At 47.3% G+C, this 144,179-nt stretch overlaps 3 protein-coding genes, 1 long non-coding RNA gene and 1 pseudogene across 4 annotated transcripts; 3 read left to right on the plus strand and 2 right to left on the minus strand.

The window, feature by feature from the left end:
• Positions 1-1,302: 1,302 nt before the first annotated feature.
• On the plus strand, positions 1,303-30,691 carry LOC144179888 (uncharacterized). Its single transcript, XM_077708312.1, has 11 exons — positions 1,303-1,695; positions 1,814-2,078; positions 4,538-4,578; positions 6,691-6,773; positions 10,496-10,657; positions 11,661-11,723; positions 12,488-12,594; positions 15,892-15,971; positions 20,272-20,518; positions 29,929-29,995; positions 30,370-30,691. Exons 1-11 carry the CDS (start codon positions 1,303-1,305, stop codon positions 30,581-30,583), a joined length of 1,722 nt encoding a protein of 573 aa, XP_077564438.1. The 3' UTR covers positions 30,584-30,691.
• A 22,657-nt stretch (positions 30,692-53,348) lies between these two features.
• On the minus strand, positions 53,349-110,492 carry LOC144179179 (cytochrome P450 3A41-like). The gene is made up of 14 exons (XM_077707430.1): positions 110,208-110,492; positions 101,044-101,140; positions 100,231-100,283; positions 99,172-99,268; positions 98,090-98,206; positions 90,461-90,549; positions 86,237-86,376; positions 80,488-80,603; positions 76,883-77,030; positions 73,605-73,765; positions 69,184-69,275; positions 63,780-63,923; positions 61,336-61,498; positions 53,349-53,760 (listed from the first exon to the last, which is right to left on the minus strand). Exons 1-14 carry the CDS (start codon positions 110,273-110,275, stop codon positions 53,671-53,673), a joined length of 1,575 nt encoding a protein of 524 aa, XP_077563556.1. The 5' UTR covers positions 110,276-110,492; the 3' UTR covers positions 53,349-53,670.
• Positions 57,716-59,683, minus strand: LOC144178766 (uncharacterized; annotated as a pseudogene).
• A 6,960-nt stretch (positions 110,493-117,452) lies between the features above and the next one.
• On the plus strand, positions 117,453-135,680 carry LOC144179180 (interferon alpha-inducible protein 27-like protein 1). Its single transcript, XM_077707431.1, has 3 exons — positions 117,453-117,575; positions 134,321-134,361; positions 135,245-135,680. The coding sequence occupies exons 2-3, from the start codon at positions 134,331-134,333 to the stop codon at positions 135,556-135,558; spliced, it is 345 nt and encodes a 114-aa protein (XP_077563557.1). The 5' UTR covers positions 117,453-117,575; positions 134,321-134,330; the 3' UTR covers positions 135,559-135,680.
• Positions 128,412-131,238, plus strand: LOC144180463 (uncharacterized). The gene is made up of 4 exons (XR_013324426.1): positions 128,412-129,455; positions 130,416-130,542; positions 130,621-130,842; positions 130,912-131,238. It is a non-coding gene; the product is annotated as an uncharacterized LOC144180463 (long non-coding RNA).
• Positions 135,681-144,179: the final 8,499 nt, after the last annotated feature.

The raw sequence follows: 144,179 nt of genomic DNA on the forward strand, positions 1-144,179 counted from the left end.
CGGAAAGTCATTTTTATACAGAATAATTGTAATAACCAGATTCTGCAGAAAATACAGCATAGAAGATAAAGGTAGAGTATACAGAATTTTTGTTATTCCAAGCCTTTGTAATATCAACTGCATATTTTCTGCCACTAAAATTTCCTTTTTTTGTGTGTGTGCTATAGCATTGGAGTTGCAGGTAGAATTTTATGATGCAATTTAGGCACAGGGGACCAATTTGGATGCTAGGTAGCCCAGCCAATCTCTTCAACACTTTATATATATGCACCTCCGTAACACAACTGGAAACGCTCCGTTTTATTTGTTTCAACGCTCGACCTCGGATGTGCACGCACGGAGAAGAAAGGGTGTACCTTGTGATAAGTATTATACAACGTTTATAGGACCTTGGTTCTATAAACGTTGGTATTATATGCCTGCAGAAAAAAACGCCCAAAATGAACTGCGCATGCTTCACCAAAAGCGTTTCCGCGCTGCCTAAAATAAAAATAAAAAGCTTGGAAGGTGGGTATAGAAGCAGAAGCTAGCTGCAGTTCCTGATTATTGACTATGCTGATGGCGTAGGCTGATCGGCTGGTGTAGGACATCGACACCGCCGAAGAAGCAGCCATTGCCCTTGCAGCTACCACTGGCAAAGAACATGTCACCATCATATCAGACTCCCAGACAGAGTGTCGAAACTTCCAAATTAGACGCATTTCATCAACAGCAGCAAAAATTCCATCGGCCCACCCTGATTTACCCGAAATGTTTATCATATGGACACCATATGGATATGGACACCATATGGATATGGACACTGGAAGGGAATGAGGTGGCTCATGCCGAAGCCCGAGCTCATACACACCGGGCGCCTCCTTCTGGGATGACAGCCAATCCTTCCATAAGCCAAACACAAGAAATTATCCCCAGAAGGTACAGTCACATCCTGGCCCACTACCGCTTGTGTTTGGTCTGTATTGCGCTGTTCCCTTATTTGTAATCATGCACCAACTCGCCCAAGCCTTAACCCTTGGGAGCCGTGGCCAACAAAACTTTGACAAAGACTGTATGTGCCATTATCACTGAAGACGTCATCACCATCATCCTCACATCGCTGTTATTATTTGTGAGCATCATCATTATCATTTTCAATAGTCGTTTGGAAGCAGAAGCACGCGCCAGGAACGCGCTAGCAACCTGCGAAGAAACTGAAGAACATAGCACGCTCGGTGGCCGCAGCGTTGGCCATTGCCGTCGTTTCAGGAGATTCCTCACGTACTTTCCGGACTGAGCGCATTCAGTTTTGACCGCAGCACAATGGCACATGCAATTGCCGCGGCGCTGCTCCTTCTGGTTCTATCAGGTTTAGGTTCCACCGCCGCGCCAGCTTCCCTGTCAGCGCCTCCCGTTTCTACGTCAACGCTCCAGAAGCCAGTGCCGCACGCCCCCAACCACGATGCATATCGCCTGCAGCAGGTGGAGGAGGAGCTGAACGGGCAAGAGAAGCATCAGGGACACGCACCCACGCCGCCCCATCTCGGTGGCGTAGATGTCCCGCCGACCGAACTGGAGCCGCCTCAGCAGAGCAACAAAAGCGTCCCGGGTTATCAAAATGGCTCGGAATACGCCTCCAGGGACGACGGTCGACCTACTGGTGGACTGTTGGAGAACTCTGCTCAGCTATTCCTCCATTTTGTCTCCCGCCACCAGGTTTGTGAACATATCTTGGAGCGTGTTCACCTGTGAGTCTTATGTAGCGGGTAAACTAGGTCTTGCTGGCTCAGTTGCTTAGTTCAGTATCATCAAAGATGCCATTGCCTTTCTTCAGGTGGTGCTCTACGTCGTCTTGTCGCTCGTGCTGTTGGGCATGGCAGTGCTGTTCGGCGTGACGACCATTTACGCCCGGAGCCGCAGCACCAGCAGCACCAGCAGCTGCACCGTGGACGGGCGTCGACGACGGTCGGACGGGTCATTCCCGATGCTCGACCGGCAGCCGTTGCTGACCGTGAGCTCCTCGTTTAACGAGGATGACTGCACCGATGACGACGACAACGAGGAGGCTGAACATGCCATGCTGGGGGACAGAGCAATAGGTGAGCGCGGTCAGTCTATTTCAATCGGCATGCAGGGCCAACCTATAAGACTGTCTACGAGTGGGCTGTTAAGGTCTCGTAAGCCTTGAAGACTCCTTGGTTGTTGCCTCAGCAAGGTATTTTAATCATTTTATTCACTCAATAGCACCCATGTCAACACGCCAAGTCACAGAGGGAAAGAGACAGATAAAAACCGTTGCTGACACCACCGGCCTAGGCAGCAGGCATGGCGGCCCGTATACGTTACTACCATTTTGCCAGGGTGACCAGTGGGCGCTGGGAGTCTTCCTCCGAGCGGTCCAGGGCCTCCGTCCAGTGATCAGGGGATGCTATGGTGGGGTGGGGGTCAGGGGGTAGGCCCACAGGTAATGTTGCGCGGCGGATTTAGCGCCACAGTGTGGACTAAGGGGAGAGGGGTAGGCGGATGGGCGGATATGATGGTGGGTGGCTCGGTTTGGAAGCGATTAAGTTTAAAGGAGGCGCCACAGCCGTTCCTGAGGGGGTAAGGGACGGGTGGGCTGGGGTTACCGTGTTGCTGGGTAGGTGCAGTAGTCGGTAACCGCCCGATAAGTGGTGAGGGAGTCCCTGGCGGAGTAACCTCCCTGGCGGGGAAGTGGCCTCGTCAGGCGCACGGGTGACGAGTGCTCGTGCCGCCGAGAGGAGCTGGGTAGAGTGCTGGGGCGCTAAATTTTGAAAGATGATTCCGCAGGCAAGCGCAGAGATAGTACCGCTAGCAAAAATTTTGATGGCCGGTTTTTAATCTGATAATACTAGATCAGAGGAAGTCTGGTGTGCGAGAGCCAGGGCTATGCCCACCTCTTCCGTGGCATGAGGGAGTGTGGTGTGAATTGTGAGGGATGTGATAGGAGTGATAATCGGCAAGGCGACGACGGCAACAGTGAAGGCAGGTTAATTTCGGTGTGCTGCAGCGTCTTAGTGGGAGGTGTTTAATAACGAGGGCGGAAAAGTGGAGACGAAGGAGCGTGCTCGAGCAGCTCGTCGGGAAGTATGATAAGTAGGGTTGATATTGCGGCGGAGTGGACGAATCGTTATGTAGCCTCTGTGATAGGGTGAAAGGCGAAACGTTGGTGTTGGTGTAAGAGGAGTAGGTATTTTTGTCTCCTTCATTAAGAGCTGGCTAGGTGTATTTTAGACAGGTCATGTATCTGGCTCGGGCGGTGCACTTCGAATAATTCAACCAGGGAGTTGTAGGTGCCGATGGCCCATATTTGGGCAGTGGAGGCGTGAGGAGGAAAACCGAGGGCAGCCCGTCTACTTTGGTGACCTCCGTGGAAGGAGTCTGTAATGTGGGATGGAGTCGGCAATGCGGATCAGTAGAAAATTCCTGGAAGAATCTGCAGCGGTCCTTCTCCTTCAGGCCGTGGCCCATAGCCTCAGGAGACCTATGAGCTACGTTACACGAGAGGAAATCGTGTGTAGGAGCGCTGGGTTTAGGCGATTCGATTTGATGGCTAGACCAAGTATTTTTTATATTTTTATGCGATTCACAGTTGGGATGGGAGCATTGTCCAGAAGTACATGCGTGTTGGGTGCTGTTTTAGGGGTGGTGATGGTATGATAGTATGAGAATTTAGGATTTTAATAGCGAGCATAAACCAGCTTCATGGGCTGTCGGTTGTACCGCTGGGACACCTTCTTAAAGTGTTGTTTCTATATCGGCATCGCTGCTACCAGTTACCCAAAAGGTGGCAGCATCAGCGCACATACTATAGCATAGCCGAGGAATATTTTCCAGCGTTGGGGGGAAGTGGGGGTGGCGAAATTAAAGAGGAGGGGTCCAGTACTGAACCTTGAAAGAGTGCCGATGGACGGGGGTCGGTAGGCGGGGGACTGGAGGTCGCTGAATTGGTAGCGTGCAGTGCGATTGGAGAGGAATGATTTACGTAATTTTGTCTGCACGTTGACCAGGAGCTATGCAGGCAAGGCCTCAAAGTATGGCTTGATGACTTAAGTGATCAACTCCTTCTTGTACGTCTATGGCCAAGATGACCGAATAGTCGTGTTTGGGAAGTTGTTGGAGGATATCAGTGTACGCGTGCAGGCGTACGTCATTATTCGCAAGGCCAGTGCGGAATCATGCGCTATAGAAAAAAACCCTGCCTGTGTACGAGATATTAGCGCCGTATACTGTGGTCCTCCGCTACTATTCCCTGCGTCGCAAGAGCTTTGGTCAGCGATACACCAAATTTAAATATGTTTAGTGATGCAACCTCTACAGTACTTCTACTCCTGCTACTATCGCTGGAACCAGAGCTACTGCAACTAATCTGAGCGCGATTGTATTACCCTAATATGGCTGCCACCTCATACTCCAGCTACACAAACAAAAATTTGCACTGTTCTGCTACTGTATAACCCGGTAGTAGTAGTATTAGTATTACTGCTACAACTGCTGCTGCTACTTTTGGCATAACTTTTCCCTCGTATGCTTTTTTCAGAGTCAGCCCAAGCCGTACGAAAGAAACAATGCATCAAACGGGTAAGAAGGCCCACGACCATTTTTCTGGCATCAGTGGCTTCCAAGGAACACGTGCCCTGTTATTGAAAAAAATTCTAATTACAAGCCGCGTGGCACAATGTGCGAATTTACCACACTGGGTTGTGCGGCTGTTGGAACTGTTTTAAATCGTAAACGAAACTAATGGTGCGCTCCGTTTTAGAAAATACTAAATGGGCGGCGGAAGAGAGCTTGTAGTATGGGAAGCTTCTGAGGCTACAAATAATAAAATAACCACGAATATCCCATGCGTAGCAACCACGCTCTAGTGCTAATCTTGAATTCGGCACGTGAAACTGCGGTCCATTAATTTTTCGCGTAGATACATGTCAACAAGCTTTGTGGCGGCAATACGCCCGCCATTGGACGGACCTCATAGTGGTGAGGATGGTGGTAGTAGCGGTGGTGGGGGGTTTGGTAACAAAGATAATGACAAAGCATTCCTCGTAAAGCTGCTCCACTTTGTCGCGTACTTCGCCTTTCCAAAATAAATAAGGTTGACTTTAATTTTTTAATTATTTAATTGTATATTTATTTATTTTTTTGTTTATTTATTTATTTATTTATTTATTTATTTATTTATTTATCCTTAAATCAGGATGTTGGCAAATTTGATGTCGATTCCATTATTAATTCGCCACTGCTGCTTGTCCTCCTTGAGCTTAGAATAATACCTCCTTTTTAGTGTGAAACGTTTATGGCGTATTCTCTCTAGAACTGCTGGACAGGAAAACGATGTTGAAGAGACTGAGATGACGATTGACGATAAATGACAGAGAGAGATGCGCAGCTAGTGTGACGTCACATTCAGATATGTTATCGCGTTCGCGCGCACGCCGCGGGGGCTAGAACTCGCTGCACGCTGAGCGCGAGCGCGAAAGTTGAAATCACTCCAACCAAATGGGCGTAGCATTGCCGTAAACAACGCTGTTGCTAGATGTTCAGGCATTGGGCATAGCGTTGGACGCTCTGGTTACTAGGACGCACACTATACTCAGAATGAGCGCGTGATTTGCTTCGACAGAATTGAATTGAAATTGGAGTAGCCGGTGCTAGGACGCCACGCAAAAGAAAGTTACCAACAGCTCCCGCAACATGTGCTATTGTGATTGGTCTGTGTTGCGTACCTTTCGCATATCCTTCACAATTTCCAAGCGGCACTGCACTTTGCCGAAATTTTGATTTTGTGCTGAAATTGTAGTTGTGAAGGCCACCACCTCTCGCCTGCATTTTTTTTTACCGCCGAGATTGTATTCGCTTTTTGCTAGTCTCTACTGCGCACCAATTAATTTTTTTTATCAATGGTTAACCGCGCGCTTCTTGAAGGTGCTGGCATTAATGTTACCAGGAAAGTGTTCCCATAGAAAGCATGTTGTGGCAGCGCCGCCTGGCTTTACGTTTCTTCATTCTTTAGCATCCACGCTGTACACTTGCATTCTAAATTAGTTGCAGTGTTTACGCATAGCAACTTGTAGTTTGTGTTTAAAAAGGCCATGAAAACAAAATGCGCGTTTTGTTCATTAGAAGGGCTGTTTTGTTCCGATTAACATGGTATTAATATTATCGTTGACTTAAAACAAATAACCGAGCTGTTAAGGAATAGAGATTATGCAATGGGAACTCTTCCAGCCCGTTTCCGGCAATTTCTCTATGACGTCACATAATCTCCTTAGTGCGATTGGCTCCCGCAAACCTGAGCCTCCGCCAACAAACAGGACTAGGTGATATTAGTGGGGCCTGTAGTCCTGTTCGAGGGTATTACTTGATTTCTAAGGGCAAGCTAAAATGCCGATAACTGTTTTTAGTGCTGGCCCTCATCACGTCATTCCTGCCCACATTACGTCACTGCAGCGCGAAATTTGAATGTTTTTAAATAATTCTTGCGTTTTCTTTTGGTTAAAAGCCCTTCTCGCTGTTCTCATGAAGCAGGGGGAGTTAACGAAGTATAGTGCTTTCAGATTGAATGAAGTTGTATTTTATCTTCACCACTTTAATGACGTTTCAAGGAAAGGGTACCAGTTTTTCTTTTGTGTGAATGTGGGCTTTCGTAGCCCCTCTCCGTTATTGAGGTGTAAATGGAGCGCGTTTGCGCAGCCCGTCGCAGCGTTTCCCAGCCGCCTTCTGGACCTGTGCAACCAAGAGTCACCGCTAACCTTCAGCGCCTTCCTGCCCATCGGGTAAGTATTGCAACTCCTGGGCTCATTGGGGATTGGTTCCCGTGGTATGAAGCACGGCGCGTACGTTGTGCGCATGCGTGTGTCTGCGTGTTTTACTGCAAAGCATTATATGTCTAACCCCCCCCCCTCCCCAGTTTTCATTCCGGTGTCATCGATTTACTCGGCGCCACTCCGAGGCTCCTCCTCACCACCGCGGACACCTCTTTCCCAACTATTTTCCCCCTCGCCTTCACAGATTCCCATTTGGCAAGTTGCGCAGTCGGCAGATAACGGCGGTAGCACAGTTATCACATATGATTGCGAAAAATAAGAAACGAAACATGTACGGATGGGCGTAAAAATGCGCACTGACGATTACTACACTCCCTAATATGAAATTTGTGAGCAGCTCGAGCTGTAGCCTTCTCAGTCACGGCTCATTTCTGTTGTGTCTCAGGAAGTGTTCGCGTGATCAGCGAACGTATGGCAGCGTGCACTACTCTGCTGCTACCTCGTAGTGCACCGCCTCCGCCTGCCGGCATGTTGCAAATTTTGTGTGAACCGCCCGCGCAAATGTCACGTGGTTTGGATTAGCCCCGCACAAGGGAGCAGCGAGTATGTTGTTGCATATCGTGTTTGAGCCTCCCGCGCAAACGTCACGTGGTTTGGATTAGCGGAGAATGGAACAACGTCTGGGGAAAGTGTCAGGGGAGGGCGCTCCTTGGTGGCGATGCATGAGTCATGTGTGAGGGAAAGGCAGTGAGAGCGATGACGCCGCAGCCGCACGTGTCGTACTCCACTTCACCTTTCGCCAGACGCTCCTTTCTGTTTTCTTTCTTTCGTCGCTGCTGCGTTCGCTCACTGGGTTACGTAAGCATAAACAGACACCGTTGCCGCGAAGCCCAGGCAAAGGCTGCCAAAGGGCTGCCCCCTAAAACGACCGAACCCGCCGTCACCGCTTCCGCTCAAATTCACTTCACCAAGTAGTTGCGAATCCCTCCCGGTAGAGGGGAACTTTTGGAACGCCGGCTTGAGCCCATATTTCGTTTTCTGCTTGGAAGGCTTTCCGAAATACATTTTAGCCAGTGTCTTTCACGTCTAAGTATGCGCCATCACCGGTTTCCGTTTTATGCTTGCACGATTTCCGGGTAGAGACGGTGGGCGTGCACGCACAGCTAGGCTTCATGCCGCTACCGATGAAATACCGGTTGTGCTGGTGGGAGATTTAGATGTAGAAATTGAATGGCTCAATGCGGTTAGTCGGCTGTCCTCCTTAAAGGAGCCATGAAGAGAAAACACAAGTTTGGTTCATTCAAAAGATTGTCTCGTTAGAATCATACTGACACCACTTTTAACGTAAACTTCGCTTAAATAAGCTACATAATTAAGAAAAACGGGAATGGTCATGCGACCCACCAGCTCATTTCCCGCAACAGAACCTGTGATGTCACATGGGCTAAGCTCTGCGATTGGCGGAGGCTGGCAGAAGCAGACGCAAATTAGGTAGAGCTTACAAACTAGACGAACGAGCGATTTGCGCTTAAATTTAGGGCACATTCTTTACAAAGCAATAGGAATGATGGGACAAACAGTGGAAGTTACGAAAGAACATGTAAACATAGAAGTACTGATGCGTTCTGCTGTTCGTACTGCGCACAGCATGCTTTGGTTTAGCTGCACAGCACTACGGGGCTTGGGGTTGTCTCAGACGACACTGGCCGATTGACGCAAGCAACGGTGTCTTACGTGACCCCATTTGTCGAGCGAGCACTGTTTCAGGGAACGAATATTTTCTCCCAGAACAAAAACAAGCCAGGTTTAAATGCGGGCAAAAACAAACCAAACGCGTGCCACGGTATGGTGGCGCCATCTAGGTTACGGAACGTAAAGAAACGCGGGAACAAACCAACACCGCTATAGGGTGGAGACAACCTTTGAACGGTCCCGTGCCGCCGCAATTGGGCCAACGGGCTCAACGCGTTATTCTTTTCGTTTCCCACGAGACCTAGCAACGCGAAACAGACAATATGATTCAAACTTCGTCAGTAAACCGCGTTGCGGCGATAATTTTAGCGCGGTTTTGACACAATGACTTGCTTCGGTGGCGAGCGAGCAACCGAACATGGCGGCGCCAGCGTTACGTGTCTCTACCCTGTACGGCGGATGCGTGAATGAAGGTATTCTAGGCTGCAGAGCGGTCGGTTCCCGTGATGTCACTTGGGACCACGAAAACGCACGATTGAGCGGGAAAATCAAAATTTTAACCTAAATTGTTTAATTTCTCAGTGAATAAAGCACCGTTTGTATCCGGACAAGCGCTGGGGGCACTATAAAACACGAAATCTTTCGAATAAAACCAACTTGCATTTTCTCTTCATGGCTCCTTTAATCGAGTGGTTCGGGTGTGGCCTGATATGTTAACACAGACATTTTACACACACAGTAAGGTGCATACGAGGGGGAAGGAAAACGGACAGCCACGTGTTTGTACGCGAGAATAGAGCTACAGCGCTTCCGTGCTTTAAATCGTTATGGGACAGATGCATGCCGTTCGTTCGGAGGAAGGAAGAGCAAGAATCAAAGCGCTGGCTCGAACACAAGCGCGAATGGGCGCAAAAACAACGAAAAGCTGCTAGCGCCACCATTACCACCTCAAGTTTAGCTCGTCGAATAGCGGCCCCCTCCAGGATGAAGAGCAACTCTCCCGCTTGAACGCCGGCATGAGCCAATATCACTTCTTCAGAGGGCTTTCAGGGGATGTTTTCGACGGCGTCTGTCACTTCTAAGCACGCGCACATGACCGGTTGCCGGTTTATGCGTGCAGAGGTTTGTAGTGGAGAATAGTGGGCGGGAGGGGGGAGGCGTGCACGCGCAGCTATTGGTTTCATGCCCGTACTAATGGATGGCATGTCCGTTGTGCTGGTGCGATGTTTAAACGCGAACGCGAAGCGGCCCAGTCGGACCAGTCCGGAGCTCTTAGTGCTAGGGCGGATGGGTTTCTGTGTTAGGCTATGTTCAGACTACCGACGCAAAAGCCGTATCGTGATCTATGGACGTAAAAAATGGCATGTCACGCAGTTCGGCTGGCTGAGACGTGAAATACGTCATTTTTTAAAGTTATTTTAAATTTATTACGACAGTTGCGGCGACAATCTAAACCCGGCCCTACACAAACAATCAGATGCTTACGACACAGGAGGGACACAGGCAGTTCCATGTTTATCTGCAAGAACACAGATTGGATCCTTCAGAGGTCCATTCAGCTAGTTGGCTAGGAAGTATGCTCCATCGAAAATTACTATAAACGTGTGGTGTTGTGTTCCGTGCACCCCGTAGACCACGTCCAGCTTTGCAGGTCATCCTTCTTCACAGAGTGGAAGGGCACTATTTTTTTGTTGTGCGCACTTGCATTTCCTTAAGGCAGTAAATCTTCCTCTCTGCACCGTCTACTGTTCATGCACTTCATTCTCCTTAGTATTGGAACACTATGTCGGGGTTAACTTTTCACGTTACTGTACATTTGATAAACATTTAATTTTCGGCAAATACTGAGATTTCCTTCAAACAGGAGGGATGATGATGATTAACCCAAAGCTGAAGCTGTTTCTGTAACTAACAGAGGAGATAATAGATTTGGCACAGGAAGTATCGAATGCAGGCTCAAACTTAAAGAACGCCTCGAGCGCAGTTCCGCCCCAAAATGCTCTCTACTCTCGCCTGAGCACTTCGGTGACCGCGTGCAGGAGCCAGGACCGGTCCAAGTGGCTCGCCCACGGCCGCCACAGCGAGCTCTTCCAGGTGGTGGCGTTTTTCAAGCGCAGTGTCCTCAAGGTCATGCCCATCGTGGCCGGAGACTTCTCCAAGGGACGCCTCGAGACTATCGCAACCGCCATTGAGTGCTACCTGTGAGTCCCCCGGGGGCTTAACTTAAAAGCTCGGTTTGTCTTCGGCGATACGCAGGTGCTGAGTATTTCTGCATGTTTCTGTTGAGAGCATTTTCTGTCGAATGCATTCTGTTGAAAGCATAGCGTAACATGGCGTTCCGGCCTAACGTGAACTCTTACTTCCGGCGGGACCTTGCGGAATTAAATACTGAACAAAGGAAGGATGCAGTAAGCCACAACATCTAGATGCGTAAAGGTAAATTTCTGATGTTACCACTGTGAAATACGAACCAAATATAAAAATAGGGACCACACACAGCCCCGTTCTGTGTCCGGGGTCCGTTCTTCGCACTGCTAGAATCCAGGGTTGGAAGGCGGCCGGGCGTAGGACGTCCCCGAGCGCCCATGACGGTAGTAGTATGAAGCCTAGAATGCTTGTCCTTGACGCCATCTTGAATGTATCTGCTGCTACATTATATCCGCCCCCTCCCCTCTAGAGGGTCCACGCAAGATTTTCCCCTGACTGCAAGACTGGCAGCAAGCATACGAACCCGGCTGGCTTTCACTATATATTGCAAGGAGGGCATTATTGCCCTATGACCCGTAACCACATCCCCAGCCGTACACAATGGCTTCTTTGCACTTAATGGTTTTTTCCTGCGTTGGCTTCTCTTGCTGCTTCTACATCCCATTCATTATCATAAATTTTCCCCTGAAATGAAATTAACCCTACACTTACAATAAAGTACAATTATCATTATTAGCCAGCGTTGCAATATAGTCTATATCACTGTTAACTCTGTTTTGCAGCCTTCACGCCACCATAGAGCGTAATTTGAGTGGAGCATCCTTTAGAGCAACCTTCGATGACTATGATGGGGGCGCGGACATAAACAGCTTACGTCAACTCTATAACAGCAATGCTAAGAAAGAATTAAGGGCTAGGCAGACAATTTAAGCACTGTAAATTGTTGCGGTTATTAAAAGATAATAATTGCGGCGCCTCCTTTTTCGTTGCTTTCAGCAAACTGAACGCCCTGAGGTACGAAAGGCGCTACAGGGCTCCCAATTTCATCGAAGTTCAAAGGTTGGTAGTTTTCTTTATTCGTTCCGGTTCACTATTGTGAAGTTTTTTTTATGGGAACAACTCAGAAGTCTTGTCTAGCACGAACTGTACTCTTCGGGTCCCAAAACATTGCCGCTTAGAGCACTAAGAAAGTCTGCAATACTTACATTTTTTCTCTTTGTTTTCCTAAAATCCCAAATGCTTTAGGAAAATTGCTAGCAAGCCCATCCCGTATATAAAACAGGAGGCCACAAACTCCCCTAGCCAAATATTCCCGCTCTACGCCCATTAAAATTTCTTCTAAAGATCTTTTTTTTTTTCGGTGTGGGTTTTTTCTTGCCCGTTTGAGTGACGTCATTCCAAGAATGTCGCGTCCATTGGACACATTCCTTTTTACTGCAGGAACAATGAACGCGTTCGCTAGCCAGTATAAAGAATTTAATAAAACAATGTAGGGCGAGTTGGTACGTGATTCCCTCTAAAAGAGCACACAAAATACACACAAAAAGACGAATATACAGGGCGAGCGCTTTAAAGAAAATTGCAACAAAGGCAAAGCGAAATGTGAAAGTGGTATTGGCTGCGATGAGCAAATCACGCAGCGCTGCTCTGTATTGGCAATAACTATAGCTTTCCCAGTGCTTCCAGGCACCAAGTAAAAAAAGTGAAGGCGTTAGTCGAAAGTGTATCAGGGTACAATAAAAGCTTAAAAATAACCGCATATATGTGCGTACGGCACCGTTTCGCGTCCTGTACTATACTGACGCACGATGTGCTCGCCGCAGGATCTCGTGCGTGTTCGACTGGTTCCCGGAGTGGTTGCTGCGCAGCGACCGTAGCCGCCATGGTTCCAGCGAGTCCTTGGCCGAGAGTCTAGCGTCCGAGATCTCCGGTAAAGTGGGACCCACCCTTGATATGATCGATGCCTTCCGCCGAAGCGAGGGTAACTCATAACGCAAACCGCTAACTACTTCCTCTCGGCACGCTCTTGCTCCGCGGTGAACGTTCCCGCTAAAGACGTTCTGAGTAAGAAGGAATGCCCTCGTGCACCCTGTTTTTACTCGCACAGTTTTCAGACTAACCAACCTCTGATAACTTCCCCGCTGGCTCAGTAGCCAAGGCGTGCTGCAGAGACGGAGGACGCGGGTTCAATCCCGGCCGTAGAGACTGCTTTTCTGATGCCGGCGAAAAGCGAAAACGCGCATGTATCGAGATTTCGGCGCCCGTTAAAGCTCCCCAGGTGGTCAAAATTGATCCGGGGCCCTGGTCCAACTCATGGCCGGGTGTAGCTTCGGCGTGCTAAACCCCGCTTTCAAGAGTGAACTCTGGTGTTTTTTTTTTTTTTATTTTTTCGATGTCGGTACAACCCATGCGCAGGTCTCTGTAAAGCTGTTACGCGCCTGCCGCTACAAGTTTCATGCGCGGAAATTTTCACAACGACTAAGAAGCACAGATATGTATACTATCGGCGTCAAATGAAACGCGAACATGAAAATAAGAACCCGAACACACAAATAGCGCGATTTCTTTCCATGCAAGCCAAAATGACGCATGAATTAGTTACAAAAACAAAGTTGGGAAAAGTGGATTTCCGAACATACCAATAGCATGCCATTATATAAACTCGATGAAACGTATTTTTCAATTTTGCACGTTCTGGTTCATATTTTCATGTTTGCGTTTCATTTGACGCTTCAACTCCTCATTGCATTACGACGGTATCACCAGGGAAACCAATGTATGATGATTTGATTTTTCCCGCTGTACTACTTCGCACATGCTATTTTACGCTCTACTTGCGCTGTATTTACCAATCAGAGGAAATGTAAACGATGCGCCTACGCTTCTGCAAAGCCCAGACGTATTCTGTTATGTCAGTGGTAGCATAATTTGAGGCCACCCAAACCTCTAGCCACTGTAGCAACTGCCTCTGAGCTTTGCTCGCAGTTAGATTTGTGCGCGCTGTTAGCACAGATATTGCGCGAGGCTCCCGGTGGTCTACTGTTAACCCTTTCTGTCCCGGTGATTCCAAATGGAATCACATTGCTGTGGTCACTTCAGCACATAGAGAACAAAACGAAAATTAATTCTAGTTTTTTGGGGGGAGTTGTTCTTCAAGGACGAGTTTTGCGATATACATCACCAGTGTAGCATTTTCCCGGAGCCTGACTCTACAAAGAAGAAAAAGCTCTAGGGAACACGAAATTATGACGTCGAGGCAAAAAGAACCAGAAGTCCTAGTTGTATTCCCAAGTTTCTAAATCGGTAAATATTTCCACTGCGTAGCTCATCTTGTTCTTGTAGGCTCATGTGGTCAATTTAAGAAAACAAGGAAAATTTCTTTCCGTTCAATATAGCATTTTTAATTGCCAGATGTCTCCCATTATTGGCCTCAGTAATAAATCAGTAATTGTGGTACTACCAGCTGTAGAATTTAGTAGAACACAGAGAAAATATTTTTGTGCTTGAAAAAAAAATGTCGGGCTGAAAGCAGCTATCATCATTGGCTTCCGGCGTTTTACTGCCTATTTGATATCTCTATAGCATAATTATTGCGAAGGAGAAGGGTTGAATCTAGGTGGAAAAAGAAAGCAACATGTCGTTTCACGATGTCGTGCGAAGACGTTTTTTTTTTCTTCATCAGAGCCACCTGCGGAATTCGACATTAATTCTGTCGCATTCCTGAAAGTTCATAGTTGTTGTTGCCATCGTTGTTATTGTTGTGTTGTACGTTGTTGTCGTTGTTGTCTTCGTCGTCGTCGTTGTTGTTTTTGTTGTTATCCTTATTGTCTTCGCTGTCGTTGTTGGCAGTGTTGTGCGAAGTACATTAATTATGTCGCATTCCTGAAATTTCCTTGTTGTCGTTGTTGTGTTGTACGTTGTTGCCTTCGTTGTCGTCGTCGTCGTAGTTTTGTCGTCCTTGTCGTAATTTTCATCGTTGTCGTCGATGTAGTTGCTGTGCCAGGCTTGTGCCCCTCCCTCTGTTAGCGTCATATTTTAAGACCAATTCAATCCCAGCCTGTCTGTGCTGACTGCAGTTACCTTTTCTATGGCGTTCAATTATCACTTCGATTACTGAGCTATACCAGCCTGTCTCTCCTCCCCTCTCCCCGATATCAGCGAAAAACTTCATTGGTACCGAAGGCCCAATTATCCCAGTCCGGACGGCACATGCGGCCCAGTGCCACCAAAGTGGCACCAGTGCGAGCGGTCACGTGACCATTCGTGTGATCACGTCATCAATACGAACGATGTCGGCGTAATGGATGTTAGAGTAATCATGTTCAAAGCATGAGCGCCAAATTCCTTTTAGTGTACCCGATAACCGCAATGAACGTCCAACGGGGATGGACACCACGTCTTGGTTTATTCGGTTGTATTCTTGCATTGTTGTATTGTATTCTTGTATTGTTTTGTTGTGGCGCGTCCAGTCTTAAGGAAGCCATCCAAGGAATCATTATAGGGCTGCTAAATCGAAGAGGTACCACGTTGGACTTAGTTATGGCGAGGAAGAAAGAGTATTTCTCTGTGGCTCGTGCGACAGCCATGATGTAGGACTGCCGGCGCCTTATTGGTAAAACGTTGTGTAGTAAACATATTGTCTTATGATCCACCAACTGCTCTAAGGTTACCCGGACGGAGCTTCTCGGAGTTCTTTGTCTTGCCTTGGCAAAGAAAATAACCACTGTATCGCGTACAGTGATTTTCATTTATCTGAACGAGGTGCTCGAATAGGGGACTCGGCGTGCCTCAGGCGGTTGGTAAGCCATCATACGCTCGAATTACAATGGCAATACCTAATCGCATTATTTTCCGTGAAGAATGTCTCCAAGCCCGCTGCTCTAAGCTTTTCTTCATGTACCTGGCAATGTGTGCTGTTTTTATTTCTTAAGTGTATGAAAATACACTTTACCCCCGAACGAAATGTCCGAATTACGATTGAGTAAAGTGAATAAAGTCCACTAATGGCTTTTAGGATCGAATGGCTTTTAGGATCGTTTTTATTGGCTGCTGTGCAAACGAAATATCTCAACGTTGTCCACCTCCTCCATCATAATTTCCCTCCTTCCCCACCTTTCCTTCTCGCATGCGTACATTGTTTTGCAGCCCCTGTGTATCTCGATTTCGCGTGCACTTCTACAGACAGCATGCACAGAGCACCCACTGATTGCCAATCGGTTCTTCCCAGGCACAAACCAGTGCTGCCTGACTCGGCATTTCGTGGTTTTCGAGCTGGGCTACGCTGGAAAGCCGCTGTCCCGAATAATGGTGAGTCTCTTGCAAGCGGCGCTTACGCGGCCTGCGTCTGTTGCTCAAACGTCACCGTCACCTAGCTCCACGTTTCATTTAGCGCAGCAGTCGGTAACCTTTTGAGGCAGAGGGACGAAATGCATGAAGCTGACACGGAGGGGGGTGGGTATAAGGCAAATAAGGAGGGCGGGGGGGAGGGGAGAATTTACAGACAGAGAAAAAATCCGGCGAATTAACAATAATGTATAAAACTGGATTAATAAGCATGTTTATTTTGATGTTTTTGTGAAGTTCGAAGTTTGATCCTTTTTTTCTGGATCTGTGGAAAGAAAGGAAGTGCAGATGTTATCTTTTTATGTTTGTGCCTAACCCCATCTGAGGACAGCGCTTCCATGTCGACCAGATCAGTTACGAAGTGACAAGGGGTAGTTCTGACATCGTCCCAAGGATCGCAGTTTGCCGACCCCTGATTTAGCGGAAGGGGTTGCTGCCGCGTCAATGAGTGTGCGTGTTCGTGTGACCGACTTCAGGTGTGCCAGCTTTGTCGGCTTGAATCTTTGAATCAACTAAGCTCAAACTCACTGGACAACTGTTCTGGTACGTCCATGGCACACTTGATACTGATGAACGTCTACCGTGTTACCGGATGTTACCGTGGTTATCCGGATTAGACCGGTTGTTACCGTGGTCTAATGGACAGAAGAGAACTGGGAGTGGGATTTCTAGTCAATAAAAGCATAGCTGGCAACATAGAAGAATACTACAGCATTAACGAAAGAGCAGCAGGTGTTGTAATTAGGCTCAATAAGAGGTACAGACTCAAGGTGGTACCGGGCTACACGCCCACATCCAGCCACGACGACCAGGTAGTGGAACACTTCTATGAAGATGTGTAATCGGCAATGGCTAAAGTAAAAACACAGTATACCGTAGTTATGGGAGACTTCAATGCTAAAGTAGGCAAGAATCAGGCTGGAGACAAGGCAGTTGGGAACTATGGTCTGGGCTCTAGAAATAGCAGGGGGGACCTACTAGTCGAGTTCGCAGAACGGAATAACCTACGCATTATGAATATCTTTTTCTGCAAACGGGAGAGCGGAAGTGGACGTAGAGGAGCCCGAATGGGGAGCATAAAAATGAAATAGACTTTATATTACGCGATAACTCTGGTGTCGTGCAGCATGTGTAAGTGCTCGGAAGGGCAAGGTGTAGTGACCACCGTATGGTAATATCTCGAATTAGGCTAGATTTGAGGAGGGACCGTAACAAGCTAGTACGAAAGAAGCCGATTAATGAGCTAACAGTAAGACGTAAAGTAGAAGAATTCAGGATCGCGCTGCAGAATCGATATTCAGCTGTTACCGAGGACGCAGAGTTTACGACACAGGAAGCCAGTGACAATCTTACACGCATCATCATAGAGTGTGCAGTAGAAGTCGGGGGCCCGATGGCTAGACAGGATACTGCTAAAATTTCCCAGGAGACGAAAGATCTAATTAGGAGACGGCAAACCATGACAATCTCAACCCCAGCTGACAGAATAGAACTAAGGGAGCTTTCGAAGTTAATCAATAAGCGTAAGACAGCTGACATACGGAAGTATAATATGGAGGGGATCGAATACTCTGTAAAGAACGGAGGTAGCCTGAAAGCAGTGAAGAGGCGTCTTGGCGTGGGGGAAAATCAGATGTATGCACTTAAAGACAAGCAAGGCAATGTCATCACAAATAGGGATAAAATAGTCACAGTAGCCGAGGAGTTCTATAGGGATCTGTACAGTAGCCGGGACATCCAGGATAATGCCGAATGAGAAAGTAGTTCAGAGGAGATAGACATATCCCACCAGTAACGACCGAAGAAGTAAGGAAGGCTTTGAAACAAATGAAAGGGGACAAAGCACCTGGTGAGGATCAGATAACAGCAGACCTCTTGAACGGAAATTGTACTTGAAAAACTGGCAAACCTGTATACGCAATGCCTAATGACGGCAAGTGTACCGGAATATTGGAAGAACGCGAGCATCATCCCAATCCATAAGAAAGGTGACAAGAAGGACTTGAAAAATTACAGTCCGATCAGCTTACTGTCAGTCGTCTACAAGGTACTTACCAAGGTAATCGCTAACAGAATTTCTGCAACCTTAGATTTCAGTCAACCTAAAGAACAAGCAGGGTTCCGTAAAGGTTATTCAACAATGGACCATATTCACACGATCAATCAGGTGATAGAGAAGTGCGCCGAGTATACTGAACCCCTATATATAGCCTTCATAGATTATGAGAAAGCATTTGACTCGGTCGAAACCCTAGCAGTCATTCAGGCATTACGGAACCAGGGGGTAGATGAGCATTATGTAAGAATACTAGAGGATATCTATAATGGGTCTACAGCTACCATCATCCTCCATAGGGAGAGCAGTAAAATACCTATAAGGAAGGGTGTCAGAAACGGAGACACAATCTCTCCAATGTTATTCACAGCATGCTTACAAGAAGTATTCAGAACGTTGGATTGGGAGCAGGTGGGAGTAAGGGTTAATGGAGAATACCTCAGTAACCTCAGATTTGCTGATGACGTTGCCTTGCTAAGTAACTCGGGGGACGAATTGCAAAGCATGCTTTCCGCACTGGGCGAACAGAGTAGAACCGTGGGCCTGAAAATTAATATGCAGAAAACTAAAGTAATGATCAATAACCTCGGGACAGCACAGCAGTTTGAGATAGATGGCGAGGCAGTGGAAGTGGTAAGCGAATATATATACTTAGGCCAAGTTGTGACCCCAGATCCCAACCATGAGGCAGAGATAATTAGAAGGATCAGAATGGGGTGGGGTGCATATGGCAGACATTCTCAGATAATGAATAGCAGCCTACCATTGTCGCTGAAGAAGAAAGTGTATGACAGCTGCATCTTACCGGTACTCACCTACGGGGCAGAAACTTGGAGGCTCACTAAGAGGGTTCAACTTAAATTGAGAACGACTCAGCGGGCAATGGAGCGGAAAATGATAGGTGTAACATTAAGGGACAAGGAGAGAGCGGAGTGGGTCAGGGAACAAACGCATGTTAAGGACATATTAGTAGACATTAAGAAGAAGAAACTGACGTGGTCAGGGCATGTAATGCAAAGGCAAGATAACCGTTGGTCATTAAGGGTAACAGAGTGGATCCCTAGAGAAGGCAAGCGTTGCAGGGGGCGGCAGAAAGTTGGATGGGCAGATGAGATCAAGAAGTTTGCTGGGATAAATTGGTCGCAGTTAGCACAGGACCGGGGTAATTGGAGAATAATGGGAGAGGCCTTTTCCCTGCAGTAGGCGTAGATAGGCTGGTGATGAGCCTCTAAGAATGTTCCCTGTTCAACTTTTAATTAGACGGACAGCGATACAAGTTGTTCTTGATCCCGCGAGAAGGCCCAGTTAAGATCGCGACCACTTGTAGTTAGAGTGCCTGGGAGTTTATAAGGTCTCCTATGATTCGTAATTGTACTACCACGAACATGAAAGAATTTGGTCCCGATCACTGCCGGTAAACGGAGCGGCCACCAGAAGGATTCTGACGAGAGAGAGGAATTCTAAGGGAACTCGCGCGTTCCATAGACTAAGTGCCGTATTCTGAGTCCCTCCTCCACTCCATTTGCTCCCTCCACTCGGCTGAGGAGAGGATTCCGGCAATGCTTGGGGAAATCGATTTCAACGCTCTCCTCCCCTGGAGGCTCGAGTGGAGAAAGGACTCAGAATAGCAGGGTAAGACACCCGGACAGAGAAGGCAATGCCACCGATTCCCTGGAAGCGTCGAGAATGCCTAGAGAGGTTGCTGTAAGGTATGGTCTCTGTAAAACAATCAGCGTCATGTGATCTACTGATTGGTCATTGTTTGTGGGTAACAAGAGACTTTCCCATTGTAACATACTCAATGACCCACTAGCTAGCTTAAGTGCAAAAACACCTGGAATATTTCTGGCTCATTCAGCTGACAGAGCAAAATTTTCGCGTTTAGACCATCGTCCCTGAAAAACTAGTACCTGCGTACATGAGCGTCGGTAGGATTTTGTCTTCAGGTGAGCATACCCGTTGCATTGTGGGAGGAGATGGTGAGGGAGGGGGGAAGGGGCAATTGGGCTGATGTGGCTTGGTGGGAGGAGGGAGGGGGGGCACGTGCCTCTTTTGCACCCCCCTGCCGACGCCCATGCCTGCGTACATCCTTGTTAATTTTCATTTGGCGCGGCCTCCCACACCTCTCAAGGCTTAGCCGCGTCTTTAAACTTTTCACGAGTACCGATCGTCCCATGCGCTCCTTCAGCATCCACGCGTTTCCCGCAGCTGCGCAGCGCGGTGCAGGGCCGCAGCCTGGTGCAGCAGGCCTCGTGCTGCCTGGCGGTGGCCGAGCGGGCCATGGGCCTGCGAATCCTGAGCGTGGACTCGGACAAGCTGCTCGTGCTCGCCACGGACGCCGCCACGCTCGAGTACCGCATCCCCGGCAGGCCGCCCCTGTCCGTCGACTGCGCGGGTCTCAAGTCGCACGTCGCCGGATGCCTGTCCTTCGCCTTCCGCGGGGAAGAGGCGCCAGGCACGTCTCTTTGCGTAAAACCGCGCTTCCATCGTAAAATAGCGACATTTTGTCCCTCCATAAACGTCATTGCATGTCGCTATATCGCCGTTATCACCAGCATTGACCATCAGTCCACTAAGGATATTGGGGCTATTCGACAAGGATTGTACTCCCAAACCCCGACCAAGCTTTAAAACTTTCGTACTTAAAAGCAGAATCGGAATTAAATTGCGATGAAGAGCCCCAGAGGAGCGCTCCATCTCAAATGTAGAAACAGTATAGGAGCAAGATTAATGCGTTGACGGGAGATATGGTCATCATCATCAGCAGCAGCAGCAGCAGCAGAAGCTGCCTATTTAAGTCCACTGCAGGATGAATGCCTCTTCCGTAGACTCCCAACTGCTCTTATCCTGCGCTGTTCGAATCCATTCTTTGCCTCCAAATTCCCTTGTTTCATCATTCCATCAAGTTATATTGTTCTTCTCCTACTTCTATACGCCTCGAGCTTCGCGATCGCTGCGCCGCCTGCCGCCGCTTCTCCGCGGTGTTGACGGGATTTGCGCTGCGTGGCTGATAGGGGTTTGTGCCGTGTTTTGGTTCTGTTTCGCTTATTTTCGCCTTTCCGCGCCCTAAAAAAAACTTGTTATGGTGACGTCTATAGGCGAAGAGTACGTTTAGGTCACTTGAAAAGCAGCTGCGCCTTCGTAGAGTACGCGATCGCCTGCAAGAGCTACCCGGGGACGCGGTTCTGCGCGCTTCGTCGCCGCTCTTCCAGGCGTCGGCGACGGCAGCAACGTATCACCCATGTCACCTCCAAAACATCAGTCACAAATGAATTATACTGACGCCTCGTTTAGACCTGATACTGGCACAATGAGAGGTTGGCTTTATTTTGCTGCGTGGACAACGAATGCGTCTTCGTTTCGAATATATACGTCGCAGAAAAATATGTTTCGGGGATGTGATTACCCAATCCAGGACAATAACTTATGCCTTTTATAAGATCTAAGCCCTGCGAAAATGTTAAGTATATTCCAAGCCTGTGCGTCGTTAAATATGTGCCCACGCACGCCATATAGCAAGAACCAAGGCAAGTTAATGAAAGCACGGAAAAATAAATGCTTTGCAAGTGCGGAATTAAGAAACGTAATAGCTCTAACAGAAATGAAAAAAAAAAAACACAGTGCAGCTTCTGACATGGTAAAGACGTTCGGCGAAACTTAAGCCAGGTAGGGTTCACTAGACCAACTATACGCGAAATGCACTGCTATTTCGTGAGACATCGGTGGGGGGAGAGGAGGGGGACGCTGTGTACAAATGCGGAGCGGAATCAAGCAATAAACGTTTTAGTAATCACACACAAATCTCGTGTTCACTTTCCTTTTGTTTTTCTACTTCAACGAACAGCTGATCGTACGGCGGACGCATCTTTGGAAGTATACAGGGTAGGCTGTTCAACAAGCGATGAAAGGTGTCGTTGGAAGAGTGCACATGTGGTATGTGATAAGGGCCTCTGATTTCAGTTTCTGCTTTATTCTGCAGGCTCCCTGTGGCATATGACGATATTTCGAAGAAGGATTAGTCGCGGACGCGGATTATATTCTAAGCCCGTCTCCGCGATGCTCGCAAATGATATATGTAGCAGATAAATGTTTGCGGGCGCTCACCTCACGACAAGACAACTCTGTCGTGTGCTGATCCCCGAGTATAATTATGCATTGTCCATCGTACTTTTGTTGAATCTTCCCGAAATTAAAACAGACTGGCTTGTAAATGGTGGTGATCAATATCTGAGGTATATTATTGGCAAACGTAACTGGCGTGCTGTCAGGTATGAGTGCTCCGCTGATTGCGAACAAAACCGATTTAAATCGTAGTGTATCCGTATCATGAACATCTGAGGACCCGGTGGTTACGGAGACACTGCTAGTAAATTCAGGTCAGTGTAACTACAATCGTCTCCATCATACGCCGGTTCCGCGACGCTGGCCTGTGACACACACCTGGCGCTTATACAGATCGAATATACCACACTAAGGTCGTGCCAGAAACATTTATATTCTCGTAAACACACCCCATTTGCGAACAGAGTGACTGCTCCACAAAAACACTGATTTCAAACGCCTGCAAACGGTAAATCTCAGGCGTGAACGTGCCGCAAAAGCAGCGGCGGCACTGGGGAGCCAGGCGCGGACTCCCGCGCCTGCTTTCGAAACGGGCCGCTAGGGGGATTTCAGTGGCGCCCCTACAGGCCGCGCTCGAGGCGTATAGTCCCTTGTCTGGGCAAGTGCACTAGCTCTGGCAGAAGGAAACCGCTTATGGTCGCTTCCGGAGCATCGCCACGATGCTCTATCCTCTATTGTCCCACCCATGAGACTGAGGATGCCAGAACGACTGCCTCACCGACTTGAAACGCTGTTCCATAGACTGCGACTAAATGCGGCGTTCACTAATGCCTAAAGCCAGAGTCCGAGCCCATAATGCGACAACTGTTGCTCCCCCGAAACCGTCGAATATGTACTCCTAGAGTGAGTGCTTCGCCTACACCGACGCCAGGAGCCGTTTACAGCAGGATAGGAATGTCTCCCCCCTGGACACCGGTTACCCTAAGCCAAATACTTGGACCATGGCAGTCTCCCTCGTCTCAACGGACAGTCCTGGATGCGTTATTTAACTACCTTGAAGATATTTCCGTCGCTGAGATATTATAGCCCCCTTAGTGCGGACAGTCTACGCTATACCCAAAGCCCCTGTGCATATGACGCTATCTCTTTTCTTTTGCTCCTTTTTAAAGCAAAGCTTTTTACCTCTACCCCCCAAGGGTTCTTTCGCGACCGTTGGTGTCACCAGAAAACTCCAGCGAACAAATAAAAGAATTTACTGGCACCGCCGTGAATCGAACCTGAAGCTAATAGACCAACAAAGCGAGAGCCCGTTGTCTTACTGATTTAGCTACGAGCCCACGCGAAGACAGGGAAGACAGGTGGTGTACTCACCAAGTACATCTACGGGTTCACCCCCTTCGTTTTCGCTGAATGCCACGTGAAAGCGTCACGCGACCACTCACGCCGGCTAGCGGCCCTGTGCGCACCTTGCTCATGTGCTAAGAGTTACAAAAATTAAAGGAAGCTCGACCAATGCATGACATCTCATTTTTAGTACGCCAATGTGCTAAAGGCTGTGGCCTCCAGTGTTCACGTAAAAACCACAGCTCCTTGTCGTCCGCCCTCACGCCAAATCAAGGAATACATTCAAATACTCCTTGATGGCCAGACCATCACCCGCCATGTCTTCTCGGCAAGGAAGACATAGAGACGCTTTATATAATGATTAGAGAGGTGGTCGAGCTGGTCATTGGTCGTCTCATGAGTGCGTCCACACAGAAGCTGCTTAGCAAGGGATTCTACAACACGGTGGAAGAGCTGATAGAAGGCCATCTTTTAAACCAGAAGGTCCGACTTGGAACTGCGGTGGGTAACCGCATGCTTCACCAGATTGGCTGGGCAGCCCAGCAAGTCACTCCGCTTGACGTACTCCCAGACTCTTGGCGACTAAAACTAAAGATGCTCCCTTTGCTTAGAAATATGAACCCCTCACATTACGAGGGTCACCGACAAGCACGGGCTCAAGCGCTAAACACCGCCCTCGGTGGGGATCACGCAGTTATCACACAGACGCCTGCAAATATCCAGAGCAGCAATACGTCATCATCGTGGCTACCTCCAGAACCAACCTCCTTGCGTGTACCTCGCTTAGGACCCAAGAAATGACGGCAGCAGAAGAGGCAGCCATCACTTTGGCTCTCAGTCAACCAGGGGTTCGGAGGGTAGTCACCGATTTCTAGCAAGCCTACTGGAATTACCAGTCGGGTTGGGTGTCCTGACCTGCACTCCGCGTGCTAAAAAACACTCCCCAAACGGTTACATTCAGCTCACCTGGACACCCCCTCACGCTTCAATGGAGGGCAACAAATATGCCCACCCAACAAGCCTGTGCTTTTACCTCCCGTGCTATGGAGCTGCACGAGGACAGTCACCCGCTTGTCACGTTCAGGGAAATAACCCAGCATTATCGCCTTCTGAGACAGACCGTACCTTCGCCTTACCGTGACCTTTCCAGAGAACAACAAACTACCCTACGACTCATACAAGCGGGGCTCCTTCCATCAGCCTAGGCGTCTTCACTTAGTGCATCCGAATCACTACGACGCTGAATGTAAATTTTGCTCAGAAGTAGGAACACTCCGCCCCGTAATCGGGGTGTGCGACTTTAGCCCTGAGCACCCTCCTCTCTTTCTGTCAACTATACCAACAAGAGCAATGGGAGATGCTGCTGTCCAGGCCCTCTCTACCTACCCAGCTTCAGCGAGTTGACAGAATACAGGGCGCGCGGAGTGCATATGGGCTCCACAGAAGAAGGCATCACTCCCCAGAGCTGGACTCTGGGCCGTTCAGAAATTTGAACAGAAGTATTTCTTCCTGCTCCGCCTCCTTCTGTGCCGCAAATCTCGTCGCCTCCGTCCGCGGCGCAGAGACGGAGAAGTCAGATCGTGTAACACCTGGTTGGAGCTTACTTTAATTTTATAAAAAAAGTTTCCACTCTTGTGCTCCACCAATACAATTCAAACACCGTTCATGCATCATGCATTGATTTAACCTTACACCAAGAGTATCTCTTTGAAGTAATAAATGGTGTGGTTAAGTGCATTTCACTTCTCTCTGGATTTACTATTTGAGGAGCGATGTGAGTGAAATAGAGTGACGTCGCATAGGTAATCGTTATGGGTGCCGTTTACAGCTTTGCTTTCCAACCACATTCACTGGGTGGATTGGCGCGATTTTTTTGTACAACTCTTCTTTTTACGTAATTTTCTATCTTTTTTTCCATTCCCCTTCCTGCAAAGCGGAGTGTCCACGAACGCATGTTGGCAAACCACTCTGCATTTTCTTCTTAAGAGTTTCTCTCTCTCTCTACCCTTGTAATCCACCGGCTGTAGGTTATTCACATTACAGGTCCAGCTCAACTACGCTTTATTTAAATTAAACCATGATGTCTTCCACCGGAGTTGGCTCTCTAACCCAATTAAGGCACTCGTTTACTGTCGCTAAGCGTTATACACTATCGTTCTTCTTACCTGTGTTCATTGGGCCGCCATAAGTTCTTTTTCCTTGAGGTGTTTAATAGTTAAGTAATCGCCGAGAGCAAACATTGGTTGCATAACCTTCTCTCCTAGTGACAGGGGTGTCCTGCCATCCATTACTTCCGGGTGCTTGCCAAATACACCCCAGCACATAGTAATACTACACCTGATATCCTTCTCGTAGTTTAAATCCTCACCGACGACTTGCCCAAAGTATATTATTCCACCTTTTCGAATACTTCATTGCCAAAGCTGAATGTGGTGCTTTCTGCATCATACTTAAAATTACGTTCACTTTTATTTATATTTATATTTAACCCCATGTGACTAAAGTTTCCAAGTACAGTTCTTAAAGCATTCCTCGCAGGTCGTCTCCCGACACATTGAACGATGCTATGTCATCCGCGAATATAAAGCGGCTCACACATTCTGTTCTACTTGTATCCCCGACCTTTTTCAATCAAGCTCCCGCAATCACCTCTAGATATGCTGAATGTAATTTTTATCAAGATGGTGTCGCCTTGTCTGACACCTTCCCATAATTGGAAACTTTCCACACTTCTTATGAATGGCTGTAGTGACCCATACATTTCTTGTATATATGGTCCGTACGTCTTCTCTCACTGATAACTCAATGCTTCCGTCACTGCAGCGTTTTGTACGGAATCAAACACTTTTTACCTAGTCTGTAAACGAAACGTAAAGGAGTTTATATACTCCTCCGTAGCCTCACATATACCCTAGTTACACGGCGGAAGTAACCGCAGTTACGTTTAACCGCAGTTACTAAACTTTAACCGCGGTTATCGCAAACTGCGGTTTTGGCTGTTACACGCGAAATTCCAAGTGTGTCGACAGCGGTCACTTGGTTGTGAGCAAAACAAAAATAAGTTAACAAACTTTTTACCTCGCGATAAAAAACAAGAGAAGCAGTGTAGACAAAATGAAATATCGTTAAGACAATTGCTTTAGACCCGAACGCGACGCATTCGAGCGCGGCAGCGGGGGGCTTCCCCAACAGCTCGCAACCGTCTTGGTTTTCTCGGTGTTGGGAACTTTAGGCTTAGCATCGCGGTAGATATTTGACCGCCGCTATCACTACAAGTGCGAATTACAATACATAGCACAATTTTTCACCATACTAATATCCACTTTCTCGCATTCGGAAGCTTTTTTTTTTCCCGTGATCAGATTGACTGCGAAGAGCGACGACAAGCTGTTGTTGCCGTGGTCTGGGCCGGTTCGAGCCGCTTCCAGTGCTGTACGGGCAGGCGCGCCAGAGTGTTTGCAGGCACGGCCGACGTGCGCGCGGATCGTTTCGGAGTGCAGAAAACGCTTCATGATTGCCTTGTTCATCCGTTTTTGGTGAACGACGCGCGGAATTTGAAAATTTAGCACGGCTTTTGTTGTAGTTGATCGGGTGGTTTGGGAAACGAGCCGCTGCTCACGGGCAGTCGCGCTGACTGGGAGAGCGACGCAAAGAACGCAAGCGCCTCTTGGGGGCAGCTTTGGGGCGCCCGCTATTTCAGGGCCTTCGTTTCGTTCGAACGCCAGGTGCCTTTTTTTCGCCTCCGCTGATGTGCCGCCACTTGCGTCCGAACTGACTTGTGCGATTTTGAACACTGCGGCTGCGGCAACTGCGGTTAGTGTGGCCGAACTGAGGTGGCCAAGCTCAGTTTGCGTTAACCATGGTTAGCGGGCTGACCGCAGTTTCGTCTGTCGTGTGACGCAGCAAACTGCGGTTTGTCTAACCGCGGTTTAATTAACCGTGGTTAACTGCGCCCGTGTAACTAGGGTAATACACGTACTCGACGAGGGAGGGTTCCGTTGAGACAAACAGGTTTGTCGACTCAACTCACCCATGTATAAGCGGAGGGGTTCAGTCGAAAGGCCGACGGGGAGAGTCCGTTCGATCCGTTCGGCCCATTCGTCGGGCTGAGCCGACGGACCGTGGGAAGCTGAATAGGTCACCTCGCAAGACCTTCGGTCTGCACCTGCCCACCTCTCACTTCCAGTCTTTGTTTGGATGGAATTCGTATACGCGGGAGATCGAAGTCGCTTGTACACCCCGTTAACTCAACCCGCCCCCGTCAAGCTCGAGTATTGGCCGCGAGGCCCACCACTGGAGAGGCCGGCGCTGCGATCGTTTTTACGTCACTTGTAGGATCACCGCGATCACCGTTCCTATCTTGCTGCGTAGTTGGTTTGCAGCGCGTGACACTTCGCTTAGAAGCGCGTTCTAAAAGTATTTTCGTGTTAATTTCCTTAGTTTGAAGTTAATTCTCAGTGCGTCAAGCGCAGTTCCGCCAGTTCCGCCTCATGGGGACTTCATAACCGTATCAACTGTGGTTGATTATCCGCAAACACCATGAGCGTGGTGGTGTATTACGTATGCGACCGAAGCGTAATCAGCGGCTTGTTTCCCCGATCAACAAGGTGGACTATGACGATCGCCGAGTTAAGTTTCTAGATTTCCCTTGTTTGCAAGAAATGTATAAAGCAGGAAATCGTGAAGCGTTAACTGCTCGCAGAAGCACACGCACCCGCCGTGCCTGCCCGCACGGCCGACGGTGCGACTCGAACCGACGCAGATCGCCGCAGCAACAACTTGTCGCCGCTTTTTAAAATCACACAAGTCGTGGAAAATAGGTTCCAGATTGGTGAAAGTGGATGTTAGTGTGATGGAAAATTCTGATAGGTAGTGTCATCAGCTGTGGTTTTCAAAGCGATGCTCAAATATCTGCCGCGATTTACGCCGACCGGCTGCGGAGGTCGGTCCCGGCAGCGCCGCCCGTTCACGCACGGTGCGGCGAGCGGTCGAAGGATGGCTATGCTTGCGGGTAAGAATCGGACGAGGCCGTGCAGGTATCTTGATCGTCGATCGCTTCAACGGAAATCACCGCGCTCACAGAGTTCCCAGCGCGGTGAAACGTTCTGTTAGGGACTGTCACTCGCAACTCTAACGGCGATTAAATATCTGCTGCGACGCCAAGCCTAAAGTTCCCAACATCCGATTACGTGCATCCGAAGCCGGCTGCGGGCTGTTGGGGAAGGCCCTCCCGTCGCGCACGCGCGTGTTGCATTTGGGTTCCTTTAGCTCCTTGGGGGCCCCCAACGCTCGGTTCTCCTATTCTAAATCTCCCATTACCCGAAATCATTAACGACGTGTTTCGCCTCATACGCAGCCTCGCCCTCTGTGAGCAGTCGTGAGTTTCGAAATTGATGCTTGAGAAAGGCCGGCTCACTGTAAACATACAAAACACGCTGCAATTATAAATGACCACGTCGAGCACCTAATGAAAACTAAATATAGCCTTGTACAAACCCGCTCGAAGGCGTTAAAAACTCGCGTTCATACCGTTCATACATTGCGGACAAGTTGTCGCCAAAAGTAAACATCATCCGTGCAGAGTACAGGCTACGGCAGTGATCGTTATTCAAATCCGGGCATGACTATAAAAACATCGTAGGGGAAATAGGCACTGATTAAGCCAAACTGCAGACCATAACAATACTTTTAAAAAAGCATGTGCGGCGAAGCAATCTGATCACCGTTCTCACGTAGTCATTAATTTACCAGGCAATACGAGCAGTTCGCGCGGTGAGGTCGTAAGTGAGCGACGCGTTTCCGTCGCTGTTACAAGGTGTTTCCTTGCACACACATGTACCGTCACAAGTATTTCATAATGAATTTACAGCGTACTTTTCTCGGCATCAGCTGCATCGTCCTTGGCGTTAGCTGGCTGCATATGTAAGAGTTGTGGGTCGCGATGGTAGCAACTACCTAAACGCGGCGGTATCGCCGGGAACAAGCGAGTCGCTGATAGCTGGCCTGAATTATTCGGTTTACAGACAACTTTTTTGGCAATTTGCATCCAATCCACAAGGAGTGGGCGAGACGGTGGCCACAACAAGAAAACACGCTTCCGCATACGCACGGGAAATGTGTTGTAGCAGACGACAACACGATTCGGCGTCCTACAAGTGACGTCACTCGTAGGTGGCGCCACGGTATGTCATCGAGGCCAATAGGGGCCCATAGCGGACTGACGGCACGAATGGGATATGTTGTTGAGATTGAGGTTTTCGTCTATCCAGCCTTTTCTCTGAGTAGTTCAAAAAAGAAATAACCTTGGTTTTTGCCAGTTAACTGGCTTTCGCTTGCAAACAACCCTAGATATCGGCATCACCCTGTGATTTAATGCGTTAATTAATTAATTTCTGACAAGTTGCAGCATACTAGGCCTTCCGTTTTGTAACAATTTTTTTGTCACTCATTTCGGCACAGATGAAAAAGAGGACGACACCTCGTCGTATTACGACAGTACCTTCGGGAGCCCGGCCTCGAACTGCAGGTGGGTGTTAGCTGGCCGTTCACACCGTGCGAGCAGCTGTAGCGTGCATGCCGTTCCTTCTCTGCAATGGCAGCGAGAGACGATAGGGTTTTTGCCTTCCTTGCCAGAGAACACCTGCATCACTGCTCCTCTGAGAGTCTGCGGCAAGTCCGGGACTGTTAACCGAATAGCCCCACTGTCAAGCGTGCCTGAGGGCACCACCATTGCCGGCAATGGTGGTGCAATTAATCCTCCACTCCGAATATGGCAGGACGCATAGAGTTTCAAACATTTATAGTAGTGTGAAACTCTAGGGGTGGGACATACTGAACCCTATATCTACACGGTATGCGAGGGCAGATCTCTGCTGATGACCCATGCACGTGGCGACGCAGCGGCCTGTCAGGAGCCGGGGACCCGCCGCAGTTCTACGGCAACGTGATGTGGCTGGGCGCCGTGATGGACAGCGTGGTGCTCAAGCTTCGCTCCGAGGTGCCCGAGCCCAGGGCGCGCAACGAGCGATCCGTGTTCGCCGAGCTGCTCGGATGGCAGAGGCGCCTGCAGCAGTGCAACTCGGCCGCCGACTTCGTGGTGGCGCTGGGCCTCTGAAAGCATCTGGGGGTCACCACGACAGCACTCCGAACCCGCCTGACATGTGAAGCGCAATTGCACGTGTAACTGCTTGAAAATGTGGAAGGATGTCGCATGCTGAATGAGTAGCCACCCCCCCCCCCCCCTGCCCCCGAAAAAAACTGATTAAACACGTGGGAAATCAGCCGCATTTTGACACGAAGCGCAAATGCACTTTATAATTGTAGTTATGGTTTCTCAAAAGAATCGCACCCCACTCTACAATACAGACAATTTCAAAGCTGAACTAAGTGTTTGCAAGGCTTGTCGCTTCGAATATTTGAGAAGTTAACTCGGGCAAAGTGAATAGTAAAATATTTCACAACTGCAGTGGTTCCTGGTTTCGCATGTATCGGAACAGCTACAGCTTCAGCTCGACGAAGATTCTTGCCCACGAAAGTATCTTACATTATTAAGAGCCAAGCTGTTAAGAAAATCATAATTTTTCGTGTCCGCAGTTTAAAATGCCAAAATTCCTGAGCGCGGGCCTCGGGCGACCTCCCGGCAGTTAACAAAACCAACAAAATGCCGAGCGCTTGTGTGTGCGTGCCTCGCGACGACCGCCCAGCGCCACCGGCCCAAGTTTGTCAAGCCAAGCATACCCACTAAGGGACATTGGCCAAGATTGGCCAAAAAAGCTACAGCGTTCGCCGTAATCGTGGCAGCATTTGTTAGAAACGACAAACACTCCAGTGTTCGCCGTACTCGTGGCAACACTTGCTCGGAACGCGAAAGGCGTGTGAAAGCGTAGGCCCCTCTAAGGTGATGTTCAATGATTATCACTTCCTAAAAAATGAAGGGAGATCAAACCTACAACAAGGATAGAGTAAAGGTCGTTGCGGCAGCAAAGAAGAAGCAAATCGGCAGCAATCATGCAGTTAAACCTTCATGGTGGTCGTGAAATATGCGCACAGCTTCACTTTCAAGTCTTACGCGTTAGTGTGAGCTTCAAATTGTTTTGAGTACCCCATTGATAGTACATGCCATAAATTATACATTAATTCCTACTGACATCATTCCCGCGAAGACAACTGGTGATAAGTGTGCCGTTCCTCTCTTGCGGGGGGCGTCCTCAGTCCAGGAGGCCCCGGACACGTGCGGCCAGTTGCGCTCGGGATATCAGCTCTGGCTGGTCACCCAGGTCACCGCTTAAAGGGATAAAATTTGTATGATTACCATGTAATAAAAAAAATGTGCTGGAATGGTACAGCCGGCAGAGCATCGGGCGGCCGCCGCGGAGACCCAGGTTCGAATCCCACTGCATCACGGCCATGTTGTTTACTCATTTATTCACACACTACAATGGCTGCCATTTTCTTGGTCGTACAACAACGGCACTTTTCCGCAGAATGGGGCCGTTAAAGGGACACAAGTGATTTGTAAACATTGCGGGATTGCTAGCGCAAATTGCCCATAGGCCATGTTTCGACCACTCTAAGTGTGTTTACGCGAATTTATTTAGTAGAAAAAAATCAATTCAAAAATTCTGTCCTGCTCTCTGCGTCCTCACCCATTTTCTGTTGAGTTTTCGTGTGACGTCAGGAGGAAATGACTTGGCTTGACTGCGCTACTGCACGGCCCGCCGACCGTCCGACAGAGTCAGTCGGCCCAGCGGCGCAGCGTTTAGTCGGCCGGGCGCCAACGGGTCGTCGCAATTCGTTCGCTCAGCTGAAGCTAAGCCACGACACGTCTGTGAATGGAAGAATGTGCCTTTCTTTACTTTGTTAGTTTGTACACTGTATCAAGCTCCAAGTCTAGGTCGCTCCACTCAAGTGCTGCACAAGCGCACATGCGACGCTTCGCTGACTGGTACGCTAGTAGGGCAACTTGAAGGTGGGAGGAGAGTCAGCGAAGTCAATATAGGTACTAAGGAAATAAACCCTTATAAAGCTTATAATAAAACTTATACCGTACAGCGCAAAAATATGGTGCAGGAAGTACTTTTTTGCTCTGGGTGAACAAGCACAGCGGTCAGCAGCATGACCACACATCTGCGAACGCTCATCCGTCTAAGAAATGCAGCGCTAGACGTGAGATATTGTGGAAATTTGGGGGACGCTTACTGCACGAGCGCTATACAACGAGTCACCTAAGCTGCTTGAAATACTAAAACTAAATAAAAGTGTAAACTGGTTATACCTTATATACCTCACATTTCCAACGGCGACAGGGCTGGCCCGTAATATTTTGCAAGTCACAAGTTCGAATCCCCGAGGGCACATCCTTTTTTTTTTTTTTTTGCAGGTTGATTTTTTTCGTTTTCGGCCGATATTCTCTATACTCAGTTCACCTTTTTTGGGCCGTAACGTTCACCGCTCCACGAGCGAGTTCGCAGAACACGCGCAGACTGACATTGACGCGCTAAGGAGTTCTCGTTGGCATGCTGATGCCATAAGGGCGACTGCTTGCGGGCAGTGGGCACAGGCCAGAAGCAGCAGACCCTTGGCCTGGTGCGAACACGCTTTTTACGATACAGCCATGAGTGAGTCAAGCTTCAAATATAAGGGAAAAGCGCATGGATTTTGAGCGTCGGCGGTGACGCGGAGGGCGTTCATACACTGCGTAGGCCTCGGCTAGTTATTGCCATCCTGGGAGGCTTATCTTAGGCGTTTTACAGGCGACAACATGGCAGAAGCGCGATACGACGGTTATAGAGATATCGAGAATGCCCATCCAAAGACAACGTCGGATGTCAAGCATGTTGCTTTACAGAACCGAAACCGAAACTTGTTTAAATGCTAATTATGGACATCGTCCAATCACGGCGCACCTCCTCCTGACGTCACAGCCTTTAGTTGGTGCGGGCGCCGCAGACCGCGCATAGTAGTTTTTCTTCTTTCAGGCTTTATAAAATAAATACCACCTTATCGCCCGGATAAACTATGAAAAGTGTGTTCATTTGAGCCAGTCTACGCAGTGCAAGCAAAAACGGGAGCTTGACAATTTCACTTCAGTGTCCCTTTAAGTTTGCGCCCCTCACTTAATACTGCCCGGCAACTAGGTATCGTTCGGTGGGTATAGCGTATTTACCTGTATTGTGTTTGTTTTCCTGCTGGCCGAGCTGACTTGGCGCGAGGGGCGTGGGGAAGAACCGCGGAAGCTTCCGTTTTGTTCGCCGCGAGCGGGGCAGGACAGGACTTAATACAAATGCGTCGGTCATCCCAAAACAGTTGACAACGATGTCAGCTTTCGAAGGAGGATTTCCTTTCGTTCGTTTGGAGAACTGGAGGAGGGGGACCGTTAACATTTTAACGACCGCGATTACCGCCATGCGAATGCCCGATCCGGACGGGAGCTGGAAGTCAGTCAAGGCGTCAAACATAGGAAGAGGGCACCAGACGTTCTGTCTACGACATGCAGTTGCACTGATCAAAGCTACTGGGCGAAGTTTCCGTTTGTCACACGTCTGACCCTGGCGACTCGGCGGCTGGGGTGCGTCAATGGGTAGGCGACCAGGCTTTGTTAGGCGCTCCACGCGTTTACAAAGGAAAGAAATATTGGCGGCGTGGGGCACAATTATAGGCCCGCACAGTATGGACAACACTTCAACACGAGCCGCCCGACAACCGATTGCCAACGTTAGGCTTGGCTATGCATATGGTGATTTTCATGTGTGTTGTATTAGTATATTGCGGAACCTTCGGGTTTCTGTATGAGAGAGAGAGAGAGAGAGGTGGGTCACGTGACGATTTTGAACCCAGCTAGCTTTGTTTGTCACGGTGGCCAATCAGTGCACCCATGTGTGGGCTAATCAATGAGCCATTCTCACTCTCAAATTGTGACGTCCCTGTTGTGGGTGGGGTTTTGGTGGTAAAACAGAGAAGTTTGATGTCTTGGAGGCCCCGCTTGATGCGGGCCTTGCCCGACCTCTTGTATGCGATCACGAGCCTTGAGAGTTGTAAATACGTAAGGTAAAGAAAGTACATATTGTACATTTTTCGTTTGCTTGGAGTAGCTGATCGTTTGCCACGTGCCGTCGACCACGAGCCATCGTCTCATCGATCATCGATCTTCAGGCTACCGATATCTGGAGGGTCACATGATCTTGTTCTCGTGAATTTAACTGGGGCACTTAAGGTTTTGGCCTTAAAGCAGGACCAGTTGGGGTATGACGAAAACAGCGAGAAATAACGCTAGCAAAAGAGAAGAGGCAGCCGCTAGAGGGGTTGGTACGGACGATAGAGTGAATGACTAGCTGGAATTTAATAACTAACTCGTTATTTAAAGGTTTCTCGGCTCATGTTTGGATTACAAACTTCGAAACAGACAATGTTGCGAATCGGGGTAGTGTGGCCGAAGGGGACCGTGGCTGGTGTCGTGCCGGGGCAGTCACGAGGACCAAGCTGATGAAGAAAGAAAAGAACTTGATACAGTAATTCACATCTCGATCTCAGTTAACGAGCAGTGCGCTCCTACGCGCGCGAGATTAAATAAACACGTTGGATCCATCCTACCCGCTCTGGTCAGGAGCGGACCAATAACAAAAATCCATGGCGCTGGAACTGACGCCCACACTCTCACACAGAGAGGGCACGTTTCCCTCTCGCACAGGAGGTCAGGTTGACCAGTCGGCGGCATCTTATCCTTCAACCCAGCGTCCCGGCTAATTGTGGTCGTAGCGCCAAATCCTCCCCTGGCGAGCCTGGGCGGGCAAAAGTGAGTTGTAATTGCCATAGCAACGTCGCCGCCATCATGAGCTTGGAGGCGTACTAATTGTCATGGCAACACTGAGAGGAGGCGCAAAATTGGGGGGGGGGGGGGGGGGGGGGGATGCTGATGCTTTCCTCCCCTCGCTTCTTCCCGCCGCGCCATCGCTCTGCTGCTGGCCCTGCGCCCTTCGCGCCGCCCGCCAGGCCTCGCCGAGACCGGCGCGCAGCCACGCAGGCGTACGTGCGCTGCTCGGACAGTGAGACGGCAGCCTAAATCGCACTTCAACACTTTATTCATGTTACGAAAAAACGACCGAGCACAAACGCAACGTGCCGTGATAAGCACTGATTTACGACGCGGCATAGCTTAAAGGAGCCATGAAGACAAAATGCAAGTTTGTCTTATTCGAAAGATTTCGTGTTTTATAGTGCCCCCAGCGCTTGTCCGAATGCAAACGATGCTTTATTCACTGAGAAATTAATCAATTTAGGTAAAAAGTTTGATTTTCCCGCTCAATCGTGCGTTTTCGTGGTCCCAAATGACATCACAGGACCCGAGCCATGGAGGAAAGAATACTCATGAGAGGCCCCTAGCATCCCAATGCATTGCGAAAAGTGTGGAGGAAGTTATGTCATTTTTCTTGAGCCCATGGACAATGTGGCTTACTTGTTTACAACTGCGGCGGCCAAGTTTGGGCAAATAAAACGGACAACTTTTTAAAGCGCTTGGTATGTCGCTGCCTCGCTACGCTTGCAAACCAGCGCAGTCGCTACGACAAACGTTTGGATTACAAACTTCGAAACAGACAATGTTGCGAATCGGGGTAGTGTGGCCGAAGGGGACCGTGGCTGGTGTCGTGCCGGGGCAGTCACGAGGACCAAGCTGATGAAGAAAGAAAAGAACTTGATACAGTAATTCACATCTCGGTCTCAGTTAACGAGCAGTGCGCTCCTACGCGCGCGAGATTAAATAAACACGTTGGATCCATCCTACCCGCTCTGGTCAGGAGCGGACCAATAACAAAAATCCATGGCGCTAGAACTGACGCCCACACTCTCACACAGAGAGGGCGCGTTTCCCTCTCGCACAGGAGGTCAGGTTGACCAGTCGGCGGCATCTTATCCTTCAACCCAGCGTCCCGGCTAATTGTGGTCGTAGCGCCAAATCCTCCCCTGGCGAGCCTGGGCGGGCAAAAGTGAGTTGTAATTGCCATAGCAACGTCGCCGCCATCATGAGCTTGGAGGCGTACTAATTGTCATGGCAACACTGAGAGGAGGCGCAAAATGGGGGGGGGGATTAGGCCAGTTTGAAAACTCCGCCGTCGGAGGCGGCCTTAACTCGTACCCCTGCCGCAGCGGCTCTTACGTCGCGTCGAGATTAATCGAGATCCGCGGAGCGAGCCGCTGCCGCCGCCGGCGACCTGCCGGGAAAATCCCCTTCGTTCAGCGTTGGCGAGAGCCACAGTTCGTTCTTTGCTCACTTTGTGTTTCTTCGTTGTGAAGTGAAGTGAAATTTATCGCTGCTGAGACGTAGCGCGCAAAGACCGCAGTGCTGTACGACCCCAAACAATGCTCCCGTCGTCTGCGTTCGCCATCCCGCGAGCCTGTTGCTATGACGACGATAAACGCTACTTAAGAGCTGAAAAAATCGTCCTTCTATCTCAAAAACGAAGGCCGTTTTTCGATTGAAACTTTGGGTGAGGGTTAGAATGGGCAAACTGAAGGCGAAATCAACAGCTTAGAACATGATATCGCACCGAGGAATTAGCGACAAAGCTCTTTTCGCTTCGAAGCGGGAGGGCAGGGCGACGCCATGTTAGTCAAATCAAACCGGAGACAGCAAAGGATGATGGGATAGAGTGCTGGGCTCCGTGGGCTCAAGTCATAACGGCACTCGGCTTCACAAACATGGAGGAAAAAAAAAGTTAGGAGACGGCATGACGTCACGCAGCTAGCCTTCGCAAGCCCAGGTCCGTTGAAGCCGCTCCCTCCGCCGTTTCCCTTTCTCAAGCCGCCGCAGTCGGCCCTCCAAGGTCGGGTGGGCCGGCGCACCACCTAGCGGTCTCCGGCGGTCTCCGACTCCGGGGCATCTCTCGTGTTTCGTTGGCGGTAGCTGTTCCCCGTCCTTCCTGCATTTGTCTGCTCGGCGATCTCATGCCCGTGTGCGGGCAGGAGTGCCGCGTACGTGCGGAAGACAAAAGCCGTGGAAAAAAAAACCAACATATAGCAGGCTTCGCGACAACGGGCCGCAGAGCAGTTTCGAGCAGACGAAATTGAAGAGCGCGGCGGCCCATACAGAGGCGGTGCGGTGGGGTCACGTGGTGCAGTGACGCCTGGGCCGACTTCGATTTTACTTTTTATGCATAGGCTTCACGTTTCTCCGGTGGCGCCGTCTCCTAACTTTTTCTTCCTCCATGTTCACAAATGTGACGTCAGGGCCTCTCCTAACCTTTTCTTTCCTCCATGACCCGAGCGCTCTGCAGGCTAGGGTCCCTTGATTCACGCATCCGTCGTACAGGGTGGAGACACGTATGCGCTGGCGCCGCCATTTTGATCCACTCGCTCGCTGCCGAAACAAGTCATTGTATCAAAACCGCGCTAAAATTATCGCAGCAACGGGGTTAACTGGCGAAGTTTGAATCATCTTATCTGTTTCGCGTTGCTGGGTCTCGTGGGAAACTAGAACAACGCGTTGTGCACGTTGACCCAACTGCAGCGGCACGCGACCGTTCAAAGGGTGTCTCCACCCTGTACGTTGGAGCTTGCACTGAGGTACTCGCGCGTTTGTTTACGTTACTGAACCCAGATGGCGCCACCATACCGTGGCGTGTCGTTTTCTGCCTTTTCTTTTCGTTCTGGGAGAAAATCGCTTTGTGAAACATAGTGCTCGCTCGACAAATATGTTCACTTAAGACACCGTCGCGTCAATCAATCGGCCAGTGTCGTCTGAGACAACCCCAAAGCCCCGCAGTTCTGTGCAGCTAAACGAGCATAGTGCGCGCAGTACCAACAACAGCAGTATGAAGCGGTACTTCTATGTTTACATGTGCTTTCGTAACTTACACTTACAACCATTCTTACGGCTTTAAAAAGAATGTGCCCTAAATTTAAGCGCAAATCGCTCGTTCGGCAAGCTTGTAAGCTCTGCCTAATTTGCGTTTACTTTCGCCGGCCTCCGCCAATCGCAGAACTGGCTCAAATGACATCATAGGTTCTGTTGCGGGAAATGAGCTAGTGGGTCGCATGGCCATTCCCTCTTTTCCTAATTATGTAGCTTATTTGAGCGAATTTTTCGTTAAAAGTGGTGTCAGTATGATTCTAACGAGGCAATCTTTTGAATGAACCAAACTTGTGTTTTCTCTTCATGACTCCTTTAAGTTGACATCGAACACGGTACACGTAGTTGTACAGCTCTTTGCACGACACCAGCGCTATCGTTCATATTAAATTCACGCTTCGCGAAGAAGTGTCTGACTTTTTGCTAACACGAAGCAAAATCACTTCTTGCTGCGCTTCGTCACTGTGCATGGGGCATACAACCGCTCTTCTGAGGTCTTGAGTACGCTGTCGCAATATTTCTACTATGCTACGACGCGCACGCGAGCCCAGCGACTTCTCTCGCGCACCGCCGCCGCTGTTGCTCCGGCAGCTGCGGCCATAGAGTTTCTCAATAACTCTATTGAGAAACTCTATGGCTGCGGCGACCGTTATCCCGTTGTCGCGCATGCGCGCCTGAAGTCGCGCCGGGAAGAGGTAATGTGGGAAAAAACAGTGAGAGGGGGAAGGGTGTTTTGCTTGCCCAGCGCCGCTGCGACTTGGAGCGGGTAAATCAAATAGGAACTAGCAAAAAGTCACCTCGGATTGGGTTGACTCCGGTGAGAGCGTCGGGAAGACATCTGACAATCCGGCGTCGGGTGGCTCGTGAACAACGGCGTCTCGGTCAACGATGCGCGGCACTCCGGCGAAGAACACATGGACGGCCAGCCTGCTGCTGATAAGGGTGGCGCCACGCGACGCCTTTGTCGCCGAAGGCGGCCTTCGCCGGCGGGGGTTTTGGTGGCCATGAAGTCGCCCAAAGTGGCTCACGTTTTAGCAGCAGCATGGGTCGTTTTCGGGTCGTTTCCAGCATTGCCGGGATCTTTCCAGGCGATGAGAGGGGTGGGGAACAGCCGGCCGACGGCAGGCTTGGGGAGTCGATCCGAGGATGGCGCGACAGTAAGAACGCTATAGATGAGCGAATAGACGGAATTTAATAATTAACTCATTACTTAATGGTTTGGCGGCACACGTACGTTTAGGTTACAAATTTCGAACCAGGCACACTATTAGGTGAAATAATATTCCACAAAAGCCGTTAAATGCGCACGATGTTCGAAATATTCAGCAATTAATTTTGTTGGCGCCGCATCAGCACCGGTAACATTAGAAGCGACCTAGCTCGGCTATGCCAAGATATACGTAGCATGAGCTAAGGTTCAGTTGGTTATTCTCAGCTTTCCTGGTGGTCTAGGATTAGCCTGATAATCATGCTGACTACTGCTTCAATGACACACACACGGTATATGCCTTATGTGACACATGTATATTTATCAAGCGGCTCCGACGCAGCGTCACCAATCGCGCCAGAGCTAAGCTGGTTCCACAGGCGCACGCCGGTGTTGCTCCGACGCACGAGCCATCGGTTCCACACCCGGCCACCCCTCGCATAATCAAGTGGACCGGGCCACCACGTGCGGAACGAAGGTCGGCGAAGACGCTGGGCGCGTGGGGTTTGGGAGAGACGCCGGGCAGCGAGCAACGTTCTGTGCGCCGTGTGACGTCACTGCTCCTCGCGCATGCGCAGCACGGCTCTCCAGGAGCCACGCGAACTGCTCAACATCGGTCAGTGTAGCTCACGCTACAAAAAGAAACAGAAATGGTTACGAGACGCGTCTAACAAACAGAAGCCAGCTTCTGAGCTAGCAGACGCACATCATATGCCGCGAAATTCAATTAACAGCGGAAAAAAGTATACATGGCTGCTGTGACGTGTGTTTTTATTTTTATTTTCTTTAACCCACCAAACGCATATCAAACCTGCCCATATCGCATATCAAACCTGCCTATCGCATTTTTCCACGTCTAGATCACCCTTTCAAAGTCCTCCCCTTGTTTGCCCGTACTAATCTTCTTCGTACATCCCCGTTGTTCTTGGCCATCTTTCATTGGAATCGATTACCAGAAGATATTGCCACAATTCATAATCACGATTTCTTTGTAAGCCGTTTGAAGCGCTTTTTATGTATAGATAGCTAAAATTATCAGAGCCGCCATGAACCATGTATTATGTGCGCTTGCTTTGTATTTATTTTCCATGTACTGTTTTTTTTTCTTTTCTACCTTTTCGTGTTACATCCCCGCTCTTGACTGTTTGTTCTTGAATTGAAATGTATCCCACACATTGTTCACCCCCCCCCCCCCCTATGTAATGCCCTTCGGGGCCTTTAGGGTATCTGAATAAAAAACCCGAAACCCTCTCCTTCATAATTCCCTCATTTAGCTGATCAGGATCGATGTGTGTACCACCCCATTTGGCCGAACTTTTTTTTTAACGCGAGAGCGTTACTAGGCTCATTGAGCGATTTTCCGCGGGCGCTAGCCGTACGTAGTTGCCGTGATTGTCAACCGGGCTCTCCAAACGCCCGCGAAAAGACGTGATCATTTCAAACCGGAAACTATGAAGGCGGCAGACAGAAGCGAGCGATCGCGGCGCCTTCAGATGGAATCGGGCAGAGCGGCAACTGGAGTATGAAAATGAGAAGGTGTAATGGTTGGATTGCCGACAATGATACTACGGCGGAGAATAAAGGAAAGACACGCGATTACAGCCAGCGCCACGCGTTCACAGCGGAGTTGATTCTCTCCTCGTCGGTGCCTGAAATGACCCCATTACTACAAAGCGCAGGCCTGTCCCGCCGGCACTGCTTCCGGCTAAAACATTACTTCTCCAAATTAAGGTGGCCTAAATCTACGCTGGGATTTTAAAATCTAATGGAAGGCTATATTATTATGAACAGAGACGAACTGGGTCCTGGATAAAAATTATACCCAGTAAATAGAGTTTAACTGTACGAACGTGCATGTTATTGTCCTCACCTCCCGCTGCCCGGTCACCACCGCAAGCTTCGCCTGCCAAACGATGAATGGCACCACGCGGCCAAGAGTCGGCCCCGAATGTACACTTCGAAACACTAAAACTCTCGCATCAACACCACCATACCGTACGCTGTCGCTGCCACATCTTAAGCTGCTGAACCGTCAATGTCCTCTGTCTTTTTTTATCGAGCTGGTAGGAGGCGGAGAGTGGAGTAGAAACAGTTGTGATGACGGGTACACAGACCATACGCAACGTTTTTGTCAGGCTGTTCATACGCCTGATTTTTTTGTCGTTTTTGTTTCGCAGTATGCGCGCTATTGATTTAAAATGTGCACTGATTCGAAAAATTGCCAGTTGGACATAATTTGTTCGATGTAACTTCCGCTCATATTCTCTTTGCACAAGGGCTCAAGTAATGCTACAAGTCGCACGTACCAATATGCACTGATTCGAAAAATCGCCTGTCGGACATAATTTGTCCGGTGTAACGTCCGCTCATATTCTCTTGCACAAGGGCTCATGTAATGCCACAAGTCGCACCTGCATGGCTTGTACCACGGAGCAAGATAGCTTGTACCCCCCCCCCTGTACTTACGTTCCAGCGTAACTTTCGTACTCCGTCGAAGGTTTCTTCACCTTACGCCTACATGCATGGGGTGAAGCGAGCTTTCGGGAGCTAGACGCCGAAACAGCCCCGCCCACTGTTTCGTCCGTCCGCTCGTACTCTGCCGTGGGCTGCCTGCGGAACGGAGTATCACAATACGATTTCGTGACGAGCCGTAATCACGCGCAATGACACTGAATGTGCGTGCACTGTTGCGGGGACGATTTGAGACGGTTTCATGCGATTCCATGACAGTGACAATACACAAATAAGTGCCGGCTACCATATTCCACCCCATTTTACAGGATACGGCTGTGATTGGCTAGGCGACGAACCCGAATATGAGGCTTTCCTCTTCATGTCGGGCAACCATCAGCGGCCGCGTGCACCAAAGCGCAGCAGTGTAGTTATTATCTGAACGTTGCTGCTTTGCCCTCGCATGGCAATTGTTTCGCGCGTCGTTATGCAGCACTCAGCTTAAGACTGCTTCACGTCTCAGTCACAACTGCGTAGCAATTTGGGTAACGAATCTTTTTGAATTGACGCTGGTCCACAGTCCACAGTACTCATCCAGGCCGCCTGTTGTAAAAGCGCACTAAGCCATGCATACTGTGTTAAATTTGACACAGTATTCACGGCTTAGCTCGGACTTCTCGGACTCGGACTTCTGCCTCGCACCATACGACCTTTGCACTCGGCAGCCTACCGGGTTGTGGACCCATGCCCTATGAACCCGCGTAATCTAGTGTCCAGAATTACTTACCTCAGCTTAAAAAGGGGGCATTGACAGATCGAGGTCGACGAACGGGACTGCGATCGAGAAAACCGCTTTTGTGACGCCTGGAAGACTTTACGAATTTAAAGTGTCGCTGTTCGGGTTGTGTTGCGCCCCAGCCACTTTTTAGACTAGTGGACGTGCTGTCGGGCCTAAAGTGGCGAACGTCTTTGGTGTATCTAGACGACATAATCGCGTTTAAATTTCCAGCACGTTTTAAGAACGCCTCGAACGTACCACGTCCGTCCTCGAGGCGATACGATCCGCCGTACTTACACTAAAGCCTGAGAAGTGACATTTTGGGCACAGGGAACTCGTGTTTCTCGGCCATATGGTCAGCAGTGCTGGAGTTCAACCCGATGCCGCTAAGGTTGAAGCAGTCGCCAAGTTCCCCACGCCTACCAACAAGAAAGCTGTTAGTCACTTTTTGGGGCTATATATGCTCGTATTTACCGATGAATTATAAAAAACTTCGCCCGCATTGCAGCTCATCTGACCCACCTTACATGGGACAATGTCGCGTGCCTTTGGAATGACGAGCAAGAGAGAGCGTTCCACGAGCTGCGGCAATGATTGCAAGCACCACCATGCTTGGCCCATTTCGACGAAAACGCCACCCGCACTCTAGCCATCTGTTTGCTTCGGCGGATTTGACAGGAACGGCTTCAATGTATATTGTGGTCAGAGCCTGCGCGGTCTTACGGATACACGCTCATAGGACCTTGAGGTTCCAGTATTCAAGGGTGACTAGTTTACTTCATTAATCTGCGGGGCGGGGAGGATGTTGCATTTTAATTCTACAGATATACAGAAATGGCCTAGGTGAAGAGGACGTACCAAGTGGGCAGCCTCGATCGTCTGAGAAAGGAGAGAAGGAAGAGGAGGAACTCTCGAATGCGATGTTCGTAGTGGCAAGCAATTCAGTGCGATGTAAAACAGATATTGTAGAGAAAAGTTGCACACGCTACCTCGGGCAGTCTTCGTGGGGCGACCAGTTTTGACCATGAGAGCTAGAGGCAACACCACACCCCTTTCCTCCGGCGCCCGGCACGGAAAAGTGGCCCGATGGCGGGAAACTGTGGTCACTCATACATCTAGCTGTGGTCGCTCGTACAGTGGCGAGGCTTAAACAACGCCATGAGGAGAAAAAGAGGAGGATAAGTTGTTGCGTACAGCTTCGCTACCTTCAAATCTTACACCTTAGTGTGAGATTTCTTCATTTTTCTTTCTTTACGTCGGCTTCGAACTCCTTTCTTCAACAACATGGCCGTCCAGCTGCCGCCATACTGAGGCCACAATCCGGCAATCTAGTTCCTCCAGGCTTTGTCAGTTCACGGCCTTTGGTACAGCTCCAAAGAACCCAAGTTCCACTATGTGTCATCAGGGCTCTACCTGTGTCTGCCGGGAGAGAAGTTGCCGAAATCCTTGCTCCTTAGTGTGTAGCCCTCCTGTCACAGCCTACAACCAAATAAAGACCATGCATGAGCGAACAGCCCCAGCCGAAAAAACATTTTGGTATGTATGTTTTACCTGAGTGTCTGTCACAGTAGTGTTACTGGTGAGCATGCCAAATAATGAGGTGAATGGGTGAGCCGGTGAACTGTAATTCATGATCCACAAATTACTAGAGGCCCCGTTAATGAGTGACCTGCTAAAGATACATATACATATATATATATATATTCAGTGAATTCTCCGAGATTCGGCCCCCTCACATCCTCACATCGAAGTGTACCCTGTAAAAGCCACGCCCAACGTTGCACAAAAATAAGCAAATTAACTGAAACAAAGTCCTCGCGCGGGTCGGCACAAACTCGAGCGATTGTTATAAACAAAAGCTGCGCCTAAAATGTGTCAGTGTGGAAATTTGTGTCTGCAAGCATCTTGATACTGTGGGAATCGTGGAGAACCGCGACCTGCGATCCCGAGCCAGCGCGCGCTTCGGGAGAGACGCTTGTGCGCTGAAACCGGTCCGGCGCTCCGCTGGTTCGTCGGCGTCCCCCGAGAGATGGCGCCACCGATGTGTGCGGGGATAGGCGCGCGGGCGCGGGCGGCGCGAGCGTGCGCGCACGGGAGTCGGGAGTCTCGTCGGAGACCCGGTCGGGGCGAGATCGGCGGAACATGATGGATACTTGTGTCTCAGGTGGGAGCTTTGTTTGTCGCGCGCCGGGAGTGCCTGCCTCCCATTCGCGGTCACGACCCGGACGGCGTGATTCGTGAACGCCGTCGAGCCTTGTGCTCGCATGCTTTGGGATTCCCCAAATAAACGGCCGTGCTTCGGCACTACTGTCTACTGTGTTCTCGTATCGGCGAGCCTCGCTGGGCTGCCGTAGCCATGGGAGCCCGCGTGGTTGACACGCCGGGAGCAAGCGTGGTGGCTTACGCCAGGACTGGCTAAGGCCCCCGAGGAACCCCACATATACCCCACAATACCCTTGGAGGGCAGCCAACATCGTTTACATAGCCGCCATGCATGCCCCAGACACTGCGGAGACAATTGAGATCCTCCCGTGCGCACGGGAGCATGCGTGGCATCGACTGCACCAAACAAGAGCTAGGATCACGATTACTCTAGTGAATTTAAACCCAAACCCACTAAAATACTTGAGTTATAGTACAGGTCTTCATTCACCAGGAATCCCTGACGCGAGCTACGGCAGCGTGCTTTCACTTTTCTCCGGGGGGAAGTCATACCACAGCTCAATCAACGTCATCTTGAGAGCTGGCTTTCCTCTCGCCATCTTCGCTCGGCACTTTTCTTTTCCTGGGGTCGAAGCAGAAAATCAAACAGTGGAGCCACTAACCAATAACTCTCAACCGAGAGGTTTGTTTATATCTTGTGTGCCGGCAATCAAGTGTAAGCGTGTGTGGAGAAAAAAACAGGCCCATAAAACGAAAGTAGGCTCATGTGGATCCTGTTTAACAGCCTGGATAAGCGATCCAACCTTTAAAGAGCGAACAATTCCGTATTCTTTCCAGGTGCCTGGCACACTGTAAGTGTGTAGGCCGTGCGGGCTTCCAAAGATTTTGGAATGGAATTGATTACGCATGTTAAGGAAAAACTAAAGTGTAGAACGTGAGATCGAACGCTGAATAGTTAACTGTCCCAGCAGTAGGAAGTAGTGGTGGTGAAAAACGTTCTTTATTGAATGAGGAGTAGGGGAACTATTGTGTGGTCAGCCTCCTGTGTCCAGGAGGCCGCCGGCCTGCGCTGCATCTGTGTAGCTCGTTGCACCAGGGCAAGTTTACACTCCGGCGCCGAACTGGTCAGTGCAGACGCCCACTGCTCAAGGGGTGGGGAGAGTAGGACATGACAGTGGTGGGGTATACCCGTCGAGTTAAGATGCAACAAGAATTTCTGTACATCCGTTGAATTAAAATGCAACAGGCGTGGGCCGTGATCTTGTTGCTCGAGAGCTGGCAAGTCCTCATCGATGCTAGGCCGTAATCACGTCCAGCTATCAACAAGTGTAGAGTATTTACAGCAGAGTTTGGAGACCAGACCAGATGGTGCTAGCCAACTACCTTCACCCCAGAGTGGGCTCCGCTCAACTGTCTTGAGGCAAGGGGCACTCAAGCCTTTGAACAGAAAAATGCCTTCAAGCATCAATTTCTGGTGCAACCACGGTGGCCTGCCACTTGAAGCTCAGAGAGAGGAAACCAAAGGTTTCACGCTTACCAGCTAGTACCGTGCTTCCTCTTTTTAAGGGTAGACGGTAAAGTCCTTATATTTCAATACCGCAAAAGTTCCTTCAGCCTTCATAAAAGGATGGTACGTGAAAACAGTGTCAGCACGACGCAGTGCTGGTGGCGCTACCGTTCTCTCCAACTTGCCGCAATCTCTCATCCCTGTTACAGCTTTCGACCTCGACACCAGCCAGTGATTTTGGGTGACACTGAGATTCAAAGCGAGGTGCAAGATCAACACCCTTACTTCTGGATAGTGAGATCTTCCTATTCTCTCATTTTCGGGCATGTAAACTACCTATTATTTAATATCAGGGGTGAGACAGCCCAAACAGATTTGGGAGCAGTTTTCGGAGCAGCAAAATTTCGATTTTGGAGCAGAAGAATCTTGATTTGGAGCAGTTAGGGACATTTAATACATCGTCTTGTGAGCTTAAAAAATCATTATTTCAGTAATTTTCAGGGTCAAGTGCACATTTCAATCAGTTTTGAATACACAGAACACTTAAACAGCCTTACCTGAAAGAATTTTTAAGAGTATCACAAAGTACTAACTGCACTACCTTTTTCCTAACTGATGATATTGTGTTGCGCCTGCACGCAACACTGACAACAAAACTGCCGTTAACATTAGAGAGTTTTAGCAGTCCGTCTGTTCTGTTGGTTACTTTGTTACCGGGTTGACGGGACCGGTCTGCGCCTGCGCGCGCGGAAGGGCGAGGAGGCGCGGGCAACTAATCCCCCTACGGCTACGAATGCCCAAGTGCCCAGACGAGTCCCGGTAAGGTGGCTAGAATTCTAGCCACCTTAGTCCCGGTCAGCACGTTAACTACGTACACGACGGAACAGACGGACTGCTAAAACTCTTATCAAATTTTATTGCTCCGCAATTGTGACGTTTTTTTTTTTTTGCTGTTTTAATGCTAAAATTATTGTTTTTGAAATCCCAGGCTGTGTTGTACGAACGACTGTAGTCACGGCAACAGTTGAGCAGCTTCGAGCTAACGGTCGCATAGCCCAACCAGCCTACCCGTTTCAGTCCCCGGGGCGCAGGTTCACCCTATGGTCATTTGAGTAGCGTTAATGTTTAGCCACCTATATTTTGGCATTAAATTTCACTTTGCATACATCAAGTGTTATAGTCGCGTTCTATGGCAATCGCTGGAGTTTTGGCGACATTCAGCGCCCCTAGCGGCCGACGCCTCTGGGTAGTACAAAAGCAGACGACCCTCGCCGCCCTCCATGTGTTTTCAATTACAAGCCAGAGTGAAAGTTGGTTGTGGCGCTTTGTGGTGTGTTTAAATGACTGCACACTGTATGAAATAGCCCTTAAAGTAGCTGCAGAGGCTAAACAAAATAATATCCGGTAAAAGAAGCCGATTTGTCGGCTTTCTTTTGAGCGAGCTGTCACGGTGGTCGCGGCGTGGGACAGTATCGCCAAGTCGGGTGGTTTAACTGTTTGACGACAGTTACAGTTTTTTCTTGTTGCGTGCGGTCGACAAAGGAAAGTTCACGAGTAGCATAAACACGGAATGCTGCTCATCTTACATCCTGAGGTAACTGCAAAAGGCTGCTTCATCGGGAGCATGCAAGCGAACGCAAGAATTGCGCAGCCGACTCAGCTGACACTGCTGGCTTGGCACCGCCTTTGAAACGCGTGGAAATTTTGTTTCGTATTTTCGCAAACTAAATGATTCTTGCGTAACGTTTTACGCAGCACGATTTACGAACGGCAGGGTACATGTATACTAGCGAGTAGGTGGGGCAATAGCGTCAATTAAATAAACAAATTACGCGCTATTAAAGGACGCAAAATACGCACCAAATCACACGCCCGCTGCTTGCAGAGATGTGTACTTCTATAACATCACATAACACAGCATAACATAACACAGCCGCATGCACGGCGCGGGGCCCCGAATATTTATATACGATCACCACTGACTGTGTTAGTTTCCTAGTGCAGGGGTCGTCGAATCTGAACGCCGACACTCCAGTTTTGACTTCAAATGGAGTGAGACAGCGAGGCAAGAACAGAGAATTGGCGTCCTCTAGTTTAATTGTCCCCCCCCCCCCCATCTTCACACTTCGCCAGATTATTGTCAGATATTATTAGAAATTCGCTGAATTTTCTCTCTGTGCATTCAAAGCTCCCTCCTCCTCCCCCCCCTCCCCCCCACGATTTGCCGTCCAGCCCTCCGCCGTGTCGGCTGCATGGAACTCGCGAACTGGGAATGTATGCTGCAAGAGCGTAATTAAGTAAAGTGAGAGCAAACAAGGAAGGCGAGCGGCCTCTTAGTTCGCCCGAACACTGTTTTACGGCCACTAATTTCGGAATCGCAAAACAGATTTCACGCTTCTGACGGTCGCGGCATTTTGTCACTGATCAGACACGTAACAAAACGGCAAGCTAACGCTGCACCATGTATTCGTAACGGCGACGCAAACGAGCACTGTTTAATGAAAGTGCACACATAGTGTGCAGCTACGCAAAAGAGCGGCGCACCGCAGGAGGCGAGCATGCGATCCGCCGGACTCGCTGGCTTTTTAAAGCGCGATCATCGCCGATTGCGTCACTCTTCTTTTTTGACCGGGAGAGAGAGAGAGAGAGAGAGAGAAAGCTCTTTATTAGAGGAAAGCAGAGAGGTCTGCCGGCATGTTGACGCCGACATGCTACTCTGCGGGGTACGGGAGGAGGGAAAAAAAGTTGCAATAGGAAGAAAGGTGGAAGAGAGAGAAGATAGGAGAAAATAAAAGAAGTGAAAAAAAAAAGGAGGAAGCGTGTGCGTTGGGGTCCGTCAGTGCGACACGTGAAAAGTCTATGGGCGGTTGTACAGTGCAAGAATGGTCTGGTCCTATATCAGCTCAGCGACGCCGATGTCATTGAGATATTCAAATAATGCGGTTAGCACTTTACGCTGAGAGGAGGGAGATGGCCATGGTCCCAGAAGTGCTTTTAAAGTCAAGGAACTGTGGTTGAGCTCGATCTTCTGTGCGAGGTTGTTTCTTGCTTGATAGTATGTAGGACACACCAGTAAAATGTGCTCGACGGTTTCTGGTGAACCGCAGTTGTCACAATAGGGGTTCGAGGTTAGGCCAAGGCGATAGCGGTAGGTATGTGTTAGCGCCACGTTGAGACGTAAGCGATGGAGCAAAGTCTCTAGCCGACGTGGAAGTCGCTCCGGTAACCTCAGTGCCAAAGTTGGGTCGACATGATGCAGGAATGGGTGCTGGTTTTCCGGGAGAGACCAGAAGGTGCTTCTTTCCCTGAAAACAAGCTCCTTTGCTAGCCTAGAGGCATCGTGCTTCGTGAAGAAAATGTTCCTCACGTTCCGCAGTTGCAATCCTCTCTTGGCAGCCTCATCTGCTTTTTCATTGCCTATGATGCCGCAGTGGGCAGGGATCCACTGCAGTATCACGCGGTGTCCGGCGACACAAACTAGATGATTTAGGTAAGAGACATCGCGGGATATATGTTCATGAATGCTGAAGCAGCTGGCACGTCGAAGAGTTTGCAGTGCTGCCTTCGAATCCGTAAAGATTACCCACTGTGCTGGCTGCTGGCGGAGAATGTAGCGAAGTGCTTGTTTGATGGCATGAAGCTCAGCAGATGTAGATGATGTTGGGCGCTCAAGACAGTATGAGAGCGCTTGGCCGGTGGATGTAATGAAGAGCCCACAAGAAACTGCAGTCAGGCGTAGATGATCCATCAGTAAAAATGTGGGTCATACGAGAGTATTGGTCACTTATATGGGCAAGTGTTAGTTGAAGGAGGCATATCTGAGGCATAACTTTTTTTGATGTGAGTCCAGGTATGTTTAATTTTATCCATAGGGGTGATAGAGTCCAAGGCGGGAAATCAGATGGCATGAGTTGTCGTCGTTGGGTAGGCACAGAGATGTTTATAGTGTTTAGAGTTTCTGCGAAGCTCGAAATTTTGTTGCATCGTACAATACCTGCCAAGAACTTGGATTTTGCGTGCAGCCTATGCCTCAAGTATATTCGAAATGTTTCCTGCATTCTAATAATATCTAAAGGCAAGCAACCAGCCTCTGCGACAGTGCCAACACACGATGAGCCCTTAGGAAGGCCGAGGCAGGTACGCAGGCAGTTATTTCTAGCCGCATTGAGTTGCTTTTTGCATGTGGGCGACAGCCGTTGCAGAACAGGCAGGCTGTAGCGCAGCAAGCCGTCTACATATGCTTTGCAGAGAAGCACCATGGATCTGCAGTCGCTGCCCCATCGACATCCAGCAAGGTATCCAATAACTTGTGCCACCGCAGAGAGACGAGTACGTAACCGCTTCACTTCCGGCGCCCATGATAGATTTCTATCTACGATGATCCCAAGGTATTTTTGGGTTCGTGCGTATTGCAGACAACGACCGCCAAGGATTAGAGGGTATTGTCTCATCCGCTTGCGGGTGAACGCCATGGCAACGCTTTTTTCGGAAGAAAGGCGAAGACCCTTGGACGCAAGGTACGAAGACACATTGCTCAAAGCTTTCTGCAGCCGCTGTTGCGTTGCTTTTTTGAGAAGTCTTTGTCACCTAGAGTATTATTTTAAAACTAGAAATTTTACTTAAAATTTCACTTCGTACGACTATCGATCGGTGAACCTGCGAGTAGCAGACGCCGTCACGGTCCCGGCACTTTCGTCGGCGCTGTAAACGTGTTTAGCGCTGCAAAGCTTATTCCCCTAATGCCAAGTTGATCGCCAGAAGATATCGGATTCGTCGGGGATGTGCTGGTGTCTATGTCGCAAAACAATCGGGAGTATCGAGCTCATTTTGCTTCTGTCAACACGCGATCCTATGGGACCCGCGCAGCTTTGTACTACCCGGAAGTACTGCCCGGAAGCCGCTTGCGCAGCGCCCCCTGGGCAGCGCAGGAGGCCTATTGGGCGCTGCCTGAAAGGTCGCGGCGCCGCAGCACAGCCCGCAACTTTCGTGTCGACCGTTCCATCCCCGAGGCTCGCGATCGCGCTTCGGAGCACAGCAACACCTCAACATTTTACAACAGCACAACAAGCCAAAAAATTCACTTCACGAACCCGATTATAGACGCGCGCACCGCGTTTCGCACTCAAGGACAAACCACGCCGAGGTCGTAGGCCCCACATTTCAATGAACTTGTTTTCGGGCCGCCCAACTTCCCGTAATCTGGCACCAATCTCAAACCATATCCTTGAGTTAACGTCACTGTTCAGAGTCACAACAGATAGAATGAATAGACTGGAACTCAGCTGATAGCGTAAAATAAACCAGGGAAAATATCGGCGATACGCACTGAGCGCGTTGGTAGCAGCCAGATCAGGCGGCGGCCATGTTTGTTGCCACAGCGATGCCTAATCGACAAGGCCGTTTCTGCGAACCCGGACGGAAAGCGAATCGAGTTTTAGAAGCTATCGCATGCTTCGTTTCAATCTTTCTATTTGTGCCATTTCTGTGTTTGCGATTGACCGACGATAAAAGCGGTGACCGCGGGATGCGGGAGGCTTTTGTCCCCGCCGAAACTGACATGAGCATCAAAATCCGTGCCGTTGAGGCTCTTCTGGAGCAGTTTGGCGCAATTTTCGCCATTTTCGTACTTATGGAGCAGCTAGGCGCAGGAAAATGGAATTGTATCAGAAAGGCGCAATATGCGCAGCTGTCTCACCCCTGTAATATGAAGTTTGCAGCTTTTATCATTCAAGGTCCTCTGAGAGAATTTTGGGCTGCTCAGACTACAATTAAACTATTACCCCCAATTCTCCCCTTGCCCTAGCCATTTATATCGAGTGGTATTACAGTTGAACCTCGTTATAAGAGACACTGATGTAAGAGACAAATGGGTATAAGAGACACTATTCACCCACATGGTTGGCTGCCCTATCTTTCCCATTAAATTGACCTCTCTTATAACAGACACCGGATTTAGAAGACAGTTGGTTATAAGGGACAAATCATCAATCAACAATCTCGCTTGTAAGACATTTTAACTTCAGATGCAGTGCCACCAGTCACTAATTGCAGTTGCTTCCATTGTGGAAACACAGGTGGACGACAGACGCCTGCAGTCGCTATTTATTATAACTTCAGCAAACACAAAGTGGTTCAGTCAGCTGGTTCAGTCAGCTATGAAATGACGATGAGAAGTCCTGCCAATGGAAATGCAACTGACAGAAGTGGTTGAAGCTTACTGCCATCTATTGAATGGAGCGTGATCGCACATGCGGGCTCTTTTACTCGCGTAGCTCCCAATCAAGAAGCACTGCACATGTTGAGTCCTGCAAGCGTAATGAATAGCCTGAGCTCACAGCGGAAGAAGCTGTGCGCTCTGGCTATTCATCAGGCTTGTGAACTCAACATCTACGATTCATCTTCCACAAATAGTGAAAGGAAAAAAAGCTTGTAGAATCGGTTGTAAAAACAGTGTAAATACAGTCATGAAGCAAACAAAGTTTCATAAATTCTGGGGCCAAACATTAATTAGAATGAATCTTTTGAAAGATGCTGTAGCGTTCTTTTGAGCTTATATTAGTCATACAGTGCCCACATTGAACTAGGGTCTGATTAGTAAGTGGAAACATGGTTCCCTGCTTATAAGAGACATCTCATATAAGAGACAGAAACTGCTCCCTGGTACGTGTCTCTTATAAGGGGGTTCAACTGTACTGCCATTGCCCTAGTTTTTCTACAAAGTTTCAACTTTGACTTTTCTCATAATGCACCAGTTACACTTACGGCAAAAAAAAAAAAAAAAAAAAGTAGGGGGGAAGGTGATTAATCATACACAAGAGAAAAATCCTGCCAAAAGCTCTGATGGGAGAAGACAAAAAAAAAAAAACAAAACAAAAAAACTGAGCTACAACCTGCACTTCTGGTTTCCAGAAACAAATAAAAACAACACGGCTGTAGAAAACAAAGAACAAATTTATTAGCGATTTTTTGATACCTGAGCAAGCACAGATGCAGAAAATTTGCACAGTGGAATTGCAGCGCAGCAGTCCAGGACACTATATAAGTCACTCGGTACGTTGCACAACATTGCAAAAGCATTGCAGGCCAAAAATGGTCACAACCGCGTGCAAAACGGCACGCAAACAGTTAACAAGCATGTTTTGTCTCGCAACAAATCCGGCGGTGGGTTTCTTGAGAGCAAAGAGCTCCTACTACGTCTACTGTGCCAGATGTGTTGGAGAAAAAATTGTGAGATGTCTCCACAGGCATTAACATCATGCAGTTGTCTCCGGTCTCTTCCGTATGCCGACATTAATGCCTTTGAGTCTAATTGTACCCGACTCGTAGCCCATTTGCGGTGGATACTGGAAAGAAAGAAAAAAAGGAAACGTAGATCGTAAAAAAGTACATTGCTTTCAAAATGTAACCAACAATTAAATGGTACATTTGTCATTCAGCACATGATGTGCAACGTGGTGACGTTTATTTATGCCTGGCAGCGAAGCCTTGTTAGAGGCCAGAATATTAGTGTCCTTCATGGTTAAGTGTGGCTATTAGCAAAGAATCAATTCCTTGGCATAGTAATGGTTCGTTGTGCCGAGGACTTTGTTGCATTGCCTTCTATGGCTAGCTGACGGGGAATTGGAAATACAGTCGAATCCCGCTACAACAAAATTGACGGGGCGTGCAAAAAAGATCTTTGAAGCGAAAATTCGTTGACGCGAAATCTGCCCCAACATAGCACGGAAAGGGCAAGAAAAATAGCCCCGGATATTTCCACATCATTGGCAGCATAATACAACATTTAGAAAAAGGAGTGACGCGCAGTAACGTCGTGTTTATTCAGATAACAAACATACCAATGGTTATCTGTTTTTTTTACCAGCACGCAAAGAGCGCGATACTGAGGAGAAGGGGGAGAGGTGAAGAAATGAAGACGCAAAGCGTATTGCTGTACGACAAGGCGTTTCCGCCGAGCTGATTACTTGCAGATAGCTGCTAGGCGGTTGGAAGCCCCCCCTTTCGCTTGTGGCAGGAATGGCGCCGTCATCATATCCTCTGACTAGGAACGGCAGCAACTGACCTTGGCAGGCAAGCCGCGCGCGCTTGCATTTATCGCGACCGCGCACTCGCGACTAATATAGGATGATGGGGGTTCAAGACTAAACACGAAAACATTATTTATGCTTTTGACTTTGAAGAATTGTAGAAGGAAAACTGCAAGGACGGCTGCTCATAACACCACGGCCGGACTGGAGGAGCGGCGAACGCGCACTTTCACACGGCCTGCGCACCCAACAAGGAAACGATACAGCAGATTCTTGACAGAGTGAGGGCGCTTCGAACCAACCCTCTACCTTCCCAACCCTCTTTTTTCTTAGTCGACGCATCGCCTCTGGCCGAGCGAGCCGACAACGCTGGCCGCATGTGTTTTGGATCTGCCGCGGAATATCACCGGTACCAATGAATGCCTTCGCTGCTATATCTCACCAAAAAAAAAAAAAAGACTCTTTGTGCACTTCAGTTGCATGATTAAGAGTTTTAGCTGTATGTTTTTGACAGTGCGCTCGCTGCCAGCGGTCCGCTCAGCCCGACTGGAGCGTGAGCAGCAGAAACACGTTTAGCTAAGCGATAACCGTATCTCCCTTGGCGGGAAATCATTCGTGTCACTGGTCGTGCCCTGTGCGCGTGCAAACCAAGGCATCATCCGAAAGGAAAAATAAGAACTGATATTTCAGTCACGGAAAATGCCGCGTTTATTGCCTGCCTCACCATTTTCGTATATTACAGTCGCTAATAAGATATGAAGGCCTCGCATATTTTTCTTCATGTACCCCGAGTTAAAATGTTTCTTTCAATTTTTTGATTAGGCGCTTCCGAGTGATAATGTTAGGCTGTTTGACCCTATTAGACCGAAAATTCAGAAGGGGGGAAGGAGTCGCTTAGTTTAATGGCGCACATGTAAATTTACACGCACAGGTATCACGTGTAGCCACGGCAGGGCTAGGGCAGTGGCAAATGCGCGCGCGCCGCCACTCTACCCCATCCGTGCTGTAGGTCAACCGGCGAGGATTAAAGGGGCTTTAGTGAGGGTTGGTCCGCAGCGCCACAAACTAGCGGCGATGAAAGGTGGAAAGTATACCCGAAGCGCAGGCCGTATGAAAGTGCGTGCCCGCCGCTCCTCCAGCCCGGCCGTGATAACACATGCATGACGGCACATGACGGCGCCAGACGGCGCTGTGTCGAGCAGCAGAGCAGAGCCACATTCGCGCGATTTCAACTGGATACGGATTGGCTATAGCTCCGGCTTGGCGAAACTGGCTTGCGTCTCATGTAAAGTCCTGGTGAAGCCTCATCGTTATCACCATCAAACAATGGCGTCCACCTACGAGTTTGTTTTTGTTTTGGGTGGCAGTGCGGGCCATGTGTGGGTGCACCTTGCATGTTTTCGGTGAAACTAATCGACCTGAATGTATAAAAAGTTAGATAGCTGGCGCTATGCTTATTTTATTCTAAAATAATTGTTAAAACCCAGCCCAATTCATCGAAAATTTCGTTGAAGCGAAAGCAAGCCAGACAAATGGTTCGTTGTGGTGAGGACTTTGTTACATTGACTTCTATGACTAGCTGATGGGGAACTGGAAATATTTCGTCGAAGCGGAAATTTCGTTGAAGCGGACTTCGTTGTAGCGGGATTAGGCTGTATTTCGTTGAAGCGGAAATTTCGCTGAAGTGGACTTCATTGTAGCGGGATTAGACTGTACTAGGACTTCACAGTGTGGCGTAGTGGAGGGCTTTAGAGCTATCAAGATTCCGTGGGGATCTGTGTTGCGCGCCAAACTCTTGTAGACACGAAGTTCAGTATTCTTCCTTATCAGAAAACAGCCCCCATTGGCTGGTAATCAAACCCCTTATTTGTGCCCAGCGACACAATGCCTTAGCTTCTCGGCCACTGTGACGGCTGTTTCTCCAAAGTAAGCACTGCACTGTCGCTAACTTCGAATGTGCACCTGCTGTGCATTTCTGACCGCTACGTGGCGAAGTCCTCTTTACTGAAAATTTAATGTAACCAAATTTCAATAACAATTCAGCACAAATTCGTGGAAGCCCAAACACTGAAATACGCCGCTTGATGCCACAAATAATTGATGGAATGAGCGCCATGCCTAGAAGCTGCATTGCCAACAAGCTGCAAAGGAGCGAGGTCTGAAGAGAGATAGACAGTTTGATAAGTGTGGCGTACAGAATGGCCACTAGAGGATACCAACAGTGCTGCCACCGGCGCTTCGTTGCAAGTCGACTTCTTCGGCTTCATTCGTTTTCATTCGGCTTCATTCATTTCAGGCTTAACTAAAGGCATGCGTTTCACATCATCCTGGACAGCCCGTTGTGTCTGGTTTTTGAGGCCTGGTGACACTTTTTAGGTCCTACACTAGTGCTATCAGTGAAAAAAGTTGTTTGAAGATCAAGTGCAGATCATACAAGCAGTCACCAGTAGTGAAAAGAAGGACATTATGGGTCGCTTTGGAATCCCTTGGAGTTCACTGTCGATGGTATAGGCAATTCATGCGAAATGATGCTCCATGCACGTTTTTTTGATATCCACGAAGATGATTTTGTTCTGATGACGGTTCTTGCCTTGGAATTGTCTTGTGAGGCAATGGACTTATGGTGGCATTTTAGCCAACTTTCAGATTGGCCACGTTTCCGCTTAGTACCACCATGGTGCGTTTGAGGGTTTCTTTCACTAGCGATGTGGATAGAGATCCAAAGCACATAAGAGGAACTTAAGGGGGAACACTGGTCTTAAACCTATCTTCCTTGTTTTTTTCACCAACTGCAATGAAACTTGACTCCCTGGTGTAGTTTGCTGTGCTGATCTCAAATCTGCACTTATTTTGTTTCTGTGCCAATTAGTTTCTGTATAATTAACATTAATTAGTAGAAAAAAGCCTAACTAACTGAAAGTTGTTCTTCGCACCAAAATGTACTAGAAAGCGCAAGGAACACGATGTTAGGAGTACTTTTTTGATAAGGCCACAAGTAGTGATTTTATGGCAGTTTAAAGTTTGTTGTTCAAAACTTGGCACCATGAGGTCTGGTTCAGAGCAAAATAAAATTTTTTCGACGCATATAATAAAAATTCTGTTCCTACCATTGTGTGTTTTGCACATTCTGCTCCATGGCACAACAAAAATTATAGTTTTGTGTGCCCTGAGAGCTGAGATAGCTCTTCCGCACGTTTGCAAACAGGCCAAAATTAGTGTTTTGAGAAAATGAAGAAAGAAACAGCAGACTCGTTTTCAATGAGAACAACAACAAAATTGCAGTGTATTTACACTGGTATGGAGTCAGTAGCCACCAGGCACATAATCTGTTTGACTGGAGGCACCAGAGTGGCGCTTCTTGAAAGCTCGCTGCATGCCGTCAGCTGACTTGTGCTTGCATGCAGAGGCGGATCCTCGACGGCGGTCTTTTTCTGCCATACGCTTCGTGCTGGCAAGCCCAGGGCTCAGGTCAAGTTGCTTTAGAATGGAAGCCGAGGCTCTTTCGTTGCCTGCGTTAAACTTCAGCACCGCCTCAGCCACAGCAGCTTGCACAGTGAACAGCGACGCGTGCTTCTCCTTGGGTGCCAGGGCCCATATCATGGAGTGGAGGGACTCATTGGAGTTCTGCGTTTTGCCTTGCAGGCAGCGCTGCAGGAGCTTTTCGTCTGAAAGACGCTCATACACAGGTAGAAGAGCCTCGCACACGTGAGGTGGCAGGTTGTATCTGTGTTTTGGTATGGGCTCCCCCTTCGCCTTGGCAGCGTTCTGCCGGCACCACGAGTCCGGGCCTGGTGGGCAGAGGCTATGGTTGGACACGGTGTCGTTTGAAGTGATGTGGTGGTAGGTGGCCATCACCGCTTTGTGCATGGCCCTGACGTCGCCACTGTGCGATTTCAATGCCCAGCCCATAATAAGAACTGAGCTTAGTGACAAGGTCGCCAGTCAGCCGACCCTTGCCACCGAGCCTCTCAGATGCCGAGCCCGTACCTTTTGCAAGCAGGTTACGCAGGGTGGTGCCCATCCTCTTCTTCACATGATTGACACAGTCTTCCTTCTTGATTGGAATATAACCGTACACCTTGGCACCCACCAACGCCAAGTAGGTGCGGCTGTCGCCGTCTGACAGAATTGTGGTGTACCTCAGTTTGTGCCGCTGCAGTGACCTCTCAAAGAGGATGAGACCGGCCTCCACCTCCATCTCAGCAGCCTTCTTTTCAGTGTTTTTTTGACAGACGTGATTGTCCTTCCAAGCTTGGTAAGCTGGGTCGCCTACCTTTGGCCCGCGCTCGCACCCAGCACAAAAGTTGCTCAGCACGACAAAGTCTAGAACTAATCCCGTAAAGAGTTCGATAACCACGCCGACGCCGATGTGAGACGAGTGGCCTCGCGTCATCCACAACCCGTCGTACGTAACACAAATGTTACCGGGGTTGTCCAGTTGCAGATCGTCGTAGAGCTTTCTCACTGAATGCGCAATTTCGGCCATCACCTTGTCGGCAGCGCAAGTCACAGTGGGCGCAAGCTTCTCCTCCACGTAGCCTTGCCACGTTTTGGTGTGCAGCCCGCGGTGAGAAATGTTCATTGTAGCAAACACATCGTTCACCGCGGTTTGGCGATTTCCCGTAGCCTGCATCGCTCGCGCGGCGAGAACTTTCACGATAAACAGATTAACTTTCTTATCGCTGTTCACGCGGGGAGAGCTCCACTCCGAGGCAACATCGCCGCAGGTCGCACACGCGATAACCATCTTTACGGAAAGGCCGTACGCCCGCTCGCCGGTTCTAAATGTCACGCTGTCACCGCAAACGCTGCACTTTACAGCCGACAGCAACACGTTGACGCAGTCCAAACTCGCAATCACGAAGCTGCTCTCGTCAGGTGCGCCAGGAGGAGTGTCGTCGGCGCTCGTGAACAAGTTGGATTTACGCTCAGTTGCAGGAGTTGAACAAAGCGCTTTCAACTGTTCTCGTGCAGCCACCTCTCTCTGCAGGAAATCTTCAGGTTGCAGCATCACTGTGTCGCGTCTCATACGGCCGCTTTCCGGCGCATTTCTGCTGACTGGTGGGGCCGTTAGGACTACGTCGTCGGCGGTGGCTTCCGCGCAGCTCGGCGCAGGTAGTGCGTCAGGCCCGGTGCTTTCCTCCACAACTGCAGGACTCTTGTGGAAGTTGTACAACAACCGCTTCGCTTTTTTCCCAAACTTGTGCCTCGTAGCAAACTTTCGCTGGACCTTCGGCATGGCTCTTTGCTTGTCGTGCGAACACGATAAGCAAGATGGAGCCGCCTCGGATGCGCTCGCACTACCAGAGCAGGCGATGCAAACCAGGCTCTGCCAATCAGGAGACGAGATTTGGTCACGTGCCTTCTCTCGGCGAATGGGATCGCTAGTTGCGGGGGTTTTTGGCGCCGTTTTGCTATTCGGCCAATGTCTGCACGGGGGCAGTTGTGGCGCGAAAAAAAGAAGAAAAGCCACTCTTTCAAACGATACCGAGGTTGCCGCGATCAGGCATGCGGTACGACCGCCGCGCAACGCGAAAGTAGGGCCGTTTTTGCATCGGCTTCAGCAAAAATTCAGCTCCCACGCGCGTTATAAATCAATATAACGTTTTAAATACTGGTTCACGAGACACAAAACTTCCCACATAGAGAGAATAATAGTTGCAGAATTCGAAAATCTTATTTTCAAAAAATCGACTTTTTCGCGATTTTTTCGTCCCAAAGACCTGTGTCCCCCCTTAACCCTTTCAGGGTCACGGCCGTGCATGTACGGCACCGGCAAACACTTTCAAAATGGTCAATGATGTACATGTACGGCATTGCTTGTATCTTAAAAAAGCGCGCCTTTTTCTCCAACTTCTCTTGCTTGGCATGTTTCGGAAATACGTCAAATTTTTTTCCTGCGCCGATGGCTCTTCTTATTTTTTCATGATTTACTTCAGCGGTGTGCCAGCTATCGCTTGTGCATCCAGCTTGCAGGTGCCAGCTTGTTACTCTCTCGTTTTTCTTTAGAATTTTTCTTGTGTTACTCATAAATAAACCACATATATGTAACAACACAAACGATTTTTTTGTCACTTTATGGTCACTCGAAAAATATTACGATAATTTTTTCTCGAAATAGATTCATCCGAAGAATTCAAATCAGCAATAAAAAAAAATCGACCCTGGGGGGTCGCATTTGGCGAAAAAATTCGACCCTCAAAGGGTTAAACTTGTTGGGCGAGCTGGTGAATACTAGGCTACGTCATTTTAGAGCTCAAAAGACAAGCACCTGGAAGGAGACGGGACAGGCACTTGTCCTGTCTCCTTTCATGTGTTCATCTCTTTAGCCCCAGAATAATGTTGCCGAGTATTCGCAGCACAATTTTCACCCATATTATCAGCTTCTTCCCTGACATGTGCAACTTTGTTTGTTCCAAGAGTTTCATTCTGGCAAGTGCTGCGTCCCTTCCCAGTTGCTACCAGCCCTGCGTTGTTGTTCTTGGCCACGCAGTGTGCAGGCGATATTCGAGGCGGCAGTGCGTCTGCCATACGCGCGTTTGTGTGCACAGGAAACATTCTACGCTGTTCACGCTTAGCGTTAGCTGTACTGAAATTTCAATTAAATCATCAATTTTGCTGACTTTTTTACACTGAGGTTTTAAAGTACTTTAATGAAGAAAAGCTTTTTTTGCATCAACTCACAATCTTCATTTTTATTCCCAATCCCCTTCTTTTTTTCAACCAGACATTTTGATATGTTTTATTGCACTATAGATTTGACAAGAAGAAGGCAAAACTGCTACACTTCGAAGAAATATTTAGGCAGTGCTGATATAAAGTTCCGGTAAATGCACTAGTCTAATTTGACTCGGGCAAGCTTTCTGTCTGGCATCAGCGTTGCTCACATACCTGTGTCTTTTCTGTGCGCACAAACTGCACTCTGTGCACCGAGTGCAGTAAGCACAGCTTGATTGCCTGGAGTGCGAGCCGCATCCCGATGCAGTTCCGTGGTCCCGCCCCAAAGGGAAGATAGGTGTACGGCTGTATCGAGCCAACATTCTCCTCACTGAACCTGTGGGCACAGAAAATAACACACACACAGAATTAGATATCCATTGTAGAAAACAAAACAATTTGGCAGAGATGCCCATGCAGGTCTGCTGCAGATTTCAGCATCAGCTGATGTCATTATTGGCTGAAATTATATGTCCTAGCGAGTGGTCAACTAAACCAAAGTGTGAGCAAAAGGCCCCTTTTATATTTGTCATTTTAGGCTGCTCAGGACTCCTCAAAGCAACTACATATTTTATTTCCCTATGGAACTTCTATTGCGAGAGCAGTTTAGCACTGCCCCAAAACTGTTCTAGACCGGCAAAAAAAAAAAAAAAAGAGAGACTAAAAGCTGATGTTTTAAAATTACCCGAGTTTTCTGGTTTTTTTTTCCAAGTGGTTTTGTGAAATTCCCCCAATGACAGAACTTCGTTCCATCTCAAGAGGGTGGACACAATGTCACCTCATGCTACCACACTCTGGTAAGCATGTTCAAGAATAAAAACGGCCTCACAGAATCACATTCAACCAGTACAGCTTAAAAGGGTCGAAAGTTGGGCGAGTTGGTATTGACGCATCTTAAAATTCAACTGCGCGCAAATTAACGAGGACGTGAACACACTGAAGACACCACAAGCGCAGCGCTTGTGGTGTCTTCAGTGTGTTTACGTCCTCGTTAATTTGCGCGCAGTACAGCTTAGGCTAGTACAAAGCCCCAGGCAACACTTATTTCTTCGTGTAAAGTGTAACAGCGCAAAAAGGGTGATGGACGCATAAGACTGCACAGGACGGCCGCTGCCTTGTGCCTTCTTCTGCATCCCTCGTCCTTTTCACGCTGTTACACTTCAACATGGGTACCCACCAACTCGCCTAACTGTCTGTTTTGTTGCAACACACTTATTTCCTGGCCACAAGGTAGCAGCTTTGATATAAGCACTGAGAGTACTGCTGCGTACATCATCAAACAAACATTTCCCATAAATTTAAAGATAATTACACAAATAAAAAGGGGTCGCTGTCTAGCTCCATGAATGGCCTTGAACCAATTTCAACAGGGGAGCTGTTTTAAGCTCGAGCTTGGTCCGGTGGCGTTAGCAAAAAAAGAATATCAAGAAAGAAAACTGCTCCGGCGTGAGGCACCCAAGCACAACCTTCGCGCAGCTGCGTAAGTGGAATTAAGCCTTGCCTAGAAATGATGTCACTGCACCGACGCGGAGACTTCGTGTCGCCACGCCGAGCACATTTAGACTCCTTCAAGACATGGGTCAGCGGAAGAAGAATGTAACTCCCAAGAAAAAGGAAGCGCAGTGCGAACGCCATCGTGCCGCTGCCCGGGAACATACAAGACGGCTACAATCCAATCCCGAGTATCGCGCAGAAGCCGCAGTGCCTGAACAGCAGCGAATAGCGGAAGACCCCGAGTAACAGCCTTGTAAAATTCATCTTAACTTGGCCCTGCCCCTCAACACTTCGCCTAGCCTAGCAAGAACATTGCAACACCTCACAGAACTTAGCAAAGCCTAGCAAAACATAGCAAAATTTAGCGACACCACAAGAAGCTAAGTCGACCCGCAGTTCCACTGTTTCTCCAGCCATGGCGCGCCACTAGTGCGAGCTACACCAATTTTTTTTTTAACACAAGAAGTAGAGCGTTTTCATGGGTGGGAGTGCTTACTCAGTATTCCACAGTAAGCCGCCAGATTCTCTAAGATCAGCTCCTTGCCAATGTAGTACGAAAAATATTTCTCAAATTAAGCAGCCTGGTGTACTTAATAAGTGGCGATGGTGTCCCAACTCCTTTCTTACACTTATGGGCAGTAAATACTAGAACCAATGTCATTTACGTGCACAATATCGGCGTGTTAAAATTTCAACTCAACATTCACCACATAGTACTGGCACAAATGACACGATAGCTGGGTTATCTGTTTTAAATTTGCCAATCAAGGAAAAATGCCAGCGGTGGTTCACAAACAAGTTGTTGGGTGTTGCTTGGCTTATACAAAACTGCACACAAGTTCCTGAATCCAGGAGATAGGATGACTACTACTAGCATTTATACTGTAATATAAACGTGTCTAATGTATCAATATGTGAGAAAAAAAAATCAGAGCATTTAATCACCAAGTCCTATAGTACCCTTTAAATACTACAAGTTTGTCAGTGTGCTAGTTTATATCATGTCACCATAATCTTACCTGCCTATAGAAGGTTTGACATTCTGCCAAAAAAAGACCTTAGGGTGAAGGAAAAAAGCTCTTTGTGCATTAAAAGCGCAGTCGGCCAAAGGTGCAACCTCCTACCTGTCTGGATTGAAAAGCTGGGGCTCTGGGAAGTATTCGGGATCATGGTGCATGGCGAAAATGGGGATGACCAAGGTAGCACCCTTGGGAACTTTGATACCAGTGTCACCCAAGACGTACTCAGTGGAGGCGATGCGCTGGGTTCTGAAATAGTGAGAAAAAGACAAGAGCAAAACTCTCCTCATCCTGCAACACTCCACATCTTTCCACTCTTTCATTCCCATTTCAGAGTTGAGACATTTGACACTTGTTGTCGGCTTTTCTGACGTGTAGAACACTAAAGCAAAATACACGTGACGCTTATTGGTACATGAGCGAACATTTTTGCTCATTCTTTAAGATCTTTGCTCTCGCCAATTCCTACGTCTAGAAAAGAAAATAAGTCTCGACGTTTGGGCATTTTGCCAAAGAGGGGGGTGAGACAGTTGAATCAGATTTGGGAGCAGTTTTTGGACAAGTAAAATCTTGATTTTGGAGCAGAAGAACCTTGATTTGAAGCAGAAGAAAGACATTTCTTATGTCACCTTAGGAGCCGATAAAATTTTTGGCGGGAGTGCACTTTTTAATCAGTTTTCAACGTACACCAATAAAGTTTTTTCTACCAGAGTATCACAAGGCACCAACTGCACTAGCTTTTTACAAACCATTTTTAAAATCTTAGCCTCTATGCATACAGTGGAGGTCCGTTGAAAAAATCCAACTAAAAAACTAAGCAATCGTAAGGCACTTTTATTATCATGTAAATGCCGAAATTATTATTTTTGTAATCTTACACTCGGCTTTCCGCACAAGTGTAGACTCGCCACGGCAAAAGTTGAGCAAAGTGAGGTCACAGTCATCGCACCCCACTAGCCCTCCCATTTCAATCCCCAAGGTGCACGTTCACTACGATCGTAATTTGAGCAACGTTGGCAATGTTTAGCCACCTCCCTTTTGGCATTAAATTTTACTTCAGATAGATGAACCGTTATTACTGGCGTGCAATAATAGCCCGTCCCGCTATCAGACACTGCTAGAACATTTTCCGGCGATGTAGCCTGCACCGCCACTTATGCAGTGTCGATCATCCCATTCCCGCCGGTCACAATCTCGCTGTCAAAGGCAGCAATAACTCGGCATTTTATAACACCAAAACGAGTCTGAAATTTCACTTCAAGCGCGCACTACGCCTCACACTCAAGGCCGAAACACGGCAAATTCGCGGGCACCACGTTGTTTTTGATGAACTCCCGTCTTTCTAGTTGCGCAACTCCCCGAAACATCATGGTATCTGAGACATGGAGCCTGCCCGGAAGGAATTCAAGTCTTGTGCGGTTGGCTTCATCCTTCATCGAGCCATACGAAGCGGTTCTGCAAACTTCTGCGGAGTGAGTGGGGCCGTCAAGAGTGGTTTTACCGTGATGGCCTGTGGACCCAGCGCCTACCGTGACTGGATTCGGGTAGCCAATCAGCACACAGAAGCCTTTTGGAACCACGTGCGGCCAAGCCTTCCGAGAAGGAAGAAAGCTGTTCCACCATGAGGACGTGTAATCTTCCTGGGTGACGCGCACCTACCAGAGGTTCACCAGAGCAGAGGGTGCTCCAGCTAGGACCAAAGTTCTGCTTCCAGCTGCAACGACGCCCGGTGGAAAAGGTGGCTCTCACTAGAGGCGTCATGCACACATTCCGGACAATGAACGATACAGGTGCATAAGTGACTGCATGGAGGCCGTCGGGCGAGAAGTAAAACCTGTTAAGCGTTTCCCAATGTCTTCCCTAGTTGACCACCTCGCAGCAATGAGCTTCGGGTGCTTGAGTCAGACAAGGAGGGTTCCTTTGTTGTATTGCCTGAGGCTCTTTTTGGCCATAAGGCTTTGGCAGCAGTAGAGAAAAGCTTTAAGAAAGCGGGTGTTAACTTGGTGGAAAGAAAGAAAGAGGCATGCTCCTTGCTGATACAGTTGAACCTCGTTATAAGAGACATGGATGTAAGAGACAAATGGGTATAAGAGACACTATTCACCCACAAGGTTGGCTGCCCTATCTTTCCCATTAAATTGACCTCTTTTATAACAGACATCGGACAAATAATCCTTGAACTTTAATCAATAATCTCGCTTGTAACAGACATTTTAACTTCAGATGTAGTGCCACCAGTCACTAATTGCAGTTGCTTCCATTGTGGAAACACAGGTGGACGGCAGACGCCTGCAGTCGCTATTTATTATAACTTCAGCAAACACACAGTGGTTAAAGTCAGTAATGAAATGACAATGAGAAGCCCTGCCAATGGAAATGCAACTTACAGAAGTGGTTGAGGCTTACTGCCATCCATTGGAGCGCGACCGCACATGCGGGCTCTCCCACACGCATAGCTCCCAATCAAGAAGCATCGCAGATGTTGAGTCCTGCAAGCGTAATGAATAGCCTGAGCACACAGCGGAAGCTGTGCGCTCTGGCTTTTCATCAGGCTTGTGAACTCAACATCTACGATCCATCTTCCGCAAACAGTGAAAGGAAAGAAAGCTTGTAGAATCGGTTGTAAAAAAACAGTGTAAATACCGTCATGAAGCAAACAAAGATTCAGAACTGTTTCATAAATTTTGGGGGCCAAACATAAATTAGAATGAATCTTTTGCAACATGCTGTATCGTCCTTTTGAGCTTATTTTAGTCATACGGTGCCCACATTGAACTAGGGTTTGATTAGTAAGTGAAAACCACGACCAACTGGTGAAAACATGGTTTTCTGCTTATAAGAGACATCTCGTATAAGAGACAGAAATTGCTCCCCGGTATGTGTCTCTTATAAAGAGGTTCAACTTAGACATGAATTTGGGCAAGTTGGCCGAATCAGTAAAAAGGGCTAATAAGCTTCACCTTGACGTTTTCTACACAGCCAAAACCCATAAGCCAGGAATCCCGTTTAGGGTAATTGTTGCCGAGTGACACACGTGGCAGTACTGTGTATCTGTGTTTTTACAGAAGTGACTTTCCACCTTGCACGTTGATGATCCCTTCCTTGTCCCCAATTTCCATGCTGTAGTGAAGTTTTTGGAAACGCACCACCTTTCTCACTGCTCTGCTATTAGCATAGATGTGGAAGATGTTCTATTTGCTTCCCCATGCCGATATTTTGCCCGCTGTGAAGGAGTTCATTACGATTGATAAGGCGAAATTGCATTCAAAAATGTAAGCGGCATACCTGTTCCAGCTTTCTCGGAACTTTTGACTTTTTATTTAAACTCTTTGGTTATTTGCCGGGACGGTGTAGTGTACACGCAGAAGTCGGGAGTATGTATCGGCTTGCGAGTGGCTCCAATTCTAAGCGACATTCTTCTTGCCAAAGTTGATCACTCTCTTGCGAGGGACCTGAACGGTATGGCCACTAAAGTTTTCCGTTACGTAGACGACTACCTGGTTATTTTTGAGGATTCCTCCATCCTAAGAGTGACCGTGGATATTTTAAAAGTATTTAAGCAAATGGGTTTGGGACTCAGTTTCATGATTGAAACAATGAAAAAGAATGGCATCCAGTATCTGGATCAGTATCGTCGGTTTGATAAGGAGCATGTCTGCTGGATGTATGCGCCGCGATCGGTCAAGCCTTTGATGAACTACTCATCGGGCCATACCAAGCTTGTAAAAAACGCTATTGCCTTGTCATGTTTTCGCTCAGCCGTTTCGAAATCGTGGCAACACTTGATGACAAACAGCTCCAATGAGCAAGTTAAAAAGTTAAGGGAGGCGAGATTTCCACAGCATCTCTTGTCATGGTCGCGTGCAAAATTTGTAAAAATCCTAAAATCAAAGTTCGCCGGCCGGGACACACAAAAGCCCAAAAAAGTTGCCGCCATCCCATACATTCATACGATCACACACCGCCTAAAAAAAGTGGGCCATCACTAGTGGCTATCACGGCCCGCAACAAGTTGCGTTCTGTATGTGGCAGGCTTGACAAAAAGATAGAGCAGGGAAGTGAGAAGAAAGGGGTCGGTTGTGGTGTCAACCACAAGAACCGGTATGTCGCATGCACAATGGGAGTTGTGTACAGCATTCCTTTGCCTTGTGGCCAAACCTATGTTGGGAAAACTGGCCACTGTATCAACGTGCGTTTGAGAGAACATGAATTCTCATTGAAAGGCCCTGTATCATCCCATCTTTCTTCGCTTTGCGCTAAGTGCAGCCAATGCGAACCTAATTTTCCTGCCACTAAAATTTTATTTAGGCACCGTGATCAAACAACCCACGAAATCATGGAGGCATTACGCATAGCAGAACGAGGTGATAAGTGTGTAAGCCAAACAAGCGTGTGTCTCCATCTTAAAGAGATTGCATATCTGCGTGTGCCTTGACTGTAACATGTGTATATCTAGTTGTGGTATCACTGTGACCTTTGCAAACTTCTTTCGACCATGCGCACTGTCTTTTTATTACTTTATTGTTTGTGTTCAGTATTTATATTCACCCTTTCGGATATTAAAATTTAGTTGTTAGACCAGCGGCTGTCCTTGTGTTGCACTTCCTTCGTCTTTGTCCGAGTCCGCGCCGATTTTATCCAAGAATGTCTTTCCAACTAGCCCAGCATGCAACCCTCCGACAATTTTTTGCAGGTTTTTTATTGAATGATCAATCAATTAAACCTTTACAAACAGCATCACCTTGAAGATGGTGGAAAAGTATGCCGCCAGTAAGCATTTTTCCCCACTGAAACTGACAGGAACGTTAAAATCCTTGGCTCTCAGACTGTTTTTGAGCAGTTTGGCGCAATTTTCGAAATTTTCAAGCTTTTGGAGCAGCCTGGCGCAGGAAAACAAATTTGTATCAGAACTGCGCAATATGCGCAGCTGTCTCATTCCTGCAAAGATATCTAAATGGAAGCGTCTCGTGGCCTCTGAGCAACCTGCTCTTTGTGCTTTGTTGAAAGAGAGATAAACGCATCATGTCGCATCACCCAGTCCCCTAATCTCAGTGGAAACAGCTCACCCATCCAAACCGCCATTCACAATCCCATGCTCCCAAGAGGCCCTTCCTCTCCTGCCCTTTGCTCACAGCTGCCTCTTCCCACATGTTGCTAAAGTTGAGCATAAGCTTACAGACTGTCACACTGACTAACATACTATAGTAGCATTAATTAGTCTGCAGTGCCTCCTGTAACACCCTATATATTTTTGTCAGCCTTTTCAGGCGTGGGTGCAGTGGCGGGATGCAATGAAGAGAACAGTGCGCCCCTGGCGTCCAAAGCAACATTGTTGCCTGTGCCCACCCGTCATGGCTGCATCAGTAGCTTAACTGACTGCTAACTTCTACTCTGCCTTGCATAAGCATGGAACATCAACCTATCGGCCTAGATGGTCACTGAGGTAGGCCAGGGTCCCATAAAGCACACATTTAAACGACAGAAAATCTTACTTTTCCAGGCACGTTACCTTGGGACAGCTGGGAACATACGCAGTGTCTCCGAAACAACGCAGTGCAGGTACTTCAACTTGAGCACGACATCAAGGCCTGGTTCTGGACCCTGAAGTAAAAGCGCATTGCATAAGCTTTAGCATAGAAGTTTAGCTAGCATCTCTGTTCAAGTGAAGAACGAAGTATGTGCATGAATTTGGAAAAAAAGTTCATTCCTCTTTCACACAAGCAACTTTAAGAAACTTCCCTTAATAAAAACAATACAAACATTTTTGAACAGCAGAGCCGTTTAAGCTTTTAGGTCCATTGTGTAGCATTACCATAAAAAAAAAAAAAATACCAAGGAAAAATACCAAGCGCACAAGAGCATGTGCCCATGAGGAGCGCCTGGCATTGACCAGCTCGACCTTCGAGAACACTCTGGCCAGCGTTCGTGGCATGACCTCTCGCGTGCTCTTCTACTCGCCAGTTCACGTGCGTTTGTGCCGGAAATGGGCAGCACAGACGGCGAGTTCGCGAAGCTGGTTGCCGCAGGTTCTAGCGTTTGCTAACGAGGTCCACTCTGGGAGAGATGTGAACGGCTGTGGAAAAAGCAATCCAGGCCTGCCAGTCACGGAGAACTTTCAGTGGCCGCTTCGGGAAATGTTATGTGAGGAGCATCAGCCAGGTCTCCGACGAAGGGATAGAGGCCACCAGCTCTGCTGTTTCTCAAACCTTGGACCAATAGTGCAAGAGCGCCGATTTCTTTCTTTTTTTTTTTTGTCAAAGCAGCGTAAGGATAGTCTTGTCTGCTTCTCTTGTCCCCGTCCATTTTTTTTGCGCTGCTGTCAGGATGTCATTGCCCCAAGTTGTCCAGATTACCACTATCCGGCATAGGGAGCTCTTTTGGCTTTATGCCCATAAATGTCTAGCCACAAAATGCATTGTGTAGTTGGAATCTGTCTCAAAGTGAGCTAGTGCAGGAAGGTAGCGGGTTCGATTCCCAGCCGCGGAGGCCGCTTTTGTGATGAAGGACGAAAAGCAAAAACGCCCGTGTGTACGAGAATTCATGGCTCGTTAAAGACCCCCAGGTGGTCAAAATTAATCCGGAGCCCTCCACTACGGCGCGCCTCATCGCCTGCGTTGCGTCGGCACGTTAAACCCTACAATCAATCAATTAACTAGTGCAGGGATCCAAACTGATGTCGAACTCTTCAAATGATGATGCAAGCCGCACGCCCCTCCCCTATGTGCATTCGTAACCGACACAGCCCTGTCCACCCCGTGACAGCATGGAGTAGCATAACAGTCAACTCAAGCCGTGGCAAAAATGCTGCAAATTTACCAAATCGAAAAGTGTCCACCTAGGGCAAGGGGCTGGCGCGAATTTTAATGGCGCACATGATGTTGCAACAGGAACAAAGGCAACAAATAATAATGTGACCAGAAGGGATTTCAATTTTGGTTTTAAGATGTGCCATCCCCTTCCAGTCACATAATGTCCAAGCAGTGGACAAGCATTGCATATGCAACTAATGAACCCTGCATCCAGAGAAAGAAACCTATAATGGGCAGGAAAATTATCACGTAACTAATTTTCATTGCTTTGCTGACCATTCATGACTTGGTCACGAGATTACCTACCAATTTTTTTTATCTCCAAAGGACCAAAAGCCTGCTTGCATTAAAGACAGCCAAGGGCAAGCAGCTTGGTTTGCAACTATTATATTAAAATAAGCCCAGTGAAACTTGATAACAAGCAGCAAACACAGATGCACAGAATTACAATTTTTATTAAACTCTTGCCAAATTACTGCGCAAATCCCAGAAATTTTACACCACATATTTTATACCTCATACTGTGTTTACTCACATAATGAATGCACTCGCATAAATGAACGCGCCCCCAACTTTCATACCCTGTAGCCCCGTGAACGGCCGTATTGTAGCTTCCCCACTCCCCTTGCTCTCGCTGATGGTGGTTGTGCATGTAACCTAGCGCTATCTCTCGGAGTAAAAATGAACACTTCAGCGCAGCGTCATGGGACAGGCAATCAAAACGACGCTCAAAAGATCTAGCCATACTATTTTCTGGCACCCATTCCCACCGAGTGACAGTGTTGTAAGTTGCTTGTTCCTCTGCTTGTCTTGTGATTTACAGTCGGCAATGGGCCAAAATGTTAGTTACATGGCCGGTTTTAAGTTAGATGCTGTGGAGTATGCAGTACAGCATGGAAACCAGGCTACTAGTAGGCATTTCGGAATTGACAAAGTCCACGTGCGTTACTGGCGCAAGCAGCACGACAAGCTGCGCGCTATGAATCGGGAGCAGCGTGCCTTTAGGGGACCGAAGACTGGAAAGTCTCCAAGTGTAGAAGAAGAGGTCCTGGAATATGCGCAAGACCTGCGAAAGGCAGGCTGTGTCGTTTTGCATGAAATGATCAGGACACACGCGAGTGTGCGCTACGAAGCACGGCATTGCCTCCCCCGCTTTCAAAGCGAGTAATGGGTGAACAACACACCTCATGCAGCTCAATGGACTGTGCTTGAGGGGGTGTATATCGCTTTGTCAGCGACTGCCTTCTTGCAACAAAGAAAAAAACGAAGACTTTCACAAGTTTGTGACACATGCCGGCAGAGGGACCAAGTTTGTCCTGCCGCAAATTGGGAACACCAACCAGATGACCATCAACTCCGACACATCCCCATGAGAAGGACAGTTCCACAAAGAGGAGCACATAGGGTGCTTGTCAAAGTGACACGCACCGAAAAGCAGTGCTTCACGGTAATGCTGGCTATCACAAGACTGGGATCTCAAATTAACTGGACAGCAGCGAGGACGGCCACTTGTGGGGGCACACTTTGGAAGTGGCTGGCGATCTGAACAAGGCTTCTAGTGACTCGGACGAGGGGTGAAGCACTGAGGCACAAAGACGACTGTAGCGCAATGAAAACGCTGTCTGTTTGCAAATATCACACTAATGCATTTTCTCTGCACTGCAACCTTCTTTGTTCATCCCGAAAATTTTTTTGGAAAATTACCCTGTATAATAAACACACCCCAACTTTGCTTTTACAGAAAAAAAAAGGGCACTGATTGCATGAGCAAATACGGTACATAGCCTGGCACAAATTGAACATATGGAGCTTTGCAATCTCAACTTGGTAGACGAAAGCTGCCTCACCCCTGCTCTGTGAAGACGAAACTGATTTTTCACGAGTGTTGCTGCAATCTATACCATGAAATGCATTGCAGCGATTGCAGCGAATGTGAAGAGAACATCAGTGACATGCACGACAGTCCTGGAAATTATTTCATGCATCAGTAAATGTGAAAAGAGACGAAACATCTTCAATGTACCATGAGAGAGATAGAGGGAGAGAAACAAAACTTTTATTGCCCCAAGCACTAATTGAGGGGAGGGGTGGTGACCGAGGAACGAAACACCTTTTGAACATTGCTACAGGAGGAACACCTACACCAAGGCAAAGGCGGATCAAGGGAAATGCTCCAGTACACTGAGTGTGTGAAAGTTGGCCTTCAAGACATCTCAAAATTGCTGCACAAGCGGTTTATAGACATGGCCACCGAAAACATTCTAATGTTGGATCCAATGTCCCAAGCGAAGGCAAAGAATTTGCTTTTATTCTTGGTGTGGGGAGATTTGCAAAAGCAGCAATTCAAAGCCCACAACTACACCGCTGGGATGGTTGTCCCAGGGGGAAGCAAGATAGCTAATCTACAATGCGTAAATGTATGGTTAGAAAAGGAACGAACACAGGTTCCTGCTCGGTGTAAGGAGAAACATATTCAAAGCTGACAAAGCAGGCAACCAAAGGGAGTACTCAATACGGCTTGAGCTGTTTACCAATTCAATTGCATTGTGCTTCCAATGCAATTTTGACATGGCTTTGTATACGGAATTTCGGACAATCAAACTATTTTGTGATCTCTGCGTGGCACGATACATTGACATTCCAGTGCACAGTGCGTGACTATTTCGTTCCGGCAAAGGTGCAGACCATTTTCGTATTGGTAGTCCAGGAACTGTTTCAGAGATATTTTGTGCTAGAAGCACTTGGCCATGGCCCATGGCAAGCTTCCACATATGAATGAGTGAATTTATTGACAAGAAAAAGGAAAGGAAGGTCCACCAGCAGGCATAATTTGTCACACCTAGGGGTGGACACCGGAACGACCCACATATCCCAATTGTGAATTTGGTATTCCCACATTTTCTGCAAATCATGGGCTGCTCCAGCGAAATTAGTCGTGGCACTCAGCATCCCCAGCTACTGTGCCCAGTTTGTCACTTTTAAAAAAAGCATTGCGCCATTATTCAGATGTCACCATACGCAATAAATGCATTTGAAGTAGAGGAAAGGACATGGGGAATGAGAAGTGGCAATACCATTCACACGGCGTTTGCCGCTGTGGCTTTCAACGCAATGCACTCACGTGAGTTGCGAAGCAGTCGTCTACTTCCTTCCTGAGCTCTTCTTGCGCATCAGGGTTCAACGCGAGCAGGTACGCAGCACACGCCAACGTCGAAGAGGTCGTGTCCTGCCCAGCCAGGAAGAACACCACGCACTGTGCCAGAGCCTCGTCTTCTGTCAGTGCTGCAAGTATAATGAATAAAAGCACCCTTCAGTGGGCACGAAGGCAATAAACTCTGCAGGCAGATGTTCTAAACCAAAGCGTTAATAGGCCAAAGTTTTATGTATTTTTTCTGCTTGCAATCAAAAACAATTTGTGGCAAAGCCAAATGTACTACAAATGCTCAGCAAGATATGGCCGTCACTCTCGTTTTATCAAAAGTTTCCCCAAAACAATTATAAGGCAATTGGCCACAAGACGACTCTATCATTACTCAGGGATTCGTAAACTCATCACCATTACCGTATTTTCATGCGTGTCATCCACAACAAAAATGCGGAAATTTCAGTGGCAAAGTAGGGGTGTGGATAATACGCAGGGTTTTTTCTTTAGTGCAGCTTCACAGCAATGCGCGTTATGCCATGAAGCTCTTACGCAGTAACACTGACTAAGCCTTCCATGGCAGCAATTGCGCAAAACATACAAGGACAAGGAAGAAAAAACAAGAACGAGCACACTCTAGCAACTGAATTTTATTAGTGAATCATGACTTTTCCCTTGCAGTCAGCGTATTCTACTTGCTAAATATACATTTTTTTTGTCTACATAGGTCTACATAATATGTGATGTGTTGCTTGAGCAGTAGCTTTGGTGCAGCCTTTTCTGTATCAAGTTAGTGGGAATGCGTGAGGATGTTCTTTTTTCTTCAGCGGCTGAAAGTGAATTATATGCAGGGAGGGGTTATAAGAGGGAAAAAGCTGTACTTAGTTGCTGGTGAAGTCGTAAATGTTGTCAGCAGATGGGCATCTGCGGGAGGAGTACGGCTGCAGAGAACGGCTGTAGTCTCGTTTTCATGAACTATCCCATATCAGTTATTTGACTTGGTTACTCAGATGATTATGTTATTACACGTAGGTTCATTTATTTGCCATATTTTAGTAGACAATAAACGAGTTCATACTTTTGTTCCAAACTGTGCGTATTGTGCTAAACAGCTGCTCTGCCTGCAGAGTGGAGTGGCTTCTGATTTCATTTTGTGCGCATCTTACTTGATGATAAAAATGTTGAAACAGCGAAGTTGCCTTACATTTCCTCCATTTCGGCCACGCGATTGAATGAGTTGCTTTTGAAACCACAGTGCTTTTACCGAGCCTAACCTTTGCACTCGGCCTTGCCGGATAAATGTTCAGTAGTGGGTCAAGCGCGATACAAACGACCAGCCAGGCAGTTGTGTTTGCACTGCTGCTGCTTGTATTCAAGCAACTTTTAATGGGGAGGGGGGTCTTGATGGTGCACAGTGATACTGGCTTAATCAGCGACTTCTTTTCATCATGAGAGCAATTCTTCAACCTGAGGCGTTTCACAAGAGCTTAATCATTGTAACTGGCACTGCAGCTCAAGCGTAGAGATTACGATCAAGTTTAGAGGTCCCAACAGGAGGGCAGAAAATGTGATGTCAGAAGAGTTCAATCAGAGCCATGTAATGTCATTTTCTTTTCTATTCTTCCCTTTGTAAAATTTTTCCTGTACCACTCGACAGTTACAAAATTATAAGATGCAGCCACTCACACAAACAAATGAAGTGTGCAACATGCGCAGTTAGTCATTTGCATCCTGACATCCCACCCAACTGGGGCCCAAAAAATTCAGGTCGAAACTGCACTATCAGGTAAAGAAATGAAAGATGTGATAAACATCACCAGAAGTGAAATGAACACTACACTTGGAACAATACAGGCAACGATCGATCTTTCAGACTCTGTAGAGAGTGTAAACATGGCAGAAGAATCCAGCAGTCCCCCAGAAAATTATTGCATGCAGAAAACACCATTTTATAGGCATTAGTTGAATCAGAGGGCCAGGGCCACAGTCAAAAGTAGCACAGAGGAGCACACTACAGAACTGTCACACACCAACCACACCACAAGGAAAAGAAAAAAAAACACTAAAAGGAATCACCATGTGATGACTGCCACGTAATGTGGTGCTTCAATGTGAAAGAAGGGAGACTGAAAAGGAGAAAATGGCTTCGGGGAGGGGTGGGGGGGGGGGGGGGGGAGGGGGGAAAGGGGGACGCTTTAAGGCTGTGGGATAACTAGAAAATGGCAACAGCCACTCAAATTTTGTTATTTGGAACCTTTGGTTACAGCAAAAAGTTCGAAAAAAAACGGAGGCAGGTTTCAGCAACCTAAATTTCAGGGGCACTTATACATCGGCTTAATGGGGCCTGCAGAGGTAGCACACATTATCAGGCATGTCTGAAAAATCTGTCGTTGGCTCTATTGAAAGCTAAGCCCAAACAAATAGTTGGTAATATTTGCAATTTACTACTGTGAGAAGTTGTAGTAACGGTAGTGTCTATTATCCCGGCAACGGTGAGAATTACCATCAGAAATTTCTTATGGCACTAAGCATGCTATGCGGAGATTCTATGGGATAAGTATCCCCTAAAAACCCGTTTTTACAGCTGCCCCTGTAGGGCTGTGGTATAGTACTTGGTTTTAAACAAGACAGCTGAGGTTCGAGTACGACACTGGAATGCTTTTTTTTTTCTTTCAGCTTTCAGAATTTTTCCGTCATCGTGCTTTTGCTAATACTTTTTTTTACTCTAGTTATTACTATACCAAGAGATCGATGCACAGGTCTTCTAGAATGGCTGTGTTCTGTATCGTTGGGCTGGGTTAGATTAGGTTTGTTGCAGTTGGGCTGGATTTGGGTGGGTTATGACGCATTTGGTTAGGTTACGCTAGGTTCGGTGAGGTAATGTTATGTTAGGTCATGTTGGGACGCAACTTTTATTCAGCAAATTTTAGGCCAGCCAGCTTTTATGGAAACTGCCGTGGGAATTTCCCGGAGGTAATTATCACGGGTGCCGAGATTAGACGCAGCCTATAGTAATCATGCACAACACACAGCAGTGACTTTTTTTTGCTTGCCACACCAGAATCGATTGCACCAACCTTTGAAACTGCCTGGACAAAAGCAAAGACAAAAATAGAGCCGAAAACACATATCACTGCAGTGCATTATTATTAAGGCTTGCTTAGCTTGCAAAACAGCCTTCAAAGAGCCGAAGAGGCATCATCAGACCTTCACAAAGTGTTGCTAAACTCACTGATGCCAAATGGTCCTGCACTTACCACTGGACGGTGACATCTTGACCGCAGCTGACTTTGCTTCGGAGCCGATGTCGAACAGCTTGCTCTCTGCATCGGCCGTGGTATCACCGACGGCGGAGACCCGACCTTCGTGGGCCTCCAACATGAGCTGCAGAAAATCTTCGTGCCGCTAAAGCGGGGAGATGGTAGCCAACAGAACACCGTCACACTCAGGCAGACACATATTCCGGCTGGACACTGCTCCACACGCAGAATAGCTATGAAGCATATTTTGAAATTTAACGTGCAACAAGCACTATTCGGGAAAACGTTTTACAACGAAGCTGTTTATCAAATCGTTATATTGAGTGTCTGCTGTCAAAAAAAAAAACCAAGACAATGCCGAGCGCTTGTTTGTGAGTGCGTGCCCCGCAGCAACCGCCCGGCATCCTCGGCGCACGTTTGTCAAGCCAAGCATACCCACTTAGGGAGATTGGCCAAAAAGAAAGAAATCTCCATTGTTTGCCGTAACGCGCAGTGTCTAGAGTGCCGTACGACGGCACTCTAGCTGATTGCTGCAGGCATGGCTAGAGTGCCGTCCCACAATATTCGAATACTGAGCTATCGCAGGCCAAAGCGTCTGTTGTTGTAGTGTAGAGGATACGTCTTAGCTTCCTGATCCCAAGGACTGTGGTTCGAGACCTGTTTTTGCCTCGGTTATTTTTTTTTTCATCTTCAAATTGAACTCCAATTTTTATGGCTTTGGTTAATTTTGGTGTTTTAAGTGATTTCTTTGTGTTTGTTAGGTCACGTTATGTGATGTTTAATTTAGGTTGCTAGCTTTACGTTATCTAGAGCCATGTGGTGCCAGGCGCGGTAATTTTGTTACAAAACGCCGGTGGACGTCGATATAGTGGAGTGCTTATAATACCGTCGGACGGCACTCTAGACACGGCCTTGCCATAATCGTGGCCACACTTGCTCGGAACAAGAACAACGCATGAAAGCGTACGCCCCTCCAAGGGAAGGTCCAATGATTACCAGCTCCAAAAAAAAAATGAAGAAAGCTCGCACTTATAGCAACAATGATGGAGTAAAAGTTGTTGTGGCAGTGAAGAAAAACAAATCGGCTGCAATCGTGGACTTAAACCATCATGGTGGTCGTGAAAGTTGCGTGCAGCTTAGCTAGCTTCAAGTCTTATGCGTTACTGTGAGCTTCCTTGAGTTTTTTTGTCAGAAAAATAGACCAATAAAAGAAATGATATAAGGATGATGTGAATGAAGTGTTTGTTCTTACTGGACAGCATCAAGCATTATGCTTAAAAAAAACAGAATTAGGGTTTAGCACTGAAATTTTACATCTGGGCTGTGAGGCATGCCACAGTGGAGGGCTAAGAAATGATTTTAAACACCAGGGGAAATTTAACAGCAACAAAAAATGCAGCAGTTCTATGACCATTCACATAAGCTACTTGGTGCGCGGGGCAATGCAAGGCATGAAAAAACAGCCCGATTTAAAGGGGCACTGACACAAAATTTTGAAGGCGAGATAACTTCGAAGATAGATTGGTGGGAACACATATACATTATCTGCAAAATATCAGCGGTGAATACAGCCTAGAACATATTTAAAATCAATTTTAAAGTGTGCGAAACACAACCGAGCAGCCAGCAGAGGACCACGCGCAATCGACATCCCGAGGATATCGTGTAAATAAACAACATCCAAACACGTCACGAGTTTGTGTTTGCCACTTCCGCGCTGCCGGCGTTTTTCGCCGGCTCGCCCGGCTCGCCGCTCCAATCGGAGGGCCGGAGGGCCGGAGGGCGGAGCTTCTGCTCTCGAGAACGAACGACCCGATCGTTGGCGGCGGAGGCGCCGTGATTTCGTCAGCTCATCGGGCAGCTGGCCGCGACCAAAATTCTACAGCGATTCCAGGCACTCTGTTTCTATTACTGTTTATTACCATTGGATGCGAAAACGCGCCGGAGGCACGAAAAGCCCACTGAGCTAGCCGCACGGTCGCTGTGCAGGCGGCGGCCACGGCCGCGAAGTGGCCCAGGCCGGCGCAGGTAGCTCGAGTGATAGCTTGTTACCGCTGCACGAAATTGTCCCCAAGTCCCGACCATGGTGGCTTACATGAGAAAGGAGTTAATGATGCGATGGCGGGTTGCATTAAAAATTGTCATCTGCACCGCTTACGAGAGCGGCACTCGAATATCCGCCGCAGTGCTAAGCCGAACACATCTGTAGGCGGACCTGTAGGCAGACCGGCCGGCTGCTCCCAGCGCGCGTCTTGCCACCCACTGTCTCAAGCGTCGCGCGTCGTTCTTCAGCCGCGGTAGCATTTGCACTCGCAGCGCCTGCGTCACATCCACGGTCGCTTTTTAATTAAGCGCCTCGCGAGATCAGTACGTGGGGGCATTCGCAGAAACTGCCGTCGATGCGGATTCGACAGTGCTACGGCGGCTCTGCTCTGTGATATCCCTCCGACGGTCACGTGGTCAGCTTTGTTCACACAAAATCCACAAAACCGAAACTGCGACTGGACGCATTGAAATTGCCTCTAATTAAACAACCGTGGTACGCTGAAGCAAATGAGGTTTCTACAGGTTATAAGTAGGTCACTAGCTACTTATCGCAACAAGAAAAACAAGATGCAAAATTTTTGTGTCAGTGCCCCTTTAAGAAACCTCACAGACATTCCCCTCATAGTTCAATGCTATGATCCCTGCTTTGTGACCCTCTGCTAATGGGTCTCTGTCTCAGTACTGACAACGTATTAATTCAATTGATACCTTCTTAACTGTGAATGTGCCAGCATGCACAAAAGTTTTAAACATCAGTTTCGCTAAAACATTTCATGCCTAATAAGTGCGCGCTAATAAACACGCATGTCTGGCAAACCAGCGTTGTCACCGCAGTGGAGTCAAGGCCTTGTCTAGAAAGGTTTATCTGGGTGTCACGGTACAAGGCTAGACAAAAAGTTTGCCATTCTTCCTCATGTCCAGGAAGACACAAGGAACATAATAGGTGTTAAAAAATATCATTGACTGTTGCACTTCATTTGAGGACAAAACCGAGATCATGGCAGTTCACAGCCATGCTTTGCAGCCAGTGTTGACCGCTTGACCGAGAATGTTACCGTTGCATCCAACCTGCCTACCGGCCTCACAGAACTGGTGCATTCTGGGTAAGCCTGCCGCTGCTACCGTAGCAAGCAGGGGCATTTTTTGCAACAATCAGAAGAAGTAAAGTGTTCTTCACTCATTCCCACTCACTGCAAAGGACATACTTCGCATGTGTTTTCAACGGGGCCCCCCCCCCCCCTTTTTTTTCTTTTCAACAACGTACAAAGTACACACACTAACTGTTTTTCAATTAAAAGTCGTACTTAATATTGTATTATTCTCTCTGCTATCCGAAAGTGTCGAATATTTGCCCACCCTTAAAAATTACTACTTGAGATTTTCTGAAATTAGGCATTGTTATTTATTTTAGAAAAAGCTGCTCAAAGCCATGATCATAAAGCTACAGCTGCACAAATACTGGCCCCATAAACAACACACTTGTAAATGCAGCCATGTGGCTAACAGGAGAAACCAGCACTGGGTGCCGTACTTTCAAGCCTGCTTGCTCTACGAACCTGCTGTTTTTCCTTCCTTTCGGCCATGATCCGTTGGAAAAGGTCTCTGAAGAAGCGGTAGCGTACGTCGGATGCTGCATTTATTCTGAGAGCTTTCAGCAGGCCTGGGAACAGCACTGTGAGGGAAAAAGAAGGAGTATCAATAGATCAAAAATTTTACCCCGCAAATGCCGCCAGGACTTATTTTATGACAGATGCGTGTTGCGTTGTGTTTTACGGCACATAAGCAACTTAGGCTATCATGCAACAAACAGAAGGTTTTGTGTATTTTGTGGATAATAACTGATTGTTACAGCGTTACAGCTTGTTTAGAAGCCCCGCTTCGTTTATAAAACTAAAAACGGAGGAAATTTTAACAAGAGCGCTTTCTCCTAAAAGTAGACTGGGGTGAAATGGAATGTGTTCGTCGTAGAACAGCCTACAATGCTTTCTTCTCAGGGCCTCAAATTTCGTGCATGAGAGTAACATGTGGTTTACTGTTAGCTCTTGGTCACATTCCTCACATCTCGGTTGATCTTCTTTCATAAGAAAGAAGTTATGTATCAGATGTGTATGTCCAATGCGGAGACGACATAAAATAACTCCTGTGAAGCATTCATGTTTGTTTGATTCCCACTCTGTTACAGTGGGTTTAACTATGTGAAGTTTGTTGTTTGTTTCGTTATCCCATGAGGACTCCCATGCTTCTCTTAGTTTACTGCGTATAAATTTCACACAGTCACTATGAGGAGTATATACTTGTGTTGCTGTTTTGCTACCAGCCTGTGCAGCACATGCATCGGCTCTCTCATAACTATTGATCCCAACATGGCTAGGAACCCAGCACAACTTAATTTCCTGTCCCTGTGTTTTTGCTGTCACTAAATTGTGTATTATGTCTCCTATTATGGGTTGAGCTGCATTTTTGTAATGTAGGGCTGTGATCGCGCTGAGCGAGTCTGTGTAGATGACACTTTTCGGAATGCTTTCCTTCCTTATTCTTTGTACAGTCACAGCAATGGCATAAGACTCCGCTGTGAAAACCGAGGCGCACTGAGGTAACCTGATCACCTTCTCCCATTTACCTTGTATTATTGCACCCCCAGCACAACATGATGTCTTGGAACCATCTGTGTAAAATGAGGTGTAGCCTCTGTATTTTTCGTTTAGTGCCAAAAACTCCTGTAATATGTGTTCAAGTGGCGTTTTCTTTTTTTTGAAAATGTGTCAGTGTAAAATTGCACACAGAAGGGAACGTATACCAAGGTGGCAGTTGTTTTGTTCTTTGGGCAATCTCAGGTAATGTGTCCAGCATACTAAGTTCTTGGCATTTGTCTTCAAACCGGAGGAGCAATGGTCTAATAGCTTGGGGTTTGTTATTAAACAGTGTCCTAGACGGGCATTTCGTAACTATGGGTTAGCACAGATGCTTCGGTAGTGAACGGATTTTTCGGATGAATGAGCATGTCAGCATGGTTCTTCTGTATGTACGTGGTGGTTCATTGGTTTCAACATAAATACTGCTAATGGGTGATGTCCTATACGCACCAGATGAGAGACGTAAACCTAGATTATGTATGGGGTCCAGTCGTTTTATGTAGGACTGCCTTGCTAAGCCATACACAATGCAACCATAGCCTAAGCAAGAGCGAACAACGGAGCGATAAACTTGTAGAAGGCATGATCTGTCGGAACCCCAGCGTTTGTGTGACAGAACTTTAAGTATATTTAGAGCTCGGGATACTTTCTTTTTCAAGATATTGATGTGAGACAGGAAAGTGAGTTTTTTGTCAAATGTTATGTCGAGAAATCTGTGTTCATTTTCTATGGGTAAATTTATTTCTCTTAGGTGTAGGATGGGGCCGGTCTGCAGGCCTTGTTTGAGTGAGAAAAGAGTAGCGACTGTTTTGTGCGGTGAAAACTGGAACCATTTCAGTCTGCCCATGTTGTCAGTTTATTTATAGTCAACTGTACTTGTCTCTCACATGTCGTTACATTGGAGGATATGCAAGCTATTTGAAGGTCATCAACATAGATGGAATACATAATCGACTTTGGAATTATTTTGGATATACAGTTCATTTTTGCGACAAACAGTGTTGTGCTAAGAATACAGCCCTGAGGGACCCCATTCCCCTGTACAAAATTCCACGACAGGGTTGAGCCCAGGGGCACTTCAAATGAATGATTTGTCATGAAGCCATCCCGGCAATTCAGCATTCTTCCACGGATGCCTAATTCTACTAAATCCCACATTATTCTAAACCTCCATGTAGTGTCATAAGCCTTCTCAAGATCAAAAAATACAGCAAGACAGTGTTGTTTGTGTATAAATGCTTCTTGTACGACATTTTTGAGGCGGACAAGATGGTCAGTTATTGAGCATGCTTTTTAAAAACCGCACTGGTGAATGTCAAGTTCATTTGATAACAGGATAAAACCTAACCTGGTAATCACGACAAGTTCAAAAGTTTTGGCTAGACAACTCGTAAGGGCTATTGGTCTATAACTACTAGGGGTGGTTGGCAGCTTTCCGGGCTTTAGTAAGGCTACAATAAAATGCTTTTTCCCAGGCTGCCGGCATCCTTCCCGATACCCAAATTTTGTTAAAAAACTTTAGAAGTGCTTCTACAGAAGGACCCGAAAGATGTGCGAGCATTTCATAATGTATATCATCTGGGCCGGGTGCAGTCTGCTTACCGGCTGATAGAGCTCTCTTCAATTCTTGGAGCGTTATTAAACTATTATAAGGTTCGTTTGTGCCACCGTGTGTTGGAAGTTTTTGTTTCTCTGCAGTGTGTTTGTATTTTAAAAATGTTTTGGTGTAATGCACAGAACTGGAAACACTGGAGAAATGTTCACCCAGTATATCCGCCTGCTCTTCCAGGTTACTTTGTACACCAGGTGCTGTTAGAAGAGGAACTGTAAAAGGGGAGTACGTGCCATTAAGTTTCTGAACTTGCTCCCACATCTTTTTTATGTGACCGAGTTGTTTATAGACAAGAGATAATTTTTTCATGAAGATTTATCGGCACTCCGCCGAATGTATCAGGCTTTAGCTCGTTTCCTTTTAAACTCTAATAAATTTTCTTGCGTTGGATACCTCCGCAAGACTCCCCATGCTTTGTTTTGCTGCTTTTTGGCTTCCTTACACTCTTGTGTCCACCATACTTTGTTGTTATGTCTCACCATTCCCGAGGACTGTGGAATAGCTAAGTGTGCAGCCTTAGGAATGCAAGATGTAAACCTTTCATTCAATTCATCGATGCTCAGAGTATCCGAAAAAACTTGCTCTAAAATTGCTTCAGAAGTAAAAAAAAAGACCCCAGTCGGCAGACTGAAGTTTCCACCTGTGTGGTTTCGTCGGGATAATGATTGGTGATGATGTTAAGCTAATGCTTACAGGTAGATGATCGCTCCCATATGGGTTGTCAATGACATCCCACTTAAAATCGCTAAAAACACTCGGTGAACTAAAATACAAATCTATGTAGCTTATTTTCCCTGAGCGCTTGGAAAGCAGTACGTAGGTTTGCCGGTGTTTAAAAGACAGACATTATTGGATAGAATAAAATCCTCAAAAATCTGACCCCTTGCTTCAGTTTTTTCGCTCCCCCAAAAAGTAGAGTGGGCATTAAAATCGCCAACTATTAGAAACGGCTCCGGTAGTTGGTCTACCAAGTCTTCCAAATCTTGCAGTGTTACTGTGAGGTGTGGTTCAATGTACACACAGCACACTGCGATTGTTTTAAATGCACGCAGGATGACAGCCACTTCTTCTAGCCTAGTTTTAAGTTTGTCTTCTCGAGCTGCTACGCCATTTTGGAGAATTATTGCCACTCCGCCAGAGAGCCTACTCGCCTGCTCTCGGTTGCGGCGGAAGACCTGGTAACCTTTCAGTATATTCTAGTGTTTAGGACCTACGTTTGTTTCCTGGACACAAACAGCCACAGGTGAGTGTGTGACGAAGATGCCTTTGATGTCATTTAAATTATTTAAAAGTCCTCTGCAATTCCAGTGGCCAATGAATGCCATGTTGGTTTTTTTGATGGACTGAAAACTAGGTTTTCGGTCCTGTGATTCGGGGCTTGTTTCTCTTTGTGTTGTCTAGGGAGTTCCGCCGCCCATCCAACGTAGAGGGCGCAGAACCTCCTTCAGTTGTGTCCATCGTCTCTTCAGAGACGCAGGAGGTTCGTGCAGGACGCATGTGTGTTGAACTGTTTGACCTCACCGTGAGAGGTGAGGCCTTGGAGACTGCCGAACCATAGGTCCGTGCAGCCTGCTTTGGAGGTGGTGGCACAGCGCTAGCTGCTTCCACCGGGAGTGCGGGGGGCCTTGCTGGAACCTCACTCTGTGTGGCTTCAGCAGGCGCCGAAGACCGCTGTGATGCTGCGCCCTGTTACACCACAACGGAGTAGGATTGCGTATGCGCCGGTGAGAGTCGCCTCCTCCCCTCGTGAAATGTTCAGTTCTCCGTCACTTTGAGTGTGATTACTTCTTTTTCTTTTTTCCATGCTGGGCAAGCACGGGAGAGTATGCTGTGTGGTTTCCCTTGCAGTTCACACAGAGTTGTTCAGATTCGCAGTTCTCGGAGGCACATTTGGCGCAGATGTCTTGGCCCCGGCAGCTCAGAGAGCCGTGGCCATAGCGTTGGCATTTGTGGCATCGGCGTGGGTTTGGTATGTAGGGTCCAAGCTTCATCTTTGTGTAACCCACCTCTACAGATTCTGGAAGGATGCTTGATGCAAAGGTGAGGACGATGTGCTTAGTCTCAATTTCTTTGTTCTCCCATTTGATTTTGATTCTGTAGACATTTGTGACATTTTGTTCTTTCAGCCCTTCTAGAAGCTCCGCCTCGGACAAGTACTTTAGGTCGTTATCTGAGATGACTCCACGAACTGTATTTAGTGATTGGTGCTCGCTGCTAGTTACAGAGATCTCTCCAAAAGACGTTAGCTGTGGCAGTTTATCACACTGATGTTTGTGGAGTAGTTCTAGGAGGAGGTCTCCGTTGGCTAGCTTCTTGATCTTGTAGCCTTCACTAATGGTGGTTGTTAGCATTTTTGCAACTACAAATGGCGAGACAACTCGGGCAGTTTTGTCGGGGCCATTACTGTGCACCACATGGAAGCAAGGAAACTTGACATTTTTCGTGAAAAATTTCGTGGTTACATCGGTGCCTTCTCTTTTACGAGAGGGATCAGTTGATCGAAAAAAAAAAAGAAGCCATAAAATGAAAAATCTGTTCGGCCATGGTGCCAGTCGCCCACCATGGAGCCCAACAAGGGGACGGGACAGAAACTCGCGACAAGTCCTGCCCACGCCAGCTGTACATCACGGCTATAACCAAATATGGCTGAACTCAGGGTTGTCCGCCACACAAGGTTAACCCTAGCCGCCAGGAAAAAAGGAAACTGAGAAAGAATGAGACGACAGGAAAGTTGTTAGAAAGGAGACAGGAAAGGGAAAGGTGAAGGGGAGGACAGGAAAAGGCGACTGCCGATTACCCCCGGGCGGGTCAGACCTGAGGTGCCGTCTACGAGAAGCGGAGGCCAAAGTGGTGTGTTGCCTTCGCCAAGGGGCCTTAAAGGTCCAAGCACTCGGCGTCGGCTCAACCACCAGGACGGCGCTGCCATGCACGGCTACACGTGGGTGCTCGGGGTCCGTGGTGTCGCACAGTACACACAAACATCCGCTTTTACAGATGCCCCCCGGCAGGGTTACGATAGATGCCTACACACACAAACTATTTGACCAAATGGAAACGTACGTGACAGGATCTGCCTGTAGGTGAATTTGAAGGCTCCTTCAACTGCTGCCACAAATTGACTGGTCTTGTCCGAGTAGGAGTCCAACTTGGTGCCGAATGCACACCTAGCAATTACATCCAACGTGTAGTGGCCGTAGAACCTGGAAAGTGCGAAAGAAAATGGAGGGAAAAAAAAAGGTGCTATCTTAAAAGGGCAACGACCCCCAACATAATGTGTGCTTTCAGGACATGAATACACTGTTATTTGCCTGTTTTCCTTACTCCCATGCCTTCAACAGCACTTTGTCTTGCCATGATTTCATAGCATGGTTCAAGAGCCAGAGAGCACACACGTGGTTTTGCAAACACTGTTATAAAACGAGCTTCTAAATGTGATAAAATGGGCCTTGAATTCAGTGTTTACATGCAAGGCTGCCTGCCTACCAAGTTGAAGCTTCCAAACTCCCCAAGTTTTCTAGGTTTTTCCCTTAGTGCTTTTCTAAAATTCCCAGAGAGCCAGAACTTTGTTTTATTTCAAGACAGGCTCACACACTGCTGCTGGATGCTGTCACACCCAAGTAAGTATGTCAAGGAACAACAATGACTTGACAGTTGCGTTGAGCAGATTGCATAATTTTGAATGGAAATGCAAGTCGAACAGTAAGTAGTAGTCATTACATTATTCAAAAAGAAAACGGAAAAGAAGGGTTCGTAAAATATACAGCAAATTGAATAGCAGGTCACATTGGACATTTTCAAGCACAAAGTATAAGAAGCAGCGGCAAACAGAACCAAATATTTTCGAATGCACGATATGTTCATCCAGTGATAATGGCCAGGTGTGTTATGGGGCTTTGTCATGCGTGAGGTTCTTTCTCAGCAAACAGAGCTTACAAAATCAGTTTATGCCCCCCGTAGATTACAAATACCCGTCAGTTTGTAAACTAAAGGGGTGAAATGATGTCAAAGGCCTTTCTTGTTTCTTTTGCTGCATAGCACAAATTTGACAAAACAAGTAAGATCCAAGCATTCGCATTGCTTCAAGGTTTAGCCGTATGCTCAAGTAAATTCTCAGCAGAGATCATCGACAGACTTTCGCAGGACTCGGTGCATCCGACTGATTGACCCTCTCCCACCAGAACCCTTAGTGGTGCAAGGCTGGGGTTACTACTTGATCGGTTGACCACTTTCTGAGGCCACGGCATTGCCACACTCTTTAAATGTGGTAGTGGGACAGTAACTCCAATGCCTGATTGCCAAAAAAATTAGTGAGGGGGTTTTTCGTTTTTCTTTTTTCCCCTTTTCCTGGACACATTAAATCTTTCAGGGGAGCTTTATGAGGACATTACCGTGTGTGGGGTCATGCTATGTGGTTTGGTGGCCCACCAAGGACGTAGCGTAACCCATACAATAGCCACTTATTTTTAAAAGGGTAATTAAGTTTGCAATTAGTGATTTCAGATGCTGTATTGCAATGGTCCATTTCCACCGTTGCCTAAGGGGTGCATAGAAGCGACCGGGGGCAAATGCATCCCCCTCCTCTGCCCCATATTTCATATTCAGCAGCGTAGACCTATCCATCCTTTCTAATCCCACACACTCTTGATTACACACAACACCGCACTGTGTGTTTTTCTTTTTTCTTTTTGCATTGTAGCTGTCGAGGAGTGTGGCAGTGTGCAAGAGTGTGACCACAAACTCGCAAGGATCCGTCCACTCCAGGACGAAAGTGCATTTGAATGTATGCACTTGTCACTCAGCAAAACAGCTTGCCTGCGGTCATTGCAACTGTCAGTGTAAACACCCGTACACAATTTGTTGTTCGAACCTGTGCTAGCATTGGAAGACCACAGCTTAGCAAGAAACTGACATTTATTTCCTCTCCCATAGCTCCATTGCAGGGAGTGCGCATAAATAGACATAAATAGACATGTGCATAAATAGACATAAATGTCTATGCACATAAATAGACATAGCGGCATTAATACACACTTCCGTCATGGTGTTATGCCGCAAAAGTCCATTGGCAGAAATTTGAAATGTTACGACAGTTTGTGCCACCTTGCTGGAGCTGTCTTCGGGGGAAACACAAGCCAACCAGGAGCTTATGTGTGAACCATACAGAGCACAGTAAGGCTCTTTGATTTACAGTGTAAGACTGACTGCAGATAGTCCGTGGGTAGCCCAAGGATTCTCCATGCCACAGAAGTGTATGTGAAACAAGGCCGCTCCACTCAGCATGAAAGCTGACGGAAGTGCAGAGAAAGTGATTCACCGTAATGGGCTGTAGCGCCATCATCCGCTCACTGCTACCACCCAAAGCAATTCAAATTTCCCGCCTGTGTAGTGCTCTCGCACCCCCTGCCTGAAACAGCGCCAGCGGGAGTTCTGTTCTTTTTGTGCTTGCTTGTCCTCCCGCACCTGCTAGCGTTGCACTGCCACGTTTTTTCGCTTACTATAGCAAAAACCAACCCAACGAGCCTTCCTAACTAAATGAACGCGGGTGCTGCCTCAATTACTCATATTTCACGTCAAATGTACCTGCAGTTTTTTTTGCGCTAAACAGTAGTGAGATGTGTGACAGGCACCAGCATTTGACAAGTTTCGCATGGTTGTGGCTATACCAACCGCTTGGTTTTCGAAGCCTCTGCGGAACGCCCTACGACGGAACGCCGGGCTCTACTTGGGTCCATTATCTCGCTGCGCTGCCTGATTCCGGCAGTCGCTTGACATCGAGCGTTACAGCGAACTACGACGACAAGGCGAGCCCTAAAGTGCTCTGCACTCAAAACAAATGCTGGACTGCTTTTCAGGGAGTCTCTGGTGAGTCCAAGACTGACAATCGAAAAGCCCCATTCTCTCCATTGCTTGGTCTCAGTGACGACTGCACAGCGTCCATTATACCGCACAGGGATACCGGCAGCTTCCGAGTAGTGTTGTGTATACAGTTTGAACAAATTACGTTCTTTCTGTGCCTAGCATGGTCTCTTCAGCAGAGTTCACTCTTACTGGAACCATCACTACCTCAACTTTTCTTCCCTTTAAATAAAGTCGAGGCTAATTCACCCTGACAGAAGTGCACACTTGCTTGTTTACCCCGACTTCTCCAGGCTCTCCAAATCTGCAGAAAATTTCCCAATTTTTTTGGCAGCAGACACCCTGCATGCATTTTTCTACATAGCATTTCTGGGGCTTGATATTTGACTAAGCCAGTGTATCTGAATGTTTAAATAATAGAGTTGAACGTTTCCTTTTTACTGAAATAAAATCAACATTATTTGACCAGCGGTCTGTTAGTAAGGAGTGAGACGCATGCAAGGGAGTCAAGAAATGGAAAAAACTACAGTCCTCGAAAATTAGCATAAACTAATAGAAACATGGACAGGTTACGAAAAGGGTATAATTTTAAGGCATTTATAAGAAGTACAAGCAGTCCCTCAGGCCTTCTTCCTATCTTATGCCTGTGCTACACTGAAACTTTTGACTGACAGTAGAAAGCTCATTTATAAGTGCACCCTATGTGTCTACAATGGGGCACTTGATAGACCATTGGTTCGAAGGTGTTTGGAAAGCGTTTGAAATGCTCCTGTAGCACTGGTATTAGTTATGAAACTAAGGAGCGTCGAAAATTGGGCCTGCTGGTTTATAACTTAAAGAAATTAATACCAGCCAAACAAGACACGAAAACAAGGAATAGGTGAAGAAAGGTTCCCCGCGGTACTGAAAACTAATCTCCTGTAATCCTCTTTAGCAGCTATTCATTGTTTGAACTGCAGTGTGCATATTAATCCATCAGCTATGCATTTCCCCCTGCAGTACATACGGAGCTGCTGTTTTTTTATTACCTGCATTCTTTGATAAAAGGAGAGAGAAGACAAGAAGACAGAATTTAATTTGTAGCCATATTGCACAGCTTCTCACGTAACCTTTTCACCACCCTTTAACGTAAATTTATATCCTTAGTTTATCTATATTGCCTTAAAGAAGGCACACCATGTGTCCTTGGTGGTCGCCTCATGATCTCCCACAACCGCATCACAGTGGTTTCAAGTGCAATTCGATGCTACCTCATTTCTCAGAAATTTGATTTTTGCCTGTCCCCGTGTAAATGCAAAGCTCCCTTGCATCTTCAAAAGCACTCTGCCTGTATTTGCTCTTCATGATTGCCCTACTACCCCCGCTAGTGCACCTTCCAAGTCACGTGCACGGCCATCCCATTCTTGCCACTCTGGCGACTTTGCTCACTGCTTCATGTCAACGTCTTCGTCCTTCTCTGCGGCAGCCTCCAGGTGTTCACAGGTGGCCTTTACGCAGTCTTGGATTAAAGGATGCATCTGCGTGCAAAGTTTGTGCCCATTGGCATGCGCCTAAGAGCAGCATCGACGACCACAACAGAGGGGGCAATCTTGCACCACGATGTGCGCACACCATCGCATACACAGCCACTGTACATGAAGCTCGGATGTGCACCTATATAGTGACCAGCCACAGCGGCTCAGTGGCCAAAACGTTGTGCTGCTGAGCCCAACGCAGTAGGTTTGATTCCGGTCGCAATGGCCGCTTTTCTGATGGAGGTGAAAAGCGAAAACACCGATGTGTTGAGATTTAGGCGCACGTTAAAGATCCTTGGGTAGTCAAAAATTAATCCGGAGCCCTCCACTATGGTGTGCCTCATAGTTCAGGTGTAGCTTCGGCGCATTAAACTGCACAATCAATCTACCAATCAATCAAGCATCTATATAACCTGAACAAGCAAACATGCCTACAAGCACACATAAAGTCATTAGTACATGCATAAAAACATCGTCTGCACCGCATCCCTCCTGCTGCACCACTTAAAAAAGAAATCACAGGATAGTAGTGGAACTGTCGTCTTGCAAAGTGCTGCGGATAAAAGCACAAGCATATAAGTTTCAAACATGATGTGGAGAACTCCCAATACCTAAGGAAGATGGGCACGCCATCCCTGTTTATCTGAAAACAGGGAAATTAAATATGAATACAGTTATTTCAGAACACTAGGAGATTCTTTAGTGCACCCAAAATCCTGTACAAATGTTAGTTTGTTGTTGTTGTTTCTCTCCTCCATCAAAAATACAGCTGCAATGACCTGGAATTCAATCTGTTACACCAAGTTCTCAGCAGTGAAATGTGCCACCTCAATTGGTGGGAGCAAGCACTCAACTTGCGATACTTCAGTCTGAAATCCTTTAATTGTACCCCTGAAAATTTGAACGGTCCGTAAAATAGTAAGGCTGACAGGTGACTCCACATTATGAAATTTGATTCCCTTCAAGCGGTAGCCCATTGCCATTGTTTGTTTAATAAATTAACTACCTAATCCGAACATTCGAACAAGCAGGAATAACAGAAGGCCCGCAAAAGCCTTTCAAATTTCAGGGGTTTAATTACTGCAACAAAGCTGCACCGGGCTACGAGGCGCGCCATAGTGGAGGGCTCCAGATTAATTTAGACCACCTGAGGATCTTTAATGTGCACCAAAATCTCGACACACGGATGCTTTTGCTTTTCACCTCCACCTCAAAAGCGGCCGCGCGGCCAGAATCAAACCCACATCCTTGGGCCCAGCAGCACAACACCTTGGCCACTAATTCACCAAGTCGAGTCAGAAAAAAACCACTTGAAGTTTGCTGTTATTCGTCGGAGATTGTTAGCATTTCGGAATTCTGACCTGTATCAGATAACTCTTGCTCTCATTTCCGTAGGATCAGAAAAGAGCAATGAAATGTCACTGCTAAAACAAATGGACGAAACGCCTAGCTGGAGCAAACACGATCAAGAGTGCATGACAGATAAAGCTGCAGTTTAACGTGCTTAGCCCAGCTTTGACGAAAAATCTTTGAGCTGCTCCTTTGAAGGTTAGAAACAGCAACACAGGCAATCCCAATCGACAAGATTTTAGGGGAAATCCCCAAGGTGGAGTAAGTTTCTGTAAAGGAAAGTTTGACATCCACCTAAATGCAGCCACACGGCTACACAGGAAAGCTAAACAGCTTTCTCAGAAACTTCGCAGTTGAAGAAAAATTCGTCCTGGTCCAGGATTCGAACCCGGGACCACTGCTTAACCGGAGCAGTCGCTCTACCAACTGAGCTAACCAGGAGGCTAGTCGTTAGTAGCGCGAAAGCGAATTGATCAACAACTCAAAGTGAAGGACAGGTGTTAATCGACAAGATTTTAGGGGAAATCCCCAAGGTGGAGTAAAGTATAGCTTTCCTGTGTAGCCGTGTGGCTGCATTTAGGTGGATGTCAAACTTTCCCTTACAGGCAATCCCAATTATAACATACTTATTCATCACATCATGTCCATAGTTTACAATAAATGTAATAACTGTTTATGGCTTGCCAAAATGCAGTGCGTATCCTGCCGCCCCACTGAGGCAGTTTAGAAGACTGTGGCACAACACGAAACCACTCATAACAGGTCTCTTCGATTTGGCCTGCACTTTCTGCACGAGTTCACGATTAGTTCAGTGCAGGTGCCGCTACTGCGGAACTGGCCCTGCCCTTTTTTCGTCTGCTTCTGCCCTTCCTCTCTCGAAAGTTCAGGGAAAGCCGTGAATAAAAGAGGCAAGTGCTACTCTACCTGAATGAGTTCAGCAAGTGCAATCGAAGATGGTTAAAAACTCCCATTGGCTGCAATGGCCTAGCAACGTACCCACCCAAGTGAACTGGCCAGTTACAATGACAGCAGCCACCAGAAGCTCACGGACCACGTTATGATTTGAGGCTTCACGTCGTCAACCGGTTGCAACGCACAGCTTGACTTAAAACAAGCTTGATTTTGTTTGGCCAATGGCTCGAACCACCGTTATTGTCCCCTAACAATTAAGGCTCAATATACGCCAAATGACATACTCATTCAGGCAAATCGGCCAGTGACTAAGCCAGTGACAGCAACCATCAGAATATATAATATAGGATGCCCATCCTGGCACCCTATACCATATAGTATGGGCGTACCAATGCACTCCAGACTTGCTTCCAATTCCCAACCCCACCTTCGAGCAGTGGAGGGCTCCTTTGGCTAGTCCAGACTTGGATATCCAGCTCAACCTGGTGACCCGAGCAAGGACAGCCAGTCGAAGCCAAGGAAATCCCGGGCGAGGCCCGTATTGACAAACACAAATATTTCTCTCTCTCTATCTCACTCTACCAGTTCCCATTCTGCTGCGACACCAACATACTCACCCTCACACATACCCACTCAAGGGGATTGGCCAGTGACGATGAAAGCTGCCATGGAAAGCTTACGGTCAATTCAATGTTAATTTGGCTGCGACGTCAACATACCAACCCACAACTCTCACATACCCACCTGGGGGGATTGGCCAGCAAAAGCTGCCGCCAGAGGCTCACGGCAAACTCCCAAATCACTGGCACCGAGTCAACATATCCACTCAAACTTATGCTTTCAGAACTTAACAAGAAGGGATGCTACAGGGTTCCGACATCATAAGAGGCAGCTTAAGTTGCCCCACAACTTTCTTGTTTGCCTCTCCTTTCACCCTTGTGGCTTTCTTCTGCTGGCTACTAACAGAACACAATGTGATCGCATCCGTACATCACTGTGATGTGCTGCAAATAGCTCTCTGTGCATGCTTTGAAATGCCATTCAAAGTAGCGATTTGCAAATGCCTGCTACAGTGGGGCCTTCATTCTATCTGAGCTGTACCCTCGCGCAGCTTCGTTCTATCTGAAACAAAAACACTTCTACCTTGAGGTTTAGTGCATAGTGTAACGGTCCTTCCGCACTCATTCAATATAACCAAGCATTTGTCACAATAACTAAGGCCATTATAGTAAGTGAGCTTGAATGGATCTGATAGTTTACATGTTGCTGCCTCCTTCATGCTAATACTGGCTGCACGGGCCCCAAATTTTGCTAAAAAAAAGCTGTTTAAGTTGGATTTGAAATGTGAGATAAAATCGACTCCACTGATAGTTTATTAATTTAGCAGCAGTGCCTCCGGATACTGTGTGCACTCATTCCATACGACTAGGACTGATTGCGTCACTCACTCGTTCATGTTTTAAATGTACAAGTAGTGTCAGTTTCAGGTTCAATTTGAGTTTGAAAACCCAGGGTTCGCACAGGATTCAAATACAACAATTCGAGGATATTCAAGGACTTTCAAGGCCCTGTCAAGGTATTTTTAAGAGTGCCGGGGAGAACGTGTACCAAACTGTTGTACAACTGTTCTGCTCACACACAAAACATTTGCTACTTCATGTTTCGAAAAATGACCTTGAGAAAAACCTTCGTGGCACAACTCCACCTTCTGGAAGCGGTCAAGTTTAATAATAATAATAATAATGATAATAATTATTATTATTAATGATAGCAATAACAATGATAGCTTTACAAGATACATGCCATTTTAAACTTTTCTGAGCTCTACAAATGCTCTTAATACACAGTCTCGGATAATGAGGGAGGAACATAAATTGATACCTCTTGCCACTGTCCTACCCTACCCTAATGTCGGTTCATGAAAAAGGGGAGGGGGACGGGGGTTCAACTGCCTCTGCCCGCCATCACACCTGTCAAAATAGAATATTCCAACAAAGCTTAGGAGCTGGATGCACCGTGTTCTCACATTCACATTCCCAACCTTGCTTATCTGTGCACATTTTTATGTCATTCTGGGGTGCCAGCACCGTTCGTTTTCGAAACATAGTGGGGCTTATGGAATATGGTGGGGCACAAGAGAGATGCAAAATGAATAGCAGGACGAGGCAATGCAGAAAGCAGCATCCAACACAAGAGGGGGACCTATGTTAAGGGGGCAGACTGGTCTTAGAGCTATATTTTTTATTTACCAACCAATTTTAATGAAACTGCACTGCGTTATAGAGTTTTTTGTGCTGATTTCAAATCTCCTATTAGATTTTTTGCAAGCTGATTATATTTTGAGTTAATTAATGATTAATTGCCATTATTTTGGGACACAGTTACAAAATAACCACTCCATTCAGAATGGCAATTACCACGTGGCTAGGCAGACAAATGACTAAAGAATACAACATAGGAAGAACTTTTTTGATTGAACTATTTTTGGTCGTTTTACAACACAGGGAACTTCGCTTCTCCCGCACTCTGCCAGAAATGGCTCGCAGGTGGTGCCAATTGAACACAATAATAATTTTCCAAAGCCTCCATTTAAAAATTTTTGTTTCCTATATTGTATTCTCCACACATTTTGGTATCAGAAGCAAAAAGAATTAAAGTTGTACCTGCTCTGGGTGCCAAGATATCTGAGGATGAAATGCTAGCTTTGCATTGCAAGAAAAGTGCCGTTTCACCATCGAATTCTGCGCTAACTGAGCTGTAGAGTGCACTTTAAAATGCTATTATAATATAATAACAACAAAATATGATGCCTTTTGATGAGGAAATTTACAGACTGTTAGAAAAATGGCCGTGGAGGCCAAAAATTCCATTTTTGAGAAAACGCTTTTTTTGACCCTTTTTCGGCCCCAAAGACCCAACTGCCCCCTTAATTTCCCCGAGTCTGATGCGGGGCTTTCATTCTGTACGAGCCCTCGCATAAAGCAGCCCACCTGTCCTCCCAAGCTGGTTTGAAATTGAAAAAGCATGTTTTTGATGGGACGTGTGCAGGGCCACAATGACAAGCCATAAAAAGCAGGTCACATATCTGGGCCTCTTCTTTATTGCCCAAAGAATTCGAGGGTTTTCAAGGAGAAGGAGAAAAATTCAAGGCTTTCAAGGCCCTTGAAAACTGAATTTTCGCTTTCAAGGTTTTCGAGGACCTGTCCGAACCCTGATAAACTGAAATTGGAAAAAAAAAAAAAAAAAAAAAGAAGAAGAAGAAGAAAGGGCAGCCAGACGTGACCGGTGTCCAGACATGATGTAGGTGATGGATCGAAAGTGGACGCGCCAGTGGCAGCGGCAGCTCACAGCAGGCTCGAAATGCCCGTGGTAGCAGTGCAGTTTGTGTTGTTATTTTCACAGAAGAACTTCCACTAATGTTTGCCCAGGCTAATGAAGTTGGGCGCAATTCCGACAACACGTTGTTATCAACTGAGATGAAGTAGGCCATCCGACAGTTATTTTTGCATCAGAATAACAGCCAGAGTAGCAATCCTTGGTATTGCTAGTAAAACAGCGGGTCCATATTTACAAACCTACTTGCTCGTACGATATCAAAAAACAGCTTTGGTTCGCCGGCATCTTGGCTATCATTATGCTCTTTTTGATGGGGACAAACCACGTATGGGCATTGCTGCATCGATCAATCACTAACTATTTTTATGATGTCAACACGTACAAACAGCCTTGTGACTATTGGCCCAGTATTTTTCACCTCACTCCACATCGAGGATCGAATTGTAAAATTGCTTTGAAACCATATATCAGCTTCCATAGCTAGACGATCCAGTAAATCATGAAACTGTCACCTATCCACCATTCTTTTCTACTTCTACTATAGACGTGTGCAGTTGATAACACTTTACTTTCAAGTAAACTAAATCTAACACTCTAAAAAAGTAGACACTTTATTTCAGGACTGAAAAAAAAAATTTGTAGTGTATTGTTTAGGAGAGGAGCAGTTTTGTTAGATTTCGCACTTCGTGAAGACGATGACCGATCTTGTGCAGATGTATTTGTTACCACAAGCAAGGCTGATTTTCTTTCAGTTAGCGAGTGAGGCAAAAGCCGCAAAAATGTTTATACCCGCATGCAAAACAACTCTACCTAGGTCGTTAAACTTTTGAAAAGGTCTAAGGGGAAGAGACACGGGTTGGGCCAGCCCAAATATGGCAAATATTGGACGCGGAAGTGCGAATGGTCAAGAATTTATAAAGGACCTTTCTTCTGAGCCATTGCAATGGGAATGATAAATGTACAGGAAAATGCACGTTTCAAGCTATTTTCTGGAGTAAAAATATTATTTTCAAGTAAAAAAAAGCCTCGATATTCCAAGAATAATGGCAAACGCACGTATAGTTTTTAGGCTTCTAATCTTTTTTATTGCATCGATAAAAGGGTGGGTATAGATAGCTATGCATTTAGTTTTTAACATTTGATGCTGACGGCAATACAGCGTGGTGGTGTAGCAAAGATGCCCCTGACAAATGCATCCCTGCGCCCAGCAGAGCGCCGTGCAAGTCGCCGGAGAAGCGAGAGCTCCACGGGACAAGTTCCTAATCTCCGTCACAGGTCGCTCGGAACATGTTTCGGCGACTCTTCGCCAGGTGCAAACGTCATCTGCTCAGTGTTACATTGAACGACAGTAGATGTAGTTCATTCCCCAAGCTACGTGCAGCGCTGGGGAGGCTACATGTTGTCGACAGTGCGCCCACTCAGGGCACCTAACTCACCATGAAGGAAGCGACTAAAGGCACCGGGGCCTCGCGGTTCCACCTTTTAAAAGGGGAGACGGAAATGTCCTTTGAGGGCCCCCTTCACAGTGAGTTAGGCGCCCTCAGTGGGCGCACTGTCGACAACAGTGTAGCCTCCCCAGCGCTGCACGTAGCTTGGGGAAGGAACTATAGTATGCTCTGTGCTTAGAAGGCTTAGGATCTTGCCACGGCGATTTCGAGAGCATAAACTACCTATATGAATCAAATTTGGGCAAAGAAAAATTTGAGTGAAGTTGGCCATTAAGTCAGTATCGTAGAGTGAAGGTAGCAAAGCAAATGCAGCAGTTTCTGCAAATTACACTGTTTTTCATGCTCCAAGTCCTTTTGCAGCCTCACTACCACCATTTTTAAAGTTCCAATATTCTTTACTTTTTTTTTCTCGACCTGATTTGCATTTCTGAACCACACCATTTATCTGAGTCCGCTTCCTACAACGGACGTGAAAGAAATTAGTGACAATGCAGTACCTTTCGGAGCTTTCCGGTTGTGAATGCTGGGCTGGAAACGGGCCGAATCTTTCTCCAGAGGTGCACATCAGCCATGACCATCATGTTGTTAAAAATGGGATCACCAAAGTCAAGTTCCTGCAAGGAGCCAAACAATAACATACAAATCATCCCCCAATTTTGTTGCCCTGCCACTCTCTTGGATACATGTCGGTTCAGGTCTCAACTGAAGGCTTGAAGCTGAAATTCTCAAACAGCGTTTATATCTAAGCGGTCTAAATTAAACTGTAGCCTTCCACAGTAGTCAATAGCTCAGGTGCTTCGGGACATAGAGTCCAAATTTAATTTTAATCGATGACAGTCGGTTCATCCTCCTTCAGGAGAAAGGAAGGTTTTGCACTTAGTCAATAGAAGCTACAAACAATGCAGGAGTACGTATTTAACTAAATCATGCTGCAGCCACTACTTAAAACACTGAAAACTTCAATTAAACAGTCACGTTGTCGTAGCTATTCAATAAAAAGCACATTTTTAGCCCATTTCTAAATTTCTTTTGGCGCCTCAGTGCCTGTGGAGCCCATATGGGCCATGCAGTGCTGAATGCCAATTCATTCTGCCAACCACAAGAGCTGCTTACACTGCTTGCAAAAATGCCCTGCCCAACGCTAAGACGAACCACCCGAATTAAGCAGCTTGTGAACACATTGAAAACAAAGCAGGAATATAATTTTAAAAATCAGTTTATAGTGTTAAGAATTACCAATGATCCCAGTCTTGACTGTCTTCAGCTAACTGTATGAGCTTTGAAGCAGGCAGTGCCGCATCCTTTTTGCAGTCATGGTCAAACGAAACTCCATCACGAAAATATGAACCAAAACACACAAACAGCGCAATGTCTTACCATGCAAGGTGGGTAGCTTAATTACAGTAACAATGTTGGGATACGTGGCTTTCCAAATATACCGATAGTACGCCACTATTGGACCTCCGCGAACAGCGTTTTTCAATTTTGTGTGTTCTGCTTCATATTTTCATGTTTGCATTCCATTTCGCCATGAATGTACATACACACAAACACATCCTTTGCCATTGACAGTACTTGCCATTCTGTTCGGCAGCAAGTTGAAGTCCTTGACGAGGACTTGTTTCACCAGGTCGGGTTCCGCAACCATTAGGGAGGGCCTGGTCCCCTCAAAGAACCTAAACAGAACAACAAGAAGATAACAGTACACATTTAAGGTGTGCACTTTTGAGTTTCCTCCGCATCTTCAATCCACAAGCCGCATTCTCTCATTCACGGTAATGTTGTTTTGAACTTCAATCGATTGTATTAAATAGAGTTTAAGCTCCATTTAGCAAATTTGAAGGGAATACAAATTATTACGTAGATGGTAAATCAATTAAAGCAAAATGTAAACTGTGTGTGCCCAACTAAGAAGTCAAATACGGTTAAAGGAAATCAGTAATTCAACTACAAAATCGTGTTTTCAATGAAAAAAAAAGAAGCCATTGTAACAGTAAAAAATATACACACCCTGCTTATTAAATTAGCAAATAAATTCACAAGCCAACACAATGGTTACTGATAAAGGAAAGAATGCAGTCATTCGGTCAACTCTATCAAATAATACACAAACAGGTGTGTATATATGTACAAGCAGGAATTCGAAAATTGCAAAAACAGTTGCGGCAGAGCTCTGATTGGCTACACTAGAATATCACTTTGCAATAGAAAAAGCAGGGAATAGCAAAAGCAAAAAAAAAAGTTCCCATTCTAGAACTTGTGCTTAAAAAAACAAAATCGTGTTATGAGGTTGTTTTGAAAGCTATTATATTTCAAAAGAGCTGGTATTACATTGTCCAGTCATTGAAGTGTAAAAAGTTTTTTTTTTACTTTTGGAATACTGAAAGGTTTCTTGATTCAGTAGTTTTTCCCAATCACATCAGAATGACCATGTAATGTCTACTGTTATTGTCCGACCACCACAAAGTGTTATACATATGTCAGCCGTACATTCAACGGTAAGCTTCTGCTTTCATAGCTTTCAACACTTAAAAACTTTTTTTTTGCATTCTGACATTTTACTTTTCTTTTTTATAACCTGTAAATCAATGTTGACATAACTTTTCTGAAAGCGATTTATAAAAGCAACACTGCTCACCCAGACAGCCGTCCATACTTTTGGTACCTCACTCGGTCCTCGAAGCACATGTGCTGCACGTTAGAAAAAGTAAGAGCAAAATATGTTTCCCTACAAGCAGTTTCGGAAAAAAAAAAAAAAATACTAATACTAGCGCATCAATGTCGGCCGAAAATTGGCACAACAAAAACATTGGCTTTTCTGTCAGCAGGAATGCAAGACTAATAGTGCAAATAAAGTTTGAAGTATCAGACTTATTATTGTTATTACCATTATCACTATAGTACAGTGTAACATGCACCTGGCATGGAGACAAAAATATGACATCCAAAGTGGCATTACAGCTTAACCGGTTGCAGAAAACTTCAGAGTGGTGATTGTGGAAGTTTGGCGCAACCATCTTTAAATCATAGAAAAAAGAAATGGCATAAGCTGGTACAAAGAGAGAACGAGATTTCACACCACATGCCAAAAATTATTCGCAAGCAAAAAACAGTCCGATTTTTAAAAATCTGTCGAGCATAGGCTTTCTTAGAAAGGCATATTTCTTTTTGGCCCAGCACTTTTGCCCCTCAATAGAGCACATACAAAATGGTTGTGAAAGATTTATCCACATCATGTTGACAGGTCCACCCTTCGACTAAATGACACTCGTTTAGGTGCGAAGATCAAATTACTTATGCAAATTGTATCTCACTTCCTGAACCCTTTGAAAATTAAATAAAAAGTGCTTCAGGCTATCCTCAGTGAGCAGAGGGCTGTGCTATCAACTAATAACAATTAGAGCATTTGCTTGTTACACACCAAATTTATGCCTGAGTAAGTTTGGTTTACCTTTGACCATATGTTCTTTATTGAACGGGTCAGGACAGAAAGGCTCTCGTGTGGCACATTTTGGTTTTTCCAGTAATTCCGGTTCCTCGCCACATACCTACAAGAGCAGGAAAGAATACGCATACACACTTTTACAAATGCTGAAAGGTTCAGATTGCGACACCAATACCACTAGCGTAGCTTTCAAAATTAGCACAGGGCTGAGACACATATCTGAGCAACTTGGAGGACTGATGGCACTATTGTTGAGTCTCGAGTACTAGAGATAGCTTGCAGTGACAGAGCATGCCTGTTATGATTAGCAGACTAGTCTGCGTGCACAATGAAAGGCAGTGTGCTTATCTGATGTTGTTATCTTATTTGGCAAAGCTGGCAGCGTTTTCCCAGAATTGGCAGTAGTGATAACATGTCCGTAATGCATGAATTTTCATCATTGCGCTGTGTCACGCGTCCCTCAGCCAGCTTTCACCCCGCGTGAAAGACGAAAATTAATGTCACACTATGCTGTTCTCACTCATACAACAATACATTGGAGAAAATAACCCACTCCAGAAAAAAAATTACGCGAGAGACAGAGCTTTGCTTGTATTCGCAATCACCAGAAAGCCCACATTTGCAATGAAGCTGCGGGACTGAGCTGCTTCAGAGAAATTTGTGCCGACAGTGAACAGTCTAATAATGGATGTTTTCAGCAGCACGAAACCGCATTTTTGCAGCTTCTCAGAATTAAAGCATATGGCCTCAACCTTTCTTCTAGGCTACTTTACACCAGCTTTACACATAACTACGTATTACAATGTACAATGCATGACTGTGAAATCTCAGCAAGACGAAATTTTTGTGTCATTTCACTTCAGCAACAACTGCTCGTTGCTAGTACACCTGCTTGATCGTATCAAGGGGCTAGGCCAAAGTCAAATAACAAAAGACGAGAACAAGACACACAGAAGACAGGTGAAATCCTTAAAGGGGTCATGCAGACAAAATGCAAGCTTGGTTCATTGGAAAGATTGCTTTGTTAAGATCGTACTGACACCACCTTAACGCACACTTCGCTCAAATAAGCTATATAATTAGGAAAAAAAGGAATGGCCATGCGACCCCTTAACTCATTTCCCGCAACAGCACCTACAATGTCATATGCCCAGCTGTGCGACAGGACGAGGCCGGCAAAAGAAAACGCAAATTAGGCACGGCCTATAGGCTTGCCGAACGAGCTATTTGCGCTTAAATATAGGGTACATTTTTTTTATAGCAGTAAGGATTGTGGGCTGAACAATTAGAGTTATGAACAAAGACGTAAACTTTGGAGCAGTTAGTGTGCCACTTCGCCGACTGACACTGCCTAACACAGCCGTTGGACGCGTTGGACGTGTCTGAAACAACAGTGACCAACTGACATAAGAGGCACGGTCACTTACATAACCACGTTTGTCGAGTCATAGCTTACATTTTAAGAAACGATTAGTATGACCCCTAGTAAAAATACGACAGGTATAGAAGTCCAACGAGAAAAAGTGTGAACACTGGCACTTCAGCGGTATTCCAACGCCATCTATGAAAGTGGGCGGTAAACAAGATAACCAAACTGCCATCTGTGAGATGGTAGTAGCCCTGGTCAGCAGACTATTTTTACTTTTAAGGCCCAGCTCCGGATACGTCAATGTCGACGTCACGAAAACACGATTTAGTGGGAGAATTGAAATTTTGGCTTAAAACGTTTAATCCCTCAGTGAATAAAGCATCGCTTGCTGCCAAAAAAGTGCTGAGGGCACTACAAAACACTAAATCTTTCGAATAAAATGAACTTGTATTTCGTCTGCATGGCCAAAATTCTGCAAAGAAACTGCCGTTGTCCGGTTAAGAGAATGGCTGCCACTGTAAAATGTAGATAAATAAAAACACATGCATGATACGGTGAGAGTTGAACACTGGTCTCCTCAAAAGCAGCCTGACGATCCACAAACATGCTATTTTTGTTTTTTCTCACTCTACTACTGCTCGGCACGTTGCAAGCGTTAGAACAAAAATTGTCGTTGTCCCTTTCTTTGCCGCCCATACCCACTTGGGGGATTTGTCAGGAAGCAGGAGCTTTGAGGGACTAATGTGACCGCTTCACAAAACTATGATTGATCGATTGATTGTGGGGTTTAACGCGCCTACGCAACGCAGCCAATGAGGCACGCCGTAGTGGAGGGCTCCAGATAAATTTTGACCACCTGGGGATCTTTAACGTGCGCCGAAATCTCGAACACACAGGCGTTTTCGCTTTTCACCTCTACCAGAAAAGCCACCGCCGCGGCCGGAAATCGAACACGCGACCTCGTGCTCAGCAGCACAATGGCTTAGCCACTGAGCCACCGCGGCGGGTCACAAAACTATGAATTTCAAGCTGCAAAAGCTGTAGAACAGTGCACGTCTCCTTGACACCTGAATGTGACGATCCATGTGTACAATAGGTGTGTACAAGTTGTGCAGAACCGCGTTTCTAGGAAAGCTGTGGGATGCACCCGTCGTCTCATGCTGCCCTCCTAAGACGAAGAACCAAAAGCAATGAAATATACGCAAATATGATGTGCGGCAAAGAAGTTACGCCGTTGCAAACAAAGAGGTTGATATCGCCTTCAAAGCACGTAAGCAGACTTAAGGGCCATAAGGAACTTTTTTTGTGTGTTGGCTCCTAAGCTGTGCCTGCATCTAACCCCTCAAAAGAACTGCTTCACCACATCAAGCCACTAATACCATCATCTAATTGTTAAACAAAATGCAAGACACAATGCGAAGGAACAATCTATGACCTTTGACTAAGCACATTAAGCACGAATGGCCCAGCAATGCAAAAATAGGCATATACTGAGAAAAGGCATACTTGAACAAAAGCGGAATGTGGTACTATGCAGCTCATGTTTTGAGAAACAGCGCAACAGAGAGCCAGGCTTGTGTGCAGCACTGCAGTGTACTCGACCTGGCCATTTTTAGTCCCCTAGCCAAATAAACACTTCTCCACCCTCAAAGGAGGCAATTCAAAACTGAAAATTCAACTAGTACCTAATGGGCTCTATTTTGGTCTGCAGGGGTAACAATGGATTTTTTTCCAGCAGCGCTCTGCGCATGCGCTACTCTCGCTCCCAGCAATCGATCCGCCACTATTGGGGGACGAAATGTAAACAGAACGACGCCATATTGGATCAGCCAGTTCTGAACTCCGAGCCAGCTAAGTGCTGCTCTGTTTTCTGCGCCTTGAAGGCGGCCGACGGGTAGGTGCTACAGCTGCCGTCGAAAAATTTCTCTGCCACCAAAACCATGCGTGGTGCCTGGGATTGCTTCCTCAACTGGGCGAGACAGGCGGAAAAAAAGGGGGCGTGTTCTTCTATGATCCCCCAAGTGTGGTGGGCAGCCCACGCAAGGGAACGACGCTACTGGAAAAAGGGATGCATAGTCACGGCCGGACTCGACTCTCCTCCCCCCGCACTCCCTTTACGGCCTTCGCGTTGGGGCGTCTTGCTGCCTGCCGCCGCAAGTGGCGGGTGGTGCTGCTAGGCAACCGTTGCCCGCCGCTGCCAAGCACATTCACAGGCACAGTGTGTGTGCCGCAGCACCGATTACTGCCACATGTGTGACAATTTGCGACGTGAAAAGTGCATGGCTGGGCATCCTCCGATGAACATGCTGCCATGCACTGCTGTCCAGTAAGCTGCCGGCATCTAATCTAGCAACGTTGGCCAGCACTCATTGCTGCGAAAACTAATGGTGGCGCCATGAAAACATGTCCTGAAGATCAGCCACATTGTGGAGAAATGGCTTCGTGTTCTGCAGGTTCAATGCACCGACCTAAAATCGGCACATTCACATAGTGAGCGCCTTATGGTAGTGCTGTTGTCTTCGAACAAGCTAGCATTATTTGGTCACTTGAAGCCTCAACGTTGAACTGCTATCCACTCAACAATCCGATTTACAATTTGTCGACAAGGATTGCCAGCCTGCGTCTAAATATCCTCGCCTCAGAAATTTTTTTGAGAACTCAACCGGAAAAATTCATGCAGCGGGGTAGGAGCCCAGCTCACAAGGAATATCTATTTTTTAAATCTTTAAATGACAGATGGGAACATTATAGTTCCAGCAAACTGCTCAACTACACCTTTGTATTTTTTCTAACCCGTTTCATTTTTAAGGATGCGTGTTTCATACTTAGTTGCCTGATGGACTGTATTGTGCAGATTAGGGCGGACTTCTGGGAAAGTTTGCATTGCATCGTAGGTCTACCATGCGGTCATGGAGGAGGAGGAATCAACTTTTACTGAGCCCAAGAAATCGGTGGTGCGCACTGGCACCAGACGGGGTGATTCCCTAGTTACGGGACCCATATGTTCCCAGCAGCTCCTGGCCCCTGTCTGTCAGTGCGAGCTGAGTCGGCAGGGCGGGGCTGGTCAACAAGGTCTCCCATCGCTCAAGGGGTTGCGGATTGGGGGTGTTGTGGGGAAGGGAAGGAGGGGGGGTCTTGAGTTTTGTACACTCTGTCACGATGTGTGGCATCATGAATACGTAGGGAAGACATCGCGATGCTTGAACTTGCACTTGCGCAAGCATCTGCGGGACGTGAAGAATGGACACACTGCAGCTCAGTGCACTTTGCCAGAAATGCAAATGCACGCCCCTCTTTAACGAGACTGTAGGGATAGCAAAGCGTAAAAACGAGCTCACAAGAGAAACCATTGGGATGTTTTAGATGGCTCGTTTTGGTCACACTCGCATAATATGCCGTCATTGGGTTTATCGGCCAAATAAATTGCGTACCTTGCCCCTGAATAATTTCAATTTCAAACGGCCGCACCCTGCATTCTCTGTCTGTTTTTGTGTGTGACACCGGGTGTCACACAATTGTCAGTTGTTGCCTAGTCGTCATCTGTACATAAGAACACGAGCTGTGCCAAAAATTATCGTCATGTCATCGCCTGACATATACGCTGTGAAATCTTTTTTTTTTATGTGCACATTTTTTGTGTAATGTATGAGCGTTTTTATGAATAAATGCTGATTAATTGATTATGGGGTTTAACGCACCAACGGTACACAGGCAGTGAGGCGCGCCAAGGTAAATATAAATGGTAGCGAAGCTTCGGGCGAAAAGCGGTTCAGAACCTATTACCAGCGACATCAGCATGGGGGCTTATGGGAGTGGCGATTGAAGCGCGACTAGGTGAGGAGGGAACAAACACGAGTAGCAAAAAACCAAGTTTTGTTCACAATAAAACAATATTTATATTTTACGAACGATATTTATTTCTGAATCACATTTATTTAGGCACAGTGTGTAAATAATTCATGAAAATGCTGTTCATTCTCAAAAACCTTTTTTGTAGCGCCCTCTGAAGAATTGCACATGTCATTGCTCTGTGATGCAGTCCGTGTAGTGTTCGGTAAGGCGCTCCGAAAGTTCGTCTGCTGGGAAACGCCCCTTGCGTGTTTTGGTGGTGCGCATTTGCATTCGTTTTTCCTTGTTAATTTGGTGTGCACTTAATTTTTGCTGTGCGTGGAGTTGCGAGGTGCGTTGGATCGTCGGTGAACACGTTTAGTACCGTGCCCGGTGGGCACGGTGAACTACGGGACGATGCTGCCAACGGTTGGAGCGGAGCGCTTTCCTCGGTACCTACGGAAACGATGTGCTGTAAAAGGTTGCAACAGCAACTTGCGTACGCCTGGCGTTTTACTGCACCATTTTCCTCTCATTTCCTCAGGTAACGCAAAACTATAGTAAATACGTGCACGGGGGTTGTGTAAGGGGACGTGGTGGTGCTTCGAAAAAAAATTGGGCCCATCTCCCCGCGAGGGGGACTTGAGTAAATGCGTCGCATAGGGGGTGGGTGTATTGCGTTAACGTTTAGTGTTTGGGGAGTTGATGGTAGTGAATGCGTTGTATCAGCAGCTTCTTGACGTAGTTTGAATGAGTCAAGGATATAAGGCGCGTTCGTAGCCTCCCATTCTGTGTCGGCTTTGTGGAGCAGTGGGTAGAGCACCATGTACATTGCGTTCCGCCCGCAGGGTCGAGGGATCGAAACCAGGCGCCGGATAGTATTTTTTTTTATATAGTGTAGGGGGAGGGGTGCGGACTACGACTACGGACGTCAACGCGGGTGACATCGTGAGTTACTGAAATGCTCTGCATTTAAAAAATGGGTCTAAAGCTTACTAAAAATTACTAAAGTTTACTAAAAATGGGTCTAAAAATTACTCTAGGACTTTTCAGCGTAGTACCACTCGAATTTAAACGAGTCGCTTGAACTGTTGCATTACAACGCTTAAAGGGCTCGTTGCTTCCCGCACTTGTATGCGCAAGCATTATTTCCATCGCAGTACTGTGGTGTGCTGCTCCGTGCTGCGCTGCTGCCAAATCTTTCCTGCTATGTGCTTTTACATACTGCCGTCGCTTTCGTTTGAATCGATCCATTTTTCCTCTCTTTACTTATCTGTTGCGACACTTGCCTAATAATGCAACCAGGAAATTGCAGGCGTGAATGCTGAGTGAACTTCTGTAGAAACCCATGTCTACTTGATAAGACTCCGGGACAGCTGCCGTGTGCTCGCTGCACTTTCGTGAATCGGCATTCCTGCGGCCCGGTTTTCTGCGTCAAGATGCAGTGCCTAGTTCTTTTCTCTTGTTTCTAAGTAGTCCTGCTGTTGACGCTTTCATTGCTCATAATGCGATGCGTTACGGGTAAAGTCAATTTTTCGGCGCGTGAGGAAAATCATAATGCAGGTAGTGCCCACGAACATTTTTTACTTATACAATACGTGCTGATTTTGTGCAGTGTGGTAAATTTGTTTTATGTTTATCCTGGAATAAAATTCAAATGTCTTCATTGTAAGCATGAATATGCGTTATTTCTTCTCTTAGAACAGAAGTACACAAACTGAGCAAGCATTATATAACCTTGATCTATACTTAAGGCACGCACGCAACCTGCGTATGTGCAACGCAATTAAACCCAGCAGTGGCGTTGGTAGAAATTGGTATCGGGTTAAGCAGTGGGCACGTTTTTTATATGAAAGGCGGGCCGGGGAGAGTGGTCAAGTGTCATTTTGTGCTCTGTATCCCAAGGCAGAAAAAAAATTACGGTCGGGGAGGGATGTATGTTTGCCACCACTGCAATCCAAATAAATAACTGATTGCTTTTCTACTTGCAGTGGAAGGCATGAATACAGAATAAAGGTTCAGAGAAGATGCAAAATGTTTTTATAAACACCGAGGCAAATCATACGACATTATGCTAAAGTACGTTCCTCTAGTCACGAGTATAAGCTGGAGTTGACTTGAAGCACACGTGCCAAGGGCTCGCCAACTTGCGTCAGATGGCAATGACATGCGCCCTCAGCGATCAGAGGCCTGCTAAGGCTATTTTGAAGTCAAATTTTCCCGCTAATGCCACCAAAATGACGTCACTTTCTGACCGGATCTTGCGTCACATCCTGTTTATTTTTTGTTCCGCCGGAAGTGTTCCCTCCTCACACAGATGGCGCTAAGCCCCATGAGCAGCTTAAGAGGCGCCATTTTCTGAACGTATGGGCTTCTATGGAAGCTTCGCTACCAGTTATATTTACCTTGGGCGCACCATAGTGGAGGGCTCCGGATTAATTTTGACCACCCGGGTATCTCTAACGTGCACCGAAATCTCAGATTCACGGGCATTGTCGCTTTTTGCCTCCACCAGCAAAGCAGCCGGGAATCGAATTCACGTCCTTGGGCTACAAATAAATGCCAGTTGGGAGAAGGGCTAGTCCCTGTTGTCACCCTTCGTCCTTGGTGTAATTTTTGGTGTTTTACATGTCTACACTAGGCAGTTCTTGTGGGGTTTGTGGCTTTTTTTATTCATGTATAGTCATACGGGACATGCTTCCTTCCGGAAAGTGTGTAAAGCTTGGCATAAAATAAAAATTTGTGTCCCACGGTGGAATGGTGCAAGCGAATATACTTACGCGAACAAATTTTGCTCTTATCTTATAGCGTAAACAACTGCCAGGCGTATATCTCGTTTATATAACACAACAAAATAATTTGGGCCATATCAGTTACACCAAGTGCCCCGTTTCATGCGTAAATGCCACCGCGAAAGCTCACTGGTTACGTTTCAACGCTCAAGCTGCGCTTCCTCTTGCCTTGTATGGAGATGCGGAGCTTGCGGTGACGTGGTGCTGCCCTCGTGAGGTCGGCCCCCCAACTACGCGTCAGAAAAAAATCCCATACGCCAAGCCGGTTTTACAAAGGCCATAAAGGGCGCGCAGGAGGAGGAGAGTCGAGTCCAGCCATGGTATAGTTGACATAATCTAAGCCGAGGGTCAGTATTTCAGGTATTCAACCAAATCTGCTACCTAAAAATTTTGTTAAAACAGGCGAAAAGATGTTACTGTAGAGACTAATTTTTTAAACACAAAAACAACTTCCTGAACAGATAGATACACACCATACAATCATGTGAACAATGGAATGTACCTGAATCTCTGCCCTACTCACAAGGCCAATGCTTTTAACGATGCAGTTTTTTTACGTTTATAAAATGAACCCTAAGGCAATTGGTATATATTATTGCAAGCCTAGTGCAGGAACATTCGAAGTTCCTGAAAGCCCTCTGCAAACGCTGAAGAACACTTCCAGCCATCAGTTGAATGCCAAGCAGACGACAGAATACGACTCCAGGGCAAGTTTAGACGTTCCCAGGGCAAGATCGAACTTGCCCCGATGAATCAGAACGGGCCCATACGTGATGCGTGCGTTATCATCCGTAGAGTTTCCACCCACCCCTTTTCTTTTTTTTCATTATCTTTCCTTTGGCGCTCGATCGAAAGAAAAATGAACTCTGCAGTAACACCCGATGGGCCTTCCCTTCTTTTCCCATTTCTTTTGTCTTTTCCTCGTTGACAATATGTTCACATTATTTGCAGGTCGTGCAGCACGAGAAATTGATTTGCGCCGACCACATGAGAAATGAAAGTGAACGCGCAATGAAGTGCTACGCTGAGTGGCGATCGAGTAGCTTTCTTGCAGTGTCAACTACTGCGGGCAGTTCTTGGGGACAATTATAAATGCTTATTGGCGTAGAACCACGTTAAACTAACGTAGCACACCACTTACTTGTACAAGAACCGGAGAATTCCAGACATGAATAACTTACAGGTAGAGCACCACGCAGGCTGAAACTGCGAGGATGATCCAGTCCGCCGCGCCAAAGAAAAGCGCCATCGTGCCGACGGCTTGTCCGTCAGGTAACTGCGCAAACGCTTTGCGTGTCCGAGAGATGCAGATCGATCAGGCCGCTTTGCACTATCTGCCTTTCGTCAAGCAAACAGTCCACCAACGCTAAACAAGCACAGTCACGGGGTACCCGCACAACCGCAAGCTCCAAGCGTCGTCGTCTTGTAAACTTCAGAACGCATATGAGCACAGAACAGGTATGAGCATGCGGCACAGCGGTAACGGCGTACACGTGGGTTGCTAGTGTGCCAGGTCTGTCCGGTCGCAAAACAAGGGATTCTCCTCGTGGTTGTGGCGCATGGGGGCGCTACAAAACGCTGGCGTTTAGAGCCATTTTAGAGCTACTAAAAGCTACGCTACTGGCTCTAATGGCGTTTTGAAGCGATGGGAGTTTAAAACAGGTGGAAGGGGGGAGTTGGGTGGAGGCAATTTTATTAGGTTGGCTAGGAGTAGGGTAAGTACGTGGAATAAGACAGGCAAGTCGGTTGCTGACAACCGACGTCTCAAAAAGAGAGCCACTAATCATCATCATCATCGTTTTTTTTTTTTTTGCGTTCTCTTGAGCGTCGTCTGCTCGCCCACGACGACATCGATCATGGGTCATACGGTCGTCGTTCTGTCGCAAGGTCAGTCGTTTGGCTGCAGCCCTTGGATTTGCAGGGCCATTGGTCGCGGGGAAGCAGGCGAGGTACGCTTGAAGTATCAACTCCCTGAGTAGGCGCTTCTATAACGCGTTTTTTTTTTTTTTTTTTCAGCGCGTTTGAAACGTCTAAAGTCTCTATAGCCGCTCCCGCCATGCAAGGATGTTTACCACTAAGCCCCTTACCCTTTATCACTACTTCCACTTTAACAGTCCTGCGCCGATAGTGCAAGCCGGGTCACACACACGCCTAAATCAGCGCACGCCGCGAAATCTGCAGCGGCAGTTTTCAGCTGCAGTAGCCTTTTCCGCCGATAATTCTCGTTCAAATATAGCCACTGATCAGGCATTCGAAGGCCAAGGATACCGGCAAACATCGCGAAACTAGCCAGAGCAACGAAGCAACACTGATGCCCTGTGAGCATCCATCATGGCAGTGGGGACTGCAGCGATTTCGGTGTGTGGCGGTGTGTGAGGATGTGATGAGTAAGTGTATGCTACATGAGTGAGTGCACGTGGCAGGAGCGGCGAAGTGTCTGCACCGACGCGCGGTGACACCACAGAACAGCGACGCACAGCAAGGACGCACTGGGAGGTGAGCGGTGGTGTTTTTCGACGCGAAGGCAAGGGGCTAGGCCTATCGGGAGCTGGAGACACTGCGGGCCACCAGTAAACGCAGGTGTTACAGGGTGGCGCCACCGGACACACGGAGCGTCCAGCTTCCGCTGCTCCACAGGAGAGGGCGCTAGTGGACAACATGCAGGTCAATGGGCAAATTGCCAAGTGTGCCAGTTGCGGGTGGCTCTCCGTGGAGAATGATGGCCCTGCTGAAGAAACGGAGCCGAGCAAGGAAGTGACGTGTGGGATGTGCCGGAGACTACAAAGAATCGAAAATGCCAGCCAAGAAGTGGTGAGGGAGATGTCCTCCCGGCTGGACGGCATATGTGAGGAGATGCAACGGGCCGCAGAAGATAAGACCCGGATAGCTCAGCTCATGCAGAGAGTCCAATGTTTGGAAGAGGAGAAAGTGGTAGACGCAGCCAAATTGGTAGAACTGGGACACAAAATTGCTGAGCTGGAGGGAAAAATTGCTCAGCTGGAGGACAAACACCCGGCGGCTGACAGACACCCGAGCTCAGATAAAGACTCCTGCGGTTCAAACTCAGGAAGCCAGCAGGGTAAGACTCCGCCAGTGACAGAAGGAAACGGAAACCCGGAAATCCCGGAAGCAAGAGGCGCTGGAGGCAAAGACGGGACGCTGGACTCACGAGTCCAAGTTCCGATCAGCGGGACGTCCGTAGAAAAGACAGCGCCGGCAGCGAGAGTGTCAGCTGAGGAGGGGACGAGTCACACCTCGGCACAGCAGTCAAGCCACAGGCCCCCCGAAGGCCTCCTGCGAGAAGTCTTGGTAGTTGGTGACGGAAATGTTGGCAGGGTGGCAGCTACACTGGTAAGAGATATTGGGATCCCAGATAGTGTAGAATTTCTCTACAGGAGAGAAGCGACGGCGAAGCAGGCCCACGAGTTCGTCACACTGTACGAAATGCAGGCCCGGGACGTAGCCAGGTCATACGTGCTACACGTGGGCCTAAACGAGGTGCTACGCGGAGAGGCGGAACAGTTGACACCCAGGTTGGAGGAAATGTGGAAGGGAAAGGAGGCCAGTCTCGTAGTCTGCTCAATACCTGAGGTCACGACCAAGGGTAGAGAGGTGCAGGCGAAGACCGTTCTGGTTAACGAGGAACTTCATGCGTGGTGCAGGAGATCTGGGGCCCGTTTCCTTGACTTGGCAAAGGTGTTAAGCCCAAACTGCTTTACAAGGGACGGGGTGCGGTACTCGCATGAAGGCGTGCAGCGGGTGGCCAGGGCGATGGCGGAGGCGGTAGCTCCTTTTTTAGGGAAGCAGCGCCCACCAGTGACACCCGCACCCAAAGACCGAAAAGGAGGCCGCTACCCCAGGAAGCAAGCCCTGTGGAGGGCCGTGGAGACGCTCGTGGAAGGCCTAAGACAGAACTACACCCCCACGGCGAACAGGAAGTGGCAGCAATGACGGGCGGCGTGGAGGGGGCAAGACCGGACATGGCGGTGGAAAGCACGGAGACCGGACGCCCAATGACCCGAAGGAAGTCCAGGAGGGGGAGGAAGACAAACGGGAGCGAGAAAATCGCTTTCCTTAACATGAATGGGGGCAGGACGGAACGGAAGTGGGAAGAGATATACAGGGCAATGGAAGGGGAGAAGTTGAGTGTATACGCGGTTGTGGAGACTCATTTCCGGGAAGCGGAGGGCCCACCAGGGCACACAGGTCTGTGCTGGGAGAGTTGCAACAGAGATGTAGGGGGGCGAAAAGGGGGTGGGGTCGGAGTCCTGTTCACACCGGACGGTGGATGGATGCGGGCCAGACCGGATTGCCAAGAACACCTGTGGCTGACTGGCATACTCGCGGGACAGAAGACGGCGATGGGCGTGGCATATATGTGGACTGGAGAAGGGGCAAGAAAGAAGAACGAAGACCTCTGGAGGTGTTTACAGGATGACATTAAATCGTTCTGGAAGGATCATCGCATTCTCGTCGTGGGAGATTTTAATGCACACGTGGACTGCCTGGACGGTACCACGGATTTCAATGGTCAAAAGCTGATGGACATGGGAGAGAACCTGGGACTCGTTCTAGGTAACCTTGAGCCCAAATGTGTGGGACAGACCACATGGTCCACAGCAGGACGAAGCTCCACCATCGACTACGCAGTGATGTCTCCTGTACTGCGGGACAGGCTCACCAGAATGATCATTGATGAGCAGGGGGATCACAGCATAGGGAGCGACCACAACAGGCTTTTACTAGAATTCGGTGGGCGCCGAGGGAGATCCGCGGAGGACGTGGGGGCAAAGAATGGCCGCCGCCTATCGGACAGCGAAGTTGAGCGTATGGCGGAACGCCTGGAAGCGTCACCGGTAGATGAATGCACACGCCTCGTCGAAATGGTACGTGAAGAGCTGGAAAAAAAGCCAAGACGGAAAGGCCGACGGCAGAAGTACAGATTGAAAAGGTGGTGGGATAAGGAGGTCCAACGCGCGGTGAGTGAAAGAAAAGAGGCTTGCCGGGCGCATCGACAGGCGGTCAGGATGCGGCAGCCGGAGGCTGTCCGGGAGCACTGCTGGAAAAGGTACATGGCGAAGAAACATCGGGCAGCAGCCGTAATCCAGGAGAAGATCAGGGCAGTTGACCGCCAGTTCCTGGATGAGCTAAAGAGGAGTGGCCGGGACGCGCCTAGAAAATTCTGGCGGCATCTGCAGCGGGCATACCAACATGCACCACCTAAACAAGACCTGCGTCACCCTGAGTCTGATCAACTGCTATCAGAGGACGAGGGATGTGATTTGATGGCGGAGCAGATCAGAAAAGCTTTCCGGCGCAGAGACACAGCTGATTTGCCCTGTACCAGTGAAGAAGAAGAAGAAGAGAGTACAGAGCTTGAAGAGTGGCTGGGCCCTGTCGGAGAATTGGAACTTAAGAACATCATAAGGCACATCCAGGCAGGGACTGCGACAGGATTGGACGAGTTCCCAGCAGCGCTGCTGAAGAAAATAGGCCCTCAACAACGACGGGCACTGCAAGAAATGTTGAGTGCCATATTGAGGACTGGGACAGTACCCAAGGAGTGGAGGCAAGGAAAGATGGTGTTCCTGTACAAGGGGGCGGGAGACCGGTGCAGCTGGACTTCGTACAGGCCCATTACGGTGACCCCGGTGCTGTATCGGGCTTTCGCTCAGGTGCTCCGCGGTCGTATACAGGCCTGGGCGGAAAGGAGTGGCATCCTGGGAGAGCTACAGAACGGGTTCCGTAGGGGAAGGCGCCTAGAAGACAACCTGTTTGTCATCACCCAATGTATAGAGATGGCACGCACGCAGGGCAGAGAACTATGGATGGCGTTCTTGGACATCGAAAAAGCGTACGACTGCGTCGACCACTCCACTCTGTGGAATCAGCTGCGACACAAGGGCCTGCCAAAAGAGGTTGTTGAGCGACTCCAGGGGCTGTACTCGGGAGCGGAGGTGATGGTGGAATGGCAGGGCAGGCGGTCGAGTCCAGTGCCCCTTGAGCGAGGTCTTCGTCAGGGCTGCCCGCTGTCCCCATTGCTGTTCATGTTGCTCCTGTGTGACCTTGAGACGGACCTAGAAACCTGCGGCCTCGGCTTTGACGTGTCGTACATGGATGGAGGGAAATCGGTGCGCCAGACGTTACCCGGCCTGATGTATGCGGACGACGTCGTGTTGACAGCCGGCACCAAATCGGAGCTGCAGAGCTTAATGGACGTATGCTCCAGGCATGCGGATGGCCTCGGACTCCGGTTCAGCGCGCGGAAATGTGCGGTGCTGCGGTGGGGCGTCACGGGTGTGCCGAACCAGAATGACCCACTGACCATTCAGCGACAGGTGATCCCGTACGCGACATCGTACCAGTACCTGGGAGTGATCATCGGAACGGCGGCCGGCTATATGGAGGAGCACGAACGAAAGCTGAAGAAGAAAGCACTGCGGGGACAGAGTATACTCAGATGCAGGGCACTATGGGCCTTCAACCGAATGGAAGTGGTACGTAGCCTCTGGAAGGCGGTGACGGTTCCTGGGCTGACATTCGCGAACTCAGTGATCTGCCTGTCAAATGCAACACGGGAGTACATGGAGCGCAGACAGCGGGAGGTAGGTCGGATGGCCCTGGGGGCACACAGAGCGACGACAAATGAGGCCGTTCAGGGCGACCTTGGGTGGTCGTCGTTCGAGGCTCGGGAGGCAGTGGCGAAGCTGGGCTTTGAGATCAGGTCTTGGGCCCTCGGAGGGGACCGATGGGTACACCGGGTGCAGATGTGCATGCTGTACACTGGGGTGACGTCCCGGTGGAACCGGCGAACGAGGGCTCTGGCCACTAAGTATGAAGTGCCGCTGCCAACCCTGAACGACCTCAAGGGAACGAGCTTGGGACCGAAGGCACTGCGTGAGCGGGTGTGCGCGGCTGAGACTCGCATGTGGGAGCAGAGAGCTCGGAGCAAGCCGGCACTACGGACGTACAGTGCGCACAAGACAACGATCAGCCGGGAGGGTTTCTATGACAACAGTCGTGGGAGTTCCCTGCTGTTCGAGGCACGCTCTGGAACTTTAAGGACCGCTGTGTGGTGGGCGAAGTGTGGCAGGGAGGGGGAAGTGAGGTGCTCGGCGTGCGGAGAGGAGGAGGAGTCTTTGGAACACGTCGTGATAGAGTGTAAGGCGATCCAGCCCCACCAGCCTAGTGGAACTACACTAGAGCGGGCGCTGGGCTTTGGATTCAGCAAACCGCCAGGTGGCGGGCCGCAGGCCAGTGAGGCGAATGGTGGAGGAGACGATGCAGCGGTGGACATTGAGTCACAGGCAGAGACCACCGAGCGGACGAAGCGTCGTCTCGAAAACTGGTTTGCAGTAGGGAAAAAGAGGTGTGGCGTCGTAGGCTAGGACCCGTGCGGAACATTTTTCCGAACGTTGTGCTCCGCCCGTTTCAAAGGGAACAGCCATCAAGACATCATCATCATCATCATGCACCCATGTGGGCGGGTAAAGACCGGCGGTAAAGGCTTCTCGTAAGCATTTTTTCCTTCGTGGATCGCTTCGAATTGGACGCCAGCCAGCAGCCACATTTCTAACACCTGACACTTCTTTTTACGCGCCTAAAGTGCCTAAAAGCTCCTTAAAACGAAACAAATTTCAAGCAAACGATATGGCGCAAGATAGGAGAAATATCTTTTTATTCGTCAAATAAAAACGTGGCGAGTGCAGCTGATGAAAGAATACTAAATTTCTTTCCTCCATGGTTGGAAGTCAGCATTCTGACTTCTAACCATAGAGGAAAGAAAAGTATTATTTCTTCCATGTTTTTAACGACGTGACCGAATTAGGATGCGGTGGTCGCTCGATTGTTTTCATGTCGCGACACGTAACTACGGTTTATTATGCCAAATATACGCTTGTATACAAAGGTAATTGGGTTGCGGACACAGAACCTACAGACCTCCGAAGTTGCATTTTCTGGCAACATGATACATGTTTTGGTCTCGGCAAACACGTACAGCGCCTGTAAAGTCAAATCCGAAGGCTCTAGCGCGCTTATCAGCCTACAACTCCCATGCAGCCGGCCTATCGGTGCATTTTACGAAAGGCTGTGGCCAGCGTTCCGTCCAGACGGAACGATATACGGAACGATATCAAAGTCCACGTGTTAAGAGCGTCGACACACAGCATGGTGGGTGCATGGGCGTTTGCTTCAATGCTCAGACGTTTTATATCGTAAAGGCGCGAAGATTGGCGCGGTGCCACTCATAACTCGTTTCGGTGTACGCCTGTCGCCGTCAGCGGAAGGAACGTTTTAGCAGTTGGTTTCAGCGTTGTTTGTGTGCGCGCTAGGAAGTGCTCCACTCTCGCCTCGCCGCGGGGGAGGAGAAAGTAAAAATGCGGTGAGCGGCGGAAAAGGAGGGAGAAGTGGCGCCACCGGCGCCACTGGGCGCCGTTGGCGCTACCTTCGCTATTTTAGGGGCCTCGCTGGTGGAGCAGCAGTAGAGGTGGAGCCTACAGGCTGTTGCTGTGTCGCGCGAAGCTGTAATTGTCGTTGAAACGCCTCCGGTGAGTAAACTTCTATCTTTCGTTGAGGAGTTTTCTTCATTTTGTTCTAAAAGATGCGCACCCAAAAGCTACTACTGCGTTTTCTGCGTTTGCAGATCTACGTATTAGAATAGGGTTTTCCCGCTATATTTCCGCAGCTAGTTAAGTGAAGTCCAGAATGCTTTGCTCACATAGCTGTAGAATTTGCTGCTGGTTAAAAGAACTTGGACAAAGACCCGCTTTGATGCTGTGCGTCTCACTGTGCGTCTCGCACCGAGCAACGTTCCCGCACGGATCGAAGTCTTCTATAGTTTCGGATACGTCGTTGCGGATACGTCGTACGGATCCGAAACTACAGAAGACTGTAGAGCACACAGGTGTAGCTCTAGAGCTACAACTGTGTGCTCGCCCTAAACTAATACGAACAAGTGGACGGAAGGATCGACATACACTAAAACTTTGTTAAATGTTAGTTTTTGTGGAGTTTGCGACGTACACAATGTGAAGAGCGCAGATTGCGTCAGAATTCGCCAGTAGCTGAAAGCAACGACGCGCCGCCGTCGAGTCCGTAACTTTATTTCGAATTTTTTTATGGGTAACATTTGCCAGCAAAAACTCATTCGATATATGGAAAGGCCCCACGCGCAATTTACTCCCAAATCTGGATTCGCGCCACGGGGTCTCTTCGTTTAGGCAAACCGATAAACTAGTTTTTGGACGTTTGTGCTGGTTGCGTATATCAGCGGAAACCAGTTCAGTATCTGAACGGGCAATCGAGATTATCGTGAAAACACAATCACCTTCCCCGTTTTAATCCCGTGGGAGTGCAATTTCCAAAAATTCAGTCTTATGTCAGCCTCTTCGCCATGATATATACTTCCAAAATTTGAAGTATTTAGGTTCCTCACTTTCAGGTGGGCGCGTCGATGAATCAGGCAGTCGGGCGCGTGGCAACGCTAGATCGAGCGGGCGAGCCGGCGGGTATAAAATGTAAAAGATCTCTGCGAACGAAGAAAAAAAGATCGCTGACAGTGCGCTGTGGTGAACCACGCAGTTAACGCTGCAGCGCACATAGCGCCATCCGGTGGCTGTTTATTAAACTACCAACACTAAAGCACGGCCTCTGAGATTCCCCCGCGCGCGTTTTGATCTCGGAGGCCGTGACTAAAGCCCAGCATTTCTTTCCTCCATGCACCTGCAGCTGCTGTGGACGTCATGGAAGAAAGCATGCCCTAGTAGCACAAATTGTTGCCGCAACGTTTCTGCCGTGTTGCCAATGTTGTGTAACGTTAGGCAACGTTACACAACGTGGTGACAATGTTGCCGAATGTGGGCCAACATTGGACACATTCAGCAACATTCCCGCAACGTTTACAAACAACGTATAGGCAACGTTGCCCGTATGCACATTTTTCACGTTGCAGCAATGTTGCCAAATGTGGGCCAACGTTGGAGACATTCAACAACATGCACGCAACGTTTACAAACAACGTATAGGCAATGTTGCCCGTATGCACGTTTTTTCACGTTACAGCAATGTTGCCAAATGTGGGCCAACTTTGGAGACATTCAACAACATGCACGCAACGTTTACAAACAACGGATGCGCAACGTTGCCCGTATGCACATTTTTTCACGTTTCAGCAATGTTGCCAAATGTGGGCCAACGTTGGACCCATTCAAAAACATTCATGCAACGTTTACAAACAACGGATGGGCAACGTTGCCCGTATGCACGTTTTTTCACGTTCCAGCAATGTTGCCAAATGTGGGCCAACGTAAAATCAGTGTTGGACGCATCCAACAACATTCACGCAACGTTTAACGCATAGGCAATGTTGCCCACATGCACATTTTCTTGCGTTGCAGCAATGTTGCCAAATGTGGGCCAACGTTGGATACATTCATGTAACGTTTAAAAACACCGCATGAGAAACTGCCATTTACACGCTTTTTTCGCGTTGCAGCAATGTTGCCGAATGTTGGCAAATGTCATATTTATGATGATAAACGATTTCACGTGGAGTTACATAAGCTGCCTAAAAATTCAAATGATCCCGTACAGCACACTTGAATGTTTGCGATATAGTTACAGGATACGTTAATTTCGGGAGTGTGGTTAAAAGTGATCAACGCGTACGTACAGTTTCTACATATTTAGCAATGCTCACGAAAAACCTTCAAATTAACATTGTCTGTGTACATGTTTATCTAGGTTGTCGCAATATTGAGGAATGTTGAATGTATAGCAGCTTTCCATTTATTTATTATGTGAAACACCACACTAACCCATGTTTTGGAGAAATTACGTCGCCTATAAAAGTTCAAATGGTTATGCCCAATGGACGTCTTAGCCACAGTACACTGCAACGTTTTTAGATTAGGTTGGTTTAGAAAATGTTGGTTCACTGTACCATCGCCCCGTGTACTTTAATTACTGTACTTTAGCTGCATATAATACGGCACTTACACGCACACGCACGCACATAAATGAAATCCCCATCGTCAGCCTGTCTACTGCAGGACGAGGGCCTCACCCATGCAGGAAAGAAAAGTATTCTTTCCTCCTTGCACGGCATTTGCTTCGCGCCATCTCCGCGACCCCGACCTGCCCCGACATACAACCTCCCCCCCCCCCCCCCTCCACCCTCCTCGCCCGCTCCATCGCAAGGGGAAAAAACGTGGCCGAGCTTTCTCTTCTCGCGCAAACCCTGCCGCAGCCCAAAACGAAGAATCTGACGCCCCCGCGCCGGCTCCCTCCTTCGCCCTGAGCACGGCTTTTGAAGCTCCTTTCATGGCGGCCGAGCTCGTGCGGGTTGCAAAATGCAAAAAGGAAAAGTGCGCCCGTAGCCGAGAGGCAGCACTCGCGCCTTCTTGACTTTGCAACTTCCACTTGTCTTCCGGCAACCTCCCTGCTCAATTTGGCCTCCTACTTGTCCCTCCCATCCTAAAAAAGAACAAATCTCCCAAACTTTTCTCCTCTTTTCGTCCTATTTCATTCACGAGCGTTGCCTCCAAAATTCTCGAATCCGTGGCGCTCCCACGCCTCGAATTACAAGTATGCACGAATCTGCAACTTGAACCCTGGGCCGCAGACGGGTTTTCCTCGCCAGCGCAGTGCCATTGGATTCAATTGCCGACCTTGTCTCTGCACTAGAAAACGCGAAGGCTACCAAAAACCGTGGCCTTTGTCGTCCTTTTGAACATTCGCAAAGCCTTCGACCGCTTACGCCACGAGGCTATTCACGATGCAGTAAAACGCTGCAAAATTACTCGGCCGTCACCCTCATCTCCCCCGACGTTACAAGACTGGACGAGGCCCGCCACTCCATCGCGCAAGAACCAAACAAGCAATACCCATACGCGTGGGTTGCATCATGCAATGCACCCGCTCGCATCCCAAGCATCAAATTTGGGTGACAAGAATCCTGCCTACTCAGCAGGCTCCGTAACTGGCTCCGTACTGCAGCCTCCGTACCAGTGCTCACCTACAACTGAATGAGAAAATCAACAGTCCCACTTGTTCTTCATCCACATAAATCAAGCAGCCTAAAATATAGAATCCAATTCGCGAATCAAACATAAAGGCAAACCAGATTTCGCTCAAATTCCAAATCAAATAACTACCCGCTCTTCATTTAAAATATGCGTTAGAAACAGGCCAGAAAATATTTTGGAGCTGGAAAGACGGGGATGAGGGGAGATTTGAACTAAGACACACTTTGTGTGGCTGGGGCCCCTTTATGTACACCACGCTATGAATGCGAATTCTCAGTGCAAGGAAAAATGAAAATTTGTGGACGTCCTAGCGATATCGCGTAATGATGTTATAACACACTTGCAGTGATATCGCATGGATGTCCACAAGCAGATGATCTTGGGTGAAACATATTGTATGGACATCACATGAATGTCCTGAAATGACATTGGATATTGTGACCATTTGTGGATATCCTATGGACTTTCGTGGTTTCCTGGGTTCAGAGGCAGACCGCAAAAACCCTACATCAATGTGTGATCATTTAGAAACACAGCTCTCGAAAAACTGCAGAAATGCATGTGGAGAAGTGTCACGCTGAGCGTGTAGATTCCCCCATGAAATCTTAAAGGAACCGTGAACGTTTGAACGTTTCTCAAAACGAAAGAAACGCGTGGTGCCGGTCCGACGGATGGCGTAGCCAAACTCGGCGGCAGATCCGTTTATTTTAGTCCCTAATTTGTTGGATGATCACACAATATTATCTTAGAGTGGATGCAGCCTCGAATAAAATAATACCGCCATTCCGCGCATCGTGCGTTACAAGCCAGGTGCTGCACCGTTCTAAGACGGTCATTTTTTTCAAGATGGCCGCCGGCTGTTCCATGAATGAAATTCGTTTTTATTTCATTTTTTTAGTAAGCGGGTAAATCTCATCGCCGTTCTTGGTGTTAATGAAAATATACCACAAATATGGCACCTTCGATTGAAGGTTGAGCGCGAACAAAATATTTTTTTGTTCAGGAAAAACTTACAAAAACACTCATTTATTGCTGTATCATTTTGTAAAGCTAAAAGAATACACTAACAGGCTTCGTTTACGTTGGAGAACAGAATTTTAACAGGTCAGGCAGGCAGATTCCCGATCATAGCCAATACTTTCTAGCCTCACTAAGTTATCAGTGTCGTGCGTGAGCTCGCGTCATCCGCAAATTACCCCGCAATGATCGTGTTGGCAGTGGCATTTCTTTGTGTTGCACATGGGCCCGCGGCGATTTCCTCCACGTGTAAGAAATCGAACTTCTATTATTAGTCACGCAGGCGTAATTATTATAATCATCGAAAAACTACGTCCAATAAATATAAATACAGTAGTCACTCGTTATAACGAAATCGCTTTATTCAAAATATCGCTTCATTCGAAATTTATTCTGGTCCCAACCCAAACGGATGCATTTTAGGCCGCATTACTCGAAGCGCCAGAAGACCTTGACCCGCTTAGAGCGAATTAAGTGGCGAGCGGAGGCGTCGCCGTGCCGCGGTGACTCAGTGGCGAGTCAGGCTGTCAACATGGCAGGTCAACACAAGCTGGTACTTCACCGGCGGTTTTCTCGAGCCGGTCATGCTCGATTCGGGTGATCCCCATTTTGGACAAACGGTCCAAATGCGTGGTAGGGTCATTGAACTTCGTCGCAACACATTGGTCAAGGGCGTGGACACGACGGTGCGCGAACACTGGCAATCGAACCGTAGAATTGGCAGTGTCGCCGACAACGAGGCGCCGAAGAACTCTTGTGTTGCAAACTTCACGGCTGCACAACTCGGGAAAACAATTCCCAGTGATCATGCAATGCCCCTAATGCGAAACCGATCAGTTTTCATGATTGTGCTTTGTACGCCCAATGAGCGGTTAATCTTTTTATTATTACTATTTATTTATTTTTTGAGCTCAACAAACAACCTCCGTCTCGAGCCACGGCATCTGCGGCGCTTTTCAGCGCAAAACTCTCGTATAGCGTTTCGTGACGCCCGCACACCCCCCTAAAAAGGGGCACTGCCGCTGCCAATTTTTGTGGGCGGCGACCATAGCCTCCTGCATTGCTTGGTCAAATGGTCAAATTGTAGCAGGGGTTGCTCTCGCCCGGCAAGAACATGAAACAGCCACCACAGCTTACTCTGAATAACGTTTTGCTTCAGTGAATACATTATGGTTTGATAATTGATTCCTCGCAGCTGTTGCGTATAATAAGCTAAACTGGTTTAGCTTTTCTCGAGTGGTTGCTTATATCAATATACCGCTTATAAAGAAATTTTTCGCCGTCTTGCTGACTTCGCTATAACGAGGGATTACTGTATCTGTATTCTACATGTTTCCTCTTAGTTTTACGGAATAGCAAGCTCAGTTTAAGCCAATCTTTGCAGCGCGTTATTTGTTTTCATCAGTAAACATGCAATAACAAGAAGTTTGTGTTCCCCCTCGCCCCCTACTTGTTGCTTATCCCTGCTCCATTTATATGTCCCATTTGAACTTCAGCCTTCGTAATATCGCTCAAAAACAGTCACTTTCAAAAGCAATCATGACTTTTCTATACTCGTCGTGCTAGTCGCACTTTTCTTATGGAGTTGATGAACAAATTTTTACTTTTTTACGGTGAGGTGCCCACAATAATTTGAAGATATGACTCAACAACGAAGCACCTTATTTCTATACCCGTTTTTTTTTTTCATTCACTTTTCCTAAAGGTATATACGCATACGACGCATACACGCAAAAATTTCTTGGCGGCGTGCATCTGACACATGAGTTTCTTGAGGACAGATTGGACTTACAATAACTCTAAGCGGCCGCTTTTGTTGGCTATGGACGCGTTTCCGTGAAGTCCAGTCCCCGCGAAATTTGTGAACGTGTGCAATGAAACGTCGCTGTGCCACACCTAGTAAAAAGCCAATCAAATTATATAGGTACGACAGTCACGCTCTGAAAAATCAATACCTGCAGCGTAAATCAACTTAGATCCGTGTAAATGACACCCAAATAATGACGTGTTTTAAGCAGAATTTCACTGATGTACGAAACCAACTTTTCCATTTTGCGAATGCGCTCTTATTGGAACATCCGTGCGCTCAACGGTTCGCACCAGCCCCTGCAGGCCGTGTCGCTCATGCAATTGGTATACCGATTGTCTCATCTTATAGTGTGATTTAGTTATTCTAGAAACCCACTTCAGTGGCTGTTGTGCTAGCGCTGAGTCCAAGGATTGAGCCCGAGGACGCGGGCTCGATTGCAGGCCGCGGCAGCCGCTTTTTGTGTGTGTGTGTGTGTGTGTGTGTGTGTGGAGGCGAGAAGCGGAAATGCCCGTGTGTTCGGGATTTCGGTGCACGTTAATTAGATCCCCAGGTAGTCAAAATTAATCCGGAGCCCTCTACTACGGTGCGCCTCATCGCCTGTGTAGCGTCGGCGCATGAAACCTCATAATCAGTTAAATCAGATATTTTAGGGCGATTTTAACACATCATTAAACTTAAAGAGCAAAACACAGCTGCTGAGCACCGATAAAGCCGCGCAGCTTTCACCCTCAACTGTGCGTTGTCACGTATGGCCAACTATCGGGCTGTTTTCGTGAGTCTTTTACAAATGCCACTCGGGTGCGTTTTTGTCCATGTGCATGCCGCATATATCCAGGAAACTGACCAAATGCACAGCGCCTGCTAATTAACCCAACGCGCGCGTGAAACGGACGGCGCAGCATTTCGACGTCGTGAGGCACGAATGAGAACTTGGGTTTCATTGCCGTGTGTTATTTTGCAATCATTATTTGCTGAATAAATAAACAAACTGGAATTTCAACAAGAAAATAGCTTTTTATGCCATCGTCAAATGGTATCTACTCCGACTTGGCTTCCTTTACGTTCCATAGCCGCTCACTTCACCATGACATCATACCGAAATTTAACGCGGCCTCTTTACAATGGAGATGTGTTCTTTTGGGAAACGTGCACCATATGGAAAGACAAAGTGATCGGGAATACGCCGTGTTTTTCATTCGACGTGTTGGCCGTATCTTTAAGAAGTTCGCGCACATTTCTTTCATAACTGCCTGAAAACAGCATCCAGAAATGACTTCCCAACTTTCCTTTCCTATTGTTAAAACATTGCGCGCCTTCCTTTGGTAGTAAACGGTTGCATTATAAAAAGGTAATCGTGCATCGACAAGGAAAATTTCCAGTTCCATTTTGCTAAGTTTTCACAAGCGACTCGCACTGTTAACTTTCTCTCTTAAAGGAGTACTGACACCAAATTTTTGCTTCATGTTTTTATTCGTTAGGTGTAATAGGTGTAATATTTGGTAAATGTTGCCGTGAATGGGTATTCTAGCGATTGCGCGGTATACAATGGCGACCTTCGGAAGCCTATTTATGGCCCCTTTAAAGCATGCATGGCCGGGTTGTTTTATGTTGCCGCCTGTATATCCTTAAACAAAAATAATCTAGATAGAAGGCTCAAACATTGCCTTGTTGCTGGATCCTCATAATTGCTCGAAAAAATTAATTTACTGGAGAAATTTTATATGCAAGCTATATAAATTTCTGTGCATCATATGGGTGTGCGAGCCGTATACATGTCGCCAGCTAATTACAATCGTGTGTTTTCCCTTCATATATACATTGCCGCAGTAATTGCGGTTGATTTATGAAATAGATTAAAGCCCAAAGTTCATGTACTTTAAATTGCCCCCTTCTTGTGACATTTAGTCACTGTTATAGCCCCTCTGATCAGCGAACGTTCCAACTAGTCCACACCTTGCACCTTTGTTTGAAATAGACAACATGAAGTGGGCTGTTTTATATTTCAACTTCCCCATAGACATTTCACCTACCTCGAGCGCCAAAGTCAGAGCACCATGATATTGTAACATATATGAAACAATAAAACAAAACAAAGACCTAACCCTGGTGTGACACCCATTTTCCAGGAGATACTGCCTGTACGAATTGCCTATTTCAAGGATCTTTTCTCATTATACAAACGAACCTTCCAAGTAACCTGAAAATTTTTGCTCTTGTTCCCTTCCAATAGCATTGCACACACTATCTTCAGATTTTTCCTGGTGTAATTTTTATTCGTAAGAGGTTCCAATGCATCGAACACTTGTCGCGTTCTGCTTGGCGCGAAACGAAATACAGCAGGGCGCCAGGCGTTCTCGGAACCCCGCCTTTTTCCGAGACTTCAGCTGGGAATCAGGCACGCTGTCTCGCGCATTCCTTTCTTCCTGCATGCCTTATTTTTTGTTTTCGTCGACGCTCCGTCCCGTCCCGTCCCTTCTGTGTGTCGCGAAGGAAGTTTCAGCAGCCGAGCGCGAAGTGGGGGATGGCCGAAAAAAAAAAAAGACCGAAAGAAAAGGCTTTCGTCCTTGGCCAGCGTCCTACCCTCCTCTCATACGCGCACACGTGCGCGCCCCTCTGTCATGCGAAGAAATTGCATCGGCAAAAACAACCAGCACGAGACGAAAAGACGTAAAAAGAAAAAAACTACGACAAAGAAGAAGACGCAATGCACGTGGCGCTAAGTTCATCGACTTGCGACCACGGCACGAGCTCGCGCCGGCCACCGGCGAATGAGAAGCGGCCAGCGACAGCGGCTGGCGGGCAGAGAGGAACGAGAGAAGAACTCCGCGGGGTGGAGCGAGACCGGGATGCGCGGCGGTCGGGCGACCGGACCCGTGCCGTGCCCCAAGAGGTCCTCCACAGCCACAACCTCAAAGACACCTTCTCCACAAACAAGTCAGGTCGTCAGGCAGCGGTAGAGGAACACGACGCCCAAGAGAGCTGCGTCCTCTGCTACATGACGGGGAGCTCGGAGCGCGCCCTACCCCTGCGGCCTGAACACGCCAGCTGGACCTTTGAACACCGAACCATCACGACTGCGCCTCTGGAACGTGAGGTAGGGCAACCCCGTTCCGGCAGCAAACACTTATTGTGGACATTTCATCACCGTGCTTAGTCCTTGCCCTTCATTCTCTGACTTCGGACACTCCCCATTTGCTTGAACTCTTGAACGTGTTCTATACCGGTCTTTCACTGTTCTTCAGTGTTTATTAGTTCCCCGCTGTTCCTTAGTTTTTCTGTTTGTTGTGTGTATTTGCTTGGGTTTCGGGTTACATAAACAGAAAGTCTCGTTTCCACAGTTTATTGTATTTTTTATTATTGTCCCAGAACCTGACAATAATTGGCGTCCACGGCAGGACGAGGCTAGTTCGTTTGTGTATACTCCTAAACACCCGACATGGACCTTGCAGAGCTAATTGATTTGGGGAAGCGATTGGGATTAAGTGGCGACGAGCTGACAGAGTGGGCACTCGAGGAGCAAAGGCTCTGGCGTGAAGAAATAGTTCTAGATATCGAGGCGGCCAAAAGGCTAGCGGAGATAGAAAAAACAGCGCGCGGAGATTGAAAACAAAACTTTGAAGCTGCGGCAACGACTCGAGGAGCTTGAGGCTAGGCGAAGTGAGGCCCGTCTATCTAAGGATGGCGGGAAAAGCTTTGATAACGTACAGGCTTTCTCGCCCCCGCGCTGTAGTGCAGATAAACTGTCGCCCCCTCTTGATGTGGCACGAGATGCCAATGAACACACGGAACTTGACGTAACTGTAGAACATCAGGCAGCCCTTTCATCACCTGATAAAGAAACTTCACTTTCACTTAGTCCGCAAGTGGCGGAATTGCACTTGACTCTTTCAGGGTTTGATGAGGTTAATGTTGACCACAAACCGTGTTTGGAGCACAGCCCGTCTCAAAAGCGGAGCTCTGTACCAAAAGAAGTCCTCATCACAGACAGGGACTTTCCACCGCCTCATATGTTAATCCAGAGTGTCCATGGGTCGAGGAGAAAATATGGACCGCCTAAGCACCGAAGGAGATGCTTCGGCCAGCGGAACTTGCGAAACAAGAGAACAAAAAGAAAACCCGGAGGGGCAAGAAAAAGAACTAAGGTAAAACTTAGTTCACGCGAAGAATCGGCCAGTGGGAACACAAGGTCGCCCGCACCGCATTCACACTCTTCTCTTGAATGCTTATATAACTTGTCAGCTAGTAAGAGTGAGAAGGAACCCAATCACGACCAATGCCGTAGCGTGTATCGAAAAGGCAGGGGATGGCACCGCAGCCACTGTCGAAAAAGGTACGAACTACCTGCCGGTTTGCATTTATGGTTGACGACTGTCCGAAATCTCACTTGAATGTCATGTGTAAAGATGGTTGGTGTTTTGACTCATTATGGGCTATGATCAGTGTTTTCTGAACTCGTATTTTCTCTTCTAGAAATTTCGAGTGCATTCGTGATTACTAGATATTCTGTGACTGTTCCCCAAGGACTGTGTGCATGGTGTGTCGGACATGAGTGAGCAGACATTTTTCTGTGAAAAATGCTTAAGTGGGGGGACATGTCATGCGAAGAAATTGCATCGGCAAAAACAACCAGCACGAGACGAAAAGACGTAAAAAGAAAAAAACTACGACAAAGAAGAAGACGCAATGCACGTGGCGCTAAGTTCATCGACTTGCGACCACGGCACGAGCTCGCGCCGGCCACCGGCGAATGAGAAGCGGCCAGCGACAGCGGCTGGCGGGCAGAGAGGAACGAGAGAAGAACTCCGCGGGGTGGAGCGAGACCGGGATGCGCGGCGGTCGGGCGACCGGACCCGTGCCGTGCCCCAAGAGGTCCTCCACAGCCACAACCTCAAAGACACCTTCTCCACAAACAAGTCAGGTCGTCAGGCAGCGGTAGAGGAACACGACGCCCAAGAGAGCTGCGTCCTCTGCTACATGACGGGGAGCTCGGAGCGCGCCCTACCCCTGCGGCCTGAACACGCCAGCTGGACCTTTGAACACCGAACCATCACGACTGCGCCTCTGGAACGTGAGGTAGGGCAACCCCGTTCCGGCAGCAAACACTTATTGTGGACATTTCATCACCGTGCTTAGTCCTTGCCCTTCATTCTCTGACTTCGGACACTCCCCATTTGCTTGAACTCTTGAACGTGTTCTATACCGGTCTTTCACTGTTCTTCAGTGTTTATTAGTTCCCCGCTGTTCCTTAGTTTTTCTGTTTGTTGTGTGTATTTGCTTGGGTTTCGGGTTACATAAACAGAAAGTCTCGTTTCCACAGTTTATTCTATTTTTTATTATTGTCCCCGAACCTGACACCCTCGCAGAGGGGTCCTCCCCTCATGCTTCTTTGCGACTGGCAGCCGGCGGTGGGTTGGGAAGAGTAGACAAAATGCGCGCGCTTTTTTCAGAAAGGAGCAGCCATAGTGACAATCAAACGGAATGGAGAAGGAACCATGTCATACGAAATATTGTTGTGTGGCCGCATGTTACGGCGAATATTTTCGGGCCGGAAAGTTCATAGCAACCGACCAGTGAAGGTAAGCGCTCGATTTTCTGAGCTCACCTCGTTCTTTCGAATGCAGTTTACTTCGTAAAAGAGCGGGAACAAGATTGCCCTCCCGTTTCTAACTTCTAAGCATATCCTTGCTTTTGTGAATGCGTACGGTTGTAAAAGGGGAACACGTATTCACTTAAATTTTATGGAAAGAGTATAATGAGAAATCAGGTGGGTGCTCAGTAGTAGATTTTTTGTTATGATGCTGAAATCGAATATATATATGTTCTGCAAGAACCTTGATATGTACGATTGGCTTTTAATTTACTTCTCGCCGCAGCTGCTCACGAACGCGAAAAATACAACTAATAAATATAACTTTGTTATGTTTAATTTCACGCGAGTTTCGGCGGCATGCTGTAACGGTACACAATTTAGCGTTGCAGTTAAGCCATATGTTATCAGCTGCTTATGCGAACCATCTTACGATGTAAAACAACGCCTGACGTCTTTGTAGTATTCACATATTTTCCATGTGAAAGGCTGTTCTACGTCGGATGCTTATAACTATAAAGAAAATAAATGACAAATAAAAATAAATAAATAAAATGATCAAAAATAAATAAAAATAAGAAAATAAAACAGCTCAAGCCAGTTTTTAGCACATTTTTCGAGAGCAAAAGGTAAAATTAGGCGACCAAGAAAATACACGGTTGTAATTTCATCTAGTTGTACATGTAATGTTTCCCTTCTTTACATTTGCCTGTTTACTAATTTTTGTTCCTTGCGTTTTTATGTTTATGGCCATTGAGGTAATTATCGTCCTCTTTCAATGATTGCCGACGTACCACGTCGTCATCAGTTGGTCGGCTTCTCTTGTTAATTGAAAATTCTCTGGCAAGCTGTCTGATCGAAGACTTTTCACTTAATTACTCAATGGTCTGGAAAGAAAGCTGTAAGGTATTTTATATAATTCAGTATTTCGTCCTTTTCTGTTTTCCAGGGATGCTTGAGAAACCAACTCAAGCGATGTGCGTCATAAAGTTGGCACGGGCATTAGAAAAAGTTAAACAAGCAAGACAAAGTGAAATGTGAAGAGGCCTGTTTTGCTATAATATTCCTTCCTAAAGGTAATGTTTTCTCTATTAGCTAAAATTTGCTTCACTTCAGTTTTCTGAACCACTTCTATACACTCTGTTTTGTTTCAGAAATACCTTATGATTTACCAGCACCACAACATTGACACACGAATAAGCTCATCTGGCAGCAAGCGTCATCCAAACTGCAGGTGAGCTTCTGAGCACCCTGTGTGTTAGAGCAATGCCATTTTGTTTGTTTTCCAGGAATGGCAGCCAAACCTCATTTGAAGTGCCAGTACAAGAAAATTGATGAGGCCATATTGTATGCCAAAAGTCCTGGTGTTCTGAGAGGTGAGACATTGTCTATGCTGTAACAACTTTGCAACTTCTCCTAAACTACAGCTTTTTTTCATTTCGCAGAAGCGTGGCAGTAACAACCCCATGTTACTGGGTTCATGGCCGTCAAGTATGTCATCAAACTGACTTGTCAAGGCAGAAGAACAAGCAAGCCCAGGAGGAGAAAAACGAAGACAACGGCTGAAACAGCGTACTTGCGAAATTGCAATTGCTTTAACACAATACGTATTCGGATCGATTGTTAATGGTAAAATAAAACGCACATGTTCTTTCATCTTAAAGAGTGTCAGTGTTGTTATTTACGCTAGCTGGCATGTTCCTTGCTTTAAAATTCCGCCATTTCTTAGTTTGTTATTTTGCCGGACTGCCTTAATTGTGTGTGTTGGTCAGTGTAGGGATCAAATGTATGAACATGCAGTCTAAAATGCCAGTTTATACCTTTTAGGAGTTTATGAGGACGAGGTGTGAAGTGCTCGCTTATCATGCAGTCAACAATCGTCTGTCTAGGAAAAAGTTAACCTATAATATTTTCATCTAGTTATTGTTGCATGTATATTATAGATACATGTAACTGTAAGTTACCTGTACATTGCTGCAATATCATCGCTTCGTAAGAGAAACATTGCTTGAACGTCATATCAACAGTGCGCGGATGCGGCCCTCGTGGGGAAAAAACGTATCTGTAAAGTCGCGGTAACGTTGTAGGAAGCATCGCTTGAACATGATAGCGACGTTTTCTAAATGTTACCCGCACGTTGGAAAAATATAGCTGGAAAGTTACCGCAAAATTGTAGGAATGTTATTGCAACTTCATAAAAACATTGCTTGAACGTTGCAGCAACGTTCTTTGTATGCTAACTTCATGTTAAAAGTGTGGATCTAAAGTTGCTGCAAGATTGTAGCAATGTTATCACAACGTCCGAATGGTACAGGGATATGCTTAAATGTGGTATGCACGTTGCGAAAATGTAGCTGAAAAGTTGCTGCAATGTCATCAGAAAACGTCTCATAACGTTGTTCAAATGTGTCCCGTACGTGGCTGGAAGGTTGCTCCAAGAGTGTAGCAACGTTGACGAACGTCAGAAACAACGTTATCCAAACATTAAAACAACACCCTTAAAACGTTGCCCCCATGTTGGAGCAATGCTAATATCATGTTGACGCAATGTTTCTGGGAAACATTGCACTAACGTTAAAAAAAGCGGACATTAGCCACGTTTTGGCAACGTTAAGGGGAAACGTTGTGGAAATGTTCGGGCAACATTCTGTGCTACTAGGGTGTGCATTATATAAGCGGGCTCACCTGTTAACGTTCTTATGGTACCGCACAACTTCATGACCCGCGGACTTAATAACCATTGTGCACGAGTAAGAAAACCTTTACAAACACAAATGAATGTCCACAATGGCCTAGTTTCCTTATTTTAGAGATATGTAACTTGTGCACTGAAATTAATACACAAAACTCTTGCTTGCCAGACAGTTAGCGCCATACAAAACTGGATAAACCAAAATGTGTTTCTTGTTTATTTTTTATCTCAGTAAATAAACGATGTATTTCTAAAAGACGTAAACTAGGAACGTAAGGAACATTTCTATGAATTTTTAAAACCTTTCGTATCGGTGCAGGATGCTTTTTATGCCCCTGGATCATGTTGTGTGTAATCAGAATCATGTTGTGTGTGTAATCATGTTGTGTGTAATCAGAATGTAATCAGGTGAGTCCCCCTTAACCACGGCCGCTCGATCTACTACAGGAAGTGGACCGGCAGCCCAGAGCAGCCGCGTGTCATCTGCTACGGCGACCCGCTGCCGCAGATGTTGCGAGCGCTATAGAATCTCCCTCTGGAATGCTGAATCGCAAATGAGATAATAAGAAAAAAAGAAGTTTCTGCAGCAGGAAAATAAGCGCACGCGTTAGTGCCCTCCGTTATTTCTCGTGTAGTCAGAAATTTGGTCTGTTTTTTTGTTCGCAATCAAACGAGCATAGTATTTTATGCCTTGCCTCTTTTTTCACGCGATCCTGGACTTTGCTATGATATGGAAACAAGCTTGAAATTGCTGCAGGAAATGACGCTAAAATTTCTTCGCCAATATGTTTTTATATGAGGCGAGGCTTTGACGCAGGAAATGAACGGAACAATAAACTATTGCATGGTTCCAATTGGAAAATGGAGCCAATAGCTTTTGCCTAACAAGAACTGAGACTCATATGAGTGCAAAATTCGTTCGGCAAACAAACACGTGCAACAACACGTGTGCGACACACTAACACATGCTGTAGGATAGCATTATCCTGAGTGAGAATTCTCAGAACAACATTTCGATTTCCTGATTCTTTTAATCAGCAACCGGTTTTGTAAAGCGAGTTTCAAAAACAGGGTGCATAGACAGTGAAGAGCATATATGTGACGTGACTCACAGCAGAAATACAGTCGAACACGCATATATCGAACTCCAAGGGGATCACGAAAAAGTTCGATATATCGATAATTCGAAATATAAAATAGGTCCATCTAAAGCTTATCTGAAAGCTCCGCACATCACAGACCTCTTCAAAGGCGCGTCAAGCGGTAACTTGCGGCACAGCGTTCGATATATCGAATGTGCCCGTGATCGGGAGCTCAATACACGCGTACAATAGCGCTATGCTTTTGCATGGGATTTCCAAGGGGATGTTCAGACTGTTCGATATAGACAATAGTTTGATATATGCGTGTTCGATATACCCGTGTTCGACTGTACTCTGAAAGTCATGGGATAAAGTGAGTTTCTCTGATATCCTTTCCTATTAACTCGTCAGCTTTCGAGAGCTACATTTCCCAGGCTCGGAAGTTCAGCAGCAGCGTGCCGTTGCAGACGACACATGTGAATTCACATGTGTTGTCCGCAACGGAACGCTGCTGCTGAACTTGTGAACGAGTTAACGATAATGGCCTTGAGGACATATACCTTGGCGCCACCTACGAGTTACGTCACTCATAGGAGGATGGTTTAGGTATGTGGTCGTCTGCTAGAACACATTTCATGCACTTGTGCGACCGCGTGGTTTGTTGTTGTTGTTGTGGCCACTGTAGGCTTCCCTTGTCGTTTTGATGTAAATTACACAAAAAGTGGTCTACTGGCCTAATAGTCTGGGCAAGCAAACAACTCACTTGTTCTCGGCGACACTGCCGCGTTTAAGCATCGTGACCCACAACTAATTAAAGTGTCGTGTGCTTTGATGCACTCAATAGCACAGTTATTGTGTCCATTTACCCAAAATACTAAGAAACTTCTACTTGTAAAAAAACGCACGCCTTAAAGATCCTGCATATTGTGAGGATTGTTTAAGGGCCCTCGCCTTTTACCTGTGTGGGCAGATGGTTGGGCAGAGGACTGTCTCATAACTGCACAAAGACTTGGTTATTATTTTTATGTTCAGTTCGGCGTTTGTTTTGGCTAGGCCTCATAGTTTGTTCTTTGTTTGCAGCTGTTATAACATGGACCCCGTGACCGTTGGTGCAGTAGCAGGTATGTTGGCGTGGCAGCAGTCCCTTTTGCGGCACCTTTCGAAGCTACTCCCCCCTAAAGCTCGTGGCGGCTCGTATGGAAGCGACTGACTGGCGACTACACTCTTTAAATGTGCTGCGCTTGGTCGGGGCTAGAGCCACCAGATCAGCGTAGCTTATTTAGTGGCTCTAGTCGGGGCCCTTTGTCAGAGCCCTTTTCCGAAAACGCTCCTCCGGCAATGCCTTGTGTGTAATCACGGCGCAGAATCTCCGGCTCCTGCTTTGTGTACCCCGCGATTTTCTGTAGGTCACAACTTGCGTTATTCGAACACAGAGATCTGATGTTACATGCAAGCTTCCTTGTTTCCCTCATTGCTGTGTCCATTTTTTTGTCACTAGCGTCATGAAGCATTCTTCATTCATGAAGTTTTAAAGCGCAGCCCAAGACGCAGGACAACAATACAAAAAAAAAAAAAGAAGACGCAGTGCGCTGTGGTCCCTCGTCTTGTGCTGCACTTTAAAACTTCACCATGTACCAACCCGCCCAAAGCACTACTCTGCTGATCTACAGCCACGGAATTTATGGAGCAGTTATGGTATTGGGGATGTATCGTGGCGTCGTGCAAATTTGTAAGTGAGAAAAATGTAGCCCACTTCGTTCCAGAAATTTGCTAGTTGAAACTAGCAAACTAGTCGAAACCATATCGTTACGCAGATATAATTAAGATAGATATTAATTTATATAGTTATATAGTCATTTAAGGTGCACGAAATATTTTAAATGCTCAGTCATTAACAATTACGGTTTCTTAAATAAAATTTAAAAGTTTTAATCACTTAGGTGAAGCTGCATGTGTGTACCGCCGCATATGACACTGGTGGATGTACTCCTTTTCTTTGAGCAGGAGCAGCTGTTGCGGTGGTCGCCGCTCCGGTAGTCCTGTCTGCAGCAGGATTCGGCTCGATAGGAGTACTAGCGGGTTCATACGCTGCCGGGGTCCAGGCCACCATGGGTGGATTCGTGGCCAAGGGCAGCCTCTTTGCGGTATGTCAGAGCTGGGGAGCCGCAGGCATTCCACTCGCGACCAAGGCCGTCATCGCCGCTGCCGGGGCGCCAGTTGGTTACGCTACGGGAGCCGTGGTTGCGGCTGCTCCAGCTGCGGCACGTGCCACGGTGGGCTTCGCTGCTGCCGCGGCCCGTGCGTTGCTGCGATTCTGAGCCACTCACTGCCTGCGCCCCCAGTGTTCGCGCCTGTACTTGCCGGGTCGGGAGGACCAAGTGTGGCGGTGAAGTTGTGATGGCGTGCAGATGGGTCCGAAATAAAGATTATTGTACGCAAATATTTACTATTTGGAACTTTACTGAGAAAGCCGAGTACTTGAAATACGGAAATGAGCCTACCAACTCAAGCGTGCAAACTAGTCTAGTACGGTGCGAGCATATTTTGTCCATTCCTGGGCAATTCGAGCGTGTGTGTGCCTTGTGTTGGTACCGTGAGAACAGTGCTGGCTGTTTATTGTAGAGAACTGGCGTTTGCTGCACGGTGCAGAACGTGAGATGTATGTGGTGTGCTCTATACACAATTCTCCCAAAATGACATAAAAGATACCATGCTACATGAGCGTTTCGAAGGCCTTTGAGGCGAATGTCATTTGCCTCAAATGACGCCTTTGAACTTCTACACAATGTTTTTCAAAGGCCTCGGGTTGAAATGCCATCTGAGTCAAAGGAGCACCACCAACAAACTATGAGGTTCTCATCATTAAGAAGAAACACCCCACATATGACAACACCACACACCACACTTATTCAGCAATAGACCTTGCAGTTGGCTCCGCAATCTTACTGCCTAAACTTGAATGGAGCGTAATTAACAACCCCTACGGCAGTGAACATTTTCCTGTAAAACTATTAGCTACAAACAATGACTCTCAAGACACAGAACCACTTTGAACGTTTAAATCACAGGCGGCTGACTGGAAAACATACAAGGAGCTTTCCAGGCCACAGCCTACAATAACAACCCGTTTATATGTTGAACCAGCAAGTTCACTAATTACAGCCCACATTCTTGACTTTGCTCAGAAAAGATTTCCAGGGGCTATTTGCAAAACTCTTCCAAAACCAGGACCATGGCGGGAATGAGGACTGCGGGCGTGCACGGTGTGAACAGAACAAGGCATGGATCATTTTTTGGGCTATCTCATAGCCGACAACCTCCTCAATCTTAAGGGGGCAAAAGCCAAACGAAATCGTACGCGGCGTACGGCAAAAAATGAAAGGAACCAGGTTTGCATCGTCTATAAACTCATACAGATTCTAGGAAAGTCTGGACTGTAATAAAGAAACTAAAAAGTTACAAGACCTATCCCATTCCCCTAGTAAGTAGTGTGGGTAACACTGTAAAAGATCAAGCAGATGCTCTTGGGAAACACTCTGAACACGTTTTCAGTTCTTTGCATTACACACAAACATTTTTACAGCACAAGAAGACAGCTGAGCGTCAGCCTCTCTGTGAACCAACGTTCTAATGGGAGATACAATGCTCCATTTACCATGCTTGAATTGATGAGTGCACTCTTGACATGTGGTAAGTCAGCCTCTGGAGCTTACAGAATTAGCTATGACATGATCAGACGCCTGCACAGTGGCACCCTACATGCAATACTCTCTTTAACGAAATATGCCAAACAGGTCACTCTTCAAGAACATGGAAAGAGGCTATCGTTGTACCGCTTCTAAAAGAAGGAGAATAATCCTGTCCCACTACGAGTTACAGAAATATCGCCTTGACTAGTGCAAGCTGCTCGAGAAAATGATAAATCGGCGACTTTTTTTACTTCCTTGAGTTTAATGGCCTTTTAGGCAAAAATCAGACAGGCTTCAGGTCTGAAAGATCAACCACAGATAGCCTGGTAGCTTTTGAATCGTATGTAAAAGACTCCTTCATCCATAAACAGCACTGCCTTTCTGTGTTCTTTGACATGGAGAAGGCGTATGATGGAACATGGCGATACGGTATATTGCTGGATTTGCACTGATTTGGCCTTATTGGCAATATGCTCAATGTTATTAAGGACTATCTCTGTGGTCGCACATTTTGCGTTCGTGTGGGTAATGTGCTGTATAGTACCTTTGTTCAAGAAAATGGCGTGCCCCAGGGAGGAATGCTGGGCTGTGCACTTTTTCTTGTTAAAATGAGTGCGCTCAAAAATGTTCTACCCCGAACTGTCTCAACGCTGATGAAAGCGCTGTTGTGGTATTTTCCAGGCAATGCGGCGTCCATCCCCTTCCCTGTTATTACGCTAAAAGGCCAGCCCATACCAGTGAAAAATTAACGCAAGTTTCTGGGTATTTTACTTGACCACAAACTGACATTCATTCTGCATATTAAATTGCGAAAATGAAATGCCTGAAAACTATGAACATTTTAAAGCTACAATCTCATCAGCCATGGGGAACAGACACAAAGTGTCTGCTTTCACTTCTGCATAGTCTTGTAAGGTTAAGGATGGACCATGGATGTATTATATAGCAGTCTGCTACCAAAACAGCACTGAAAATGTTAGACCCAGTATACAACTTGGGGCTTCGCTTGGCAACAGGTGCATATCAAACGAGCCCCATTCCACCCCTTTATGTTGAATCCAGGGGTCCTTGAAGTACGAGCGCACTTCCACAGCTCTGATGTATACTGCAATGATCACATCTATGAAGGAACACCCTTTGGATGCCATTATGAAAAATAACGCCAGTATTCAACTCTGAAAATCGACCAACCATAGCACCGCCCTTTCCTTTGGCGGTGTCACGCCTCGTAAAGGACCTCCAAGTCCCTCTTACTGAAGGTTACTGTACCTCCATTCCTGAGGTGGCTGCGCCGTGGTACATTTGCCGAATTCATTGGACATGCGCTTCAGAGAAACTCATACAAAAGAAATATTTACCAAGCTTGTTATCACTCAGCACTTTCTGTCACTCAGGGACAAATACAAGGCAGCTTACCTAACTCTACAAGGATGCCTCGAAGGCCTCTGCAGCCGTGTCATGCGTTGCCCCCTATTCACTTTATCCAAAACAATGAACAGGAACAATAGTATATTTACTGCAGAGGCATATGGTATCCTGCTAGCTTTGAACCATATTATCCAACAAATTAAGAGCTCAGTTATCTACACAGACTCTCTGAGTTGTTTAAATGCTTTCATCTCTGAAGGCTAGTAGAAACCCAACTTTTAATGGTGTACAAAAGCTCTTTACTCGACTTATATAGCTTCAAGCTTGTTGTCACAGTGTTCTGGGCTCCGGGCCATTGTGGAATTGTTGGGAGTGAAGCCGATGACCAAAGTGCTGCTGCTGCTGTTAAGTGACACAAACAAGCCACAGTGACATCGATGTGGAGGGCAGCTATCTGTCCTTAATGTGCTTCTTAAGTGTGATATTTGTAACATCGAAAGGAAACGGCACTTTAATGAAGCTTACACATATAACATCTCCTTGCACCCTTCATTATTTTTATCAGACCATCCCATGTTCTCTTATAAAATTTTTTGGTGACCTTGCAGATGCAGACTACTTAAAATACATATCATACAGCCCATAACCTCACCTGTGCTCACTCCGTGTTTTAACCGTGGCGGAACCTGCGGCTTTACACCATAGGTGCCTTTGTTCATTATGTTTTAATTATGACCCTATACAACAACTTCCTTAGTAAAGTTTTTTAACTATTTCCCTTACTACAAATCCTTCTCATCTAATTCCGCCGTTGTCATGGCGCTATTTGCCTTTGTCGGCCTTGCGCCATTAAACCCGAAATCATCATCTACAAGGCCTTTGAAACGCGAACGGTCGTACTCTCTGGCACAGTTTTTGCATGCCGTAATTACAAAAAGAATGCTTTACGAGTACATTTTCACTTGCTTTTCTGTTTTCTATTACTTCCTCTACGATTACAAGGTAATTTGGTACTTTCGACACCGGCGGTGCAAAGAGAAAAAGCAAACTCGGTTTTGTGCTTGTTTTGTGCGAGTTTGTAGATTGATATCAACTTGATCAGTGGAGACCGGAACTTTAGGTACGAAAAATCAAGGTTTTAAGCGCCTATAACAGGCACTAAAAAGTGTAATTTCGGCATATATAGGCATCAAAAACTCTAGTTTAGGCATGTATAGGCCCAATTCGTATTCACTTCAGCAGCGTATTTTAGGACAAATTCTTCACTAGCAATGAAAACACAGGACAAATCTTCTGCTGAAGAAGTAATTTTATGTTCTTCGTTAAAATGCGTCATGTAAGAGACGCATTTGGGTGAATTTGGGTGAATCGACACTCAAAGACGGCCTAAAAGTTACTACAAACCAGCCGTGGCAGTGTTTTACGGCATGAAGTTGTACCTCAATTCAGTCGAGATTTCTGTGCAAAAAAAACAAAACAAAACAAAAAAAACTCAACGTCTGCTGAAGTTAGCGGAGCGTACTTGTACTTTGCAACTCTCCATGATCTAAATCAATCTGGAATATCAATGTTTGCCGCTCAGAACGTTCGGAAGTTCTTTTAGCACGAAGTACGTATATCCGGGAACTTTGTGACATGTCCAACACAAATTCAAGATTCGGAATGGCTCTATCAGCAACCGGTCCTTCGGGGATGGCGGCGGATCTGTCCTGCTCTTTCGAAACGAAGCTCAGCATTCTGATTTAGAGTGGTGTCCAAGTTTTCCGCTGGTGAATGCTTTTGGCACGGTATGTGAAATAAGAACACGAACGTGCCAAGTTACGCTCAAGTCTAGCGTGGTATGGAATAATCTGGGCCACGACGCTCTTGTCTGCTGCAAAGCTGAGCACAACCCAGAAGTCTGTTTTAAAAGTGCTGCACCGTTAGCCGTGTTACCAGGGCACCCAAATACGCCCACCCAACAAGCCTGTGCTTTTACCTCCCATGCTATGGAGCTGCACAAGGTCAGTCACCCGCTTGTCACGTTCAGGGAGATAACCCAGCATTATCGCATTCTGAGACAGACCGTACCTTCGCCTTACCCTGACCTTTCCAGAGAACAACAAACTACCCTACGGCTTATACAATCCGGGCTCCTTCCCACAGCCAACGCGTCTTCACTTAACGCATCCGAATCGCTACGACGCTGAATGTAAATTTTGCTCAGAAGTAGGAACACTCCGCCCCGTAATCGGGGTGTGCGGCTTTAGCCTTGAGCACCCTCCTCTCTTTCCGTCAACTACCCAACCAGAGCAATGGGAGATGCTGCTCTCCAGGCCCTCTTTACCTACCCAGCTTCAGTGGGTGGACAGAACACAGGCGCGCGGACTGCATATGGGCCCCACGGAAGAAGGAATCACTCCCCAGGGCTGCACTCTGGGCCGTTCAGAAATCTGAACAGAAGTATTTCTTCCCCCTCCTCCTTCTCTGCCGCAAATCTCGTCGCCTCCGTCCGCGGCGCAGAGACGGAGAAGACAGATCGTCTAACACCGGGTTGGAGCTTACTTTAATTTTATAAAAAAAGTTTCCACTCTTGTGCTACACCAATACAACTCAACCAAACACCGTTCATGCTTCATGCATTGATTTAACCTTAACAAGAATGTCTCTTTGAAGTAATAAGTGGTGTGGTTAAGTGCATTTCACTTCTCTCTGGTTTTGCTATTTGTAGAGCGATGTGAGTGAATTTAAGTGACGTCGCATGGGTAATCGTTATGGGTGCCGTTTACAGCTTTGCTTTCCAACCACATTCACGGGGTGGATTGGCGCGATTTTTTATCATGTTATCACAGGATTCTCTGTGATGACCTCATAAATAAAAACTTTTGCATAGAACAACTTCAACTGTTGTTTTGTTCTTCGGACACCTGACAACTATTCGAATTCATCTTCGCAGCGCACAAATGACAGGACAAAGAGGAGGAAAACACTGGACAAGCGCTGAAGATGTATCCTGCCTTTCCTCCCCTTTGTCCTGTCATTTAGGATGCAGCGATGGCGTAGAGGTAGAGCACCCGCCTCGCGTGCAGAAGGACCGTGGTTCGAATCCCGGTGCCGGACAATTCCCACCGGATTAAAATCACCGGATTGATGGAATTGCACAAAGGGGCTTGGGGTGCGGCCTGACCCCGGCGACCATTGCCGGTAATGCACTCCCTCACCAGAGCAGGATTGGCCACCCTGGTGTAGTAACGGCCACAACCTCCCATAAATACGCCAACTAACCCTCGGCCCTCAGTCCCCAGCGGCTGCGAAGCAACTGACCACGGCGGCGGTCAGACCTGTGACGCAGCAGAGGGTGCTAAGAATCACTGGATCCGGACAGGCCGCCAATGGAATCTGAACCTGGCAACGTTTAACGTGCGAACCTTATCTAGCGAAGCAAGTCTCGAGGTGTTGTTCGAGGAATTAGAGGGCATTAAATGGGATGTAATAGGGCTTAGCGAGGTTAGGAGGGCAGGCGAAGCCTTTACGGTGCTGAAAAATGGACACGTCTTATGTTACCGTGGTCTAGAGGACAGAAGAGAACTGGGAGTGGGATTTCTAGTCAATAAAAGCATAGCTGGCAACATAGACAAATACTACAGCATTAACGAAAGGGTAGCAGCTCTTGTAATTAGGCTCAATAAGAGGTACAAGCTCAAGGTGGTGCAGGGCTACGCGCCCACATCCAGCCACGACGACCAAGTAGTGGAACACCTCTATTAAGATGTGGAATCGGCAATGGCTAAAGTAAAAACGCAGTATACTGTAGTTATGGGGGACTTCAATGCTAAAGTAGGCAAGAATCAGGCTGGAGACAAGGCAGTTGGGAACTATGGTCTGGGCTGTAGAAATAGCAGGGGGGACCTACTAGTTGAGTTTGCAGAACGGAATAACCTACGCATAATGAATACCTTCTTCTGTAAACGGGAGAGTCGGAAGTGGACCTGGAGGAGCCCGAATGGGGAGCACAAAAATGAAATAGACTTCATATTATGCGATAATCCTGGCGTCGTGCAGGATGTGGAAGTGCTCGGAAGGGTAAGGTGTAGTGACCACCGTATGGTAAGATCTCGAATTAGGCTAGAGTTGAGGAGGGACCGCAACAAGCTAGTACGAAAGAAGCCGATAAATGAGCAAACAGTAAGATGTAAAGTAGAAGAATTCAGGATCGCGCTGCAGAACCGATATTCCGCCCTTAACGAGGAAGCCGAGCTTCGACACAGGAAGCCAGCGACAACCTTACCCGCATTCTCACGGAGTGTGCAGTAGAAGTCGGGGGCACTATGGCTAGACAGGATACTGGTAAACTTTCACAGGAGACAAAAGATCTAATCAGGAAACGACAAACCATGAGAATCTCTACCGCAGCTGACAGAATAGAACTAGCAGAGCTCTCGAAGTTAATCAATAAGCGCAAGACAGCTGACATACGGAAGTATAATATGGAGAGGATCGAATACGCTGTAAAGAACGGAGGTAGCCTGAAAGCAGTAAAGAGACGTCTTGGCGTGGGAAAAAATCAGATGTATGCACTTAAGGATAAGCAAGGCAAAGTCATCACAAATAGGGATAAAATAGTCACAGTGGCCGAGGAGTTCTATAGGGATCTGTACAGTAGCCGGGACATACAGGATAATGCCGAACGAGACAGTAGTTCAGAGGAGATAGACATCCCACCAGTAACGACCGAAGAAGTAAGGAAGGCTTTGAAAGAAATGAAAGGGGGCAAAGCACCTGGTGAGGATCAGATAACAGCAGACCTCTTGAAGGATGGCGGAGAAATTGTACTTGAAAAACTGGCAAAACTGTATACGCAATGCCTAATGACCGCAATGGTACCGGAATCTTGGAAGAACGCGAACATCATCCTAATCCATAAGAAAGGCGACATGAAGGACTTGAAAAACTACAGGCCGATCAGCTTACTGTCAGTCGTCTACAAGGTATTTACCAAGGTAATCGCTAACCGAATCTCTGCAACCTTAGATTTCAGTCAACCTAAAGAACAAGCAGGGTTCCGTAAAGGTTATTCAACAATGGACCATATTCACACGATCAATCAGGTGATAGAGAAGTGCGCTGAGTATACTCAACCCCTATATATAGCCTTCATAGATTATGAGAAAGCATTTGACTCGGTCGAAACCCTAGCAGTCATTCAGGCATTACGGAACCAGGGGGTAGATGAGCATTATGTAAGAATACTAGAGGATATCTATAGTGGGTCTACAGCTACCATCATCCTCCATTAGGAGAGCAGTAAAATACCTATAAGGAAGGGTGTCAGACAAGGAGACACAATCTCTCCAATGTTATTCACAGCATGCTTACAAGAAGTATTCAGAACGTTGGATTGGGAACAGGTGGGAGTAAGGGTTAATGGAGAATACCTCAGTAACCTCAGATTTGCTGATGACGTTGCCTTGCTAAGTAACTCGGGGGACGAATTGCAAAGCATGATTTCCGCACTGGGCGAACAGAGTAGAACCGTGGGCCTGAAAATTAATATGCAGAAAACTAAAGTAATGATCAATAACCTCGGGACAGCACAGCAGTTTGAGATAGATGGCGAGGCAGTGGAAGTGGTAAGCGAATATATATACTTAGGCCAAGTTGTGACCCCAGATCCCAACCATGAGGCAGAGATAATTAGAAGGATCAGAATGGGGTGGGGTGCATATGGCAGACATTATCAGATAATGAATAGCAACCTACCATTGTCGTTGAAGAAGAAAGTGTATGACAGCTGCATCTTACCGGTACTCACCTACGGGGCAGAAACTTGGAGGCTCACTAAGAGGGTTCAACTTAAATTGAGAACGACTCAGCGGGCAATGGAGCGGAAAATGATAGGTGTA

Source organism: Haemaphysalis longicornis, unplaced genomic scaffold (genome assembly GCF_048455015.1).
Source record: "Haemaphysalis longicornis isolate Haplotype H1 unplaced genomic scaffold, Haemaphysalis longicornis Haplotype H1 scaffold_4, whole genome shotgun sequence".
In the NCBI taxonomy this organism is placed as follows: domain Eukaryota; kingdom Metazoa; phylum Arthropoda; class Arachnida; order Ixodida; family Ixodidae; genus Haemaphysalis; species Haemaphysalis longicornis.

Coding starts and splice junctions, on each gene's coding strand:
- LOC144179888 (XM_077708312.1), top strand. CDS start 1,303: ATGGCACATGCAATTGCCGCGGCGCTGCTCCTTCTGGTTCTATCAGGT. Junction 1,696..1,813: donor ATTTTGTCTCCCGCCACCAG/GTTTGTGAACAT, acceptor GCCTTTCTTCAG/GTGGTGCTCTACGTCGTCTT. Junction 10,658..11,660: donor ACCGCCATTGAGTGCTACCT/GTGAGTCCCCCG, acceptor CGTTGCTTTCAG/CAAACTGAACGCCCTGAGGT.
- LOC144179179 (XM_077707430.1), bottom strand. CDS start 110,275: ATGGCGCTTTTCTTTGGCGCGGCGGACTGGATCATCCTCGCAGTTTCA. Junction 69,276..73,604: donor ACGACTGCTTCGCAACTCAC/GTGAGTGCATTG, acceptor CTTTTACTTCAG/GGTCCAGAACCAGGCCTTGA. Junction 53,761..61,335: donor TGCGCACAGAAAAGACACAG/GTATGTGAGCAA, acceptor CTTTCTTTCCAG/TATCCACCGCAAATGGGCTA.
- LOC144179180 (XM_077707431.1), top strand. CDS start 134,331: ATGGACCCCGTGACCGTTGGTGCAGTAGCAG. Junction 134,362..135,244: donor GACCGTTGGTGCAGTAGCAG/GTATGTTGGCGT, acceptor TTCTTTGAGCAG/GAGCAGCTGTTGCGGTGGTC.